This window comes from Natator depressus, chromosome 10 (assembly GCF_965152275.1).
Source record: "Natator depressus isolate rNatDep1 chromosome 10, rNatDep2.hap1, whole genome shotgun sequence".
Taxonomy (NCBI): domain Eukaryota; kingdom Metazoa; phylum Chordata; order Testudines; family Cheloniidae; genus Natator; species Natator depressus.
In genome coordinates, this window is record NC_134243.1 from 29,428,658 (window position 1) to 29,551,806 (window position 123,149).

General features: G+C 43.9%; 2 protein-coding genes across 3 annotated transcripts; both read left to right on the forward strand.

Annotated features, from left to right (window-relative positions):
• Nucleotides 1–7,973: 7,973 nt before the first annotated feature.
• Nucleotides 7,974–92,967, forward strand: LOC141994428 (ectonucleotide pyrophosphatase/phosphodiesterase family member 7-like). Its single transcript, XM_074964651.1, has 6 exons — nt 7,974–8,065; nt 24,154–24,268; nt 68,350–68,495; nt 82,146–82,772; nt 85,606–85,943; nt 92,887–92,967. Exons 1-6 carry the CDS (start codon nt 8,024–8,026, stop codon nt 92,945–92,947), a joined length of 1,329 nt encoding a protein of 442 aa, XP_074820752.1. The 5' UTR covers nt 7,974–8,023; the 3' UTR covers nt 92,948–92,967.
• Nucleotides 92,968–105,122: 12,155 nt separating this feature from the next.
• EEF2KMT (eukaryotic elongation factor 2 lysine methyltransferase) lies at nt 105,123–119,715 on the forward strand. 2 transcript variants are annotated; one of them, XR_012641226.1, is made up of 8 exons: nt 105,123–105,388; nt 111,008–111,070; nt 114,022–114,102; nt 114,359–114,460; nt 114,653–114,786; nt 115,412–115,719; nt 118,321–118,420; nt 119,132–119,715. XR_012641226.1 is itself a non-coding variant. In XM_074965539.1 (8 exons), the coding sequence occupies exons 1-8, from the start codon at nt 105,296–105,298 to the stop codon at nt 119,230–119,232; spliced, it is 1,032 nt and encodes a 343-aa protein (XP_074821640.1). In that variant the 5' UTR covers nt 105,123–105,295; the 3' UTR covers nt 119,233–119,700. The 2 variants fall into 2 exon arrangements, 1 of the variants encoding a protein (XP_074821640.1); XM_074965539.1 differs by having other exon boundaries at nt 118,271–118,420; nt 119,132–119,700.
• Nucleotides 119,716–123,149: the final 3,434 nt, after the last annotated feature.

Below are 123,149 nucleotides of genomic sequence, written 5' to 3' on the forward strand. Positions count from 1 at the left end.
GATGTGCCAAGGGGTGCTCACTGCTCAACCCCCTGCTGTGCCACAGGCCCTGACTCTGCCCCTTCCCACCCCCTCCTGCTATGCCCTCGCTGCTCCCCTGAGCCTCCTCCAAGCTACGAAACAGCTGACTGGGAGGCGCTGATCGGCAGGGCTGCCAGTGGGCAGGAGGCCCTGTGGGGGCACGGAGCTGTTGGGGGGCTGCTGACATATTACTGTGGCTCTTTGGCAATGTACATTGGTAAATTCTGGCTCCTTCTCAGGCTCAGGTTGGCCACTCCCGTTCTTGTAGATGTGATGCTGATGTTAACAGTTATTTCCTAAGCGTCTGCATAACAGACTCAAAACCCGTGTGTATTTGTTTAGAGTTTGAAAGTCAATTTCTGGATGCTCATATGACAAGGATCTCAGAGGCCACAGTAATTAACTGTGAAGGAACCTAGGGCTTACCTCCACCACCTTACTCATGTTAAAACTACAGACTGCCAATGAAATTCATGGGTAGCAGATTTAAAACAAACCTAAGGGAGTACTTCTTCAAAACACCCACAGTCAACCTGTGGGACTCACTGGCAGGGGATGCTATGAAGGCCAAAAGTATAACTGACCCTACAACCAGGACCATAGGGACTCTCCTTTTTATTTGCATTCTTGGGAAGATAGTGAGCAATGAGTGACTGGTTACCGCAAATGTCACAATGGTCCTGCTCAGGGGGTAGCAAATGTATACTGGAGGGGCCAGGCTTTTCCGGTGTTCTGCTTTTCCCAGATTTCAATTAAAAACAAAAACAAAACTAAAAAAAAAAAACCTGACACTACAAAAGCACATTGGGAATCGTTCCATGCACACACTAATTAGTGGCTAAAACTGGTGCCCTGGATTCTCTAGACAGAAATGCAGGCCCTGCTGTAGATTGGCCATTAGCTTTTTAACCACTGCATCATCTGCACCTGCTCCGATAATTGCTTAAAATGCTCTGCTACAATGGCGAGAGCAATAGTGAGAAATATTAAGAAGTCATCTAGAGTAGAGAAGGCCATAGCAAAGCAGAGTTTCAGTTCTGGGAGTGTACTTAATTGTCGTCACCTCCCTATCCTCTTCTGCCTATTTATTTGACAATAAATAACCAGGCTCTATGCTCAATTTCACTCCCCCTACCCCCTTGAAATCAACTAAAATTCAGATAATGCAAATTTAGTGCAATTTTCAGATAAGTACATTTCTACTCAGTTACATACAGCAAATCTTATCAAGTAACCCCAACTTACAATGGCAGGATCAGGGTGCAGTCACCAGGCAGAAACTAAGCAGGAGTCCCAAGTTAAGTGGGGTAGGGAATAACACCTCTCAAAGTCAGGTGTTTTTTCTGATGCAACCAAAATAGAATAAAGCATTAGGCCCTCTTCTTTGTGTACAGGCTAATACCCCTTGAACTTCAAAACCCACCATATAACCAGGGCACCTTTCATACCTCACTGAAGTTAAACCCCCCTCTGTTCTCCGAAATATTGCTGTGAGCCAAGTCCCTTTTAACTAGTTCAGCTGCATCTAATCACCTCAGGTGTAAACAGGCATCCTTACGGTCCCTTCACCCAGAGCTCAGGTCAGCTAAGGGAGTCTTAAAGGGATAGGTGCAATTGTCCTCTGTTATGCCAGTGTAACGCTGGACACACCATCACTAAAGTCAGCGTTATTCACGTTTCAGTCAGGGGCACGGTTTGTCCTGGGGGAGGCTCCCACAATGCTCAATTCTATAGCCCCAACCCCAAACCCTGCCTACAAGGTCACCCTATGCAGAGAATGCCATTTTGAGACCCCAGGTGGCACAGAGCAGAATGGAGCAGCTAACTCTCAGCAGGCTGGATCTGGCTTTCAGGGGTCCCCTCACTGCCTCCAGGGCCCCCTGCGACTATATGGGTTGCAAGTGCCTAATGCCACCATTGGTTTCGGTAGCTTTCAGAGGTCCATTGTGCCTAGTCATTGTACAAACACCTAGCATTTTATTGAGATTTGTACAAGATGTACAAAGAGCATCCATCCAAAGGTCTGGGACCATTGACTATTTTTTAAAATGACACTAAAATCGAAAGATTCCCTGCCCTGATGAGCTTCAATTCTAAAACAGGCCAGGGCTGGGAGGGAAAACAGGGACAGGTAGGCCACAGCGAGTCACCAGCAAAGCTAGGGATAGAACCCTTGTTTCCGAGTCACAGTGCAATGTCCTAGCCACTAGACCACACTGCCTCTCAGTACAGGTAGACTGGGATAAAATGTGTAAATAACAGCAGAATTGGGTCCAGCATCTGGAAGTCCTAAGATTTAACCCCCAGATTCCCAGTGTCAGTCTTGGTTGGCTGGGCCTCCCTTTTGGGACAACAATGGGTTGTAAGAGACCATCATGGCTGTCAGGTCCCCTCTAGGGGGTATATACTCCCTGTCCCAACTATATGGCATCCCAAGGATTCCCAAAGCACTTTAAATCACTTCACCAGCCACTGAAATGCACTGGCTCTGGGGAGGAACACAGTAGCTGTTCAGCAGTATGCAACAGCACCAGCTACATAACAGTTTGGAGCTCATAGGGTATGTCTACACTGCAATAAAAAACCCTCAGCGCTGATTCTTGGAGCCTGGGTCACCTGACTTGAGTTCATGAGGCTCAGGCTGTGGGGCTAAAAATAGCAATGTAGACATTTGGGCTTGGGCTGCAGCCCAGGCTCTGAAACCCACCCCCTTTGCAGGGTCTCAGAGCCCGGGCTGCAGTCCAAGCCTGAATGTCTACACTGCACTTTTATAGCCCTGCAGCCTGAGGCCTGAGCAGGGGTGGCGAGTGCTGCTGGCCGTGCTCCAGGAATATTCTGGGCCCAGGGGCCTGGCTCTGCCAATGTTCGGGGCTCATTCTCTCCCCTGGCCCCGCGTGCCGCCCCCGTGTGCCTCCCCTGGAGCGTCTCCCAGCTCCACCTACCACCCCTGGGTGATTTAAAAGGGCCTGGGGGCCCCTGACTGCCGCCGCCACCACCGGCAGCACAGTGGGGCTAAGCCAGCTTCCTGCTCACCCTCGCTCCACACCACTCCCGGAAGCGACTGGCACATCCCTGTGGTCCCAGCGGGGTGGTCTCCTCGTGCTGCCCCTGCCCTGAGCACTGATTCTGCAGCTCCCATTGGCCGGGAAATGTGGCCAATGGGAGCTGCGGGGCCGGAGCCTGCAGGCAGCAGCATGCGGAGACGCCCCGGTCCGCCCTCCTGGGAGCCACTGCCAGAGGGGTGTGTGGGTTGCTTTCAGGAGCCACCCAAGGTAAGCACTGCACCCCTCACCCTCTCCTGCACCCCAACCCCCTGTACCCCAACCAACCTAGAGCCCACACCCAAACTCCCTTACACAGCCTGCACCCCGCACCCCTCCCACACCCAAACTTCCTCCCAGAGACCGAACCTCCTCCTGCACCCAAACTCCCTCCCAGAGCCCACACCCCTCACCCCCTCCTGCACCCCAACCCCCTGCCCCAGCCCAGAGCCCACACCCAGCACCCAAACTCCCTCCCAGAGCCTACACCCCTCCCACACCCAAATTCCCTCCCAGAGACTTAGGCAGGTGGGGGGGGTGGGACTTGGACCCATTCTGGGCACCACCAAAAATTATACACACCTGCCGCCCTGGCCCTGAAAGCCCAATCAGCTGGCCCAGGCCAGCCATGGTAGTGCTATGGGTCTTTTATTGCAGTGTAGCTGTACTCTGAGGTCCCTGTCCTACATTCCCTCTATGTCCAAAGCCTCTCTTGACTTTGTAGTTAGTTTTCTCCTGTGCATGATCAGTTTTGTGTGGAAAGTGTAGTGATGGGGCCAGACCTTCGGGGTGTAAATCAATGAAACTCCATTGACTTAAATGGTGCTTCACTGATTTATACCAGCTGAGGATTTGACCCAAGGCCATACAATACGTCAGCATTACGTGCAAGAGCACAAATTAAAGCTATAAGCCCTGACTCTCCTCTCAAATCAGTGTAACTCCAGTCAGGAGTTATTTCTGATTTAACCTAGAGTAACGGATTGTTGTTCTAGTCTACTATCAGCAAGGGCAAGGGTTGCCAGAATCCAGTGGACTCTTCCAAAGTGTGATCCTGATTCTCCTTTACTGTGCACCTGCTGCAGTCATTTACACCAATGCAAAGTGGGTGTAAAAGGCTTCCATGGAATGGCAGTAGTTTACACCTACACTGCCCCAGCATAAATTACTAGACAAGAGATAGGACAATAGGGCCTGTGGGCCAGATCCTCCTCTTCAATTAAACAGTGTCACTCCATGAAAATCAACAGAGGTGCAGTGATTTACACCAGCCGAGGTCAGCCCCAGCGTGTCCCTGTAACACAGGATGTGATGCTGGGTGGATTGTTATCAGGGAAGGGGAGGGAGAGAATCTTAGGCCTTGTTTATACTGGCAAGTTTCTGCACACTAAAGCAGCTTTCTGCATCATAACTCCTGAGGTGTACACGCTGCCAAGCCACTTAGTGCGCAGAAACTGCACAGTTGCAGCGTTATAAAAAAACCACCCCAACAAGAGGCGTAGAGCTTTCTACGCTGGGGCTACAGCACTGCGGTGCCAGTGTAGACACCCTAGTCAACTACATTGCTGCAATTGGCCTCTGGGAGGTGTCCTACAATGCCTGTTCTCACCTCTTTGGTCATCGGTTTGAACTCTACTGTCCTGCCCTCGGGTGACCAATCGTGAGCCCCACTCCTTAAATTCCTTGGGAATTTTGAAAGTCCCCATCCTGGATCATCCCCCACTTCGAGCAATGCTGAGCTGCTGGACCTCATCAGCATTTGGGGAGAGGAGGCTGTCCAGTCCCAGCTGCACTCCAGCCATAGGAATTATGATACCTAAGGAAAGATTTCACAATGCATGACAGAAAGGGGCCATGACCAGGACACACTGCAGTGCAGGGTCAAAGTGAAGGAGTTGCGGAACGCCTACCACAAGGCATGGGAGGCAAACCGCTGCTCCAGTGCTGTGCCCATGAGCTGCCAGTTCCACAAAGAGCTGGTCGCGAAACCCGGTGGTGACCCCAACTCCACTGCAAAGGCCACTGTGGATACTTCATTGGCTCACATGCCAGTCAAGAGTTGACCGAGCCAGGAGGAGAAAATCTTGGACGAGGATGTGGAAGGGGAGGGGAACCAGAGGCAGAAAACTACTCGGAGGTCAGAGATGCATGCAACCAGGAGCTCTTTTCTACCCCAGAGGAGACTAGTCAGTCACAGCTGTCGGAGCTTGGCAAAGCGCAAACAGGAGAGGAGGCCCCTGGTAAGTGGCTTTGATTTGGGGAATCGTTGAAGCAAGTTGTTGGGGCCAGGAGGGCTGCAGAAAGCAGGCTTGTGTCTGTATGATGCACGTACCACCGCATGCCTAGTCTGAGCGGTGGAACAGGGTTTTGATTGACTCCCTCACTTCACGGGAATCTGCCTCAGAGATCTCCATGAAACTCTCATGGAGATACTGGGCAATCCGCTGCCGCAGGTTCTTTGGCAGAGCTGCTTTGTTTCTTGCCCCATTAAGGGTAACTTTCCTGCACCACTCTGCCGTCACTGGAGAAATCTACAGTCTTGGAGAAGACCCTCCTTTGATTCCCTGCTCACCCTCAGCAGCGAGACATCTTCCATAATGAACACAGCCTGTGGAAAATGTGGGGACAGTAATGATTATAAAGCCCCCCCCCACAGTGCTGGCTCTCCCCAAGAGCCACGTGCCCAATGTACAGTACAGTCCTGGAACACTGATTTCCCTTGCCCCTGCAGTTACTCACCATTTTGGGGGTCTTGCGGCTCATGTGTGCTTGCCTGGGGTCAGCCAGTTAGTGACAGGTATGTGAATAGTGGCTGTGTTTTAAATCACCGAATCAGTGGTCGGTGTGTTGCAAACAATACTGCTTCTGTAAAATGCTGCATTTTGGCTTCACAGCTATGACCTTGGGAGCCCGGCCTCCCTCTTTGTTATTGCCAGCTGAATGGCTGCGCACAATTAGAACGTGGCTATGAAGAACTAAAGAGGACTTTCTGCGTGATGTCATGATGCACACTGCGGCCAAAAAACAAGAATGGAAGGAGTGGCGGGACAGCGAGAAGAGGGACCAAAAGGAGAACGTGGCGCAGCAAAACAAAGCCACGAAGCGGCTCTTAAACATTATGGAGCGCCAAGCGGACGCGATCCAGGAGCTACTAGCATTGCAAACTGAGCAGCTCCGCACCTGCCCTCCTTTGCAGCCACTGTCGTGAAACTCTTTCTCATGTGCCCCCCCAGACATTGCCAACACACTCTTATCAACCTCCTGGCTCCAGTCTGTACCTGCAGCATTCCATTTCTTCCCCCATCACAGTCCAGCACTGCAGACTCCCAGTACCCACTGCACTCAACACCCATCCCTCTGCAGTTTAGCCCTGCTGAAGTACAGTACCCACTGCACGGTACTCTAAAGGACAAACTTGCATATGATACCTGGACAAAAGCACACTCAACAGTCATTCTGCACTTGCTCAGCCTGTTGTTGAACTGCTCCTTGCTGCTGTCAAGGTTCCCTGTGTATGGCTTCATAAGCCACAGCATTAAGGGGTAGGCGGGGTCTCCCAGGATCACAATGGGCATTTCGACTTCTCCTACAGTGATCTTCTGGTTCGGGAAGAAAGTCCCTGCATGCAGCTTCCTGAACAGGCCAGTGTTCCAAAAGATACGTGTGTCATGCACCTTTCCGGACCAGCCTGCATGAATGTCCGTGAAACACCCACGATGACCCACAAGCACCTGGAGAACTATAGAGAAATATCCCTTCTGATTAATGTACTCAGTGGCAAGGTGGTATGGTGCCAGAATTGGAATATGCATGCCATCTATCGCCCCTCAGCAGTTAGGGAAACCCATTTGTGCAAAGCCATCCACAATGTCACGCACTGGTCAACACGCGTCCAACAGTCAACTTTCCCACTCCGAACTGGTTAGCGACCGATCAGTAGCAGTCTAGAGTAGCCAGCTTCCACAGTGCAATTGTCACGTGCTTCTCCAGTGACAGGGCAGCTCTCATTCTCGTGTCCGTGCACCGCAGGGCTGGGGCGAGCTCATCACATAGTCTCATGAATGTGGCTTTCCTCATCCAAAAGTTCTGCAGCCACTGCTCGTCATCCCAGATGTGCATCATGATGTGATCCCACCACTCAGTGCTTGTTTCCTGAGCCCAAAAGCAGTGTTCCACTGTGGTCAGCACCTCCATGAATGCCACAAGCAATCTTGTGTGGTAGCTAGTACAGGTGGCGAGATCAATGTCGCACTCCTCTTGCCTTTGTAGTTTAAGGTATAACTCCGCTGCCCCTCATGATGTGTTAGTGAGAGCAAGCAGCGTATTGGTCAACTGTGCGGGATCCATTCCTGCAGACTGAAGAGGCAGAGCGCGCAGTACACAAACCATTGAAAGATGGTGCCAAATGCGGATGGAAACACAGGGATTGCTGGGATGCGAAGCAATGCATCATGGAACATTGGGACAGGACCCAGGATGCCCCACTGTATGGGGAGATTTTGGCAAACCAGTAAAGTGCCTGAAACCACTATTGCTTATTGCTAAAAGCAGCCAAGTCAGCAGGCCGTAAAGTGGCCATGCAGCAGCAGAAGCTTGACCAAGGCAGGAGAGGAGGGGGTTTTTGGGTGCCCCAGAAAGGGCAGCTTGACCCCACATCCGTCCTGATAAGAACTGTGTTGAATTTGCTGATACATGCATTTTAGAAAAGCAGGATGTGCCCTCAGGAATGTGCCTGTTAGGGCCTCAAGGCTGTAAACTCTGGGGAAAAAAAAACACACCTGGTTAATCAATAATCAAAAGGAACCTCTTGCTTGACCATTGAAACGGCTTGCTTAACAACTTTTCTTTAAGGGACATGTCATTGTATTACAAAGGTATAAATAAGGGGGAAAGTTTGAGGTAGTTGGACTCTTCAAGACTGGTCTCTCCCTCTGGATGCATCTTGTGTTCCCCACCGGCAGATGGGCTGCCACTGTGCCACTCGAGAGCCACCCTCAGCTTTGGTAATTATTGAGGGTTGGGGGTGTTTTACTAACCTGTTGCGGACATGTGTAAGTGCTTGAGACTAAGTGAAGTTTAGCTTTAAGTGAAAGCACATTTGTGTTGTCCTGTTTGTGCCAGCCCTCGATCGGTCAGACAGCCGTGTCTCCCCTGATTTATTTCCTGACACCACCTCGCACAGAGTAAAAGTTACCAAGAGCTTTGGCTTGAAAGAACCCTGGGTAACACCGCAACCCCCTCTGCCTTCCCACAACTCTTAGCAGCAGAAGAGGAAGAGATGTTCTGTGGGATAGCTGCCCAGAGTGCACCACTCCGAATACCGCTGCAAGTGTGAACACACTATTGGGCAGGCAGCTGACAGTGTGAAACAGCAGTTTTCCTTCAGCGCTCTCTGAGCGGCGCTGTAACTGCTGGCGATGTAACTCTGCCAGTGTAGGCACGCCCTTAATGTCATATCCCAGATCTCAGGGTGATACTTTACAGTGATTTTACTACAAATTACAGCAATTTTGCCCAGGCTATCACTCTGTCCAATTTGGTGTGCCTCTCCTTTCTTGCGGAAGATCTTATTTAATAGATAAATTGAGCTGTGTCCCATTGGACAAAAAGAAGTTACATTCCACACTATATCAGGAGGAAGTAGGTTTGTTCAATCACCTTGATTTTTAAACTTGTGCAATTTTTTTGGTTTTGCTACCCAATAAGCAAATCTGTTTGCATAACCTGATTTCAAATGCAACTCGGATCAAGATTTTTACTAAGTGGATGATTTGTACAATGAGAGCCCCTCAGTCTCTGACAGAATCGCTTTGATGAGGGGGTGTTTCTTTAATTACGCTGAAGGCCGATTACCCCATTACAGCTACATTGTTTTGCAGATTGTATATAATTTTGCTCTTTCCAGAGCTTCGTTGCTATAACTCTGAGGAAAATGCAAACACCAAGGAAATATTTGAGACGCATTAGGCAAGAGATGAAGATGTCTTAGTGCATTCAATTTAAGCTACAACATTAAAGTTATTTTGTTGAATAAAACATAATGTAATAATGAGCCTGCATATGTCAACTCTGAAGAGAAAGTAATAATAGTTGGATAGCTAGCTTTCCCTTCTACTTTCCTACACCCCCTCCTTTCTTACTTTCATTGGAATTAGAGAGGGTGCTGCAGAGGGAATCCTTCTGTAGTACATGCTTCATTTGGGGTTAAGTATATTTCCTGTGGTTGTACTTCATAGCAGAATAATGTGTTCAATTCACAAGCACTTCACAATAACACTAATGAGACATCACAGCTTGCATGTTTCTTACCTCTTTATCACCCAGGAAGAGTAAATTGCCTTCTTTGAAGCACTTGTAATTAACTACAATGTTTTGTGGCCTGTTTTTGTAGCGCACAGTGCACAGAGGTAGAGACTCACTAAGGGTTAATTTGTCATGACGATGGCAGAGTGATGAAGAACTGTTATGGCTTGGATGTAGGTAATATTGGTCTATCATATGAAAGCACCATTTGAGACAGGAGGCCTGATTTGCCAATGTGCCTTGCCTCTTGCATAGTCAATAATTATGCTTTTGCAAAGTGAGTGGAAAATGCAATCAAATCTGAACTGTAGCACTTTACAACCACCATGTTTTTACTCTGGTAGATACTACAGCTGGTCAAAGCTGGTTCTATGGCATAGTTACATCCACAGTTAGCCTCACCATGGATGCAGAGGTTCAGCTTTGAGCAATGCTTTACAGGCTCAGGGCGTTAGTGTGTGGGTGTCAATTAGTGATGTTGCCCTTAAGCATGGAGAAGACGAAGGACTTTTCATGACCACCAGCTAAAGGAGACATTTAGCTCAAGTGGCTGAGGCCTATGTTTTTGGAGCTGGACATTCAGGCTTCTGGTGCTGGCTTCCTATTTGACCAATACCTGTGTCTGCTGCACACATGGATTTCTGTTACACTAGCCCAGTGCTTTGGTGAGTGATGAAAATGAAATAACTACGGGTATTTTTACTTACATCAGGAAAGTGAGTGAGCAGAATTTAGCAGTGCTTCCTTAAACACAGAACTTTGTTAACTTAAAGCCACAGGGAACTTTTTAGCAATTAATTCACTGTGCAGATCTGTTATCAACAGTTAAAGGAACAGAAATTCCTGAGGTTATCCCCTATACAGAGCTTCTCGCACTCTACTCCTCTTCCCTTCAGGTACCTCGGGTCCTCTAACATCATCAGCAAGGAGCATCCAAGCTAGGAATCTGACATGATGCTAACAGTCACTGAGTTCTGAAATCTCATAATTTCCACTCTAGTCTTGAAACTGCTTGAACCTGAATTCATCTAAGGATTTTTTTACCCCAGCAGGAAAATGCATCCTTAAGAAGACAGGTCAATAGGTCAGGTAATATATAAAAACTACCAGGACTGTTGATTGTTGCAGATTCCACCAGAGGTGCTGTGAGTTCCATACAGAGTTAACCTGCCCTTCAGTTGAATGTAGCATGGGGAGCGGAAACTCCTTTTCAGACCTTTCAGAACATCTACAATCCTATACTAAAGCAATTGGAGTTTTGTAGGTTGTGGGATGACTTGAACCATTCAAAAACAATGATACAGATATCGCTCTTCAATTATTTCTGTCCTGCTCTTTCCTAATTTATACTGGTCTAGGAAGACCAATTGTCTGCCCCATTGAGACAAGTTGCCCAGTACTCCCTAGATTATACTACTGCAGTATGCTAGAACTATATTAGCTTTAAGGAAAATATTTTTACTTAGTCATGGAGTCATTAGTTTCTAGGGAAAGGAAGTGTAATTAATCAAGACCACCACCATTAATCATGCTGGGGTGTGACAGTTTGCAAAGTCGAGTCAAGTTTTAATGCACTGGCTTCATTTTATTTAGTCATCATCCAATGAAGAACAGCTAAGCCAAACAGCCAAGCTTACATAGCCCACTGGTGAGTGTGTTCTACAACTTGAGCTAAAGAGCCAAGGGTCTGCAGCTTGGGGCTGTATCAACTCGCACTCCATTGGCTGTATGAAGCTAAAGGGGAAATGGGAGAATAAATACAGGGCAAGAGCAGGAGCTAAAAACAAGCATCTTGAGCTTAGAAAGTCAGGAATTACTCCCCTGTGGGAGGACAGCAAAGGGCCTGAAAGCAGGAGGACAGCAGCAGTTTGGACTGGGGGATGGTGAGCACCATTGGGTTTTGGTCCATTGCACAGCTGAGTGCCCTGTATAAGGGGATGATCATGTGTGTGTCTGCAGACATGGCCACTGGCTTTGTGATTACTCCAGTCCAGTGTCCACAACACATACATACCCACCTCATGTGGGGGTTACACGGAGGACGCAGTCCCTGTGACATTGCATTCCATATGTTTATGGAAATATGCTTATGAGTGTGAATATAATGTAAATGGAATATGCTTTACGTTATCATTACAAAATTTATAATCTTGTAAGTTATCATTACAAAGTTTATAATCTACTGAGTGTGTTCATCCTATTTGTATGTATGTATCATTCTTGTATCTGAAACTAGAAATATGAAGTATTACTCTGAGGTCCTATTGTAATTATGCAAAGTGTGAGCCATTAATGGTGGCTTAGAATCTTGATGGCTCCCATTGACTGGGACAATTGGTTGTAAATGGTTTATTTACCTGCAAGCCTTCTTGTGGACGTGGGGGCCAGCCTGTGGGTAATGAAGAATGAGGTCTTACAGTGGCATGTGACCATGTCACCTGATAGTGGAATCCATCTTAAACCTGGTGCTTTTCCATTTAGAAGGAGGGGTGGGAACTCAGAGAGACAAAGAATTCCCACCTTGGGCCAAAACTATAAAAGGGGGGTGGAGCAGAACAAGGTGGGGGGGGCAGCAGTCATGAGAAATCCCCTAGTTACCACCTGAGCTGGAACTAACAAGGACTGTACCAGGGGAAAGGATTGGGCCCAGACTAAGAAGGAGTCTAGTCTGTGAAAGAAGCTTATTGGAACATCTCTAAGGGTGAGATTTACCTGTATTCAGTTTCTTAATGTATTAGGCTTAGACTTGCATATTTTTGCTTTATTTTACCTGGTGACTTACTTTGTTCTGTCTGTTATTACTTGAAACTACTTAAATCCTACTATCACTTTTGTTTATTATTAAACCCAGAGTAAGTGATTAATACCTGGGGGAGCAAACAGCTGTGCATATCTCTCTATCAGTGTTATAGAGGGCAGACAATTTATGAGTTTACCCTTTATAGACTTTATACAGAGTAAAACAGATTTATTTGGGGTTTGGATCCCATTGGAAGCTGGGTGTCTGGGTGCTGGAGAGAGGTGACCTGCTGAGCAGTTTTGGTTAAAGTCTGCAGCTTTGGGGGCGTGGTTCAGATCTGGTCTATGTTGCTGCAGACTAGCATCTCTGGCTCAATAAGGCAGGGTTCTGGAGTCCCAAGCTGGCAGGGAAAATGGGCTCAGAGGTAACTCGAGCACGTCAGGTGACAGTCCGAAGGGGGTTTCTGTGACCAAACCCATAACAGTCCCAATGACTGGGTCACAGCAGCAGTTATGGAGCTTCCCCATTCCCTGCTCCCAGCCAGGGGTGGTCCCCATCCTCTCCAGCCCTTGGTAGTTCCCTTCACAAACACAGTTGACTTTGCCTTTGTGCAGGGCTCTGTGGAGTTGAACTTCATTTAAAAACGTTGGAATCATTTAAATCCTGGGTAGCTCTGAACAGCCTTATAACTGACACGCAAGAGCAGAGATGGTCTGATTAATTGTAGGGGCATTTTCTGATTGGTTTAATTAAAAGAATGAGATAACCCTGAGGAAGAGTTACATTATTAGCACTAGAAAACTGAGGCCCAGGAGACTCCAGTAGGTAGCACCATATCTTCCTTTGGAAAAGGAAGAAACCAGTGAGTCCAGTTCCTTTCCTCTAACCAGAGTTTTTCATCCTTTACTCAAGTTCGTCTGTGAAAACAGAGTTCTAAAGAGGGAGGGACCAGCAGTTCTCACCATCATAACAATATATTTGTACAACTTGGCCACTAGATTACAAGCCAGATAAATGAGTAGCCACAGGGCCTACACTTTCAAAAGGAGAAATACTTAGTTTTAAATCAGATACCTACAGTTTCAGACCCTCCTATGATGAGGATAGCCATTCTCCTACACTTACCATAACCTAAAATGGGAACAGAATGGGCCTGGCTCCAAAACACCAACTCCACATCCGCAATCACCACATCTGGGGCAAATAGCATATTTGCTTTGCAGATGGCCAGCTAGATACGTGGCTGGCATTTGGGTGTACATAGAGCTCCGTGTGGCTCAACAGCTTTATTCTCTCACCAACAGAAGTTGGTCCAATAAAAGATATTACCTCATCCACCTTGTATCTCTAATATCCTGGGACCAACACAGCAACAACTACACAGCATACAAGCCCTTATTGTCTATCTATGACCCTCACTTGTCATGTCACACCTGAATTCATAGAATCATAGAACCATAGGGTTAGAAGGGACTGCAAGGGTCATCTAGTCTACCCCCCTGCCTCGCTACAGGATTTGTTGTGTCTAACCCATCCAAGACAGGGGGCTATCCAGCCTCCTTTTGAAAACCTACAGTGAAGGAGCTTCCACAACTTCTCTAGATGGTGTGTACCATTTTCCTACTGTTCTTACAGTTAAGAAGTGTTTTGTACAGTATTTTGCTGTAGTTTGAACCCATTTTGCTGTAGCTTGAATCTATTGCCTCTTGTCCTGCCCTCTGTGGCAAGCGAGAACAACATTTCTCCATCTTTTTTATGGCAGCCTTTCAAGTATTTGAAGACCACTATTATATCCTCCCCTTAATTTCCTCTTTTCCAAACTAAACATACCCAGTTCCTTCAGCCTTTGCTGAAGCTTGTATTCCATCTCTTTCATCATCTTTGTTGCTCACCTCTGGATCCTTTCCAGTTTCTCTACATCCTTTCTATACATTGGTGACCAAAACTGGACACAGTACTCCAGCTGAGGCCTAAGCAGTGCCAAGTAGTGTAGTACAATCACCTCCTGTGACTTGCATGCTGTGCCTCTGATAATGCAACCTACAATTGCATTTCCTTTTTTTGCGACATCACCGCATTGCTGACCCATATTGATGTTGTGATCCACCACAACTCCCAGATCCTTCTCAGCAGTGCTGCTGCCAAGCCAGTTATCCCCCATTCTGTATTTGTGCATTTGGTTTTTCTTCCCTCAGTGTAGCACTTTACACTTGTCTTTGCTGAATTTCATTTTGCTTTCTATAGCCCAGTTCTCCAACTTCTCAAAATCTCTTTGAATTTTAGCTCTATCCTCCAAAGTGTTTGCAAACCCCAACCCAGCTTTGTGTCATCTGCAAATTTGATCAGTATGCTCTCTATTCCTACATCCAGGTCATTAATAAATATTAACACCAGACCTAGAACAGATCCCTGTGGACCCCCACTTGAGATTGCCTTCCACTCTGATATCATTCCATTAATAGTTTCTCGTTGTTTGTGATTGTTTAACCAGTTATGTATTCACTTAATGGAAATTCCACTGTGCCTGCATTTCTGTAGCTTATTTCTCAGAATGTCATATGGAATAGTGTCAAAAGTCTTGCCAAAGTCCCAGTATATTATGTCCTTCCCCTTCCCGCCAAACCAGTTACCCTGTCAAAGAAGGAAATCAAGCTGGCTTGGCATGATTTTTTAGTAAATCCATGCTGGCTGCTAGTGATTACCCCTAGCAATTGGTTATGACGACTGCAGTAGCATCTAGGGATCCCCAGCCAGGCAACAAGGATCCATAGTGCTCGGTGTTGTATACACAATAATAGGCAGGGATCCGGTTTCTGCTTGTTTTTTGAATCACCTAATACAAGTTTGGGGCATTCTGAACAAAATGGCAGAAAAGACCCAGGTGATTGCTGAAATGGGTTTTATTTTCAGATACTTGCTCTACTTCTCCCCCATTAATGCCATGTATCTCCATCCCACACTCTACACCATCCACGCATCTCCATCTGGCACTCTCCTAGGATAGCATTCTCTAGGGACAGTGCTGTGAGAGATGATCAGGTCACATACCAAGTGCATAACCTCGCTGGGGAAAGAGTCCTGCCCATCCTCCTGCATTTAACAAACTGTGATTTAAGCCCAGTATTTATCATTAAGTTCAATTAAAATCTCTGAAGACATGATTTATTAAACATTAGTGCTAGCTCTGATTCCATACATTTCAGTTTTAGATCATTAGCATTAAAGGAAAGAACCATTTGTACAACTTAGTCAGAAGTCTACAAGTGACGAGGGACTGTAGAGTCTAAAATCTGCTAAAGTGTATTCAGAATTACATTGTTTGCATCTAAATAATTAAAAGTTTCTTTCTTGAACTAAATTTATGATTGCATTGGCGCTGGCTCCATGGAAGTAAAAACTAAGGACAAAATATATTAGAGACTGTGCCGAACTGGGTGCTGGTGAGTGGAACTACCATGACCATTTACTGATGGAGAGGTAAAGAGAGAGATCTAAATGGTTGTCATTAAAGACTTCCCCACTTCTCCCCCTCTGAGCTAGCTAGCATCACTGTGGTACCCCTGACGCTGTAACTCGCCTACATTTACGAGGGGGAATATTAACAGTGCTACACTGTAGTTACTTTGTTATCAAAGGCCAATTAAAAAAAAAGTTGGGGTAACCTTGTTACCTGCTTCAGCTGAACACACTGGGCCTGAGTGTCTGCTCTGCCCGAGCCATCTTTGGTGAAGGGCCAGAGCGAGACAGACAACAAGACTTTAAATCACCTTTACATTCTCCCAATCCTGGGGCAGTCCAGGGCGAGCTCAACCTCCAGTGTAATTTAGAGCAGCCTGCAGGTCTCAAGGGGGCATTCTAGCAACGGGGATGTGGCCATGTTTCCTATGCTCTAAGAACGTCACCTGTACTCAGGTGGACTGGAAGGAGTGTAGAGCCACTTCAGCATCTCCACACGACCTGTGGTCCCCTATGCAGAAGGTGAATGATCAAGGAAACAGGTCCCTCAGCTTCTCAGCTGCTTCATGCCACTGAAGAAGTGCAAAGCAGCCCAAGCAGGGCCAACAGAGTGGCCCATTTCTGGCACACTCAGGGCCCCCTATACTATACACACCATCATATCAGGAAACCTGCCTACAACATGGCTGTCCCTTCAATGTATTATGGACACATATGCAATTTGCAGTTGAGACTGGGCCAAAATGTGATATATGGCAAGAGCTTCTTGCAGCCAAGACGAGTTTAGCACAGCACCTATTAGCCTAGTTAGAGTTAAGCTCATGATTTGTTGCCTATTGGCCACAAGGGTCCCAGCTGGACTCCCATCTGAGGCAATCTGTGAGATAGATGCAAAATATAGAGTATCATGAATAGAGGATTCCAACTAAGTCTGCTCTAGTCTCTGGCCAGCAACTGAGACACACAACCAGTCTAAATTGGAAAAACAGAACCGTATGGGCTAACCCAGTGTCCTGGGGATTGCGCCGTTTCAGATTATCTGAGTGTGTCCGACAGGCTGGTGACTCTTCAGCTGTTGGGATTATTGCAGAGGCAGCATCCTCAGTTCCTGTGGAGTGGGAAGAATGACGATTAAGGAGTAACCCTTCTAGCATTCCAGAAGGAGTCCAATCTTTCTGAGCCAGAAAAATGCAACTGGGATGCTACAGCCTGAAGGGTCAGCCTATATGAGGAGGAATAGCAGCTGGGGAGAGGGAGGGAACGTCTATGGCTCTCCATGAAAGATGGAAAGGCAGCAGTGCTCATTATTGTATAGATGTTCTTCTGCTTGGAAAACCATGACCCGGAACCATGATCCTGTGCTTCAGGGAGCTCAGTGACAGCAGATGTGTCCCCATGCTGCCCGGGGATGCTTCTCTCCTTGATAGAGCAGCAGGGCAAAATCTGGCCCTTAGTGAGTCCAGATGAAAGTGATTGGCATCAAGTCCAAGTTTGTTACCAATAACAAGACTATGCATGTAATCCCACCTCCACCCACTAACTAGAAACCAACACAGAGCAAAAGAACACTAGAGGAGGAAGGAGCAATGGGCTATACCATTAGTAATGAAATCATCCAAATTGCACATGATAGAATAGCTTTAAAATATTCAAGATTTCAAAAACAATTTCCTTTCTGACTTGATGGGCCTCTAGTCTCTTATATTTAAAAATAAAATCCCTGCTCTAAAGCATTAGGTCTGTTTCATAGGGAAGAAGGAATACGGGTGTTAACCAGTCATGCAGAATTCCTTGAATTTTAAATATTTAGAGCAAATCCATTTATATTTCCTTTCTAAAATGCCAGAAGTGAGATTAAGCTGGGATCTTTCATGGTTTCAACATAAGGATTCAGGACATCAATCTGAGAGGAAGGGGATGGTGCCTGTGGTGTTCCTTCAAATCAGATTTGAAACAGAAAACTAAAACTCTCGTGCACTTGCTGTAGCAGTTAAGAGATGCAACTGCTTCCTAGAAAACATAAAGAAACATTCTGTGTAAAAGCAATTCTGCTTATCACTCAGTTTGTTCCAATTTCTATTCTCCATTTTTTTTAAATACAGCATGAGAAGAGTAACATGAGGGTAGGTGATTTAGAGTTCACTGATTCTTGCTGTTTATTCTCCACTGGAAGTCATAAATCCAGATGATGCCATTCATTTACACTGGTGCAACAGTCACTAATTTCCACGACTCAGGCCAAATTCTGCTCTCCTCCCCAATTTAAATTGTTATGGTCTCATCATCCTAATGCCCCACAGTGAGTATTCAATTGATCAACATCCCCTTACTAAAACTCAGTGGGGGTGTTTTCATTGGCTAGCTCTAGGGTGACCAGATGTCTTGATTTTATAGGGACAGTCCCGATATTCGGAGCTTTTTCTGATACAGAAACCCCCCATTTACCCCCCTTCCCCTGTCCCAATTTTGCACACTTGCTGTCTGGTTACCCTAGCTAGCTCCCAGTACCAAAAGAAAGGGAAAGAGTCAATGGGAAATCAGGACCCTGAGACTGACTGGCCCCAGGAACAATGGGGAGAGGCCAATGCTCCATGTCAGCCTGATTGACAAGGCAGGCAGGCTAATCAGGGAGTCAGGAGGCCAGTGGGAGTCCCATCCTCTGTGTGAGCTGGATTTGCCTGGGTCAGACAGAGTGGGGCGGAGCTAAGGAGAAAGTAGGGGCCCAAGCTGAGCTGGGGAGCAGAGCTGTGCCAGATCCAGAGGGACCAGAAAAGCAGCCCAGGAAGCAGGTCAGAGCTGGGAGCAGAGTCACAGAAGCAACCCACAGCCTGTGCTGGGGGAAGAGCTGCAACAATCGGAGCTAGAGGGGCCAGAGAAGCAGCTGCCCAGGGAGCTGGAAGCAGAGCAGCAGCAGTGCTGAAGCAAAGTGGAGCCAAAGTTGGAGCTGAGGCAGAGTGGAGCTGGAGCTGAGCTGGGATTGGGGCTGGAGCAGTCTGGAGCTGGGTGCGGTGACCAGCTGGGGAGAGCGAGGGGGACCTTGGGCAGTGGGCCCAGTGCAGGGAGACGCCTCAGCCAAGATGCCCCTTGCAGGCTGCACCAGGAAGGGGATCGTAACCCCGACAGGGCGGTGGGGGGGTGACGCTGGGGGGAAGGGCCCTGCCACCTAGAGCCTGAGGGCATGTGGCCACAGCCAGAGCAAGTGTCCGACCTGCAGCATCCCTGCAGCACAGCCAGGGCCTGAGCAGGAGGCCTGGGACGTGTGAGGAACAGACTGTGAACTGCCGACATTCCAGTGACGGCTGGTTGTGATGTCCCCATGCCACAGAGCAGGGTTACGTGTTTTCCTTTCACCTTTCCCATTTTTTTCCTTATTTTTTTAAAATTAATTGCTGTTTAATAAGTTGTATTTGCTTTGAACTGTATGTAATGATCAATGGGTCAGGGAAGCATCCAGTGCAGATAGAGAACCCCAGAGCCCCTGCCCTAAGTGACCACAACAAGGTTGGGGGTCGAGCCCCCCATGAATCCTGTGCCCAGCCTTATTGGGGTTACAAGGACTTTGCCACACAGGATAGTGGAAGGGGAGCCCTTGAGGTCAGGTAGGCCTCTGGGTAAAGGAAGTGGGAGCGAGGACTCAGATCCTTTCGCTAGCCCACTTCACGGGGTAGTGTATAAGCCAGGAAAGTTCCCCACAATAGTTTTCAGAGTAACAGCCGTGTTAGTCTGTATTCGCAAAAAGAAAAGGAGGACTTGTGGCACCTTAGAGACTAACCAATTTATTTGAGCATGAGCTTTCGTGAGCTACAGCTCAGCTCAAATAAATTGGTTAATCTCTAAGGTGCCACAAGTCCTCCTTTTCTTTTTTCCCCACAATAGTGGGACCGTTCTCCCACTTACATAAAGGCAGAGCCACCGCCAGCAGCCGCACAGAAGTAAGGATGGCATGGTATGGTATTGCCAGCTGCAGAGCTGGGCCCTCTGTCAGCAGCTGCCACTCTCCAGGCGCCCAGCTCTGAAGGCAGTGCAGAAGTAAGGGTGGCAATACTGTAACCCTCTTAAAATAACCTTGCGACCCCCCTGCAACTTCCTTTTGGTCAGGACCCCCAATCTGAGAAACTCTGGTCTTCCCCATGAAATCTGTATAGTATAGTGTAAAAGCACACAAAAGACCAGATTTCACAGGGGAAGACCAGATTTTGCAGCGGTCCGTGATGCATTTTTCATGGCTGTGAATTTGGTAGGGCCCTAATTAAACTTAAATCCCATTGAAGTCAATCAGACTTTATCATGTATGTAAGTGCTGCCCTGAATAAGGATTTTTGTCCTGAATATGGCCCCATATTTCCAGGATAATTCTCTACCCAATTCTTATTGCAATATTTGCCTTTTTTTGACGACAGCTGTCTACCCCCCTAAATGTCCACACCAATCTTTTGCCAGTGATACCTGCAGTCCTATTGACTTTAATTACAATGATGACTGTTCAGTGCTTCTGAAAACCAGACTCAGGCGTGGTCATTTGAAACACGTTCTCCTTTTAATACATGTGCTGGTTCTGTATAAAATCAAGCAGGATAGTTTTCCTGTTGCCAAATTTACATTTTATTTACATCAGTACTTTTAACATCAGCCATATTCTATGTATTGCAACTGGGTGGGTACTAATAAAAGATTTTCATGTATGCACAGTTCAATTCTGAAATGAATTTGCTATGCCCTTCCTACACCCCAGTGTATTCCCATTCTGGGCAGCTGAGTTCACAGATAGCAAACTTAGAAGTTCCATGTGATTACCCATGGAAGCTCAATTTAAATTTGCCTGGGCAAATATTTGCTCCAGAATCGCTTGTATAATCCAATCAGAGAATATAACACTACCACAATGACATATTTAACCACTCACAACTAATCAAAACAGCTCAAATAAAGAAAACACACAGAGAACTGCTGGTGATCAATCCAGAGTTCCACAAAACCACAACAACAACAAAAAATCAAATGCTTTTTAATGATGAAGACATTTGGGAAAATCACCATCTGTCCATGGTGAACAGAAGAGGCCTACTTAGAAAAACTGTTTGTTTGGAATTTTTTTAAATATACATGTAGCTCTACCTATGTTACCAAGATTAAATAGCTAATCAAATAATATTGCATCCCTTTTTGAATAAGCCAGATGCTTGAAATGTGTGGGTTAACTCTAGGCACCAGCTGTTGTGGCTGCATCATTTGCTAGAAAATTGTTTCTTACCAGAAATTCCAGGGAACATGTGAAAATGTGGTTTAAAAAGAAGAAGAAATGAATCAACAAAAATACCACTTACGAATACAATCTTCATTTTAAATGATTTCAAACTAATAAAAGTTAACTGGGAATATGGTGTAAATCCAGAAAAGTCCTATTTGTTACTTCGCTCCTTGCCAAAGCACTAAAGGAGTGTGCAAATCCGTAGCTACTGGTCCAGGGGTGGAGTTTTGATTTAGCATGGGTCAATTAAACCACGCTAACAGTGAAAGGGAAACTGAGACATCATCAAAATTAAGCTCCTCCCACCTGGTATTGAAAGGAACAGTATGCGCCTTCTGACAGAGGCTAGCAAACACACAAGGGTTTGAGGATGCAGACATATCTGAAGCCAGATTGCATTGCGTTTTGAAAAGACTACTACTGCAGGAAGCATTCAGTCTGGATGGTGCCTCGCTTCTGCAGAATGCGCAGAGAGGCCAAGAGAAAAGGTTCTTCATATCCATCCTCTTCCTTTGCAGCATGAAATGGTTATTATGATTATTTACTATTTGTGTTACCATATCGCCTACGGAGTCAGGCCTTTAGTCATAGACCAAGACCATTGTGCTAGGCATTGTGACAATTGCTGCCAGCATTTTGTCTGTCATGTGTGCTAATGATATGCACATCTGAAATTCTACTAAGGCTGTATATTAAAGCCAAAAGCCTTATTTTAAAATATGGGACACATATCACATGTATTCCCTGTATATTATAGGACTAAATGATCCAGAAAATGTAGAAAAATAGCAAAGAAAAATTTCACAATATCTGGCCTTGATCTTTATTAATTTTAAGTACTATACTAATAATTTGGATATAGCAGACTATAAATTCACTGGTGCTACTTAGCTTGTAATGGCCACAGAAAATGACGTTATATATTAACTGTGTAATATATTAACTGTGTAAGTTATCTAATATTTTAGTGATTATTACATGATAGATATATCAGTAAAAACAAAGCAGGCCTATGTTAAATACAGTAACAAAAAAATCTTAAAAATCAAAAAAGTGTGAAGTTTGATCAGAACAATAGGAATTTCTGGCTTTTTTTAAAAAAAAAGGTTATGGAATTGCGTGTATCTTGCTTATATAACTAAGGAGATAGACGGGATCAAGGTTTGCTTATTTATTGCTTTAAGAGGTCTAGTTCAATGCCATAATTTCAAAAGACTGGCTGAGTCAGCTCTCCATCTCTGGGTGTGTCGACACTGCAGTCAGAGGTGTGGTTGCAGGTCAGGTAGTCATACCTGTCCCAGCTTTAATCTAGATAGTATAGCTCAAAATAGCTACAGTGGCACAGGCTGTACAAGCCCACCCAGGACCCTGGGTACGTTCTCACATTGCTAGCCCGTGTCGGGTTCAATGCCACTGTGCCTTCACTGATATTTTTAGCCATGCTACCTAGACTTAAGCTAGCAGGGGATGACAACCCATGCTGCAATCACACCTCTGACTGCAGTGCAGACATATTAAAAATTAAACTTTCTAATCTCGTTAAGGTTCAATTTAACCAGTATTAGAGCTGGATGACGAGCCATTTTTCCCCTTACAAAAAATTTCAAATGAAAAATTTTTGTTCAACTTTTTTTTCCCCCAAAATGTTTTGATATTGTAGGAAATTTTGGAATTAAAACATTCACTTAATTTTCATTTGAATAAAAAAATTCCAGACTTTTCGTTATATTCCAGTTTTTGAAATCTGAAACAAAACCAAAGAGGCTATTGGAAACACAACAAAATGAAAATTACCTGCCACATATTGAGCCAAACACTTCTCTTAGCCAGACCCCCAATCAGATGCCCAGTCTTAATAACCCCCAACAGACGATACAATGTAGTTATCTCCACATGCTCCTCTCTGTTCACCTAATCCTGCAAGCACTTACTCGACTGAATAGACCTTACTTTAGCCTGTCCTGGTAAAGTAACTAAAATTGATGACATGGGAAAATCCAGCTAAAATCAGAGACTGATATGGAACTGTCACATGGAACTGTCTGCTGCCTTTGGTTGAAGTTTCACCCAGTAGATCTATTTGAACATCTTTTTTCTTACAGAGGACAGTGGGAAAGGACAATCCTAGTTGCTACATCTTGTGACTAGTCCTCCTAAGTTTTGTCTTTTCTCTCTTTATGGGTGGTACTTGTGTGTTAATCTCTTTCTGCCCATGTACTTGCTGAGTCAGGAGGACTAGATAGCTCTGGGAATTAACAATGGGATATGGATCTTTTTCATCTTTACTGCACTAATTAAAACCCCACTCAGGTTTGTAGTGACTGTAAATTGCTTAGATTGTTACAACCTGCATATGGAAATAGTTCAGAAGGTTTACCAGAAAACTTGCTATCCTGGGGACAAAACCTGCAGTGATTGTGCACACAACACTCCCATTGAATACAATTGTTTTGCACGGTGTTGTTGTAGCCATGCTGGTCCCAAGGTATTAGAGAGGCAAGGTGGGTGAGGTAATATCTTTTAATGGACCAAGTTCTGTGGGTGAGAGAGGCAAGCTTTCGAGCTTATACAGAGCTCTTCTTCAGGTCCTTGTCTTATGGAATACGACAGCTGTATGCACAATGGTTGCTGGATCATGCTCATATTTGGTGATGATGTCAGCTCTCAACAAATGTACTGACTTTGGAGACTGACTAAATCACATCCCTTCAGGGCAGGGCTGAGACAAGAGGAGGGGAATGACCACTGCTGCTTGTGTTACACCTTGTCTGTAGCTGTGCAGAAGACTTCTGTCTCCCGCAGTATCAATATGGTAGACTTCAATTCAGTTTTGGGGGGAGAGGGTGAAATATAATGTTTCATTGGTATTCTGACATCGCACTCTGTGACGTTATTGACATGAACTGTGACCATGTAGATCATTGTTGCAACCAAGGTCCTCTAGTTGCACCAAATTTTGTACAAAGGAGGTCAAGTTAGGCGTCTATGGAAAGGTTGTAATCTGCAGGTTATGATTGTGCTGTCTGTATGTGTGTATCATTTTTGTATCTGAAGTTATGGATATTGGCTATGTACTTGTATCTCAATGTGTTTGATTCTACGTAGCCTCAGTGACACATTTGGTCAGCTTCTTGAGAAAGGACTATTCTCAGTAAGTGCCTAATCAAGAAAAACTTAACTGACAGTGGACTTTGAGAGACACCAATCCACATCAGAGCTTTCCTGGGAACGTTCAAACTAACATGTAAACAATGGTGTTGGCGTGCAAAAAGCTGAATCATTCATGAACATGTGACTTGCACAGGTGGCTACAAACTCCATCTTGTTGCTGTGATTTTGCACAGGAGAACAAAGGGAGAGAATATAAAAGGCCCTGGAAACCCCTCCATTTTGTCTTCAGCTGGCTCAAGAGATGGCCTCTCCACCCCAAAGAGATGCCTGAAAGAAACTGGAACAAAGGTCTGTAACTATGGGGGTGTGAGTGATTGCTTGGGTCCAGGCCATAAGCCACAATGCTGATCTGAAAAGGATTGGGTCCAGACTAGGAAGGAGTCTAGTCTGTGAAAGAAGCTTATTGGGACATCTCTGAGGGTGAGATTTACCTGTATTCAGTCTCCTACTGTGTTAGGCTTAGAGTTGAATGTTTTGTTTTGTTTTTCTTGGTAACTTACTTTGTTCTGTTTGTTATTACTTGGAACCATTTAAATCCTACTTTTTATACTTAATAAAATAACTTTTGTTTTTTATTGAACCCAGAGTAAGTAATTAATACCTGGGGGAGCAAACAACTGTGCATATCTCTCTATCAGTGTTATAGAGGGTGGACAATTTATGAGTTTACCCTTTATACAGAGTAAAATATAAACTTTATACAGAGTAAAATAGATTTATTTGGGGTTTGGATCCCACTGGGAGCTAAGTGTCTGGGTGCTAGAGACAGGAGCACTTGCTAAGCTTTGTCAGTTAAGTCTGCAGCTTTGGAAGCATGAGTCAGACCCTGAGTCTGTGTTGCAGCAGATTAATGTATCTGGCTCAACAAGGCAGGGTTCTGGAGTCCCAAGCTGGCAGGGAAAATGGGCTCAGAAGTAATTTCAGCATGTCAGGTGACTCCCAAGGGGATCTCTGTGACCGAACCCATCACAGGTATATCCTCTTAACTGAATTATTACCTGTGTAATCTTCTGTGTCTAGTATAATTCTCATGAGTCTAATAAATTGGAGGCACTTATGTTTCCAATGAAAATTCCCCTATATTTTAAGTGTGTGTATGTTTGTGTGTGTGTGTGTGTGTTTATTCCATTTCAAAAAAAAAAAAAAGAGGCCAAAATCTGCTGTCAGTTTCACCCATGTTAATCCCATTTATGAAATTCTATTTGGTAAAATTATATAAAAACAAAGACTTTTGAAGGTTACTATGAAGAAAGCGTGTGTATGTAAAATTTTGTGCAGCATGTCCAGTAGCCACTAAAACAGGCTGTTAACTCTTCATAGAAACTGGGAGTGAGGGAAAGGGGGGAACCTTAAGTCAAAATTGCCATAGTTTAACTTACCTTAAGGCAAGTTCCATTGCAATATGCTGCCCAGAGGTAACTCACATCGTGATCAGCGTCAGCAGTGGAACCCTACAGACAATTATATACAAGAAACCCAGAGATCACCACAGCAATCTTCACAGATCCAGTACCCTCCCCAAAACACACCAAGAAATCTGTTATCTACAGCTAGGCACTCAGATATGATGGAAATTGCTCTGAGGAGAAAGTCCAAGATATACACCATGGGAGGGCAAACTATAGCCCGCAGGCCACATTCGGCCCATCAGGGCTTTCAGTCTGGCCCACAGGATTGCCAGCCACGTGGCGCAGCAGAGGCTAAGGCAGGCTCCCTGCCTGCTCTGGCCTCGCACCGCTCCCAGAAGCGGCCAGCACCACATCCCTGCGGCACCCGGGGAAGGGCAGGGAGGCAGAGGGCTCCATGTGCTGCCCTTGCCTGCAGGCCTTGCCCCCGCAGCTCCCATTGTCCGGGAACAGGGAACTGTGGCCAATTGGAGCTTTGGGGGTTGTACCCACAGGCGAGGGCAGCACATGGCGGAGCTGCCTGCCTCACCCCACCCCCAGGAGCCACTGCCAGACATGCTGGCCACTTCCAGGAGCAGTGCAGGGCCAGGGTAGGCAGGGAGCCTGCCTTAGCCCCGCTGTGCACCACTGCGACCCTGGAGCCACTCTAGATAAGCGGCGCCGGGCCGGAGCCTGCACCCCAAACCCTTCCTGCACCCCACCCCCTGCCCTGAACCCCCTAACCCTCTGCCTTGAACCCCCTGCCGCATCCCCTCCTGCACTCCAAACCCCCTGCCCTGAGCCCCCTCCCGCACTCTGCACCCCATCCTGTACCCCAACCCCTTGCCCTGAGCCCCTTCTTGCACACTACACCCCCTCCCACACCCCACACCCCCTGCCCCAGCCCTACATTCAATTTCCCCACCCAGATGTGGCCCTTGGGCCAAAAAGTTTACCCACCCCAATATACACCTTAAAACACTTACAACTGCCTTCACCAAACAAGGACAGTCCACCAGAGAAAAAGATAACATCATGGAATGGGGCACCCAAAACCCACAAATAACGCCCCCCCCCTGCAACCGTACATCCCTAGTTGTCACCTACACTCCACAATGGAACCCCTATGGGGTATCATTAAACAATTACAACCCATCCTTGATGGGGACCCCATCCTGAAATAAACCTTTCTTGAACCCCCTCTTCCAGCCTTCAAGCAACTTCCCCTGCAGCCTCTCCAAGCTCATCATCAGAAGCAAGCTCCCCCGGACCAGGACACACCAGCTAAAAACAGCAACAGACCCTGCCAGAACAACAGATGCAAAATCTGTAGACATATCTCCACTGCTATCATGATCAGCACCCCCAAACTTTTCAAGATACATGAGTTCCACACATGCTTATCACAACATGTGGTGTACCTCAGTGTGACAGGTTTCAGTCGGTCCTCCAAGCCCCTAGGGGGCAATGGAGAGCTATGGTCCCACTGGCAGGCCTTAGTCACACCTTTCGGGCACTGGGGAATTAGCGGGAAAGGTGTGCCAGCCCGAGTCTGCGGCGCGCCCCCTAGGCAGGGGGAGCGCCGGCCCGAGTCTGCGGCGCGCAGTTTTGCTACCCAAGGCAGGTTGGCCAGGGTAGGGGAACTCAGGCCCACTCAACTCCACTGCGTTCCAGCCCAGGGCCCTGACAGTGGCGGGAGGCGAAGGTCCCGCCGCTTGGTCAGCAGGGGACCATCTGCGCCTGCTGACCAAACACACCCACCCCACGGTGCAGTTCTGCCCCTGGGCTACTTCCTACCCGGTCTCTCAAGGGGGTCTCTCCGGTCCCTCCAGCTCGTCCGGGTATTCCGCTGCTGGCAGCTCCAGCTCCCCCTCTGTGTCGGACTCATGCTGGCCCGGACTACAGCCGGGCCCCTCCAGGTCCTCCGGGTACTCAGCAGCTGGCAGTCCTGGTTGCCACAGGCCTTCCTCCCGGTCAGGTTACTCCTGGCCCCGGGCCTCCCCTGGGTCAGCAGCAGGATCGCAAGGGAGCAGCCAGCCGCCTGCGTCTATCTCCCTCCCTGGTGCTCTCCTCACTGAGCTAAGGGCCCCGCCCTTTGTACTTCCTGTCCCACCCCTCCCCTTCCGGGGATTGGCGTAAGCTTGGTCTGGCCCCACCCACTCAGGCTGAGAGGGTGGCTCTTTACCCTCTGGTTCGGAGGGAAGCCACCCTGGCTCCCTACACTCATCCAGTGCACTAAATGCACCAATAACAACTATGTGGGTGAAACTAGGTAATTGCTATCCTCTCGAATGAACTCACACAAAAATGATAAAAGACAAAAACACTATATCACATGTGGGAGAACACTTTTCACAAAAAGATCACTCTGTATCTGACCTCTCAGACCTCATTCTCAAAGGAAACCTGCACAACACCTTCAAAAGATGAGCCTCAGAATTTAAATTCACAGTCATGCTAGACACTAAAGATCATGGACTGAATATACACAAAAAGAACAGGAGGACTTGTGGCACCTTAGAGACTAACAAATTTATTTGAGCATAAGCTTTTGTGGGCTACAGCCCACTTCATCGGATGCATGCAGTGGAAAAGACAGTCGGACGATTTTATATACACAGAGAACATGAAACAATAGGTGTTACCATACACACTATAACGAGAGTGATCAGTTAAGGTGAGCTATTACCAGCAGGGGAGAAAAAAAACCTTTTGTAGTGATAATCAAGATGGGCCATTTCCAGCAGTTGACAAGAACGTGTGAGGAACAATAGTGGGGAAAAATAGACATGGGGAAATAGTTTTACTTTTGTGTAATAACTCATCCACTCCCGGTCTTTATTCAAGCCTAATTTAATGGTGTCCAGTTTGCAAATTAATTCCAATTCAGCAGTCTCTCGTTGGAGTCTGTTTTTGAAGTTTTTTTGTTGTAATATTGCCACTTTTAGATCTGTAATCGAGTGACCAGAGAGATTGAAGTGTTCTCCGATTGGTTTTTGAATGTTATAATTCTTGACATCTGATTTGTGTCCATTTATTCTTTTACGTAGAGACTGTCCTGTTTGGCCAATGTACATGGCAGAGGGGCGTTGCTGGCAGAGGTAAGTATAGCGGTCAGTAGGTTTCCAGTATAGAGTGGTATTTATGTGACCATCACTTACTAGCACTGTAGTGTCCAGGAAGTGGATCTCTTGTGTGGACTGGTCCAGGCTGAGGTTGATGGTGGGATGGAAATTGTTGAAATCATGGTGCAATTCCTCAAAAACTTCTTTTCCATGGGTCCAGATGATGAAGATGTCATCAAGGTAGCACAAGTAGAGTAGGGGCATTAGGGGACGAGAGCTGAGGAAGCGTTGTTCTAAGTCAGCCATAAAAATGTTGGCATACTGTGGGGCTATGCAGGTACCCATAGCAGTGCCGCTGATTTGAAGGTATACATTGTCCCCAAATGTGAAATAGTTATGGGTGAGGACAAAGTCACAAAGTTCAGCCACCAGGTTTGCTGTGACATTATCGGGGATGCGGTTCCTGATGGCTTGTAGTCCATCTTTGTGTGGAATGTGTCATCATGAATAGGTCAGAATATGAACAAGAGGCTGCTAGGCAGCTCTCCAACACCTCATTCTGCAAGCCATTACACTCTGATCCCACTGAGGGTTACCAAAAGAAACTACACCATCTGCTCAAGAAACTCCGTGAAAAAGCACAAGAGCAAATCTGCACAGACACACTCCTAGAACCCCAAGCAGAGGTCTGTTATCTGCTACACAAGATCCATAAACCTGGAAATCCTGGACGCCCCATCATCTCAGTCATTGGAACCCTGACAGCAGGATTGTCTGGCTATGTAGACTTCCTCCTGAGGCCCTATGCTACCAGCATTCCTAGCTATCTTCGAGACACCACTGACTTCCTGAGGCAACTACAATCCATCGGTGATCTTCCTGAAAACACCATCCTAGCCACTATGGATGTAGAAGCCCTCTACACCAACATTCCACACAAAGATGGACTACAAGCCATCAGGAACAGTATCCCCGATAATGTCACGGCGCTACATTGCTAAAAAGCAATGGTCACATAAACACCACCCTATACCGGAAACCTACTGACCGCTATACTTACCTACATGCCTCCAGCTTTCATCCAGACCACAACACACGATCCATTGTCTACAGCCAAGCTCTACGATACAACCGCATTTGCTCCAACCCCTCAGATAGAGACAAACAGCTACAAGATCTCTATCAAGCGTTCTTACAACTACGATACCCACCTGCTGAAGTGAAGAAACAGATTGACAGAGCCAGAAGAGTACCCAGCAGTCACCTACTGCAGGACAGGCCCAACAAAGAAAATAACAGAACGCCACTAGCCGTCACCTTCAGCCCCCAACTAAAACCTCTCCAACGCATCATCAAGGATCTACAACCTATCCTGAAGGATGACCCATCGCTCTCACAGATCTTGGGAGACAGGCCAGTCCTTGCTTACAGACAGCCCCCCAACCTGAAGCAAATACTCACCAGCAACCACACACCACACAACAAAAACACTAACCCAGGAACCTATCCTTGCAACAAAGCCCATTGCCAACTGTGCCCACATATCTATTCAGGGAACACCATCATAGGGCCTAATCACATCAGCCACACTATCAGAGGCTCGTTCACCTGCACATCTACCAATGTGATATATGCCATCGTGTGCCAGCAATGCCCCTCTGCCATGTACATTGGCCAAACCAGACAGTCTCTACGTAAAGAATAAATGGACACAAATCAGACGTCAAGAATTATAACATTCAAAAACCAATCGGAGAACACATCAATCTCTCTGGTCACTCGATTACAGACCTAAAAGTGTTAATACTTCAACAAAAAAACTTCAAAAACAGACTCCAACGAGAGACTGCTGAATTGGAATTAATTTGCAAACTGGACACCATTAAATTAGGCTTGAATAAAGACTGGGAGTGGATGGGTCATTACACAAAAGTAAAACTATTTCCCCATGTCTATTTTTCCCCACTACTGTTCCTCACACGTTCTTGTCAACTGCTGGAAATGGCCCATCTTGATTATCACTACAAAAGGTTTTTTTCTCCCCTGCTGGTAATAGCTCACCTTAACTGATCACTCTCGTTATAGTGTGTATGGTAACACCTATTGTTTCATGTTCTCTGTGTATATAAAATCGTCCGACTGTCTTTTCCACTGCATGCATCCGATGAAGTGAGCTGTAGCTCACGAAAGCTTATGCTCATATAAATTTGTTAGTCTTTAAGGTGCCACAAGTACTCCTGTTCTTTTTGCGGATACAGACTAACACAGCTGCTACTCTGAAACCTGAATATACACACTGAGTTTATTGCTTATTACAACAATCTACAACCCACTAACTACCCCCACATCACAAGTTGTCTTTTTTTAACTCCTGCTTTCCTTCCCTCCTCCCCCCCCCATGACTGGAGGAGTGTAAACAGGCCACTTCACATTGACTGGGCCCTTGAAATATGGGTTAACTACTTATACTAAACCATCTGTTCCACCTTATATTTAGTGGTGACACTTTGAGTATATTTCCCAGACCTGAAGAAGACCTCTGTGTTTGTGGAAAGTTTCGCTCTCTCTCACACCAACAGAAGTTCGTACAATAAAAGATATTACCTCACCCACCTTGTCTTTCTAATAACGTACCCACATCAGTCAGCACAACAAAGGTATATCTTTACCTTCATAGAGCAACCTAATATTGCAATCAGCCTTGAAAACGTCCATTTCATTCCTTCTTTTCACCAGTTGAACAAAAAGTTAAAATACCTCCCCCTTCCTTTCTTGGCTTTAGCAGCAAAAAGGTAATATCTGTTGTTGACTAGCATGTGCTCACAGATATATTATCCTTACAGTTGCTTACTATAAAATATCCCAGGAATATTTGAAATACATCTGTATTTGACAGGGAGAGGCATTTCAAGTCACGGGTTTCCAGGCTCCAAGGAATATTAGAACTGAATGATCTACAGTAACATGATCTTTGTGTGATAATACAAATACTGTAAAAATATATCTACTGAGTGTAAAGTCTTAGCCTTTTAGTGTTAAATTGTGAATCACAGTATACTAACAGCCCACAGTCTACAAAATATTGTGGAATAGAAAAGAGAAGAAAAAACTGCTATTTATAGCCATTGTGTGTATTTACTATTAATAAATGTTAATAGGAGCCGGTGTGACTTGAAGTTTGTTTGAAATTGTCTATGTCATGCACTCCCTTAAGGGTTAATGGGAATTCTGAAGGGAAGTTAAAAAACCCCAATCCAACAACTGATGAAGTTAAGGGTGCCTTTGGAAGTAGATCAGACCTTAAATGTGGAGACCAAATTAGAGTTGCCTTAAGGGGTAGAATTGTATCCAAGAAAAGGGCATAAATAATGATAAGCATGGAATTGCTACAAATCTTGTGGCATTCGGTAGTACAGGGAATAAATAATTCACTATGAATAAATTTAATCAATGAATTTTGCCCTTTTAAAAAAAATTCCATTTAGAAGTTATCCACAAGCTGATTGCAAAAGTTCTCAAATTCAAATTCTTTGTGAATTTCTTCATTGGATGATTCTTAGTCTGCAGCTCCTTGAAACTGCTAAGATTACAGTTAATTGCACCATTTGCAATTCCCCCCTCTAGCCATATGCAAATGGCCTACGTAACTTATCAATTAGCTTGTATAACTTACTCAATTAAGCAACCCAGCATGAATTCTGAAATGTATACTCAGCTGTAATAGCTACACTTTGCCCTGTGGCCAATAGTTACATAAAACATCCTATCAGGGAACAGAAAAAAATATCATATGATCTTCTCAATTAATCTGTACAGTGCAAACTATGTATGCTACAACCAAACATACATGTCACAAAGCACTGACAGGGGAGCAGTAGGGCTGCAGTACCAGGGTTCCCCTAGTTTCCTTGGGTGCTTTTGAAAATCTCAGCCTGCAAGTACAAACTAAAAGTGAAGAGCTCGCAGGATGGTGGAATTTATGTAGTCACTTATGAATGGCACTTAAACATATTGCACCAGGATTCTCAGCCTGGGGAAGTTAACAACTTAAACAGAGCTACATCAGAGCTACAAAGCTACTGGCTTTGACCATTGTTGCCTAATGAATCAAGCACTGTGCACAGGACAATACACACTTCTGCTGCTGCTGCATGTACCTGTCTGTCATCATGAAAACTTAGAACACATCAGTGGCCTAAGGCAAGATGAAACAGGTTGGATGCTGTGGGACTTTTAACAAGCCCCAGTTCTGTGACTGTGCCATCACCCTAGCAATCCACATGCAGACTTGAGGCCACATATATCTGGTGGACGCAGGTAACTGTAATCTGTTCTTGCTGAAACATCAGAAGAACAAAGCAGCACAGATACTGCAGTTAAGTGGTTCCCTTCCTAAAAGAGTTTACACTCTAGAGCTGGAGCCTGGATTGGACCCATTTCACTTCCCAAAAAAATGTTATGGAGCCTATATTGTTTAAGTAGGATTGAAACTCTCTGGAATACTGTTCTCATGCCCCTACTTCATGGAGAAATCCACTACCTACTGTATCCTTCTCCTAAATGAATTCATATACCACAAGTGGAAATATAGCTCCCACAGGCAGTAACATCAGTGTGAGTATCTGCCTTGAATTCAAGCCAGTAGCACCATAAAACCATGTATCCTTTTAGAAGCTTCCCACCTGTATTTCAAACATTTTTTAATCTTTAATCTGTAACAAATAAAAGCATTAAGCCTGTTATAAGCTTTACAAGTCTGATGTTTGAATTAAAAAAAAAATCTGACTTTATTCAAAGAAGTCCATCACATTTATGAAAGCTGAAAATGGGCTGCAATTTAGAAAATAGTATTAAAACAACAACAGCATTTGTAGTCAGGAATGCTTTGAACTGGAGGGCTCTGGTGGTTGTTAACATTCTACTGTGATGTGCGAGCCTTGGCAAAACATAAAGAATTTTTAAAGACTGATTATACATTCTTTTTTATTTGTGCCATGTTTGTAATATTTGTTTGTCCCCAGCTGGTGCCACAGTCGGTGATATAAAAAGATGCATGAATAATTTATAAAAGTAGTCAAAGAACATTGCTCTGATGATGTAGTACACAAGAAGGTCTTGGATAATGGATTACAGTCAGAGATATTAAAGGGAAACATTTTGGTTTGTGTTTTTATCATTACTTTTTTAAGTCTGGGCACTTCAGTCGGCTTAAAATGTGAAGAGAAATTTTCTCTCTCCTAGTCAACTGGGAAGCATCCTTAAAAGTCTTTAAATTGTCCAGGACCCTGTAGAATAATGGGCTTTCTGATAGAGAAAGATCAGTGATTTCACAGTACCTGCTGTCTTAAAGGGCTCTGTGTATTTTATTCCAAGTTATGCTCCCCATCCAAGATCTTTAGATAGCATGGCCAAAAAGGAGTAAATCTTGTATGTAAGTCAATATCATCTGTGGGTTAGCAATGATCATTCATAGTGGAGCAGGTTGGAGCTGGTTCTTTTTTCATCTACCTTACCAGTTTAATTTAAAAAAGGAGATTCAAACAAAATATCACGATGGGCTCAGTTCTGCATCCTGATGCTAGTAATTCCATTGAACCAAATTCTGGTCTCATTCAAACCAATGACCATGAGGACTGTGTTTGGCTTTTGGCTCACCGACAATAATGGAAATGGTGCTCAACATAAGGGCTGCAGAATCTGGCTGTATGTAAACCTACCCTGTGTTGTAGTAAAGAGGGTCAGAAGTTCTGTAGCACCGCAGTCCTGCTTCCATTTCACACAATGAAAAACAGCCGCATGCCCACATCTGCTAATACACATACAGCCTACTAGTATATTCACCACTTCATAATCTAGAGTACCAGAAAGGTAGTCCTAGCAATATGATTTACCAACAGGAACTGCGTTTTAAGAACCTATTATTCAGCTCAGACACATCCAGAAGATGCATTTTAAAAAAACCCTAATATATAGCAGCATGACAGCTTTGGTTACACAGTCATTTTAAGTAGGTGATACTGATGAATCACTAATATTGCACAGAGTTACTACATGCATACCATTCCCCAAATGCATTCCTGCAGGACGTATACCTGAGGCTGTGATATTCTTCTATCAGAACATACTGTTGGCCTGATTTGAAAAACAAGTGAGTGTGTCCAACTCCTGAAATCAAGAGAAGCTGTGAGCCCTCATTACTTCTGCAGTCAGGCCCACATAGGTCTGTTACACTCTGAAGTAGAAGCTATAGGTTGCTGCAGGAAGCACATTGCAATATGTAGGTAGGGCTTTATTCTCCCTCTGTTACTCCAGTTTCACATTAGTGTAACACCGCTAAAAATCAGTAGAAATCAATGAATGAAAGCAATGGCACTTCACCACTGTGGTGTACCAAACCTATAGCGTTTTGGCTATTAATTCACAATTATTCCATTTCATGCAAGAATAATGGATACTTGTTCATGCAATTCAGTCTTCCAAACATTACAATTCTGTCTGCTTTAAATGCATTATCTTGAGATACAGTGCAAAATATTAAAAGACAAAGCACTCTCCCCCCCCCCCAAACACTTCATTGTGTTTATTTTAAGATTTAATTATGAGTTTCTGATGCTTTTATTTTAATTCAGTTTTCAAAATAATGTGTTATTTCTTCCTAGAGCTATTGGTCTAAAACCAGAACCTCAAAAATGGTGGAAGCTGGCATAGCTCCACTGTCTACTTCTAATATTTCCATCCCAAAAAGACAACACCCCACATTGAGAGAGCATCCTCATTGCCGTATTTGACACGTACTTTTTCTGTCATGGGCAAAAAACTGGCTGGGACAGGGAAAATAGTTGATCTGCTTCAACATCTCCCGATGGAGAAAGAGCTGGTCATAGATGGGTGTGGAAGCAGTCTGAAGCTAGGGGGAACCTTAGCGGCCAGCCAGCCGTGAAGGTGATCTCAGAAAAGACCTCACTCCATGTACTATATTGTGATTGAAGTATGTGCGTAATCAGTAGTAGAGATGGCAAAAAACCCCACCTTTTTTTAATTTATATTTATTTTTACTTTTTTTAATTTATTTTTTAAACAAAAATGGCTTTTTCAACTAAAATACACATTTTCACATTGGCCAAAATACCAAATACCTAATCATTTTTGGCACAATCTTTGGTTTTCATTTTCATTTTTACCAAAAAACATTTTCAAACGTTCATAAAATTTTTCAAAGAACCCAAAGTTGTTTAGAAAGGTTCCCGCCCCCCCCGGCCAAAAAAACAACCATTCAACCAGCTCTAGTGTCTTTAGTCAAAGAGTGATTCTACTCTGAAAATCTCTAAGGTATCTGGCCATTGATGTCAATGGACCTATGGCAATTTACACCAGCTGAGGAGTTTCTAAATGTTTCCTCATGTTTCTAAATATTTTCCTTGCTTTTTGGTTCCTCACTTGAGTCAGTTGTTGCAGCCTCTCTCCCACTAATACTGACTGCTTGGGGTAGTTAAATTTGTCCTTCTAATATGCAGCAAATCACTCATTTAGTTGCTTCAGTGAGAATTTTGTTTCTAAAGTGCTGGGCTCCCCAGATTGGATGTCACAACACAAATCCAAAAGGAATTGCAAGGGGGGTCCATTAGTCCTGTATAACTTGTCCCAAAATGATCTAAGAAAACATGGTCTAAGTCCACTATTTCCTCACAAGCCCACAAGCTCTCATTTCTGCCAGCTTAGAGATTTGTTTTTGTCTGACCCTTGGTACATCATTTTATAGCAACAGTCTCCTTTGAGTGTCACTGAGCTGAAGCTATCAGCCCATTTCTAGAGAGCTGGCCATTACTCTTCCTCTGAAGGAAGCACCACAGCTGGCCTCAACTAGGGCCCAATCCTGCAAGGTGCCATGAACCCTCATATTTTCTTGCAGCACAACAAATAATGGTTTTGAGAGCAATGAAAAAGGGTGCATTTCTAATCACTTGTGCTAAATGGGGGAGAAAAATAAATAAAGCATGTTTCCAATACACTGAAGAAACTGCTTAACAATTAATTCATTCCAAAATAGAACTCTTGTAACGTTGCCACAGATAATGGTACCTAGAGCGATCTGCTGGATAAATTCTCAGTCGGGCCAGTCAAAGCTGTCCAGAGGCAAATTTAACTTCTGCATACATCAAAATTTCAAACACATTTTGCAGAAAGAATACCTGTGGATTGCTTGGATAGTTCACATCTCATCTTCTATTGCAATTTGAATATGTGCTTCAAGTTACACACGTCCTTAAGTACCTTGCCTGCATGTACAGTTCTTTCCTCTCAACTAGGCAATTCTTCTCAAACTGAACTCCCATTGCTGCTCTAAATTCAGCTGATATTTAAGGAAGCACCTTATGCAGCCCTTTCCCTTTCAGACCACAAGGAGTAGCTAAGTTATGCAAAGCCCAAGATGACTGGACAATTCCCTTCTTTAGAGTCTGTTCAGATTTGTTGTTGTGGATGGTGAGGCTGTGGGGAGATTTCTTTCCAGTAGCTATAGCTCTGTAGCTTCAGAGGAAAAATACAATCCCTTCATTAATGATTTAATGTGGCTACAGCTATTTTGAAATAAATCAATGATCTGTGAAAAGTGACATTTGGGCCCTTAAATCCAGGCAGTGCTCAAAGTTAAGTTAAGGTTGTCTTGCTGCTTTCATTCAACAAATATTAAGGAAATTAGCAGACTCCTTGAATGGAAGCAGGAGACAGAACTATATTTTAAACTTTATAAGGTCAGTCCCACTAACTTGAGAACAGGAACTAAGCATATATTGCCCACGCACTCTTTCTTTCTCCTGCGCAAATATAATAAGAGCAAATTATGGATTCTTATGAACCTGCTGCTAAAAATTTATTTTTATCAGCATTTTTCTAAGGCATCTACTTGAAGCATAGTGATCTCCATCTCACTGGGGTGAGCTAGATTATATACATGACTAGTTAACACCAAAACAGCTTGTATGCATTACTGTCACCTTGTCCTCCTCCCATATCCTCACCCATTTATTTCATCCATCTCTTGCGTCTTATTAACTAACTTTATACGTTCTTTGGAGCAGGGAATTGCCTGATGGTGGAGAGCCACTCTAACTGGCTCATAAACCTGTGTAGGGGGCATATAGTGGACAGAGAGGAGTGAGTGCTGATGAAATGTATTGCCTGCGGCTGTCCCCAGATGGCTTTGCGGGAGCTATTAACAGCTGGTGGAACTCAGCGCACAGCCTTCGGCTGCTCTAAACTTTGCTAAGGCCTGCAAAAAGCCAACCTAAGGGTCCAGGAGCTGTACCCAATTCCAAGACAGCCACTCCCCTCCGCACAGCACTCACTGGTGACGAGCTGCAGCAGAAAACCTTGGCCAACATTTTTTAATCAACTAGAGATGAGCAGCTGGGGATCCACCTTAGCAGCAGTGCTCTGGCCTGATCCCCAGCAGCACTGGCGGCAGCCCCATGTTCAGGAAAAGAAAACCACTTTAAGGGGTTGTTGTTGTTGTTGGTACTATAGTGATGAGCACAGTACAAGAACCTATATAACATAGAATAGTTACTGTATTGAGTTGATCTGGAGGCACAGGGTTGCTGGAACAATTTGTATAGTGGGGGTGCTGTGAGACTTTGAACCAAACTGTAAATCCTGTATATAATGGAAACCACTTCAAGTTAGGGGTGCTGCAGCACCCCCTGCACTCTTAGTTCCAGCACCTATGGATGGGTCCAGGTATTTTAGTATATTTTTAAAAAATTATCAAGGGCACCCAGAGCATTAGTTGGGCTGTTCTTGTTTCACTTTTATAAATCTAAATAAATAACTATCCCTTCCTTATCTATAGCCATATTATTGATATTTGCATATTGATATTTTAATTAACAGGTTGTAAATAGACACTGGACTGTCAAGAAAAATGACTCCAATTTTTACTGCATTGTCAGACTCAGCACTTCCTTAGCACTTGAGATATAAATACATGAGTTCTATTTGCAGATACTCAAGACAACTTCTCAAGATAAACAGAAATTATTCCCTTTACCTTTTTATTAATGTTTAGCACTCTTATTAGAGACACTACAGTATCCTACAGCAATCATTCCAAACTTGCGATAATATTGCTGTCATATTGGAGGAAACTGCCAGAAAAAATTCCACTGGATTTTTTTTAAACAAAAGGTTACTGAGATATAGAATATCTATTCTCAGTTATTTGACATGGCAATGCCAACTTAAAAGATTATTCCATCTTCCATGCAAACTATGAGCAACCCTGAAGAGCTGGAGACCTTTCAAAGGAAATTACAGAGAGCCACAAAATAATGCCGGTGCAAGACTCTTGAAGTTACATTGCTATGTTTGAATTGTGATGTCACATCAACATCACCCTATTGCGATGCAGCACCCACAATAAAAATGGTAATGCAACATTTGCATTTAAGGCTTGATCTAAAGCCCACTGAAGTCAATAGATACTGTCCTTTTCCTCTCTGTTTACCCTTCTTCTGCTTCTTTCCCCTATGCACCCCAACTTCCTGGCTGCTTAGAAGGACGGGGAATGAACTTGGATCACTTTCATCCACTGACATAATTTAGATATGTCTACACTGGCAATAGAAGTGTAATTTTCAGCTGGCACTGTGAAAAACAGCCATAAGGTTGCCCCCCTCCCAAGGACCACCTCACAAGCCCTGGTGTAGAGGGCACATCAGGGGCAGGACTAAGGCCAGGAGGAGCAGGTTGAGGGCAGGGCTGCAGTACAAATACTGCGAAAGATTCCAGGCAATGCTGTGGCCCAGAGTGCAGCCCCAGAAGGCTGTTGTAATGTAGACAGGTAGCCAGGGCTATGTTACACCAGGGCCTCTCACACCGCTGGAGCGGCCTAGGAGCGGGAGGGCTCCAAAGTAGCTTAAAGTCACCCTAGCTTCTCCTTCCTCAGGGCTGAGAGTTTTCTGCTGGCCCAGTATTGTGTGCACAGTACAGAATCTCACCCCAGAGCATCATAAACTCCAGTCAGGTCCATGGATGCCATAATGAGGGGCCCCAAAAAGCCACAAGCTGAATATCATGGCTAGAAATAGCGGCCTTTGAAAAAAGGCACAGGAGAAGCCTTTCCTAAATTGCAGCTGGGTTTGTCACCCTGCTTAGGTTTCTTCCAAGCAATATTATTCCAAACACATCTCTGATTTAGCTAAGAGATTCCAGCCCTTAATTGTGAGAATCATTCATAACCCATGGTGATGCTTCATTTTACTCTTTTGCGCCACCTCTGTCCTGTCAACAAAGCATGGCATGTTCTGCATTCTGCCTGACAGTGATGTATCAACAGCCCTATTTCAGTTGAGGCGGAGGGCTAATGTTGACAAATACTTGAAAGCAATTTCAGAGTGCAGAATTCATTTGGGTACAATGGGCATGGAATTTCTCTGCCCCCTCATGCCCAATGTCATGCATTCACTGGAAATTGAAACCCATTAGATTGAGGCTGCATGATTCTTTACTCCAACTTACCCTTTTTCAATTAATAGACCATTTCAACAGCACCTATGGACCCATGGTCTTTCTACTCACATTTGGCTCTAGGTTTCCCATCTCCACCTTGCTCAGAGAGAGAGAGAGGCTGGTACCACTACAGTAGGGAGCAGGGGCATAGCAGAGGCTGGGGATGCATGGGAAAATTTCTACCAAACCGATGGTTCCCCCGCCATTCTTGCAGGGTCCCTTTCCCATCCCATTCAAGCCCCTTCCCCATTAATGCCATCGTGGCTGATCAACATGCCAGGCTGGTATTAGTTCTCATAACTCTTTTCATCTATTCCCCGCCAACATGTCCCTGTGTGACAGAGAGGGAGACTTAACGCAGACACATTTGCTGCACTAACTGTGACAGTCTCTCCCAGAGGCAAGCCTCATAGAGCAGCTGCTCCCAAATTCCCCCACCCACTTTCATTTTGAGACATTGTAAAACTGAAGTCCCCCACAGCTGATCTGGAAAAGATGCTGGGACTAAGGCTAGATGAATAATTCATAATGAATGCTTTATCCAACCATTTTACAGCTGTTGTTTGCAATTGGCCCACAAGCAGACGTCAATTTTCTTGAATTTATTTGCTGAATCACCTCCAGAAATAATTCTTGTTTTGAGGATTATATACAAGCAGTTCAATGGTAGCTGAAATTCAGGCTTGTTTTTTTGCTGGGCATGCAAGTCACGTAGTGCATTCCTGTTCCCTGATTGGACAAGCAGAACTCTTAAATTCAGGTTTCCTCTGTGTGCTTATGACTCCAGACTTTGCTTTCTGGGAATATTCATGACAAGGAGCTGGTTCTACAGGCATTCCTGCCATCCAGCTCGCTAGCTAGAATATTAGAAGTAAGCAACATGAAGAGGAACACCCTCACAGCTGAAGCCAATTCGTTTAAAAATTCAAACCAGAATTCACATGGAATTGATCACAGTATTCACCTCTGTGAATATGTATTCAGCTCTGTGCAATGGCGGAAAGGATACCATTTGGCTGCATTTCCTCCCAGTATACGCTCCCCTTTCCCATGGCACCTTTCCCACCAGATGTACTGTGTGTTTGTCCCTCCAGGCTTTGTAAACCAGAGAGGACTATAGGGGCCGCCTTCAGCTATGGTGCTTGAGCTCTTATTTTTAGACTGAAAAAGCCTACTGCTTCAAGTCCATCACCCTGACAGTTCAGAGCTTTCACAGCAATTGGCCTCTGAAGATGGAGCTCTCAGGATAGATCAGGACTACTACAAGACTCGGCACCTTCAGAGTAAAATGCAAACCTCACTTCTCCAACCTCACAATTCCACAAAAACATAAAAGAAGGAAAACTCAAATTAAACCAAGTCCTTGCAGCCTGGAGAGATGAGAAAAATAAATCTTTATTTATGTGCATGCTTCATAATTTGGAGAAGTGCTCAGGTACCATAATGATGGATGCAATAAGACCCTAGATAGATAGAATCCTGCATTAGTAATATCAGAATCATTTCCTCCTCCACTGACCACGCTGTCACAAAAAGAAGATAACAGGTCAAACTCTCCCTTGTTTGACCTCACTGCAGTTCCAACAGTATAAATGAAAGGATGATGTGAAATCATGGGTTTCGGATGGTGGTAGTAGCACGAATAGGTGGACTTTTGAAAAACAAACATTCTGTTTCCATGCCAGTGTCCCAAGAAATTACTTGTTTTAACTGAGAGCTGAAGAAGAAAAGGGAACATCATTTATAAGAATTGTCCTTTAGCTGAATGTTTATCTACGTTTTCTGAACATCAGAAAGTTTTTAGTGCTGCAGTTTGGCTGCTGCACCTGCATTAAATATTCCAGAGCATGTTTACTTCTTGTCTGCTAGTCTTATTTTCCTTACAAAGTCTTCTGGATTCCCCTTCTCCAACCATACAGACACTTCCCCCACCCCTCTCCCTACCGGTGCAATATCTACACAGGTGAAAAGAAAAGGAGTACTTGTGGCACCTTAGAGACTAACAAATTTATATGAGCATAAGCTTTTGTGAGCTACAGCTCACTTCATCGGATGCATTCAGTGGAAAATACAGTGGGGCGATTTATATACATAGAGAACATGAAACAATGGGTGTTACCATACACACTGTAACAAGAGTGATCGCTTAAGGTGAGCTATTACCAGAAGGAGAGAGGGGAGGAAAAAACCTTTCGTAGTGATAATCAAGGTGGGCCATTTCCAGCAGTTGACAAGAACGTCTGAGGAACAGTGGGCGGGGGGGGGGATAAACATGGGGAAATAGACTCTCCCAGTCTCTTTTCAAGCCTAAGTTAATTGTATCCAGTTTGCAAATTAATTCCAATTCAGCAGTCTCTCGTTGGAGTCTGTTTTCGAAGTTTTTTTGTTGAAGTATTGCCACTTTTAGGTCTGTAAGCGAGTGACCAGAGAGATTGAAGTGTTCTCCAACTGGTTTTTGAATGTTATAATTCTTGACGTCTGATTCGTGTCCATTTATTCTTTTACGAAGAGACTCCAGTTTGACCAATGTACATGGCAGAGGGGCATTGCTAGCACATGATGGCATATCTCACATTGGTAGATGTGCAGGTGAATGAGCCTCTGATATTGTGGCTGATGTGATTAGGCTCCATGATGGTATCCCCTGAATAGATATGTGGACACACACTTCACTTCTCTGCAAAAGAAAAAGAACACTAAACTACTACATGCCACAAGGGGCCACAACAGTGGTTCCCTTAACCCACCCAGCAATATTGTTAATCTATCCAACTATACTCTTAGCCCAGCAGAAGAATCTGTCCTATCTCAGGGCCTCTCCTTCTGTCCCTCCACCCCCACAAACATGATACAGTTCTGTGGTGACCTAGAATCCTATTTTCAATGACTCCAACTCAAGGAATATTTCCAACACACCTCTGAACAACATACTAACCCACAGAGAGCTTCCTACCAAGACTACAAAAAGAAGGATTCTAGGCGAACTCCTCCTGACGGTCGAAACAACAGACTGGACTTCTACATAGAGTGCTTCCACCAACGTGCACGGGCTGAAATTGTGGAAAAGCAACATCACTTGCCCCATAACCTCAGCCGTGCAGAACACAATGCCATCCACAGCCTCAGAAACAACTCTGACATCATAATCAAAAAGGCTGACAAAGGAGGTGCTGTCGTCATCATGAATAGGTTGGACTACGAACAAGAGGCTGCTAGGCAGCTCTCCAACACCACTTTCTACAAGCCATTACGCTCTGATCCCACTGAGGGTTACCAAAAGAAACTACAGCATTTGCTCAAGAAACTCCCTGAAAAAGCACAAGAACAAATCTGCACAGACACACCCCTGGAACCCTGACCTGGGGTATTCTATCCGCTACCCAAGATCCATAAACCTGGAAATCCTGGACGCCCCATCATCTCAGGCATTGTCTGGCTATGTAGACTCCCTCCTCAGGCCCTACACTACCAGCACTCCCAGCTATCTTCGAGACACCACTGACTTCCTGAGGAAACTACAATCCGTCGGTGATCTTCCTGAAAACACCATCCTGGCCACTATGGATGTAGAAGCCCTCTACACCAACATTCCACACAAAGATGGACTACAAGCCATCAGGAACAGTATCCCCGATAATATCACGGCAAACCTAGTGGCTGAACTTTGTGACTTTGTCCTCACCCATAACTATTTCACATTTGGGGACAATGTATACCTTCAAATCAGCGGCACTGCTATGGGTACCTGCATGGCCCCACAGTATGCCAACATTTTTATGGCTGATTTAGAACAATGCTTCCTCACCTCTCATCCCCTAATGCCCCTACTCTACTTGCGCTACATTGATGACATCTTCATCATCTAGACCCATGGAAAAGAAGCCTTTGAGGAATTGCACCATGATTTCAACAATTTCCATCCCACTATCAACCTCAGCCTGGACCAGTCCACACAAGAGATCCACTTCCTGGACACTATGGTGCTAATAAGTGATGGTCACATAAACACCACCCTATCCCGGAAACCTACTGACCGCTATTCCTACCTACATGCCTCCAGCTTTCATCCAGACCACAACACACGATCCATTGTCTACAGCCAAGCTCTACGATACAACCGCATTTGCTCCAACCCCTCAGACAGAGACAAACACCTACAAGATCTCTATCAAGCATTCTTACAACTACAATACCCACCTGCTGAAGTGAAGAAACAGATTGACAGAGCCAGAAGAGTACCCAGAAGTCACCTACTACAGGACAGGCCCCACAAACTAAATAACAGAACTCCACTAGCCATCACCTTCAGCCCCCATCTAAAACCTCTCCAACGCATCATCAAGGATCTACAACCTATCCTGAAGGACGACCCATCACTCTCACAGATCTTGGGAGACAGGCCAGTCCTTGCTTACAGACAGCCCCCCAACCTGAAGCAAATACTCACCAGGAACCACACACCACACAACAAAAACACTAACCCAGGAACCTATCCTTGCAACAAAGCCTGTTACCAACTCTGTCCAAATATCTATTCAGGGGACACCATCATAGGGCCTAATCACATCAGCCACAATATCAGAGGCTCGTTCACCTGCACATCTACTAATGTGATATATGCCATCGTGTGCCAGCAATGCCCCTCTGCCATGTACATTGGTCAAACTGGACAGTCTCTACGTAAAAGAATCAATGGACACAAATCAGATGTCAAGAATTATAACATTCAAAAATCAGTTGGAGAACACTTCAATCTCTCTGGTCACTCGATTACAGACCTAAAAGTGGCAATACTTCAACAAAAAAACTTCAAAAACAGACTCCAATGAGAGACTGCTGAATTGGAATTAATTTGCAAACTGGATACAATTAACTTTGGCTTGAATAGAGAGTGGGAGTGGATGGGTCATTACACAAAGTAAAACTATTTCCCCATGTTTACCCCCTCCCCCCAAACACACTGTTCCTCAGATGTTCTTGTCAACTGCTGGAAATGGCCCACCTTGATTATCACTACAAAAGTTCCCCCCCACCCCCCGCTCTCCTGCTGGTAATAGCTCACCTTAAGTGATTACTCCCATTACAGTGTGTATGGTAAAACCCATTGTTTCATGTTCTCGGTGTATATAAATCTCCCCACTGTATTTTCCACTGAATGCATCCGATGAAGTGAGCTGTAGCTCACGAAAGCTTATGCTCAAATAAATTTGTTAGTCTCCAACGTGCCACAAGTACTCCTTTTCTTTTTGCGAATACAGACTAACACGGCTGCTACTCGGAAACCTGTCCTTACACAGGTGAGTTTATTAAAGGAAGCTGGTAAACATGGTCTCCCCAATTATTATTTTTTCAAACTCATTTTTTCAAATGTTCTTCTCCACCTTAAGATTTTTTTTATAAGAATACAGGCTCATTAGCTGTCCAGGAGAACATATAGGTGAATAGCAATGATAAAATTAGTCTCATTGCCAGGTTGACTAAAGTCCTTTAACTCACTCTCTCTCTGCTTAACCAGATTCTTGTGCCTAGTTCTGTGGGGCTTAGATTCTCAGCACACTTGCCCCTCACCAGCTCATTCTCGGTTAAAACTTTAGACTCTGCAGGAAAGAAGGAAGTACTAAGTATCTGTTCTGCATCACTAATTTCATCAAAGATTTCTCATTATTCATTGCTGGCAGTTTCATTTTTTTCCTCTTTCCTTTCCTAGAGCAGCCACAGCTTTAATTACTGACCTTCTCATCTTCTGAGAACTATGGTTTTCCGCCCTGGCTGGGCTCTCCTGAAGACTCACTTGGCATATTATTACTGTGACTAGTCAGCTATTGGAAGGTAAAGTTAATCTGAGAATCCAAATCTCATGGCAAAAACAAGGGATCAGATTCTCAAAGGGCTTGTAAAAACATCCCTGTGCTATTTGTGAGTGTATTCCTCTGGGGGCACAAAAGCTGAGAGGTATCTTATGTTTGGGGACTTCTGTTGCAGAGTGCTCCCACTATGTTTTGTAATACACAGGCCCCAGGAGGGTATTATGTAACCAAGAGAACCTGGCTGACATAAAGTCCTTGGGTTACCACAGAGGGGAAACTGACGCAGGCCACCCAGGGCCACCCCAGGCCATGAAGGGGTGCTTAGGAGGTGGCCAACCCTGCTACAGGGCCTGGTTTTCAGAAAGTGCTGAACACACATCCTGTGAAAACCAGTCCCCTTTTTAAGATACTTAGTCAGCTACCCCGTGAACTGAGGCACTTCAGAATCACTAATCTCTTCAGAAAACCTTCGCCCAGATAGCGTATGGGATTTATTAAAGTAAAACTATCAAGGATACAGCTTTGAACAGGTTTATTGGGCCTGAACTTTGCTCTTGTCGACCACCGATAAGAAAGGAAGAAAAGCAGAAGCAAAAACCTGGGCATGTGATTTCTGTGCTGTGAGCTCTCTCAGCATGAAGGCCCTTCATTCTCTTTTGCTTCTGCTCATCCTCCTGAAGCCATTCACCTGCCATCCAGCTGGCAGAAATGAGAAGGAAAAGGGCTCTAACAAACTCCTTCTGGTTTCTTTTGATGGATTCCGTTGGAATTATGACCAGGACGTCGATACCCCAAACATGGATCTCCTGGTGAAGCAGGGAGTGAAGGCTGAGTACATCACACCTCCTTTCGTGACCATGACTTCCCCATCGCATTTCACAATCATCACCGGTAGGTCCCGTTCTGCCAGCGCACTCTGCGTTCTCTTCTCTGCTGTTATGCGTAGCAGTGAGAAGATCAGATATAAACAGCCTGAAGGCATTGTAAGGTTTCGTTAAAAAAAATTGAACAAGGCTTTAATGTTTAATTGTGTTAGAAAAATGCACTTCCCAGTGCCACCCCTGCACACAGCCCATTAGAGAAGGCATTCCCACAGAATCGAAGGAATTTTCCCTTATGTTTCACTGTGAAGAAATTGCATTTACTTCTGGAATAAGCTACAGCTACATTTAGTAACATCTATCAGCTGATTTTCTTATTTTAATTTTATTTTTGGAGCATTCTCTAGCACAAGCTAAACATTTTAATTACGTGTTCATTTCACTTGCACTCATAAGGTTTAAGGACTCGGCAGCTGAGGGAAGCAGGACTTTTATCTCTATGTAAGAACAAACCGACTCCTTCATTTTCATTCTCTCTCTCTCTAATTCAGTCCCTGGGACACTAATCTTTTCTGACCGAGGGTGACCATTGTAAGCCAAATGCTGCAGTTCTCTTAAACAATGCCCCACTGTTCCGTCAACGTCCAAGTGCATTCATGTACCTTTGAGGTAGAAAAGAGACCATTGCATTATCTGATAGAGATAATTTTGAGTGGCAGAATATCACCAAAAGGTGATACTTGAAAACATCAAGCCCAATTGTGATTTTTATTAGCTCTATTTTAGTTGCACCTGTGGGCTGGATTTAAGCATGGCTGTACTGTTCGTGCACATAGTAAGAGCAGTCTCTGACCCAAAATGGATTACAATCTAAATTCTGCCCTCACTAATACAGCCATGCAGCCCTCATTAAACTCCGCCGGCACTGGATGGGCTCAAAGGAGGACAGAATTGTACCTTTATTAAATTAACAAGCACCAAGAAATAGAAGAAAAGACTGAGAACTGAAGGTTCTAGAAAGCAGCATAAATATCACAGGCTGAGGTTTTCTAATCAGTTTACAGGATTTAGACACACTCTTCATTACTGTTATTTACAATCATCTTCCTTCACTATGGCTGCAGATTTTCATAGCAGTCTAGGGTTGTAGACGGCTAACTGCCCTGAAATTTAACAGAAAAGAATTCACCCAAAAACTAAAATACTTAGCCTTGTGCGCCTGTTGATCTATATTTCCTTTTTATATTATATTAGAGTTTCTGAAGCCTTGGACTTTTGTCCAGCTATCAATTTTTTTAAATGAATAAGTTACTTGTATTTCTGCAATAAGATAATGATGATGGAAAGCTTATCAGAATTCACTGTTCTGTATGTTGCAAACAGACAGTAACATGACCCGGCTTATCCTAATGTGATAAAGAATATCTATGACTGGAAAATAATAAAAATTAAAATATTGGCAGTGCCTTTATCCAGAGGATATTCCTGATGTAAACCACCATAAAATTTGCTCTTTAGGGTCAATTACTAATTAACAGATTTGCTTACAGTGAACCTTCAGACGTGTAAAAAGAGAGGACAAAGAGGAGATTGAAGGGAGATTGTATTTTGGCTCCAATCCTACGCCAGGTTCTGCTAGTGCTGGCCCTTGTGCGTTGACATTAGCTGGGATCTGCCTTGGTGCAGAAGAGATGCTAGTGAAGGATGGTGGGGGGGGGTTATTAATGACCAATACTTCTCACCGATGAGTTAGATAATAAAGAGCAATATTGCAAATCCACAGTGATTCCTGTGTGGATAAGGCCCATAATAATGTCATTATTTTCTACTATGAAAGGCCAAATTAGCCTGTTCCTGAGACACAAATAATCATAACTAACGTATGTCTCACTTTCAAAGCCCAAAGTGCTCTCTACATGTTGATATGCTAGTTACCTGCAGAGACCTCTTCACCCACCACTGAACTGTCGTCACCTCTGCAGTGAAATGGAGACAACTGTGGGCTCCAGGTTGTCAGCGCCTCCGTGGCAGGCATTTTGCAGCACTGAGCACATCACTGATGTTGAACAAATAATATATAATGAAACTCTCAATAGGCACAAGTCATAGGACAGGGAATGAAGAATATGATACCAGATGCAACTAAACTGCCAGGGCAGTTTTATGACACCAGAATAGAATTAACCCACATTGGAATTTGGCCAAGACATCAGAGTTCCTACTCTGATGCGAAAGTGACATGGGAAAATTAGTGACCACGAGAGGTTAGGTCTCCAGCTTAACATCTCCTCAGAAAGTTGGCCGCTACAGGAGCCGTAGCACCCCCAGCACCACCCTGGGGCATTGGTTTGGTATCAGCTCTGAGGGAAGAGTGTCACCTACTGTAAGAAGCCACCACGGCTGTTTCCTGCAGCACTTGTTCTCTGTATTCCCTGCAGAATATAATGTTCCACAAGGTTTTAAGCCAGTCGGGGTAGCAACAACAACTTTGTGAACAGGAGGCAAGCTGCCTGACCAATAGCAGTGGGTGTAATGAATATGGCTCAGGGAAATGTTAGCTGTCTGCACCAACGTGGCTCCCTACTCCATAGGGGGGTGATTTTACACAGAGATGGCATCACTGCCACACAAAGAGGAGCAGACATAGTTCATGGCGGTAGGGGGGAAATCCAGCTCTATCAATATATGTGGCAAGGAGATGCACTAAGTAAGGGCAGCCTCAGCCACCATGGCTTTGTCCCCTTCTCATCCTATGCCACCTGCAGTGGAGGTGAGGTTATGGCTGCTTTGTAGAACTACAGCCTCTCCCCAACCACTAAAGGGGTTCTCTGTTGCTACAGCCCCATGCTGGGGTTTACATTGCCAGCAGCTGTCATACAAGCACACTGATTCTGCCCCTTATATTCAGGCATGCAAAAGTCCAACTAGATGCAAACTTCAGTTGGACTAAATTTGGGACTTTCTATAGAGGCCGCGGATTGTGAAATTGATGAAATTTCACAGGTCAAGGTCTCAGATTATCAGTTACCTCACCCCAAGGAAGCATCAGTTACTGTGATGAGTGATGCTGTTGGTTACATTTTCACAGGGGTGTGAGGCTCAGAAAGGCGCAAAGAGAAAAATGACAAAGTAGTTTTAATTGTAGCTTTGAAGTTCAGTAACCAATTACATGCTGTTTATCTGTGTTCATTATTTACTGAGCATTATTTAAAATGAATAGATATGCTTGAAAACCACCTAGTAGATTTTAATTACTTTACACAAGTATAGAAATATGTTCATTAAGGAGATCATCATCAGAGTGAACACATCACCCAGGAACTGATTTAATTAGTATTAATTTGTGATCAATTAATTATATTTAATACAAATTACTTTCATCCTGTGGCAAAGTGCAATCTATTGCTTAGATGAGATTTAAGTTTCCTCGCGCCTATTTCCAGCTCTGCCATTGATTCGCTGTGTACCAGATACTGAAATCCTCATCCAGGCAAAAACTCTTATTGGTTTGTGGCAAGTTACTTTATTTATGCAATGTTTGTGCAGTGCTTCGAAATCTTTGCTGTATGCGTGCAATCTTCTTCTTCTAGAATGGAGAAAATAGTAACAACTTCAATTTCTAATTTTCTGTAATAAGTGTGATGCTCTATACTACTGGGGATCACCTTGAACTAAGGAACAGATATTCAGTACGGGGTATGAAAGCTGGGTTTCCTGGATCACATCTGATCCATGCAGCACTGACCAAATTTCCAAAGTCCATTTCCAGCCAATACTGGCCTAAATGTAAAATCTGGGACGGATTCACTGGGGACAGTCATTGGAATATAGAAATTATCACTGCAATGGCGTATCTAGTAAAGGTCTGCTCAGACCTAATTTTAAAACCCGACATGAATCCAACTAGACCATAGCCAATGCAGACCTGATCCAAGACCCAGTATTGCACGGTTTTCATCCCGCACCCAAACCCGACACTTGTTGAGTGTTAGTTTTGCTTGGGAAGCTAGGGGTAGACACATTGAGGTCACTGCAGGCTCAGGTGGGGGCATCCATGCCCAGAGAATCAGTGTTTTTTGCCCTCATGGAAGCTCAGGACCCACAGGAGCTGATGAGCTGGGCCCCACTCACTGGGGAAGCCAACCCTTCCTCAGGGACCAGGGGGCCGGCAATGGTTCACTCAGACGCCCCTTCTTTGGGATAAGGCCAAGCAGCTTCCCCACCTCTCCCAGAACATCTAGTACCCAGCCATGTGAGCCCAAGGGTCAGAGCAGAGTGTGTGGGCCTGGGGGGCTATCACTGCCATCCCAGGCAGAGGCACAAAAGGAAGATGGGACACCCACACCAGACCATCCCTGCAGCTGGCTCAACCTGCCAGCAGCCCCGGGGTGCTGCCAGCTCCCTGGACAGTGGCAGCACCACTACAGCTACCACTTCCCTTCAGATCAACCCCAGTCCCACTGCTGGGAGCTTGAATCCTGCCGCTCCACCAGAGTCATTCCTGCTTAGGGTACCTCACTACCAGAGGCCAGGCTCTGCGGTCCTCAAGGGGTCAGAGGGGCTAGGGAGCGAAGATGGTGCTGGTGGGAGGGGAAAAGGTATGGGGAGGGAATGGAAGACTGTAGGGCAAGGGGGAAACAGTGAAGGGGGCAGGGTTGGAGACACTTGTAGTCAGGTCCCATCAGATTAAAGTAGAGCTGGACCAACTGCTTAAGAGGAAGGTGGAAGAAACCCTGCAAGCAACGTTTATGGGATAACCTACCTCTAGGGAAACTTTTCCTCACTAAACCCCATCCATTAGAGGTTGGCTTCTGGCCTGAAGCAGGGAGTCTCTTCTTCAGTTGTTCCAAAGTCCCAGTCAGAAATCTGGAGGGATATTCCCCAGGACATTATTACAGTAAGTAAGTATTTATTTAATTAAATGAAGGGGAAATGAATTCAAAGGGACAGATTACAGATCCAAGACCGCTGTATTATCGGACACTCTCCTCTACTATATGAATTCCATTCAGACTCCTCCTGACTGCAAAACAATTCTCTGCACGTCAGCCTTATTTTAAGTATAATATATCCTTGATCTTACTCCCCCCACCCCCCTCATGGAGAAGTAGTTACTGGTCCATCACCAGTAACGACAATGAACATTTTTTGCAATCTCAGTTTTTATTATAAAATGATTGAATAGCAGTAAGGATAAGTTATGCTGTGATGCTAAGAAAATCCTGTCAAGTAAATGGTGTGTGAATGGAAAGTTCTAATGGAGTGGCATATATTTTCTCCCCCAATGAATCAACTGAAAATAAGAAGCTATTGCAGTAGAGTTTTGGACAAAAGCTATCAAAAGTATCACGCCTGATATTATAATTTTGTCAATTACATCTTTCAAGATTGAGCTGAATAGACAAGAAAGTAGACAGGTGAAGAGGGGAACATTATTATATATATAAGGCAGACTTCAGCAAAAAGTAAGTGTGAGGGGATTTTGTCCCCTCTAGCATATACTTCCCCCACCCCCACCTCTCAATTTCAGATTTTCTGCTTCCACAGAATGCACACACTGGGCAGTGTCGGCAGAACAAGGGCTGCACCTAGTGGCTGATCATCAAGCCATCCCAGGCAGGATCCGTAGCTGCTTTCAAGACTCCCTCCAGAGTCTCATTGTAGGATTGTTTCTATCTGGGCTTGCATCTTGCAAGCCTTTGCATGGTATGCAAGGATGTTGATCCCAAGGGCTTGTGGGGGGGTGGAAAGAAAGAGGGTTCAGAGCTAAGCATGGCTTTCCACACTGTGCAATATGCTCCCTCCCCTACTCTCAAGGGCAAAAGTATAAAATGGCAGAGAGAGGGAGGAGAATGTACATATCTGAGGTGGAATTATGGGTTTGTGTATGCTCCCATTGTGTTAACAGGACACTCCTCTCTTCAGTAATCCTCTCCTGCTTCAAGGCAGGAATAGTGAGGTAACATCACTCTTATTATTACAGGATTAGGTTCTCTTGCTCTCCCTCTTCTGCTCACCCCATTTTTACATGCAGCCCTGCCTCTCTGCAGCACAAGATTAAACTCTTGAAGCTTTCAGATACCCACGTGTCTCCATAAATGATGCATGGATCTCCAGGTGGGGGCTTGTTTGTTTCATAAGTAGACAGGTGCAAAATGCCCACTTCCTGCCTTTGCCTGCGCTCCCTGCTGCTTCACCTGCTAAGTTCAGGTGTCATTCCTAGTAGCTCTGCCGCTGTGGCAATGAGTGTCTGAAAATTGTGACCTCGGAGGGAAGGTGTGTGGCAGGGAGGGGAATAGCCAAGGACTGCTACTGAAAGGCAGGTGTCTTTTTCTTATTCCACGTTAGAGCCTGCTGAATGGATCTGCTCACTCATCTCTAGATGCCAAGCTCAGAGAAAAGTCTCCATAATCTGACTTCAGTAGACTTAAGATCAGACCCTTCTTATCACCCCAGTAAATTACAGCCTTTCATGCCCATCCTGCATAGCCTTCCATGCTGTCCCCATGTATCATAGGAATGCAAGGGACCTTGAGAGGTCATCTAGTCCAGTCCCCTGCACGGATGACAGGACTAAGTATTATCTAGACCATCCCTGACAGGTTTTTGTCTAACCTGCTCTTAAAAAGCTCCAGTGATGGAGATTCCACAACCTCCCTTGGCAATTTATTCTAGTGCTTAACCACCCTGACAGTTAGAAAGTTTTTCCTAATGTCCAATTTAAACTGCCCTTGCTGCAATTTAAGCCCATTGTCCTAGCCCCAGATGTTAAGGAGAACAATTTTTCTCCCTCCTCCCTGTAACAACCATTTATGTACTTGAAAACTGTTATTATGTCCCCTCTCAGTTATCTTGTCTCCAGACTAAACAAACCCAGTTTTTTCAATCTTCCCTCATAGGTCATGTTTTCCAGACCTTTAATTATTTTTGTTGCTCTTCTCTGGCCTTTCTCCAATTTGTACACATCTTTCCTGAAATGTGGCCCGCAGAACTGGACACAGTACTCCAGCTGAGGCCTAATCAGCACGGAGTAGAGCAGAAGAATTACTTCTTCTATTAGCAAGAGTGTTGAAAGCAAGACACATCTGTAGTGGTGCCAACTCACTGCTGTGGTGCCTCCTGCTGGGAATTAGCTCTCTTGGACCACCAGGGTGCTTTTACTCACTCGCCTTTACTTCCACTTCCTTCACCATCAGGACCTGCGGCACTCCTGGACCATGGCATCCTCTTCGGGACATGGCCCTCTGGCTGTGCCCCACCCCACTGTCTCTGACAGGTGGTCCTCAGCCCTTCCACTTGTCTCAGAGGCCAACTGCAGTCTCTAGTCTAGCCCCTGGCTTCAGGGGCAAACTGCAGTCTGGATTTAGGCCACGCCTCATTCACAAATAGGGTGGGGGAGGGGGGACACCCAGGCCTGCCCACTACTCTGGGTCCCAGCCCATGGACCCTATAGCTGGCAGCCTCTTGCTGTCCCTCCTCCTATTCCCGCTGCCTACTTTCCCTGGGGCACTTCCCCCATAGTCCTAGCACCTTCCCAGCCCTTGCTTCAGGGCCTCAGTCTGGCCATGGTCGGCAAAGAGCTCCTCTATTGCTCCCCTACCCTACCCAGCACTGCAGTATCTTCTCTGGTGCTCCTCAGCTGACAGTCCTTGCCCTCCAGGGAGAGACTGCCTTTACTCTGCTGAGCAGCCCTTTATATATGGGCTGCTCCAGCAAGCCTTCTCTTGATTGGCTCTCCCAGTGAACCCTTTCTGATTGGCAGGGTTCTGCACAGCCTCCCCAAGGCTGCCTTAACCTTTCTTCTGCCGGTGTGGAGCAGCTGTCCCACCACAACATCCCAGAATGATGTTTGCGTTTTTTTGCAACAGTGTTACACTGTTGACTCATATTTAGCTTGTGATCCCTTCCCGCAGTACTCCTTAGGTAGTCATTTCCCATTTTGTGTATGTGCCACTGATTGCATTTGTCCTTATTGAATTTCATCCTGTTTACTTCACACCATTTCTCAAGTTTGTGCAGACCATTTTGAATTATAATCCCATCCTCCAAAGCACTTGCAACCCCTCCCAGCTTGGTATTGTCCACAAACTTTGTAAGTGTACTCTCTGTGCCATTATCTAAATCATTGATGAAGATATTGAACAGAACCGGACCCAAAACCAATACCTGCAGGACTTCACTTGTTATGCCCTTCCAGCATGACTGTGAACCGCTGATAACTACTCTCTGGGAACAGTTTTCCAACCAGTTATACACCCACTTTATAGTAGCTCCATCTAGGTTGTATTTCCCTAGTTTGTTTATGAGAAGGTCATGCGAGACAGTATCAAAAGCCTTACTAAAGTCAGGATATACCACATTTACAGCAAACCTTCACACCATAGCATCCCCATGGCTGTACCAAGGCCAGACAGTCTGGTGCAAACTACAATGTTCTCCAACTTTCTCAGCCCTGCGGTGATTGGTGATCTGCTCCAACCCTCCCCCTTCAATTCTCTCCCAGTCTTCACCTCAATTTCACTCCTCCCCTGCCATCCCCCTCACCCATCTTCCTTTCCCCTTTAGTTGATCTCCTCCTAAGTAAACCACCTGCACAAGAAAGCCAATGTAACTCATATGACATTTGCTACCATCACACTGTTCACTCTGCTTGTGTGTTCTACCCTTTCCCCCCACCCTATGTCTGTGCTGTGTATTTAAACAACATTGTCTCATTGGTTTCTTTCACTCCCCCATCTGTCTGTATCCACCTGTTGGGTCTTTTCTTAAACTTAGATTGTAAGCTCATCTGGGCCTGGGCTATCTTTTTGCTGTGTTTGTACAATGCCTAGTTCAATGGAGTCCTGTAGGAGTCCTAGGGCTCCTAGATTCTATGATCGTACAGATTATTACTAGTACACATTGAAATTAAATAGCTTTGTACTGTAGGGAGCTAGCCACTGCAAACAGCATGAAGCCATCTAACAGTGCTGAAAATTTCCATACAGTTGTTTTCAAGAAAAAGGTTTAGAAATAAGAACAATCAATAGAGTTTGTGCTGGAAAAATGCTTTCTATTGTTGTACTAAGGTTGAATAACTTTTTCCTTGAGTGAGTTGGTTCAAATGTTCAAAGAGAGACTTTTAAAGCATACAAAACTGAGGATAAAAGAATAAAGGAAACAAGCAGAATTATGCCAGAAAAAATTTGGGCCCATTTAGTTCCCATTACATCATGAGAAACTTGGGAACATAGGCATTGTCAGTCAGCCTCAGACTGATGGCCCACCTAGTCCAGTATCCTGACTCAGACAGTGACCAACACCAGGTGCCTCAAAGAAAGGTGCAGGACAGGAGGCAACTGTAGGGTCATCCGCCCCCTACTGAGGTATCATCCTTGGGAATTTGCACCCTTACCTCCACCCTTGAATTTTGCTTTTAGTTTTTGTTCCAGTGTCATTTATGGGCATCCACATCTCCCACTGAAGTTAATCAGAGATTTGGGTCCATGAAGACTGCATGGCTGGGCCTGTAATTGGGCACAAACCAGAAACCCAAATTTGAAAACTCCCAGGCTTTCCAGAAACTTTGATCCACATCTTAATCCAGTTGTGGCAGCTGTGGCCCATTTCTGCTTGGCTGACAGATTCTTCTTGCTCTACTTATCTGTTTATTAATTTAGGGTAACTACAAAGCGCCCGTCACTTTTGCTATCTAAAGTCCTGATCCAAAGCCCCTGGAAATTAATTGACTCTCACTGACTGCAGTGGACTTTGGATTGGGTCCTAAGTGCTTTAAATGTTATCATGACTGTAACTGATAGGTGAAATGGGAACTGGAGACTGTGTTCCCTCACTAAGTTTGGTCAATGTAACCACAGCTCACACCTTTAAGAAGTTCCACTCCATGGCCGATTTTTGAACCCACTGTGTTTAAATGGGTTGGAAGTTGTCCAAAATGACTTCTTCCAACATGGAGCAAATATCAGCGAGCAGACAACTAGCTCTGAGCTCAGTCAGTGTAGACCAGCAGGGAGGCTAGCACAGAGGAGAAGACAATGCTTCCTCACACTAGAATGACCAACTGATAGCAGACATACACTGTGTAGGTCAGAGGGGCCTCAAATTTAAAAAAAAAAAATCCAAGTGAAAACAAAAACTCAAGTAGCTGCAGCAGACACCGGCAACAAGGGAACTTTACACTACTGCTGGCAAATCCAATTAAAGCCACAGCAGATGGTTTTTAGAATCCTAGTTAGACAGGGCTGTAAAAAGCACTCAGATAGCACACTCCTGCAGGAGCAGCTCATTGCAACTGAAAAATCCCTGAAATTAAATGAAGATCAAAAAAGTGCCAAGTGAAGACTGTAATGAAAAATGTGCTATCACTGACACAAAGAAGAACAAAGGAATACTGGTCATTCCCTCTCCATAATATATCCCATATTCAAGTGGAACTAGTAGTGAAGCAATAAAGTCCTAGAGCAGCAAGTGATACCAAAATAATAAAATAAAATAATAAATAATCATCATCATCATCATCATCTTTATTCTGAAGAGGGAAGGGATCCATAGAGCCCAATCTCTGAAAATCTAAGAACCACATGAGCAATTACATGCATGCATGGGTCCCTGAAAACATCTTTAGGCAGAACAAGTTAAACTCTGTAGAGCAGGACAGGCCAAGCTGCAGCATTTACATCAGGGCACACACATAGCCACTGCTGGCTAGGCAACTGGCATAATAGCTAATAAATCCTAGAGCATGCCCAGCCGGAGAATGAGATTTGGAAGTAGAAAAAGGTGGCTTATTAACTGCATATATAAACAGATTCATTGAGTAGAATCAATGATAGTAACTAGCAGGCTAAGTATTACCAACACCATCATAGCTGTGTGCAAAACAAAACAGAAGTGTACAATATTTGGCAATGGTTTGAAAGGAGCCTATGTGCAGAAATGCTGGTCCCTGAGTGAAGGCCTGTACCAGGTTCAACCTTGAAAATAATGCATTGCTCCCTCCTTTAGAAACCTAGAAATGTGTGACTCAAGCCACCAAAAAGCAAGCAAGCAAGCAAGGCAGCCTTTACACTTTTTACAGTAGGAGAGCACAAAACAAGGGGAAGCAAATGGCCAATGACAAGCAATCAGTCACTAAGTCCCAAAACTGGGACATTTTCAAAGAACCACTCAACCAGATATGCATCTCCTCAAGCTGCTGGTGATCCATCATCACTATGCTACATCTCAATTCACAAAGGAGGAATAAAGGCAAGCCAAGGCCCTTTTAGAACATGCAAACGATGTTCAGGGTTCACACACATGTTCCCAGAACTAAAACAAGGAGCTTTATGCCTCTTTTAGACTCTAGAAACTGCTGAGTGGTCAGTTCCACCAGAAAAGATTTAGCTTTGCCATGGATTGGTGTACGGGTACCCTCTCATATCACCTTGCTCCTTACCCCAACACAACTGCCACCATCTCTTTTCTTGACTGTTTTCTCTCATCTCTCCTTTTCTGACTGGTTCTTTCACCCGCTTCTTCTCAGCTTTTCCTCTTCTCCCTTTATCCGGCTCTTTTTTGCCATCTTGCTTTGTGACACCCTGGTCCTTACTTCCTTTGCTTGGGATTGGGGCTTTTCACTGGTGGTTGCATGAGGCTGGTTGCCTATGGTCTTGCAGCTTAGCACAGTTCAATGAGTGTGGCTTATGGGCTCCTCCCTGGCTATTCAGCCCTGCTCATGTAAGGCTACTCTCATGGCTGTCTGCATACCAGGAGCACTGTGGAAGCAAGGAGGGAAGGTGAGCAAGATTTATGGAGCCATCCACTGCATTTTCCATAGCCACAGGCACACATGTGCCTTGGGGACAGTCCAGAGCCATGTAACTTTCTCCCCAATCTTCCTCATTGTTCTTCTCTGACCCACACCTTTCCTGCACTAGTCTGGGGCTTCCCCACCCGAAACCAGGCTGATAGACACTGCATTTGGCTCTCCATTGTCCTGCACCTTGAGCAGTCATTCACACCAGTTTGACTCTAGCACTGTTTGGCTCAAAAGGCAGGATTTGTCCCCCACATGAAGGATACAAATATTTGGAAGCAGTCATTATTTGAAAGGGAGGAGGAGTCCGAGAGGAGGAAGGGTCAGCTAGTGGTCAGGACAGAGGACTGGGAGCCAGGAGAGCTGAGTTCTATTCCCAACTCTGTCTTGCCATGTGACGTTGTGCAGGTCACTGATCTCTGTTGGGGCCTCTTGGTTCTACTCTCACACAGCATTAAATGGGGCTGCATTTCCCTGCATTGTAGCATAGTGAACAATGAACTAAAGCCTTTCAGGACAAATGCTGTTTTCCCCTAATGGCACCCCAAGCAAAGTCTGACAGTGGTTGATCAGCACAACCCCACCACCACCACCCAAATTAAAGAAAGGAAAATGGACAGAAAACGAGAGCTAATGTAGCAGTGATAGGAACCAGAAACCAAAGTGACCCAGTCTTTACAGCAGGCTATGCAAAAGGACTGCCAAATGTCAACATTCATATAAACAGCATACCCAATGGCCAGATGGAATTCAGTTGTGACTGTCTGTTCCCATCTACTTGAAAGGATAACTCTTCCAAGTCATCCAGTAGATGGATGAGTGGGCAGAGAGAAACATGCTTCTTTCTCTGCGCATCAGCCATCCTTAGCAAATGTTACCAGAGGCCTCCGTAGGGGTAGATGATCAGGGGAGCCACCCTGAGCACCAACACCTTATCACGTTTGGGAGCACCAAGTTTCCATTTTGGAAGGGAGAGGGATTGTTTTGTTGTTTATGTCTTTTGGGTTGGGGGGCTGAAAACGTTTTCTACCTTGGGCCACACGACACCTAGGGCTGGCCCTGGTTATTTCTTTCAAAGGACAATTTGATATCTATCAGCTGTTATGATAACAGAGCATCTTTACATTTCTCCAGCTCTGGATTAACTGTGGGCAGGAGATATTTTGACACTTGGCTATTTTAGAAATGGATTCTCTGCTTCCTTTAGAATAGGGCTGCTCTTATGGGATAGTCATGTCCTTCCAGGACAGTACTTGAGGTGGGAGCCCATAAGACTTCAGTCAATGTGTTGTTCCCTTGCTCTTTATCTAGATGTACATTTTCATTCTTATCTGTTATTTGGGCTCCTAGCTAAGGGCTTCGTTCTGTGCATCCTCACACTAGCACATGTCAGCTTCTGTGCCTGTGCAGAGCCGCACTGAAGACAACTTGCACAAATCAGACCTTAGTGCCTGTTTTCAGAATTGATGCAGCTGCACTGGGCAACAGCACAATGCCAGCACAAGTGTAGATCAGACAGGTGTTTCTACTGTCAGGTTACGTAGTCCTGCCAGGACATGATGCTGTAAATACCCGAGCTCTGTCTAGTCTTGCACCGATACTGAAGAGCAGACACTACATGTGCTGGTGTGGACACAGCCTCTAACAAGACACCCAGTGAGAGCTTCATCTTGTAAGGTTCAGAATGCCCTGAACTCTCGTTATCTTCACTGGGATTAGAGAGTGCTCAGCACCTTGCAGGAGCCCCTCAGCAGCTCATAGGATCAGGCTCTCGGGTCACTAGCAGCTTGGCCTATCACATTGCAAACTCATACGTAGTCTTCTGTCTAGATCTGCTTTAGCATTACTGACTTGCAGCTTTCCTCCTCCCATTGAACTCTTTGTTTCGGAGTATTTTTCTACACATACATTGTGCTGTATTTTTCCGAAAATGAATGTCCTTTTATTCTTTCCTGCTCGCATTTCTAAGCCCATTGTGTATCATTATTATACTACTCCTCCATTCTCATTGCTGTTAATGATGCCTCTCAGTTTAATATAGACTGAGAATTTCGCCGATGTGCTATTCACTTATTCTAAGTAGCTGCATCACAGTAAGGCCCAGTCTACACCAGGACTTTACTTATATCAGTATTGCTACAACTCCCAGCGGTGTAAAGAATCCTCACCACAAAGGATGTAGCTATATGGACCTAACCCCCAGTATAGACAGCACTAGATCTATGGAAGAATTCTAGCTACTGCCTCTCAGGGAGGTGGATTCCCAATGTCAATGGGCGAACCCCTCTCATCAACATAGGTAGTGTCTACATTAAACACTGCAGCTGCACCGCTGTAGTGTTTGAAGTGTAGATGTACCCCAAAAAAGTGCTAAAGTAACTTCTTGACATCTACCTTGTCCATTAACCCACTAGACCATGGGGATACAATTTTGTTCTTTGGGAGGGATAAGCTGATAGACAGTTCCCCAGTCACCCTGCACCCAATAAAAGGAGAAGCAACAGAGAAGAAGAAGCAGCTCAGAGTTGAGTTTGATGTGCCATAGCCTGGAAGCCACGGGATCCACAACAGCAGCTGTGGCTAGCTTTTCCTTTTGTGCTTTCCCCATTTCCTTTGTGACTGAGTCTGGAGTCAGAGATTTTGGTCCCAGGTGTACAGATTTTGTATGGCACATTATTTGTTTGGGAGGCAGTTGTGCTCTTTTATCTTGAGCTGTTAATATTTTATGATTTGCCTGCACTTTCAATGATTGGATTCTCAAGTACATGTTTACAGTACTTTGATGTGAGATCCTTTTGCCATGCCACTTGGGCTGCACTCTCTCTGAAGAATTAGCTCATCATCTGTATATTTTGAGTCTTCTAGTTCATTGCATTGCTGGAAGTTGGAAGGATGAAGGACACAGATGCTTGAAAGAAGATGTAAAACTGTTTCTTTGTCACTGAGTGGATGTTGGAATTGAATGCTTACTCAGATGTTCGGAATATCCTCATTTATCATAGATTTTAGTATATAGACTACTGGATTCTACTGGTCTGACTCACATCTCTTGATGTCTCACTGCAACACAACAGTATCAGTTTAATGATGGAGAGACTAATTCTCATTTACATTATGTCCTCTATACATTGCCACAATAAGAACCACATTCTACCACCCTTACTCACACTGAGTAATCCCTTAATCCAAGAATAGTCCAATTGAATCTGGCCCTAAATAAATCCACCATCCGAGCTAATTGCTGCACAATGCACTGCTTATTATCCTTTCAATAGGACTGTCTTCTAAACAAGACAATGTGAATGGAAGCCTTGGGGGGTAGAGGGGGAAAGAGTTCCCTTGTCTTTCATATCTTACTCTCTTTTAGAAAATCTAGGTCAGATCTTCACCTTGTAATGAGTATTTCAGAAACTCAGAGCCCCATCCTGCCAGCTGCTGAGTGCATCCTGCAAGATGGCACTGAGATCTATGGGAACGGAGCGCTCCCAACAACACGCAGGAGGCCCTCAGCACCTCACAGGATCAGGCCCTCCATCCATCAAAATGGCCTAGCTCTAGGATGACTAATTTCCACATACAAGATGGAAAATTAGAGAATTGCTTTGCCTCCCCCCCTAGTTCTCCTCCTTTTTTTCCCTCTTAACAGAAAAACTAGGCAGGAACAGACCTGTCTCCTGATCTCTGTTGAAGTGCAGCATTACGTAAGCAAATACGATTTGGCAGGTGTCTGATATAATTACCCACAGATATAGATGCCCATCATATATTTTCAAGACAGCAAACAAATCTATAAAAAAAACCCAAAATATTACAGCCTGACAGTTCTGAGAGCATGGAACAGCAAACTCCCCGTTACCTAAACTCAGGATGCCCAGATGAAATTGGAATAGTTAAATGGCTTGTCACTGATTTCTGGTTCACCTAGCTTGTTCCTTGAGCTACCTTTCCCATTAAGTGCTGCAGCTTATGCTTTGCCCTGTTTTCCCTTATCCCAATATCTATACCCAGTCAATCAGGATGGGATGAAAGTGCTCCCCAGTTCTGTTGACAGATCTTGTACAAGCAAGAATAAAAGCAATTTAGGCTTACTGTCTATACAAGTAAGGTCATTGTTAACACAACACCTTGCAAACCAAAGAGCTTTTATGAATGTAACTGATCATGCGAGAGCGATACGTAGGGGGCATAGGAATCACTTTGCCCCTCACTGAAATATAACCACCCCTGGGGTGAAGCACAGGAGCAGTTTATCTGCACACAGCAACATTACAGAACAGGTTAGAATAAGGAATGAAGAAAAATACCAGTTTCACTGTTCAAGGGAACTACACCTTTATTTACCCCTTGTGGTCCGGCAAGGGCACCCACTGTCAGGTTTCTGGCTCCCCAGCAGTCACCTGACTTGGGCAGAGACATGCATCTCTCTCCCTCTTGGCCAAGGTATTTCCAGGCTGCACAGTTCCCGGCTATACTGTGAATTCACCAGCAAGTCAGACTGCCTCAGCAGGCCTGCTTTGTGCTCTCCTAACAGCTGGCAGTTCTGTTGATATAGCCTCAGAGGAATTACCATACAGCTCTAACCAAGCACACTTATTCTTAAAGTGAAAGCATTACAGACAAACATAAACGAACAATGAGAGTGCCTATACACAAGTTAAAATCTCAGCAGAGGTCATCCATCAGTCTTATGGTGCCCCAGTAGGTCAAGTCCTTCCAACTCCTCCACAAGGATTGGGTTACCGTGGGAGAGAAGGTCCTGTCTATTTGATGGATCAGAAGAAAGTTTAAACTGATTCTGGGCCTGTTTATCCAAAAGTCCTTTCTCTGTTGATCTCTGAAGAATCCAATTGGAACCAGTATATGCAGATCTCCCCAGGGGGAGGTATCTCTCTGGAGAGTTACTATCTGAGTGAATTAGCCTAGTCACCCCTCACTGTTCTTAGTTCCTGGAGGGCTGTGGTCACCCTCCCCCATGGTATTACATATACACCCTGGCAGGCAAGAATACATAAACTTCATACAGTGAGATCTCCCAACAGTATTACAGAAAGTTGCCATAGCAGTCACAACCATATCCCGCTGACACTGCATTGGGGACTCAGATAGAATAAATGCAACACCCAAAGGAAAAACATAATAAGCAAAAAAAATCCTGCAGTGTGAATGATGAATGCTCGTTTTTACTCCTGTAACACATTGTCCAAAAATATCTTTGTTTCTCACTGGGGCTGACCCACAAAGGACAGGTCCCAGACATTGCTTCCAGCTAATGGATTCAAGTCCTTTTACTTAGAGGGTGAAGATCTATGCTAGAGGTTCCAACTTCAATCTTTGCCAACAACTCAACCAAGGGTCGCTACACTATTCATTCACACTGCATTTTCTCTGCCTCTTCTTTGTTCCTTTCTTCCTGTTTAGACCAGAAGCTCCTCAACTTCAGACCTTATCATAAAGCAGCTAGCTCCGTGCTGGAGCTACACAACTGATACAGTTATAGTCAGACAGAATCCAGTCTCCCAAGTTGGAATTTGGCAAGAGTAATGGGGCTTCTCCTACGTAAGCTCTCACCTCCCTCGCTCGCCACCACAGGAGCCTTACAAACAACTCCAGGGAGTCTTGTTCACAAGGTTCTAGTTAAACACAGTGGACTAAAGGCTTCGGTCTTAGTTCTCCGTTGCTATGGGCCTCACTGATACAGAATGGACACTGCTGAGAGGCAGTAGCTACTCCCTTCTCAATATTTCTTAGAACTTTAACACCAGGCTAGCCTGGAAGAGCTGGGGCCTCATTTCAAAGCATCCAGTAGGAGAGAGTTGTGCTGGCCCATCTGCCAGATTACAATGCTGATAACGGTTTCATAAACCTCAACTGTGTGACTTGTAGCCTCAAAAGCAATATTGTATCTTCTTCTAAAATACATGATCTAGCTCAGCTAGAAATTATAGGCTAAAGGCAAGAATTCATAGATTAAATTCTCTGCTTTGTGTTATGCAGGAAGTCAGACTAGATCAGCAATTCTCAAACTGTGGGTCGGGACCCCAAAGTGGGTTGCAACCCTTTTTTAATGGGGTCACCAGGGCTGGCATTCGACTTGCTCAGGCCCAGGGCTGAAGCCTGAGCCCCACCACGCAGGGCTGAAGCTGAAGCTAGAGATGCACTGCCTGGGACTGAAGCTGAAGCCCAAAGGCTTCAGGCCTGGGCAGTGGGGCTCAGATTACAGCTCACCCTCCCACCCCAATTGGGGATAGAAGCCCTTAGGCTTTGGCTTCTCCCCCACCCCCCTGCCCAGGGCAGGGGGCTCGGGCGGGCTCAGGCTTCAGTCCTCCTTCTTGGGGTCATGTAGTAATCTTTGTTGCCCGAAGGGGGTCTTGGTGCAATGAAGTTGGAGAACTGCTAGACAAGATGATCTGAATGGCCATAGAATCTCTGAATCTTTTGCAAAGGTCTCACATTTTTCAAAGGGGCTGGAATACTTTTAAATTTGGAAACATGAATATTTAAATATGTTTAGAGCAAACAGCCTTGTCACAATTTCCCTAACTGTAAATACTCATTAGCATTTTCCATTAGCATTTCGGTTTGATGGGCAATTAGGGTGACAGCCAAACTTGAGCACCTGAGTTCATGAATCTTCTTGGTGTTTTATAAATACTCCACAGCATGACAGAGAAGCCACCTTCACCAAATCTGCTTTACTTGCTACATCATGAAAGGAACGTTCAAAGAACTGGGTGTTCATGAAAGGTTATGAGCCAAATTCTGCCCTGATTTACAATCACTGAAGTTAAGTGGAGTGATTTAGGGCAGAATGTACCCCTACGAGTCCATTAATTCAGTAGTTTGGACACAAAGCTACCTTTGAGCGTACATGTGCCCTTATTCACTGAGACAGTATTAACTTCTTGTTGCAACAAAAAGTTGACAGGAATAAAATGTTCATCCTCCATTATTAAAGGCCTCTGCTCTCCAATTTAACATTGATCCCCAGCCATGGGGTCCTTTGGAACTCCTCAGCAGTAGTGGATAACCATGGCAGCAAAAAAGATGTCCTCTTCCATCTACGAAGAGCCCAAAGGTTGTGCTCCATCCTCTCAGGCACAGACCTGGCCACAGTGATTCATCCTCCTCCAGACTTGCATTTCGGTACCCATAGGAATGAAAACAAGCCTCTGAGAAAAGCTCTAACTGGCAGAAAACCCATTAGCAGCCTATCTGGTTTGCTACAAAGATCTCCACAGGATGCTGGTGCACTACTCACTGCACTGGCTCCCCATGGAGAGAGTCCAGTTGAAGTCTTTGTCCTGATAGTCAAAGCCACCCATGAGACTGGCCCTAGTGAACTGGAAAAATCTTCTCTCTGTCCACAACCATGACCTCCCACAACAGCTATTGGAACTGTGAAACTATTGACTGAAAGGGGATTGCAGGGTTTGGGACTTTCACAGGAGCTGGCCTGGACAATGGAACTCCTTGACACTAGAGATAAGAACTGGTCACAGGCATATAACCACTTCCAGAAGCAGGGGCCTTTGCCAGCAGAGTACTGAAACAGGTGCATCGAGCTTGTCAAAAAATGCCTATTATTTTTCATAAGACGTTTCCAAAAATATTTGTTTTATTAAAAATATTTAGTTTTCTAAAACAATTTGATAAACAATATATCAGTTTTCAGTAAAAAAATTGGTTTAAAAAAATTGTTTTTTAACTGAAGACTGAATAACTTCTTTTGGGGGGGCGGGGGCGGGGTATGTTTGTTTTGTGCAGTTTGTTTAGTCAAGAAACTAGAAAAGTTTGGCCAAAATGGACATTTTCTATTAATCAAATTCAACATCAAAGTGACCCAAAACAAAACATTTTGCCGACAAAACTTTTATATTGGAAGATGTCAATTCATTGCAGCTGTTCAAAAGGAAGAGTCAGATTTGATCAATTTTCCTGTTCAAAGCATTTTTGAATAAAGTTTCAAAACTGTCAAAACATCCCATTCTGACTTTTTAGAAGTTTCATTTTTCAATTCAGAATGACTTTTCTAAGCTTGTTAATTTACACTAAAAAGAAAGATTTAAGTGTCAAAATCAAAACAAACATATCAAATATTATTGAAACACATTCTCTCAATTGACTTGACCTGAAGGGAAAACAGAAAACCAAAACAGATTCTCAGTTCACAAAAATTTTCAAGATTAACATTTTATCCCATTTTGGGATGGGAAAATTTTCAAATCTTAAAAACCTCACAGGCCGGGAAAACTGTTTCACGCCTACTTTAATAATATGTAACTAGAAATCCTGGTGAATTGCATAAAATCATCTAGTCCTGTGCAATGCCAGGCTAACTGCACTTCTCCATACACTCAGAGTGGCAAGGCGAAGCATGAAGAGTAGCTGTTTGGAACAGAGTGAATTATGCATTTGCTTGTGCTTTCTTCACAGTCTGTGTTGCCAGCAGAGCTTGTCACGTGAAACAGGCTCATGAATCTAGCCACTGATGTTCATTCATCTGTAACCAGGATTAAATGGAAGTCATATGATGATCAGCTCTCTTACTCTGTTTATCAACATGATAAATCCTATAAAAATGTATTGAAGGGTAGAGTTTGTCACAAGGACATAGCTCACAATAAAAGGGAGCCATGTAGCTGCATCAGCCCAGGAGCATACCAGAAATTTGGGGCTCAGGGGGCTACAGGTCTCTCTTGCTCTTCAGAGAGAGGTGGGTGGGGAAGGTGTGTAGCAAGGTACTGCTGTCCTATATGAGCAGTAAATTATTAACACTCCACCCCCTACCACATTGACTCAGCAATGCTGCCCAGCAAGCAAGGGATGGACCCGAGACTCTATCCATTCCTTGACCCACCCGCCTCTTCTGCAAGGGGAGTAAGTGGCCTGTAAGCCCTCCTGCCCCACCCATCCCCTCACACCTATCCATCTGGACTCAGTATCTGGGCAGTCCCTGAAAAGTGTAACTGGGGGGTTCGCTTCTTACTCCCATATGTGGATGTGTAGTCCAAATCACATGCTCTCCCCAGGGAACCAAGAGTGCTCTCCAGGCCCAATGCACTTATTCAGAGAGCTCAGCACTTCCTCTTATCCAGCACAATTCAAACTCCAAGGAAAAGGGATTTGTATCCCAATGGGAGTTTATAAAAGGAAGAACACAATTCAATCTGGTTTGAGTCACCAAAGGTTTGATTTCTAATATTCCCATCACAGCATCAGAACCTCTGATGAGGATTTCCGTTTGTTAATATGCATCATTACTACTTTTTGAGGACACATGGAGCTTCATAGCAGGGCCAGCAAAATAATGAAAAAGCATGACAAATCCAGCATTATTACTTGAGAAACAGAATTTTACCAGCTATTGAGCTGATCATATAATGTAAAACAGTTATTCATGAAATCATTTATTTGATGAAGAATTAATATGTGAAAAAAGGACCAGATTTTACTCACTCTTTCTTCCTTACCCAGCTCATCAGATCTAGGCAGCCAACCCCTTCAGTGAGAATGAAAAGGGCTGCAGATGGGCTTTTAACAAAACTGTGGTAAAAATAAAATTAGTAAAACAATAGAATTATTAAAATACAGTGTGATAGTCTTGCCTTAACTAGCTATAATTCTTTAGGCCACATCCTGCTTTATTTACATCAATGGGCAGTTCTTCCATGAAATTCAATATGATGAAGATTTGACCCTTTGGAAATTCAAGCCATTCATTGCTAGCTTCATCTTTGTGATTTTTGTGATTTTTTGCAATAGTGGTAAACCATCCAGTTCCAGGGAGGTCTACCCATGCCCTCTCTTTTCCTTATACTTCTTCCCAATTAGCTGGAACAGTTGAATCCATTTATCTGGAAAGAGCTTGTTCAATGACTGCAGTGTGTTTCCACGATCTGCAACATCACACCTATGTGACATCCTTATTTATTTCCTTTCAGAGACATTCTCCATGTTTATCTCTTGTCTCATCCTCTTTTGCATTCCAGGTCGCTGGATTGAAGATCATGGAGTGATTCACAATCTGATGTTTAACCCAGAGACCCTGAGGAAGTATTCTCATAAGGCAACCCAAAACAAGACAGAGTGGTGGGACAATGGGGTATTGCCATTATGGATCACAGCTCAGAACCAGGTACCATAGAAAGTCTTGACGCTATGTAATGATACCTGCACTTAGGTTTTCATTTTAGTAACTTAATCCCTTTGCTTGAATGGAACATGTACAGTACTACATCAAGCAACACTGAAGCTATGTTTGCTAAGTCACTGATCTAGCCGCTGCTTATTTCACACATCACGGCTAAGTACTGGTGGCACATCCAAAGAAATCTATATGGCCACCGAAGTCATTGGGAGTTCTTCCATTGACTTCAGTGGGGTTTGAATCAGGCTCAACATCCTGATAGGATACAAAACCAAAAGGACAAAGGAACATTACAATGTACATGTAGCCTTTGCCCTTGCAAAAGCCGTATTTGCATATGCAAACAGGATAACAGCCTGCTTATCTATTGGTGTATGGAATTACCAGCTAATAGGTACTTGTGTTTGCAACAGTGAGTTTGTATAGCATAGTGCGCCACGTGCATTTTGACAGGCACTTGTTTTGTGCTAGGCTTTAATAATATGGCCCTAAAGATCTTTATCTTACACTGGGGGTGCATATTGTAGGATTTTGGGCTGTAGTTCCTCTGGTGTTTGCAATTTGTGTCTGATTCCTTGTGTTTGATTGCCAATTACACTTGCGTATTTGTTCCTCTCCACCCCCATCACTCATAATCTGAGCTTTTTTTTTGCCTGAGCTTATAAGTGATTGTTCAGCAAGCTCATGTAATGAAGAACACGACAGACATCTGAATTGATGACTCACTCTTCTGGCAGACAAATGTTAAATTGATGCATCCAGTTCTTAACTCCACAGTTACCCTATAGCAGACTGCAAGCATTCTTCCACAAACCAAAGCACTCTGGCTTACATTTACAGCCACCTGATTGCTGCAGGCCAACTCACTCAACATTAGAACTCCATTCATCAAAATTTTACTTGCATGGGCCGCCTGGAACATGGTCTTGGACAGAATTCTCCATCAAGAAATCCATTGCACTCCTTGGTCCATTATGGCAAGTTTTGTGGAGATTGATGAATTAACCTTTAGTAAAGCTAAAATGTTTTCTTTCTATCAAGGTGATTTTGCCAACATTCTTTCACAATGCAGGATATTTGGTATGCTTTCGGTGGAGGTAATCAGAGCAATGGTTGAATCACCTAACCGCCTTTTGTGAAAGAGTCCCATTAAGTGCACCTGCACTGGGGCACCAATTCACAAATGCCACAAGATCCCTCAGCATAGCCTAACCAAAAATGAGAGGTTTGGGGACTCCTGAACCAAGACATTTATTCAGAAAAGGGATTCATCTTTTCAATAAATATACCAGGATTTAATGTGGCTGAACAGATTTCTGTTAAGTCCAGGCTTCTTGTCCTCACCTTCAAGGTCCTTTTCAACTCTAACACTGTTCACTCTTCTCTCTCCTCATTGCAGAGAGACTATGTGAGTGCTTACAGTTAAAGCACATGCTTAAGTACTTTGGTGAATCAAGGCCTAAGAAGTATTCTTGATAAAAATGGTTGAGAATTAAGGCAAGTAGATTGCACTGATATTCAGTATGAGAGATCGGCAGGAATGCCAGTGACCTGGCATCCATTGAGCCAAGAGATTGCCTCTCTCTATTTCTGATCATGAAGTAAGAATCACACTGGGTCACTCGGTCAGTCACAGAGCTGAAACTTTCCATGACCAGCTGTTAGATGTTGTCACTGTAGGGACTTCACTTTGGAGCCTGCTCCTTCCAGCATTCCTAGTGAGTTTCAATACACTGTGCATTGATTTGGCTGGTCTTTGTAAACTGTTCTTATTGGTGTCAGGTTTAGTGGGAGCCTTGGGAAAGGGGGACCCAGTAAAATTTCTAAACAAATTAATGTCAAGCTCTGTTCTTCCACTCTTTATGAATGGTGCTGGATTGAAAGCAGGAGAGAATGAAATGGCTCAGAACCTTCCTTACTGAGAGAACACCTGTCAACCTCCCTGTCAGAGAGCCTGGCTGCCCTGTACCACCCACTTCTGGCCACATGTAGCATGATCAGTGATCTCTGCCTCAGTTTTCTGCTCCCCCACCCCCTTGTGGGTCTCCTCAGCTCTCTAAGACACTGGTCTGTGCTGGAGATTTGGCTTAGCTCTCCGGTCAAGTCACATACAAAACATAATCCCTTCCAGCAAGAGTCCAACTAAGAAGTCCCAACAAACAAAAAGCTTCTACTGCCCTTCAGGAGCTACTCTGGGCCCTGTTCCTAGCCACTTTTGAGAGTCTTTCTGGCTTTAGGATAGTGCACCAAGCACCCAAGCTCATTCCCTTGGAGTTCTGTCCTCAGCCCCTGCTGGGCTCTGTTCCTTGTGTCCTTCCTTGTTCTGGACACAGGACAAATTGCAAACAAGGCTCAGGGCTTTCACAGGAGCCTACCCACTCCCTGAGGCTCCTCTCCAAACTGATCTCACTCAGCCCTTTTATGAAGCCCAGGTGTCCATTAAGCTATCACCTGACCCCCTTAGCCCTTCCCCTTTGGGCTAGGAAGCAGCTAAATGATTATGGCACAGATGTGGATACCCCCACCCAGTGCTCTTAAAGAGGCCAGTCACTCTGTGACACTCCCCCATACCATACTGTTTAGCTTGAAGATCTACCTGGAGCCCTATTGGTTCTCTGTGGAATTCACTCCTCCTGCCTTGGGCTGAAATAGTCCGGATTGACTGGTTTTACGATTTAAGATGAAGTCCATCAGTTTTCCCCAAGAATTTGAGAAGTGGGGAGGATTGCAAGGATGATTAATTGTTGGAAGAAGAAGATGGTTTAAGTTTCAATTCGCCTGGCTTGGTGGTTGGGGTTTACAGAGGAGAGGATGGCCGAGGTTTAGTGACAATGGAGTTTTGACATTGGTAGTTTAAAGTTTCATAGAGTTTAAGGGCCAAAAGAGATCAGATCATCTAGTCAGGTCTCCTGTATGTCACGGGTCATTAAGTTTCACCCACATACCCCTACAGGAAGGCTTGAATTAGATCAAAGCATTTCAGAGCTAAGACGACTAATCAGGGATGCAACAAATAAGACCAAGGGGCCACCAGCACTCCAGGGCCCTCCAATGGCAGGGAATTATCAAGAGCAGCTAGAATGTGTGGACTGCACTTCTCAGTGTGTGTAAATGTAAATAAATACAAGTCTGCAGCATATGTGTAAATTTGTTCTTCCAAGGTGACAGAGCCCGCCTCTCCCCCCAATCTGGTGGGATCCCCATTGGAGGTGGGAGGATGCAAAAGCAGAGGTGAAGCACAAACAACCTTTGGCCACTACCAGTCTTGGCTGACTTTAGGCTTTTAACCTTGAGGCAAAAGATTTAATATGCCATTACTGATCCCCTTAGTCACCTAGCTCCCTGCTGAAGTCTGGTCTAATCAATGTCAGCAATGAACAAAATTTTCTAGTGATTAGAATCGGGGATTGGCAGTCAGTATTTCTGTGCTGCATTCTCTCCTCTCCACTGACACACTGGCTGACCTTGGGCAAATTTTAATTGGGAGGAATGGGGGTGGGCAGGGAGGGTTTGAGCATCCAATAACGTGCTGGGTGGCATACAATAGCATGATGAGAGATGGTCTCTGCCCAGAGACTGTACACAAGCTGAATGCAATAAGGCACAAGAGAGCAACACACACATACAGAGGTCATTTACACATCCTGTGCCTCAGTTTCCCAATTTGTAAATGGCATATGGTTAAGACTCATCTGTTCACAGGGATCTTTGGAATCTTATTTCATTAGTGTCCACAGAACAATTTGAGGTTCCCAGATCAAAGTCCCTCATCCCTATTTTAGCCTAACTTAGTGCCTAGATGAATACAAAGAACTTTTACAGGCCACTGTTGTTTTAAAATATTAAACCATCTGTGCACGTCTGGACTGTTGGTAATTAAATTAAATGTTGACAAATGTCAACTCATCAATATTAGGTTTTAGAGTAATAAACAAGATTTAAAAAATTAATAAAATCGATCCACTGTTAACGGACTTTAAAGGGAAATTTGAGTAAAGATTTATTTCCCTGGAGGTATGTTGAAAAGGCTGAGGGGGGTGGGGGAAAATCAATGGAATGGTAGAATGAGGATCTAGAGCATTGAACCATAATATTGAAGGAGGATGACTCTCTAGAATGCCCTTATATGGCCTTGCTTGAATGACATTACCTCTGATATTTCTGTTCTGATCATTCTGTTTCCCATGGGAAATGCAGCTTTTTTTTTCTTTTAAACAAAGAAATTCACCCTTACACAGCAAGAGAGCTGATGCTAATTTGACACTAACGTGGAACAGTAATAAAGCCCAAACTGGTGTTCAAGGTTCAATTCAATGGATTTTGTACTGAAAACAGAGTGCAAAGGAAAGTGCAAAAGGAGCACAGAGTCCCAAATTCCTTAGACTGGGGAAACAGACTACAAAAAGTCATCACGCTGTAAGCGCAAGCATTTTCAAGATTAATAAGCATAACAGTAATAGCTGTGATCATTGTAATAAAGGAATGCAGCAGGAACAGAAAATAATGGTCCCAATAAAACCAACAATATTGTAAATTGATTGCTGCTAATAAAGTTGATTACGTTAATAAAATGGGGGAAAGAACAGTAAATACCCACTTGTTTGAACATGATATTTTCATAGTGTTTTATTAAACTGTTAGTTGGAATTAGGGATGTGAGGAATTCCGCTAAAAGCATTTGGCCACATCATCATTTCAGCCTCTTAGGCTGCAGAGACTCGCATTCAAAACATTCACACAAGAAGTATATGAAGCCAGTTAGTCACATGATTATCATCCACTCTAAGGCAAGTTGGGAGGTAGTGAGATCTAGGACAGTGGCTCAAGACCCCCACAGGTGTCACAAAAAGCAACCAGGTGGGTCATGAGGTGTTGAAATTGCATTACCATAAAAAGCAAAGAAAATCTCACTCCCCTACTCCCTGCATCCTTCTACCCTTCAAAGTCAACTATTCTATGTCAGCTTCTAAAAACAAAAAACACACAAATGAATTAGCATTGCAACATTGTTCACTTGTACTTTTATTATAAATGTGAAGGGGGGAAGATTGTGAAAATCTTTGATTTTGGATAAAAGGATGGACAAGCTGAGAAACACTGGCATGCTGGACAGAGAAGTAAATGGGAGTCAGGACACCTGAGTTCTATCACCATCTCTGCTGTGACCAAGTTACTTCCTCTCTCTGTGCTTCCGTTTCCCCTCCCACCCTTTTCTCCTGTCATATCTTTTTAGACTGTGAGCTCTTTAGGGAGAGACTGTCTCTTTGTGTGGGTATACAGTGCCCAGCACAGTGGGGTCACCCATCTCAGGGCCTTTAAACATGATTATAGAACAACAACTTCCAAATTCTTGAAGCCAGTATAAGCAACTTGAAGAAGAGCTGTGTGCATGACTGATTTTTTGGTTCCTGGCTGATCTGAAAAGACAAATAATTGGGGGGAAATTTGTTTTGGGCTGACCTAAAACAAGGATTTTTCAAATTTTGAGACAAATCAAAAAGTTGGGGTGGGGGAGATCATTTAAGGTCAAGTGAAATATTTTGTTTCCTTTTTGTTTGTGTTTTTTTTAATAACATTTAAGTAAGTTTTGAAACAAAGTTATTTTGAATTTTAAAAAAGTTTTCATTCTGTCAATGTCAAAACAAAACATTTTGATTGGTTTAAAATTTGGGTGGGGAGGAGAGTGAAATAAATTCACTGAATTTGTCACAAATTCGCAGAACATTATGGCCAACCCAAATCTGCATTTTTCAATGAAAAAAAGTTTCAACCAAAATATTTTACCCATTGCTTCCTCAGTTGATTTTTCTGGTCCTAAACAGGGCATACAGCCTCCTGGAATCTGGTTTTGGAGCTGGTACTGTATTGATCATACTTTCTGCTATTATTTCTGTAATATTCTTTCATTAATGATATTATGAACTAGGATGTATCTTCTGCCTTCTCTGGTGTTTCCCGTTGTAACATTAACTTTGAAATTATTTTTGACCTTTCGATAATCCTAAATGATGTAGAAAAGAATGTCACCAGAAACAATTTTTTTCAGATTTATGAGCCTCAGGCGAATAATCTATAATTAAAGTCAATGGAGAAAAAAAAGTAAGTGCTAGTTTGAAAGTCATTTAATTAAATCAAAATACTATAAATTATTTACAGGGGTGGATTTTCCCCCCTAACTTCTGTGTAGGAGAAGAAAAGAGAATCTACAACAGCCCTGAGAGATAAATTACTCCTCATTGCGGCCTCTTTCATACCACCTACCCTCAAAATATCAATGTTTTGACCACAGAAACTCAGTCACTGGGCATGTTAAGTAACCTGTTCAAGGTCACAGTGACAGAGCCCAGGAGTCCTGATTGCCAGCTCCTGCTCTAACTGCTAAACCGTCTTCTATGCTTGGGAACAGTAACTAAACCTGGCTCTCCATCCTCATAGTGGAGAATCCCAGGTGACCCCTTTTTATTAACATTTTATTCCTCAGTCCATACTCCCTCTTTCTCTGTCTCTGACATGGTTCAATAAAACTGGTGTCAAGGGGGCTGATTTTGGAGGCTAGTTAAGCTAGTCTGGTGGGAGCTTAGTGGTAGTTCTGTGTACTGTCATATGCTGCCCAACAGGCACAGATTCAGTTCTCAAAGCCTGTGACTAACAGAGAAAGTGCCTGTATGTTGTTTTTAGGAATATTGGGTTTAACTTGGTTTTTCCCCTATTCAAATTTGCATTGTTGCCTGGCCAAATGCATAGAATTCAATCAAAGGAGGCTGTAAAGGGGAGTTGTTAAGGAATCCAGGAAAGGTAAAACAATGGCAGCCTCTCAGGTACCTGCTTCAAAAGAGTTTAAAATGGCTGGGCCATCAATTGGGGGTGCGAGGGGGGAAGAACCATCCAAAATAAGAGGTTTTTCTCTTACCAGCCTCGGGCTGAAATCAAAAGAACCTGAGGGGTTAAAAGGGTGCCCTTGGCCAAAGGGAAAGGGGAAGGTGGTCAGCTCAGCTGGAAGCTGAGAAGGACACAGAGTCAGCATGCAAGAGAGGTTAACTTGAGAGCCAAGCTCTGCAGCAAGCAAGCTGTAACTCAGTGCCCAGAGAGAACAGGGGACACCCAGATTAAGTCATGCCTACCTAGGGGAATGCAAAGCATAGGTAAGACAATATGCAGATAGGTCTTTGTTAGCTTTAAATCTACTTCACCAAGCTCTTCTATGTTGAGGCAGCCAGGAGCTCTTCCTCACTGCCCTGGTCCCTGCTGGCAATGAGCTGTCCGTGGTGCTGCAGTTCCTTTTGGCCAGCCAGGAGCACCATATGCACTCCTCTGGCTCCAGCAAGGAGCTGCCTGTCTCTAGCTCTACATCTCCTTTTTATATGGCCCTCCTGGGTCCTGATTGGCTGCTCTCTGTAGCCTCTCTGGTTGGCTAGCCCTTTACAGCCTCTCTAGGCCACTTGGAGGACTTAGCTGCACTGTTCCTTTTCTGGGATGGGTGTGGCAGGACCATGAGGCCTCCTGCAGGAGGCCTATGGGCCTACTCACAGATCCAAACTCAGGTACATCCATAGAACTGCAGCTACTCCACAGGAGTGTAAATGAGAAAAATTTGATCTGCAATCATTTTCTTTCAGTTGTGCCACTACCAGTCCTGTCTCCAGATTGCTATAAGCAATCTGCCTTTCTCCCCACTGCTAAAAAGACTAAGTGGGGATAAGGTTATAAAGCAATGATCCCATAGAAAACCAATACCCTATTATAGCAGTTCTGTAAGGTTCTGTACATCACAAAATTTTACATTTCCTCATGGGCTTAATAGACATTTTCTAGTTCATATGGTCTCTGATACCAGAAGTCTCTTTAAAATAACAGACAAGATCCAAAGGCTGAAAAGCTTAGATCAGCAAATTTCAAAATGGGACTAAAAATGTACATTTTTCCACAATGAAGGTAATTGGAGCAGTTTACCAAGGGATACAGTGGATTATCCATCATTTGAAGTCTTCTCGTATGATCTTTTTCTCAAAGATATTCTCTAACTTAACCACAAATGGATGGACTCAGTTCAGGAATCACTGGGTAAAATTCTATTGCCTGTGTAGGTGCAGGAGATCAGACTAACTGATCACGGTCTTCTGACCATAAAATCCTTTCCCCTGACTTCAATGCACTTTGGATCAGGCCTGAAAAGATCAAACCCACTTACCAGATGAGTGGCAGGCCATTGGCAAATATTCAGGGAACTGTTCCTCCTCTTCCAATAGCAGAAAGAATGCTCTGTCATAGCTCAACAATTTAGACATGCTCTTCCTCCTGCCCAGTGCGAATTAACTTCATAGGTGGCTTATGATGTGCTAGTCTAATCCGAAATAGCCTACAGGTAAGCCAGAGATATGGATTAAGGCAGTAATGCAAAGGCCCACAGGTGTTGAGCTGTAAAGACAGTAGCTTAGCCAAACTGAGCCTTGGTCTACATGACAAACTTATGATGCTATAACTACATTGCTTATGGGTGTGGAAAATCCACACCCTGAGCAACACAGTTATACCAACTTAACTCCTGGTGTATACAGCGCTATGTCAATGGGATGGCTTCTCCCATCGACATAGTTGGAGCCCCTCGGAGAGGTAGAGTACCTACGCCAACAGGAGAAGCTCCCCCGTTGGCATTGGTAACATCTTCAGTATGCACTACAGCGACACAGTAAGTGTAGACAAGCCCTAACTAAGGCATAGGCCCCCAAAAGCCTTAGCATATTCAGCTAACCAGGAGTAACCCTAGATCTTAAGGTATCACTGGTTAGCCGCTTATGCAAAGGTTTTTTGGGGCTTATACATTCGTTAGTGTGGTTAAGATATTGTCTTTACAGGCTCAATACATGTAAGCCTTTGTATTACTACCTTAATCCATACCTATGACTTATGTACCTGGACCTATAGGCTACACCTCAAAAATGAGGGATTAACACTGCATTTAATAGAAAAACACTTTAAAATAGACATGTTTCTTTCTTTCAAAGAACCTTGATTTCAGCAGCTTTCCAGGATGTTAATTATAGCAGAATATCGCATTATGAACATGCTCAATGGAATAAGTACAAGGTCTTGTGTGACTTCTCTCCAGTATAATCTGAGAGTTTGTACCAGACTGTGAATCACAGAGTGGCAGAAACAAAAGCCTATTTCACATTTTGGCTCAGGGGTTCTTTAAAATCAACTAGGGAATTACCAGGCCAATGGTGACCTCCAAGCAAGTAATAAAATCTGAAGCACAGTGAAATGTGTCAGATAAATTGCAGGGATCAAAGGTCTTTATTTATATAACAATGAAAATGTACTTCATGTGCCGTGTGTAAAAATGAAATCTGAGCCCTCTGGCAGTGCAATTTTGATAAAATTCTTATTTAATATGTGCTGCTTGCTTTTTGTTCCCCCTTCAGTTGATATTTTGTGCATAATTAAAGCCATATTTTCCACCTCTTCTCATCCCCTGATTTTTGGGGCTTAGAAATATCATGGTTAATCTCAATTTTCATAACAAACCAGTGAGCCTGATTTTCTAGTGTGTAGCTCCATTTTACGTCTCTATATCACTAGTGATTTCAAGAAGTTACACAGGTAACAACTGGAGTAACTACATGGAGAATATGGGAGCAGTAGGTTTCTGGCCCTTTTACTTACAAAGAAGAGTACCTTGGGATGGTAAACTAATTGCAAGGCATACAAATTTTTGACTATGACTTTTCCAGAAGCCATAGTTCCTCACAACTCTCTTCCCTAACTGTGGTCCATGACAGACTTTTCAGTGTGTGAAACATATGACCCCAAGGTCTCTTGAATTCTGCTTGAGCCTCAAACCAATTCAAAAAAGAAGCCAGGGATGCTGCAAGCTGCTTCCAGCCAGTTGCCTGCAGCTGAGCAGGCTTCCCTGCTGAGCAGCCATTGTGACCCCTGGCTATGTGGTAACCTGCATGGAACTAGAAGGAAGGAGCACAGGTTGCAGAAGAAGAGTTTGGAAGAGGTACAAGGAAGTCAGTCTGTGAGCCATGGCTAGAATGGTAGCTGCAGTTGCAGCAGCTCTTTAAATAGTTCTGTTAATAAAGAGCCAGTTTAGTTTTACAAGCATAGAGTCTTTCATGTTATTATCCAGCATGCAGTACATGAAACAGGCTAAAAGGAGGAGTAGCTCACTAGCTTGTGAGGCAGCATGGGCCAGTGGACTTAGACTAATTGAAAGGCAAGAGACTCACTTGCATTTTAATCCTAGTTCTTGGTCATGATCTTGACATTTAATGTCTCTGCCTGGTGTGTAAATTTGAGATAATACCATGTATTGATCAACTGCTCATGTGATTAATTAGTTACGCTCTGTAAAGCATTTTTAAAGTGCTGAAACTCACTATAATGCACACAGAACCCATCAGTGACTGGGACCCTAATAGCTCTGAGGCCTCCAGCTTATTTGGACAATAGCCCAATGGATAATAAATGAAATGCTGACAATGTGCTGATCCCAGCACAAGAGGTTGGCCCCCACTTCTCTTCCAGCAACAGGCAGGTGGTGACCTGAAGGTTTCCCTACCCCCACCCCACCACTTCCCATGTGCCACGCGTCTGCCTCTCCACCTTCCAATCCCTCCTTAACACCCCCTTCTTTCACTTAGCCCTTCATTGCAGATCGCTGTTGACTCTGCTCCTGATCTTACCTCATTGAAGTCAATGTGACTCTTGCCACCGATTTCAGTGGCATGAGTGGGTGTCACGGTTCCTTCCCCACTCTGAACTCTAGGGTACAGATATGGGGACCTGCATGAAAACCTCCTAAGCTTACTTTTACCAGCTTAGGTTAAAACTTCCCCAAGGTACAAACTATTTTACCCTTTGCCCTTGGACTTCCACTGCCAAACTTTATCTGGGTTCCTGAGAAAACGTTGTTTGGAAATGTCTTTCCCCCCCCCAAATCCTCCCAACCCTTGCACCCCACTTCCTGGGGAAGGTTTGGTAAAAATCCTCACCAATTTGCATAGGTGACCACAGACCCAAACCCTTGAATCTTAGAACAATGAAAAAGCATTCAGTTTTCTTACAAGAAGACTTTTAATAGAAGGAAAAAAGAATCACCTCTGTAAAATCAGGATGGTAAATACCTTACAGGGTAATTAGATTCCAAACATAGAGAATCCCTCTAGGCAAAACCTTAAGTTACGAAAAAGACACACAGACAGGAATATTCATTCTATTCAGCACAGCTATTTTCTCAGCCGTTTAAAGAAATCATAATCTAACGCATCTCTAGCTAGATTACTTACTAAGTTCTAAGACTCCATTCCTGTTCTGTCCCCGGCAAAAGCATCACATAGACAAACACAGACCCTTTGTTTTTCTCCCTCCTCCCAGCTTTTGAAAGTATCTTGTCTCCTCATTGGTCATTTTGGTCAGGGGCCAGCGAGGTTACCTTTAGCTTCTTAACCCTTTACAGGTGAGAGGAGTTTTCCTCTGGCCAGGGGGATTTTAAAGGTGATTACCCTTCCCTTTATATTTATGACAGTGGGAGTTTAAAGTCAGGGAGTTTTAGAGCAGGGCTCACCCTTTACATGTGTATAATGCATCTCCTCAGATTAAATTGCATGCCCCTCAGGTGAGGGGCCATGTTTACTGGAGATAAGTAAACACTATGTACAGAAAGCACCTTCACCTCTCAGAACCCATTCCTGCTCACATGCCTTATCTTATAATCATTTAAATTTATCTCACACTGTAATTTAAACATAAAAAAGAAATCCAATGACATGAGCTAATCAGACAGTGGCCAAATATACCACACAATCCCTTTGCTTATTTGTACTTCCCTTCCTCTTCCTTTTGTCTGTATTCTGCCCATTTATATTGTAAGCTCCTTGAGTGGGGGGAAACATGTTTTCTTAGATGTCTATAAAGCAGAATGCCCACCAACAGCATCAATACAAATAATCCATGGTGCCATATAATAAACTTGAAAAGATTTGGAAAAATTGGTATGGTCACAACAATTCAAAATTTTATGGAGCAGAGTCATGGAAATGAACAGTCGGAATGAGTTGATCTTATCAATTTCTAACTAAATGCCTGCGGAAGGTGTTCAGAGTCCATTGGAAAGAGTTTCTTGCAACAGAAATTCTAAGTAGAACAAACCTATCTAAAGCACCCAATATGGTAAGATGATTATAGTGGCCATATTTAAGACAGACTTTAAGAATGCCACCAACATGACTTCCATGGCAAGTGATAATATGGACACCATTTGGAAAAAGAAAAAAGTAGGTAACCTAGAGAAATATTATGCAGAATAGAGAGAGAAGTCAAATTCATCAACATGACACTCAAGCCTGAACAGACCAGCACAAGCTCCAAATAAGTGGCAAAAAACATGGACACTTTATGCCTTAAGGCTGTGGAAGGAGAAAGAAAGAATACATAATATGGTTTCAGACAGGCCACCAACCAAAGTTCATATTCACAGTGTCATGTCTCTCATGTTATCCTGGGCTTTCCTTAAAGTCTCATCATGTTATTTCATGATGATCTCTGTTTTCATTAAAGATTCAATTTCTAGCCCTCAAAGTGGCAGAGGAAAGCTGGAAAATATGAATACCAATTGCTTCCGAACCACAAGACAAATGAAAAGAACCCAACATTACTTACGATTTTTATTAATCCCATGATTTTGGGAGGCCTGACTCATGAATGCTGAATATTTGGGGTTGACCTTCCTGGATCCAGTTGTGTGATGCAGGCTTATTATAGAAGGGCAAACAGGTAATCCTGGATGTAAATCTCTCTGAACTTGGCATAAACGCCAAGATGGATCTGGATTCAGATCCAAAGTCAGCAGTTTAGGCCTTTTCCTAATTATAATTCTCAACTCCCAGTCTCATTCTGCCTGTGTCAATGTTCCTGCACAACCCAATCCAAATTCTCACTCTCCCTTCTTGTTTTGTTCTTCAGTATTCCCAGTTTCCTTGAATTGCATACACTAATATTCTACCATCCAGATGTGCACCGAATTCACTAAAGATGTATTTCATACCATAACATTTTTTCAGTCAATATGGCTCCAGCTGTACAGCCTGAAATCTTCCTCATTGCAGCATGAGCTTCTTTCACGATGCACAGCCAACATGCTTCAATCCTTTTTTTGGATGGGGTAACTCTGGATAAAGGGAGTGAGAGAAAAGGTAGTTGGTTTTCCATGTAACTACCTTTTCATAGTGAGTCTACCACCAACATGCCAATGGTATCCGTAGCAGTGATATTTTGGGGAGGATCTGGGGGGACAACTAGAGAGGAAGTAGGGCTGAGAGTGGATATATACATCCAATCTATACGTCATTCATCCCTTAAGAACTAAGATGAGGCTGCGAGTTTATTTCACATATGCCATCAAATTATGTTAAATGTTATTTTTAAGATATATGCTTTGTATTCATCCTAAGAGCTATGTTCATCTGCATTTTTTTGAATTTTATATGCCGATCATACACTACACTTAGCTCTCATGTTTTGAGATCTGTTTAATACATAGGTGTGGTACACAGCTGTCAAAAGTAATTGACGTTATAGATTTTGCCCTGTTATTAATATAGTACAAATATCACTTTCCATTATTCAATTTTTCAGGGGAAAAAAACAGCCTCATTCCATTATCCTGGCGGTGGTGCCACTTACAAGGGGCAGGCGGTCGACAGAACTCTAGTAGAGTCATTTGATCATCCTGACAGCAATGAGACAGAGTGGAGAGAAAATATCGACATGGTTATGAACTGGTTTACCAAAGAGAACTTTGATTTTGTCACACTCTACTATGGAGAACCCGATCAAGTGGGGCACAGAAAGGGCCCTGAAACAGAAGACAGGAAGATGATAATTCGACAGGTTGATAGGACCATTGGCTACCTTGTAGAAGCTATTGAGAAACATAGCCTGAAGGATAAGCTGAATGTCATCATTACATCTGATCATGGTATGACCACAGTAAAGAAGAAACCTGAAGTAGAGGAGATCTTACTGTCCAAATATATCAAATTCAGCAACTTGACCAAGTTTGACATACTGGACTATGGAGGCTTTGGGATGATAACCCCAAAACCAGGAAAAGAAGAGGAACTATATCAGGCACTTAAGAATGCTCATCCTCATCTAAAGGTGTATAAAAAAGAAGAGTTTCCTGAACACTTCCACTATGCGAAAAATGAACGTGTTTTACCAATCCTGGTTTATGGTGACCCTGGTTATAGTGTTAATGGGGTAAGTTCATTACTGAATCTAATACAACAATCAGGTTTCTTGGCAGCCATAGAGTAACCTTTAGAAGATTCCACAGACAAGTCACTTTACAGTATTTTTCCACAAGTTGTAATCGATGTTGGTTTTGCTCCATAATAAATTAAGCAATTTCCAGTGCTGGTTGATAAAACATGTATTTTTACCACATCCTGAATAAGGACATATTAGCCTATGGTACTGATTGTAGCTTTTTGGGGCAGGGACTTTTTTTGTTAACACAGTGCTTAGCGCAATTGGCTGCTGGTCCATGACTGGGATTCTAAGAGCAACTACTATAGAAATAAATATGTACATGCTATTTTACCCTGTTAATTGCAGGAAAATAGCAATTACACCAACAGAACATTTTCATTGCTACCAAGGGATGAGATGGATTTTCCGTCTCTTGATGTCTTCCAGACAATCAAGACTGGGTCCCTTTGTGGAAGACGTGTGGGAGTAAAAACCCAAGTAATTGGGCTCAATACAGGAGTGACTGAGTTAAATACCCTGGTATGTGTTGTACAGAGGTCAGACTAGATGATCAAATGGTCCCTTGAAATCTATGAAACTATGGAGCCCATATTAAAAAAAATAGACTTACTACCTTTCTGAGTGTGCCACCTGAGCTTTGCCATGAAGCCACAAGAGCCCCACACATTTTACTTAATGAATCTTTGAGGTTTAGCAGGCTTTGAGGACTCTGGTTTGGAATTTGGAACAATTCACTTGCCTTAAAACCTCTGACCAATGGAACCTTATGGACAATCAAAACATTAAGCCATTTGGGGGATTTAAAGTGCCTGGTCTTTCAAGGTGCTCACTTAGAGAAACAGGGTGAAAAGGGAGTCTGAAGGGTTTAAAAAAAAAAAACCCACACAATCCCAAGATCCCACCATTGATTTCAGTGGGCTTCAGATCAGGCCATAAATGAGTTCCAGTAAAGTTTATATTCAGCCAACATTTTATTCTAGGAAGGCCAGTAAGAATGATATGTTCAATTCATCTTTCCATCTTCATTTTAATAAGTTTTGGCATCTGAATGCCATGTCTTCTATCATACACCTAGAAGAGTAAGAAAGCTGAATCTCAAAATACAGGCAAGTGTAAGGATTCTGGTGCGACACTGTGTTCAGCTCTGGGCCCCAGATTACCAGTTTTTCAAAGTTGAACTTTGAAAAATCATCCTCAGAATTCTAGAAAGTAATATCCCCGCCCTGACTCTAGAAAACATACTAAGGGATCAACTCTTCCCTGTTGCTAAACTAGAGATTCCTTCAGTCGCTGTGCAAAAACACTGTCATTTTCTTCCCCACATGGATACCTCTATGCAAAGAGTATCCATTTGCCTATATTGATAGAAAGAGTATTTTTTCCCCTCTGTTAGGCTGATAGTTACATGACAGATCTGGGGGAGATAAAAAGCTATAGAGCTTGTCCTATAAGTGGTAGGCAAGCGCTCAGTAGTCTATACTATAACTTCCAGTTTTGTCCTCAGAAGTTTTGGTCAGCTTAATCTGAGCCAAAATAATGAGCCTACAGCTACTTTATGGAGCAACAGGGATGTATGGTGGCCAGTGAGGCAGCTCCTAAGGTTTGCCAATTGCTCATTGTTCGAATTTAAATCAGACGGGAGATTTGGATTAGACTATTTAACATGGGTTGTTATCTTTGTGCATTACGGTTCTGGTAAATTGCACTATAACATTTTGGAGCAATACCTACTTTCTACAATGGATCACTGCAAGTATTTTAACAATGCAAACCTTCTTTTCCTAAGATTTTTCTAGGAAGTCACCCTTTCTGCATGTCATGATAAATGGAATCAGGCTAAAGCCATAGATCCAGTAACAGAGTGCAAAGCTTTGGTGGAATCATACTCACACTACTGTCATTTTTGGCAATTACATGTCCTGCATTATCACAATCCCCTAATATAAAAACAAGTTCGCTCATCTGGGGCTTTCCCAGGAGCCTCCAGCAAGAAGCAGAGCATTATTGTGTTGCTCCAGGAGCACTTCGGGAAGCAGATTGCGACTTTCAGAGTCACAATTTGTCTCTGAGTTCCCCAGCTGTGCAGATACTTCCCCTGCAGATGGCCTATACCCGCTACAGAATATTTTCCCCATTGTACCAGCATAGCTATGCAAGCCAGTGCATTGTGGGGGCAGGAGCAAAGGCTCTACCCACTCCCACAGCTGGGTAGAAGCTACATAGCAGCCCCATCGAGACAGCTGTCCTTCCCATGACCTGGGTAACCAGCACAAGGGAGCATAAGGTGCTCCTTGCTTCCTTGCCCTGCTGCATAAATCAAGGCAAAATCTGGCCTCAGCATCCAGAGGGGAATCAGGTGTATTGACCATTGTCTGAGTTACGATGACATTTTGGCTCCATATTTTAATAAAATGGAAAGTGGATGTACTTTTGAGGTATTATCTGGAAAATCTAAACAAGACACATGAGCTCAAATTGTCAAAGCTCAGTGTTACGCCAACCTAATGCGTCAATTAGCAAACACAAAAGCACATTCTTGAATCTAATGCTTTTCTTCACACATTTCTTACTGAAATTGAGGGAGGTGGAAGACAATTCCCTTGCTGTTTCAGCTGGATACTGTATTTTCCTTCACTGCCTCATTTGTTTGTATTGGTGTGTGCTATTATACAGCAGTTGTATTTCACCCCAGAAGCATCTTCAGGTAGGACTAGTGACTAAGTGACTGGTGTATGAGAAGTTAAATTTGAGGGTGCCTTTGGGATGAAAGGCACTAGATAAAGCTAAAATTGATTGTTGGTTGTTGTTTTTTTCCCCCCAGAGGTTTATATTATATGTTAACAAAGGAGATCATGGATTTGACAATGAGGATATGGACATGAAGACAATATTCAGAGCTTTTGGTCCTGATTTCAAAGAGAATTACTTAGCTGAGCCCTTTGACAGTATCCACATTTATCCACTGATGTGCAAACTCCTGGGCATCAATCCACAGCCCAATAATGGATCTCTAGCAATTACACAGAAAATGCTCATTGATACCTCACAGCCAGAGTCAAACATCCTGCTTGCTGCTTTCATTTTAAGTGCCATAGCAGTGATGCTTGTGCTAATATTCATCACATCGGTGACTTACACTGCTATCCAGCGAAAGAAGGGGTAAGTAAAGTTTTCTTTAGGGCTTGGATAGTTACACCAGGGGAAAGCACTGGAAGGAGGGAGATGAGAATTACGGGTTTGGGGCTCAGATATTACAATGCTTGGGACCATGTACATACACAGACAAAAGGAGAAATAAATCTTGGGGCTGACACAGAGTCTAGGACCCTGAATAGGCCATTTAACTTTGCACTCAGCATTCCCATCAGTAAAAATGGTTACCAATAGTTACTATACAAGGTACTCAGTATAGTAATGGGCATCCCCATTTTACAAATGGCAAATGGGAAAAAAAAAAAAAAAAAAAACAGGTGACTTGCCCAAGGTCACACAGGAAAGCTGTGGGTGGTGAGGCAAAGAATTGAATCCAGGTCTCCAAGTCTCAGGTCTGCACCCTGACCACTGGGCAATCCTTTACCCTCTAACTGTAAGGAAAGCCCTACAAGCCTACCCTGCACTCTGAAAGTCCAGTCCGATGTCCCTGCCTTCCCCCCACATGAGCACCAGTAATAAAGAGGATGTCATGAACCTTTATTTATTCGGCCTCAGATGACTTTTAAGATGCATGTGTGAAAGGTGCTATGTCAGTGCAGAGCGGCATTATTGACACCAGTGCTACACAGGCCCAGATCAGCCAGATGCTCTTGTGCCTGAAGCTCGTGCCTTAACTTATAGTGTTGAGCCTCAGAGCCAGGTGCCATGCAGTAGACCTGACTCTCCATGTCTTGCACCTTGTGGAGCCATTGACACTAGTGTGAAGCTGGTACGCAACGCTACTGTTCTGATTCAGTAGCATTTTATACCCACTTCACACAGTAGGAAATGGCTACACAAGGTGCAAGACAGTGGAGAATCAGGCTCTACTCTCTTGGGGCTTGTCGGCACAGTAGGGTAAGTCACTTTCCACCGTCACAGAGTTCATTACCAAGCATGCTAATGTTTTGTGTGCTAATTGATTTGTGTCGACCCTGCTGGTGCTATGTAATGTATTTGAAATAGCACTATGTTAAGGCACACTAGAGAACTTTAGTGTGCACCAGCGGGGTCTACAGGGATCAATTAACATGCAATAGGTTATAGAAATTATACCCTTGTAAAGCATATTATGTGACCATGTAAACAAGCCCCTATTTGTCTCCCCACAAAACAAAGCAGTCTGCCTCTTTGGGCCCGATTCTCCTCTCTCTCACTCCTGGCAATCAGGAATAACTCCACTGAGGCCAGAGTTACAGAAGCTTAAGACTGGAACTTGACCCTTTACGGGTACGAGTTCTACAGCAGCAAATGCAACTGTAATTAAAGGCGAATATCCAGTTAGAAAGTGATCTTCTGGTCAGATGATCATTTTGCACATGTTCTGGAGGAGGGACAGCAATATACATTGGCATGATAAGCTTTTCATAGAACATTGTCTGAGACTAAATAAGGCCCAGAAAGAAAGAAAATTCCTCCTTTTTACCAACATTGCATTCCATTCCTTAGCACAGATTAATATTAATCAATCAGTAATGAAAGCTTAGGGATTTATGGCACAGTCTCCTATCAAACGAGAACAAGATAGACTATTATTGCTGTCAAAGTAGCTTTGAGGAAAAAGGTTATATTATGGAAGCTTAAGAGGGAAAGAATAAAGAAGTTTCCTTTTTGCATTAGAATCATAGAATATCAGGGCCGGCAGGTCCCTTACTGATATTAATTAATATTTATCTGTGCTAAGGAATGGAATGCAAGGCTGTTGCACTTGGAAAAAAAAAAAAAAAAAGAGAATCAGCAAATATGAGATTTATTTTCGGAGGCACCAAGTTGTTCATTGCAAATCATGTTTTATTCACGCCTTTAAAATATACAAGACACCAAAAATTGCATTTCCACTCTTTGAAATCTCAATAAAACATTGGCTCAATCATTTTCCAGTCATAATTTAGTCATATTTCACACACACATTGATTATTCTGGATGAAATATATATGTGAGCATTATTACATTCAATGGAAACATTCTAGTAAACAGCATGCATCTGTGCAATGCTTCATTATTTAGGATTCTCTCAGCCAGCAATTATGAGGACCATTTTTCTTGTGACAATATAGAAGATGTCAAGGAATTTTAATTTTTTTATATTTCTTTAGTTATTTAAAAGGGGACTGCAGTAGCATTAACTATAGTACAGAGGGGTCCGATTCAGGGCAAGTAAATAGCAAAAAGTTACCCATTTAACTGTTGGAGCCTGCTAGAAAGTCACAATACCTGGGTCCAGGGGCCACTCAGGCTCACACTTCCAAATGGTGTAACCACCTCAAATTTCACAGATGTTTTCCACATCCAGCTTTGGATTGCAAGACTATTCAGGCTGGATTTTCGAAGTGCTGAATTCTTACACCACCAACTGAAGTCAGTGGGAAATGGAAGGGCTTATAACCTCTGGAAACCAGGCCCTTGAGGGTAGGTCTACACCGCAAAGAAAAACCCACAGCACTGAGTCTCAGAGCTCAGGTCAACTGACTTGGGCTCATCGGGCTAAAAATAGCAGCAGAGACGGCTGGCCTCAGCTTGGGGCTCAGGTCCTGAAGCCCAGCACAGAGGGGAGGATCTGAGAGCCCAGTCTCAAGCCTGAGCAGGAACATCTACGCTGCTATTTTTAGCCCTGCAGCCTGAGCCCCGTGAGCCCAAGTCAATTAAGCCAGGCTCTGAGACTTTGTGCCATGGGTTTTTCTTTGCAATGTAGATGTATCCTTCGGGTCTTGAAATTATTTCAGCCTCTGCATGGCAGCAGTGTCATTGTGAGTCAGATCCATTGATGTCAATGAGAATCTTTCCAGACCCTGTGACTTCATCTGATATTGGATCAGTACATAATACTGCATCACAAAGTGATGATGACATCTTGATGGGAACATACAATTGTCATACAACACTGAGACCAGTGTGGTTGCACACATTCATAAGTGATCTGGAAAAAGGGGTGAACAGGGAGGTGACCAAGTTCATAGACCATACAAAGTTACTCAAGATAGTTAAGTCCAAAGCTGACTGCAAAGAGTTACAAAGGGATCTAACAAAACTGAGTGAGCGGGGAACAAGATACCAGATGGAATTCAATGTTGATAAATGCAAAGTAATGCATATTGAAAATGTAATCTCAACTATACTCACAAAATGATGGGGTCTAAATTAGCTGTTAGCACTCACGAAAGATCTAGGAGTCATTGTGGATAGTTCTCTGAAAACATCTGCTCAGTGTGCAACAGCAGTCAAAAACGCTAATAGAATGTTAGGAACCATTAGGAAAGGGACAGACAGACAGAAAATATCATCATGCCTCTGTATAAGTCCATGGCATGCCCACACCTTTAATACTGCATGCCTTTCTGGTCACAAAAAAAAAAGATATTAGAATTGGAAAAGCTACAGAGAAGGACAACAAAAATGATTAGGGGTATGGAGCAGATTCCATAGGAGGAGAGATTAAAAAGACTAGGACTTTTCAGCTTGGAAAAGAGATAACTAAGGGGGGAGGGGTATGATAGAGATCTAGAAAACCATGACTGGTGTGGAGAAAGTGAATAAGGAAGTGTTATTTACTCCTCCTCATAACACAAGAGCCATGGGTCACCCCAATTAAATTATTAGGCAGCAGGTTTAAAACAAAAGGAAATACTTCTTCACACAATGCACAGCAACCTGTGGAACTTGTTACCAGAGGATGTTGAGAAGGTCAAAACTATAAAGGGGTTTTTAAAATGAACTAAATAAGTTCACGGAGGATAGGTCTATCCATGGCTATTAGCCAAGGGATGCAACCCCATGCTCTGGGTGTCTCTAGCCTCCGTTTGCCAGAAGCTGGGAGTGGATGAAAGGGGATGGATCACTCAATGGATTGCCTGTTCTATTCACTCCCTCTGTAGTATTTGGCGCTGGCCACTGTTCGAATACAGGATGCTGGGCTAGATGGACCAGGTGGTCTGACCCAGTACAGCAGTTATTATCTTGGTTTTATAATTATTGGCTTTGTGCTGCTGCACAAGAATAAACCCACTGGAGTCAAAGATAGAGAGGCGAGGAGATGAAATCTGGACAACCGATATACTGAAGAGTGTTTTTTCTGGACAGCATACTACCACCAGGAAGGCAGGTTGTCAGAGCAAGTGCCTCAGTGAGAGGAGCCCATTTCAAAGCCATGCTGATGGTGCTGTGGGTCAACTAGCTAGCAGTTGTGGATCACACCCAACCCCTTCATCAGAATGAGATCGCACTTAGCACAATAACTTAATTTCCTGCAAAATTTTCCCCAGGAAACACACATATTAAGTAGATTTAAACAGGAAAGAGAACGATGACGTCTGGTTCTTGTCCTGTGCTACCAGCAATCATATCCCTCTCCACATTTACAGCATCCTCTTCAACCATGTGAATCACTTCCACTCATACAGAATGCTAAACTAGACAGCACTTCAGGTCAGCATTATGTTCCTGATCCAGTGCCCACTGAAGTCAACAGAAAGAGTCTCATTGCCTTCAAGGGGGCCCTGCCCCTTGTCCACAGGGTCCACACAAAAAGGACCATGCCAAATATTTTGGCTACAAGAGCAACCTGTCTCATCTTTTACTCTTAAACAATCAGCAACAGCACCACAGCAGTGCCATCACTGTACCCATAAAGTTCTGTGAAAAATTAGAGCTGGAAAGAACGTTAAATAAAGTTACATTATAAAAATCCTTCTTCCCTCCACCCTTCCCCCATTCCCTTCCCATTGGGGGAAGGGTGGGAGCAGGGAAGGTTTAACGTCTCCATTGTTAGAAAGAGATCAGCTCAAGATTAAAAAAAAAAAAAGTGCTTGCAATTCGTGTTGTGGTTGAATATTGAGGAGGAGAATGTAACTCATAATACATACTCCTGTTCATGCACATATGCAGGAGGCACTGCTGCTGCTGCCGCCTTCTGTCCTCTGAACGCCCAGGGTTTTGTGAAATGTAAACTGCAGTTTACCCTAAACCAGTTCCGTGACAGGTTAAAAAAAATAAATAAATAAAAACAGATTCTGCATCAAGTTCAGGTAACAATTCACCTCAGAATAAGTCTGTTGTAAGAGTTGAACCTGACATAGCAATGTGTATTGCAGTAACACCGATGCCTACAAAAAGCAACAAGATAGAGGAATCTAAAATAACGAGCAGTATAGAAAAGATAGGAAAAGGTCAACAGGATCTCCTAATAATATTAGAGTAAGGGAATGGCTTATGAAATTTAGAACAGCACCAAAATTTAAAATAGAATAGAAGAAATACCATTTTTACCGATCCATAAAATAACCTGTGGAACTCACTGCTCTGAGGTACCATTAAAGTTATGTACTTTGCAGGATTCAAAAGAATATTATTTACATAAATGTCTAATAAGCCATGTTCAGGGAATAACCATCTAGGGTTAGGGAGAAATTTCCCTAAGGACAGGTTTTTCCATACTTGTTCCTTATAGGGTGCCTTGCACCTTTCTCTGAAGCATCTTGTACTGGCCATTGTCAGAGAAAAACACTGAGCTAGATGGGGTGTCTGTTTGAGCCAATAGGCCTATTCCTACTTTCCTGCATTTGAAAGTTGGACTGTGCATGTATAGGAAACATCTCGATTCAGTTTTTGTATGCTTAAGGTATTGAGCTCAAAATGTTTGGATGAAGGAAACCCATTAAGTGTAATGCAAGATGACATATACAAAATCTATATCTATAACTTGAAATAAATAGGTGTTCCGTCCCCCCCCCACCCTACACAAAAAGCATTTTCAGTTTCTAATTAACTGTAACATACCAGATGTTTGTTAGCTATATCATCTGTCTCTGGGTACAAGACACTGGAAATGGCTTGAACCATCTGTTATAAGCAGCAATAATCTGTAGGAACACTGGTGAAATGCACTCACTCAAAATACAGTTGGCAAGGCTTCTTTTTTAGTCTGAGCACGTGTTTTCCTCTGGTTTTGTCGAGTGTGAAATGTGAAACCACTCGACTCCTCAGAAACATCTTACCTACCGTGAGAGTCTAAACCTCCAAAATGAGCATAATTTAATCACCTGTGATAGCTGTAGTCATGGTGAGAGCAGTGCTTTAACTAGATTTAGAAGTGAAGGGTAATAGTCTTTGACATTCATGGAAGCTACCCAGGATGACAGGAAGAACAGCCACATACGCTGGTTCTAGGTATTAGTAATAGTTGACAAAGTGGGTATTCACCCACAAAAGCTTATGCTCCAATATGTCTGTAAGTCTATAAGGTGCCACAGGACTCTTTGCCGCTATCACAACATCTGTTATTCATATTTGTTGAGAATAGGAAAGATATGACCCTTTTTCAATGCAAGTGGAAATGTGCCCAGATTAGTAGAAGGCCACTTAGATTTGTTTGTGTGATCTGTAATTATAAATCTGTCTCATTCCCTACATTCCACACCTTTACATTTGTAAGAACAATCCCTGTGTACAGATTTCAGCTGGCATATTGTCCTCAGAGTTGCTGCAGACTGTAATGGACGCAACGCACACACACACAGTGCTCTCTTGGAGACTTGACTTCTGTTCTCTCTTTAATCTAAAATAGGTCATTATAGACAGAGCCTGAGATGCGCAAAGCCCAAATGGTTCCCACTGAAATTAATGGAAATTGTTGGGTATCTAAATCTCCTTAGTTTGCTTTGAAAATCTCAGTCTGGAGGTTTGCATTTTATGGCCTATGAAAACTTAACACCACTGTGTATACCTCTATTACATATTAGTTCCAAGTGACAGCAGTGGGAGATCTGTAAGTAGGAGTATATCATATGCAATACAGACCCGTGGTACAGCTTAGAGAGGAGAATTTTGCCCCAAATGTTTTTTGCAGTATTTATTGTAACTTAATGAACAAAAGCTTCCAATCTATTTAACAAGTATTTTCTCACCCCACCTACAGGCTAAAGAAGAATCACCACAAAGCAAAGAACAATCCACCTTTATCATCAACAACGTTGTGAACCATTTTCATTTTGAGAGAATACATATAGCATTTGAAAAAAATCAAGTCTGCATCTTGTTCTTTCTGGTTCTATTTGCTGTGTCTCCTACCAGAAACTGGTAGAAAGCTAGATGAAATGATCATTTTATATGTTTTGTTTTTTTAAAAACGTTTGGCTTGATACATTACAATACAGGTCCTAAAAAAACCCTTGGTCTCAAAACAGCGAGAATAGTAACACGTTATCATTTTACAAACAAGAGAGCATCAGCATGTGCAACAAAAAGCTGTACAATGAAAGTGAGTGAGCATGTGTGTGTGTGTGTGTGTGTGTGTGTGTGTATGTATGTATATTGCCATTCCTGTTACAAGGCTTGTCCCCCACTCTGGACAGTCCGTTGCAAGTGGCCCCAAATGCTGGATCCCACACGCTCCTAAACCAACCGGTTCTGGGCAGAGTCAGGTCACTGTTCCTAGCTCTGGGTTTCTAAGGCACACTCCAAGGTGCTGATCTCATGTCTGCCACCCTTCCTTGGGATGTGGGGCTCCGCAGCCGCCTTAAACTCCAGAATTAGTGCCTTAACCTTCTCAAACCCCGCCCCCCATTTGCTTATTTATATTCCCTTAGTGCATCACTGTGCTGTGGGAAATCTCAGCTACTGTCCTTTCAGGGACAACATGGCATGGAAATAAGGAATACAGGCTTAGCCAAGGAATTCCTTAACTAGTCACTTTTATTCTTGAAAGCACTAGAGAGCGTTACAGATCTTTGAGAAACAAAATCCTAAACACCCCCAGTTAGCATGATCTTACTCCTCCTGTGAATCCTGTATTTGGTCTGCATCCTTAGACTAGACAGCCCTTTTTGCCTTCTCTCTCCTTTTTCCTCCCAAAAGATACCTGCAAATTAAGCATAAACTAAAGTGACATAATGGCCAGTTTCAGGCCTTCACTTAGCTGTTTTACACAATGTTCAAACATTCCATGCACCAATTTTACATTTGTCATCCACATGCAGTATACTCTGTTGCAAGGTTACATTGGTCATTTTCACCTAGCAGCATTCTGACCATTTCAGTTCCAAGGACAACTGACCAGACAGTCAATTGACCACAAGTAGTTGGCTTCAGTATTAATACCCTCATGACATGAATGTACAAACCCCAGAAGGCCACTGGACCATTTATCCTCTATCTCCACCAAGTTTGCCCAAAGGTTTATTAGAGGACCTAGATTCAGCTGGGTGTTCTCTATTTGTCTAAACATCACTGTTGAAGTGTTTATAGCTGTACAATGTAAATTTGAACAAAAACATTCAACAGCCCTGCAGTCATGCCTCCTTGGACTGCCATCCCATTACATGTCATGAAACAAGCAATGCTGGGTTTGATGAACACTCAGGGACCTCTCCAAGAAAAATCCAGGGTTATACAGGAAGTTGTGATGGTGAGTCAGTATTTCTTGCCGAACTAAATACCTCAGCCATGTTACAGTCACTGTGTAGTATGAGGTGCCATCTTTCAGTTTTGATTTAAACTCACTGACATCCCAGGCCATACCAAAAAGTAATATGCTGAACAAATTTCAACTGAGTTATTACATCTTGTCTACTAAAGTTCCCTCTGCAAATTTTCTTCTTCACTTCCTGTCGTACACTAGCATGCAGTGTTGTTGTGTATTGTTTAAACAGTGCTCATCTTTTACCTCAGAAGTGGGTACATTTGAATGACTAATGAAAAGACTGGTTATCTATTAACAGTGCAGCTCTTAATACAAGCCACATGAAGGGTGCTAAAAACAGCAGGAGCCTGTGAAAGTGCCTAGCATAAAGATCCATTTCTCTGAAATAGATCTCAAATACTTCACTTGGAATCCTTTTTTCTATGCACAGAGAATCTGTGCACCAAACAGGTCTTATGGCATTCACGTAGGGAGATTCAAGTTGCCACTTCTTGTGATTTTTTGAAAGAATGCCATTGTAACAGATTGTACTGTGCACTCACTCAGATTCTCTACAAATTCATTCCTCAAGAAAGGAAACAAAGCTGACAAAAACCTGCTCCAAGAAAGCCAGGAAACTGCATTAGAAAGATGACAGGTATTCATAAGGCACAGGTAAGGGGTGTCCCGGTGTCTTTTGTGAGGGAAGACAAGAGGTGGTAAAGAACAGGACAATTTCCATCATCATTCAGAGTGTAACACATAGTGCTCAGCTGAGTTTTACATATGAAGAGTGCCTTTAAACAGCAAGTGTAAATGAATAATACAACCGATATACAATCTGTTTACCTTACTGTTCTATGTGTAGATTGATGAAGACAAGTCTTTGACCAGCCTCATGCAAGCGTTCTGGGTCTCTACAGCTGGTCCAGAACTAAACCAGACTGATGGCTCAATGAGTCGACATATAAATAGACCCAAAGTTCAGTTTCTTGTCCTTTCCTTCAAGGCCCTCCACAACTCTTCCCCCGCTCCCTATCACCCCTGCCCACTTCTGTTCCGCTTCACCAGCAATTCCCCCTTGAATGCCCATTTGTCTGCTTCTCCCACAATACCTCAGCACATTCTTTCACGCTGCCTCCTCTCTGAGGCAATCCCCATGGCCACTACCCCCTCCTCCCTCAAATCCTCTCAAAACCAACTTCTGCTGGGATGCTAAAGAGAACTCAGCTAGTTATGACAGGGAGGTTGAGGAGCACAGCAGGAAACAGAATGCTGTTATATAAGAAAATACCTACTGAATTAAACACACAATCAGGTCACATACTTTGGCTGTGTGTGCACTATGAGTGGGGCCTACCAAAATCACAGCTGTGAAAAATGTGCCACAGACCACAAAATCTGGCCTCTCCCTGTGAAATCTGGTCTTTTGTGCACCTTTACCCTGTACTATACAGATTTCAAAGGGGAGACCAACATTTCCCCAAACTGGGGGTCCTAACCCAAAAAGAGGAGGTGGGGGAGTCACAAGGTTATTGTAGGAGGTCGGGTTACAGTATTGCCACTTATTTCTGCATTGCCTTCAGAGCTGGGTGGTCAGAGAGCAGTGGCTGCTGGCCAGGCGCCCAGCTCTGAAGGCAGCACTGCTGCCAGCAGTCATACAGAAGTAATGATGGCATGGCATGGTAGTGCCACCCTTACTTTTGTGCTGCTGCTTTCAGAGCTGGGTGCCAGGGCAGCAAGCACCACGCTATGGCAGCCCAGCTCTGAAGGCAGTGCTGCCGTCAGCAGCAGCACAGAAGTAAGAGTGGCAATACTGCAATCCTCCTACAATAAACTTGCAACACTCCCACAATCCTCTTTTGGGTCAGGCCCCCTACAGTTACAACACGATGAAATATCAGATTTCAATAGCTGAAATCATGACATTTGCCATTTTTAAAATCCTATGACCATGATATTGACCAAAGGGGACCATGAATTCGGTAGGGCCCTGTGAGCAAGGGAGGTGATTCCCTGCTTGGGCAGACATACCTGCACTAACTCGCACCAACCTAGCACAGTAAAATTGATAGTGATGGGCAGCAAAGAACAGTCGCAGGAGCTAGCCATGCCAAGTAAAACCTGCCTGAACCCTGCAGGTACATACTTAGCACAGCTAGCCCATGCCACCGCTGCTCGTGCTACCACAGCTACACTGCTATTTTCATTGAGCTAGCGCCATTGTCTCTACATGAGCTGGGAGTGGTGAAGCCGTAGCCTCAGACAGCTTATGTAACTGCCACAGTCACTTATTGACCAGCGCACCTCCTCATGGCCAGGCATGACAGCAGGCCCATCTCAGTTAACCACACCAGACAGTTGCTTGGCCTGCAATAGTCAGCCTCTTTTCACAACTCCATCCCTCTGGCCAGGTCATTTACTACTATTACCCCAGAAGGGATAAGAGTACAAGTACCAAAGGCCAATTGGCCTGCATTAGGTCACTAGGCCCAGCCCAGGCTCTATATTCCTTTCCCACTCTTCCTCAGGGAGGCTTTCCTATCCCCTGGTCCGGGGGGTAGTGAGGAACCCAGACCTGTCCACTGCTCTGGGTTCCAGCCCAGGGACCCTGCATTTAACCAGCTAGAATCCACTCCTTACAATCCCTTGTTGCTTCTCAGGACTGCTTCCTACCTCTCTCTCTCTCCACAGACACCTTTCCCTGAAGTCCATCTTCCAGTCTTCTCTCGGTGGAAGTCTAACTCCTTGCACAGCTTCCCACCAGCCTGCTGCTGGGCAGCCTCCTCTTAGTAGCTCTCAATCTCTCTAACAGCTGCCCCTCTGCCCATCTGCAGCCTTCTTATCCCAGCAATTAGCAACTGCTGAGGAGGCAGCTAGCCTAGCTGTTAACCCTTTAGTGGCTGTGGTACACCTCATCAAAGAAACCATATGATATCATCACTGTTACCCTCATCCTTCCTCTCTGCCTTCAGTCTATTGCTTGTTACACCTACAGTACCTGTGTCCTGTTTCCAATTAGATTGCAAATTCTTTGGGGTATAGACTGTGTTTTCCTATATATTTCTATACCACCTAGTATCATGAGGCTGTGTTCCTGTCTTGGACCTTTGGGAGCTCCCACAACACAAAAAATAAAATAGGAAAACTAATTATAGTCCAACCATCTCACCCATATAATTATGTCTGGAGGAGAAGCCCCTTTCATAAATGACCCGTCCTCCATTTTGAATCCTGTCTAGAAAAAGGCAGCTCTTGATGGAGACAGCAGCAAAGAGCTGATATGTTATAAAAGGAAAGGAAATAAAAGGATGAACACAGAGAGGTGAAAGGAGGTGTGTACCTTCTGTTTTGTCTCTGAATAACAATGTTGCCAACTCCTGTGATTTTACTGTGTCTCATGATCTTTTTAAAGCCCCAGCTTCTGGAGTCAAGTGATTATGTCAAAATCAGACCTTTCATTTTTAAAGAAGAGTAAGTTTCTTCATGGCTGCAGAGAAAAGTTTGAAAACTTGATCCAAATACAGCCAAAGGCTCAGAAAACAGAAGGCATATATAACTACCCCCTCCCAAAAATTTACTATTTTAAAAAACTCGTGATTTTTGAGACCTGGCTTGTGATTTTTGAGGCTTGGAGGTGGCAAAACTGACATTAAAAAGAAAAGGGCAGAAAGGGAAAAAATAATACTTCCTGGATGTCCTGAGAGCTGCGGCTTTCCAGCCTCCCCGTCACAGAGGCTTTGCTTTCATTATCTTATAAACTTTATTCCTCTCCACTGGCTAGTCAAGAGGAAATTGATGATTACTTAAAAGACTCATTTGTTTGCATTAGAGGGACCCTGAGGTAAGCTTAGAATAACTCAGTTCTGTAGATGGAATTAAAAATGCTGTGAAATAACAGAAAGCTAATAAAATGCCAGTCACCAATGGCTCCAATGTAACAACATCTTTATAAACATAGAATAAAGGGGGGAAATCACTTTTTATTGCAAAGTAAACCTGGAATTGTAAATTCTGGGCCCCACTCCTAAAAATTACATTCTAGAGCAATATTACTTTTATACAGGGACAAGAGAAACCTACAAAGACCCATCTCTCTACTAAATAATATTGTAAAGCTGAGAAATGTATTCGGTACAATGTCAGAGTATGAAACAAATTACCAAAAAATCTCCAGATCTCTAGAGCAATACGGACTATCAGATGATACCCTCTTTCCCCTTCATATGAAAAACTAAAACAAGCAAATTTTAGGTGGGAACATTCACCAAAGCCGATGGAGTTTTAAATATTAAGCTGCTTTTTTTTTTAACCTGCAAATTGAGGAGTTTTAAAAATAAAAAAGTAATGGCCCAAAAGGGCCTCTGTTATAACCTGCAGAGGAGGAGGTGTTGTGCAAATTGAAATCACTTGGCTGATAGGAATTTATTCCCAACTCCTTATGCTCCTAGATAGAAGCCCAATAAAATTATTAGTGCTACATGCAGAATAAAATTGCTACTATCTTTCCATTGGGTAAAAAGAAAAAAAATTACATTTCAGCTGTTTCAGAATAAGGAGAACAGATTCCCAGATTTTCTTTGGCGGCTTGCCTGAGACAGCTGTCAGACAAGCCAGCAAAGAATACCAGTGTGGTGTGCTATAGGGCAGCGGTTCTCAACCAGGGGTCCAGGGCCCCCTGGGGGGCCACGAGCAGGGCCATCATGATACTCACTGGGGCCCAAGTCAGAAAGCTGAAGCCCCGCCGCATGGGGCTGAAGCCTGAAGCTTTGAGCCCCCCACTCACGGCTGAAGCCAAAGCCTGAGCAGATTAGCTTCACGGTGGGGGCACTGTGGCATGGGGCCCCAGGTAATTGCCCTGCTTGCTACTCCCTAACTCAGGCCCTGGCTTTTATATGCAGAAAACCACTTGTTGTGCAACAGGTGGGCCTTGGAGTTTTTATAGCATGTTGAGGGGAGAGGGGCTCAGAAAGAAAAAGGTTGAAAACCCCTGCTGTGGGATACTGACTCTGCCAATTTCACTGGAAAGGAATGGATGACCATGGACCAGGTCTTTCCCTTTTCCAGAACATAGGACAAAACTCCCCACTCAAATCTTCACTGGGACTAGTCACATGAATAAAGCTACATACTTAAACATGTTTAGGATGGGGAGCCAAGCTGCTCGTGTGTAGGTTTCACAGTATTATATACTCTGCGGTAGTGCCTAGCAGCCCGTCATATACCAGGGCTCATTGTGCTAGTCCAGGGGTGGCCAACCTGAGCCTGAGAAGGAGCCAGAATTTACCAATGTACATTGCCAAAGAGCCACAGTAATATGTCAGCAGCGCCCCATCAGCTCCCCCCGACCCCGCTCCCAGAGCCTCCCACCCACCGGCAGCCCGCCAATCAGTGCACATCCCTCCCTGCACCTCCTGATCAGCTGTTTCGTGGCGTGCAGGAGGTTCGGAGGGGGAGGGGGAGGAGTGAGGCTCAGGGGAGGGGGCGGGAAGGGGTGGAGTGGGGGCAGGGCCTGTGGGAGAGCCAGGGGTTGAGCAATGAGCACCCCCCGGCACATTGGAAAGTTGGCACCTGTAGTTCCAGCCCGAGAGTTGGTGCCTATACAAGGAGCCGCATATTAACTTCTGAAGAGCCGTGTGTGGCTGCAGAGCCACAGGTTGGCCACCCCGTGCTAGGTGCTGTACAAATACAATGAAAAAAAAAGGATCCATGCCCCCAAATAGCTTACAATGAAGTAAGAGAAGAGACAACTGGTGGAGACAGATGGGGGAGCATAAGGAAAAAATGAGTCAATATTGGTCGGCATGACAGGCAGCAGTCACAGCACACCAGCTGTCTGACTTTTGTGAAGTTTTTGTTTTAATGAGGGATTTTAATATATTACTTTGCACTTTTACAGCACTTTCTACTATCCAAGGATTTCAAATTTAAAAATAAAACACTAAACATTAATGAACTGAGACTCACGGGCTAGGGCAGGGGTGGGAACCTACGGCCCGCAGGCCGCATCCAGCCCACCAGACCTTTTAATCTGGCCCTCGAGCTTCCACCGGAGAGTGAGGTTGGGAGCTTTTCCCACTCCGGTACTCCAGCCGGGGAGTGGGGTCGGGGCCTTGCCTTGTTCCGCTCCATGCATGCAGCAGCTCCACGTGACTCCCGGAAGCAGGGGCAGCCAGGGGGCTCCACACGCTGCCCCTACCCCAAGCACCAGCTCTGCAGCTCCCATTGGCTGGGCACCACGGCCAATGGGAGCTGCGGGGGTGGTGCCTGCAGATGGGCCAGTGCGCACAGCGGCGTGGCCCTGCCTCCACATGGAAGCCGGAGGGGGGACGGGCCGCCATTTCCAGGAGCCACTTCAGATAAGCGCTGCCTGGATCCTGCACCCCTGAGCCCCACCCGCAACCCAACCTCCTTCCCCCGCCCTCCAAACCGTTTGATCCCAGCCCAGAGCACCCTCCTGCACCCCAAACTCCTCATCCTCTGCCCCACCCCAGAGTCTACACCCCCAGCCGGAGCCCTCATCCTCCCGTGTGCTCCAATCCCCTGCCCCAGCCGACCCTCCATACAATTTCCATACTGTGATGTGGCCCTCACACCAAAAAGTTTGCCCACCCCTGCGCTAGGTACTATTATCCAAACTTCATCCACCTTCCACTCTAAGTACAAGGCATACTTTTTTGACCTTGCCTTTGCTAATATAAACTATGAATGTGTAATATATTTTCTAAACTCCACTAACTAAACACTACACTGCACACACAATTTTCCCCCTGGGAAGAAGGTGAGAGACAGAATGGTGCACACATGAACAGATGTTAGTTATACTGCTTAATGTACTACTGGAAAACATTCAGAGATACTGCTGTGATGTGGGTGTTACAAGAATCTGAACAAAATAGAATTCTCATTTTACAGCTGAGAAAACAGAGGCATGGAGAGATTATGTGACTTGCCTGATGTCACACAGTAAGTCTCTGTCAGAGACAGGAAAGGTAATCAGAGCACCTGACAGTCTTGTTCTGATGTCCCACAACCACCCTTTCCCTGCATGTCTGCCTGAAATAACTCAGATGGAAAGGAAAACAAAAATGATGGGAAAGGATTTATCTATAATCAAACTTTTCATGCAAGTGTATTCTTCTATATCTCCTTTTGCCACATTACTTTCATTTACTAGCCCACTATTCTTTCTCCTATGTCTACAGATCCAGACTTTTAATGTTATTAAGGATATGGAATCTAGGATGATTAGAAGAGCATTAGACTGATCAAAGAACTCAGAAAGACAGCTTTTTGTTGGTATGTATAAGAATGAAAAAAGGAAGGAAATAGAACTATTCAGTACCACAAAACAGTTCCATCTTAGAAAATTACTTAGGCCCTGATCCTGCAAACACTGAAGTACATACATAACTTCATGCATGGGAATATTCTAACTGACTTCAACAAGACTATTTGTGTGAATAAATGTATGCACATGCTTAAGTATTTGCAGGACTGGACTCTTAGGACAAAATTCTGGCAATTACAGATTCTTTACAGTAACTAAGATAAAAGTTGTAGTTTGAACAATACAGAGACAAGCTGAGCATGGGATGTCATCTGTGAAAAATCCTGTTATCCTGAGGTCCATTCTATGGATGCAATTCTTTTTGGGTCACTTGAAAATTTCTCCCCAAAGGATATGAGAAACTCTCAAAACTCCTGTCTCCTTTTATTCAAAACGTGCTGAGGGTTGGAAATTCATCCCAACAAACAGTTCTGAGGTGAGACATGACATATGGCAATGCCTGTGAGCATTTATATAACACAGATAGCAGTGCTCACTATAAAAATACCATTCATCTTATTTGGGAATTGGCTATTGTACAAATGATCAGGGTTCAGCAAAGACCAAAGGGGAAGAGAAAGCAAAGGACAGAACCAAGGATGGAGCAAGAAAGAAAGAAAGAAAGAACATACTGATGGAGAGAAGAGAAGTTATCGATGATCGATTACCAGCTTCATCCTATTTGTTTCAATGTAGAATCTTGCACCTATTGATGCAAGAGCCTTCTCCTCTAATCTCTTACCACCTGGAACAACTTCCCTTTTCCTCTGTCTCACCAGTTCCATCCTTTTTCAAATACCATCTTTTCCACACTTCTTTCTCCCTCTTGATTTCGTTCTCCTTCTGCTACTCTGAAGCTCTCTTTTTGTATATAGCAATAAGTAATTCTGTAAATATGTCATTTATATTATGGTCGAGCACTGCTTTTTGCAAAACATATCCATAAATGTTTCAGCTGTGGTTGAATTTCCAAGGGGAACAGTTTACATTTAAAGCAATAACATCCGTTTGCAACCCAGACACCACAGCATCCTACTAAGCATACAAAGACAAGAAAACAAAACTGATCAGAAATTGACTTCACAGAATTAAACTGATCAGCCTATTTTCATTGACCAAGCTGAATGTACTGAAAAAAGAAAAACAAAGCATGAAAATTGAAAACGATGTTTTTTCTTCTTTGTTTTATTTAATCGATGTTCTTGTTTCAGTAATCCATGTTATTTTTAGTAACCAAGGATGCTATTAATGATACTAATTAAAGTATTAATTTTGTACCTGAGTGTCCCTTCGTTAAGGCCTGATCCTGCAAAGTGCTTCACATGGACTTCAAAGGGGCTCCTCTCAGGAGCAAAGGTCCCTCAAGCAGAGCTCCCTGCTAGATCTGGGCCTGAAGTTATAGGGGCAACCACGCAATGACTCCCAGCCATGATTTAACCCCCAGCAACCTCTTCAGAATTTGGTATGGAATGTTACCATGGGGTACCATAATGGGTCATCCCCAAATTCACAGGAGAGCTCTTTTTTCTCAGATGTTCCCAGTGTGTTGCAGAATAATTAGACAGTCCTGAATTTAATGTTCTCCTCCAATTTTTCCAGTAATTAATAAACCTCAAACCCTCTCTCTCATTAACTTGTGTTAGGTGACAGGTTTGTCTCTCCTGCCAGGAGTCCCATGCACTCAGCTGTGACAGATATTGTTATGTGGAATCCAGATATCGCTCACTGTGTGGAGATATTATGATGTGAGGCCATAAGCACTGGCCTGTGATGTAGATACCATGACATGGGATCCCAGAAACAGATAAAGTCATGTAGGAATGCAGGCAGCAGGCCATGAATGTGTGACATGAGAACATGGGCGCTGTGCAAAAAGACACAGAGCCATGCAGGGATGAAGGTGCCAGGCCATGACTTGTGACATGGGAATACGGAAGCCATGCCACAAGAACACAGAGCCACGCAGGGATGCAGGCACCAGGCCATCAAGTGTGACATGTGAACACTAGCATACAGTCATGCAGGAATACACATGTAATGGCGACAGACCCCAGTCGTCGGCGGGCGGGATTCTGGAGCTTAGTGCATGAGCCTCCACCGCATGAGCTAAAAGCCAACTGGCTGTTATTGAGTCTGCTCTACAGCCTTAGCTCTCTCTTTTTCTCATCTTGGTGCCACTAGATGGGACAGAACACCACACTGAGGTGATGTGTGGGTTATATACTTCCCCTAGCTGAGGAAGCACGTCCTGAGGTTCAAAGACTTCCCAGTTGAAATCCAGGATGAGCCCCCACTTGGAACACCGCCAGACCCTGGTCGTCAGTAGGCGAGATCGAACACCACTAGATGGGACAGAAGACCACACCCAGGAGGTGTGTGGGTTACACAGGCACCAGGCCGTCATGTGTGACATGGGAACAGGAGGACACAGAGCCACGCAGGGATGCAGGTGCCACGCTGGGATATGTGACATGGGAACAAGACACAGAGCCATGCAGGGACGCAGGCTCCAGGCGTCACGCGTGATATGGGAACACAAGGACACAGAGCCAAGCAGGGATGCAGGCTCCAGGCGTCAAGCGTGACATGGGAACACGAGGACACAGAGCCAAGCAGGGACGCAGGCTCCAGGCATCACGCGTGATATGGGAACACAAGGACACAGAGCCAAGCAGGGATGCAGGCTCCAGGCGTCAAGCGTGACATGGGAACACGAGGACACAGAGCCAAGCAGGGACGCAGGCTCCAGGCGTCAAGTGTGACATGGGAACACAAGGACACAGAGCCAAGCAGGCATGCAGGCTCCAGGCACCACACGTGACATGGGAATACAAGGACACAGAGCCACACAGGGATGCAGACTCTAGGCATCACACGTGATATGGGAACACGAGGACAGAGAGCCATGCAAGGACGCAGACACCAGGCATGACATAAGGAACACGAGGACACAGAGCCACGCAGGGACACAGGCTCCAGGCGTGACATGGGAACAGGAGGACGCAGGGACGCAGGCGCCAGGCCTGACATGGGAACACGAGGACACAGAGCCACGCAGGGACGCAGGCGCCAGGCCTGACATGGGAACACGAAGACACAGAGCCACGCAGGGACACAGGCGCCAGGCCTGACATGGGAACAGGAGGACACAGAGCCACGCAGGGACACAGGCTCCAGGCGTGACATGGGAACAGGAGGACACAGAGCCACGCAGGGACACAGGCGCCAGGCCTGACATGGGAACACGAGGACACAGAGCCACGCAGGGACGCAGGCGCCAGGCCTGACATGGGAACACCCGCACCCTGCAATGGGGACACAGAGCCAGGCTCCAGGCCGTGCCTTGGGTACACCCACGCCCCAGGGATCTGGTGAAACTGGCCCCATCGTCCCCACGGCGGGGCGGGGGCGGGGCGGCGACTGGTGCCACCCCCGGCTGGTCCGAGGCCTGGGCCGCAGTGGAGCCCGCGTCGCTCCCCGCCCCCGCAGGACGGGAGCGGGGGGTGTGTCTGCCCGGCAAGAGGCGATCACCCGAGACCAGGGACGCGGCCTGCCCTGAGGGGACGGCGGGACCCCGCTGAGCCGGGCTAGCGAGCGATGGATCCCGCGGCGGAGGAAGCCCGGCACCTGGGGCTCCGCTTCCAGCGCGGCTTCCTGGCCGGCAGGCGGCTCGGCGCCTTCCCCTGGGCGGTGAGTAGGAGCCGGGGGCCCCGGCACCAGCCCTCGACCCGGGAGTGGATGGGGAGAGGCCGCTCGCTGCGGAGAGGGGGCGGCAGGGGCCGCGGGGAGGGGCTGCCTGGGGCGGGTCCATGTGAGGGGCGGGCGGCAGGCGGGTTAGCCTGGCCCCGGCGCCGCCGGCTGGTCCAGGGCTACCCAGTCCTGGCCCCGGAGGCGCCCGGGCCTGGTGATCTGGGGCAGCCCAGTCCTGGCCCCAGGAGCCGCCCGGTGCCTGGGCCGGGTGATCCGGGGCCCATAGGTGCTGCTGCACCCCCTGACTTGAAGTGGTGTCCATCGTATACAGGCTTTACAGATTGGTTCAATAGCTCTCAGCTCCCCCACTCTACACGCTCTTCCAGCGCCCCTGTGTGGGGCTGCCCAGTCCTGGCCCCCAGCCACAGCCTCCCCCTTCTCTGACTCCTCTTACTGCGTTCGCCCGTGAAGAGTGCAGTGCTGGAGCGAGCCCGGCTAGCCGGAGCCCTGCTTGCCGGCTGTGCAAACACCTTAGCCCCCCGCTCTGCCAAGCCACCTCTGGCCTGCCGTGCCACTGGTACTCGCCTGCCAGAGAATCATACAATCTCAGGGCTGGAAGGTCATCTAGTCCAACCGCCTGCTCAAAGCAGGACCAACCCCCACCAAATCACGATGTTCTGGAAATGGGCTGCCCCCGATGGACCTGCTGCTCCTACCTGGTTTATTGCTATTGTTGGGAAAAGAAAATTAAATGATGTAAAAATTCTCATTTCAATCAGCAAAATAAGCTCCTTTCTCCTACTTGAGGTGAAGCTGGCGGGCTGTGATTTTGAGACCTGTCGTCTTTGAAAAGTGATCCTGGTTTCAAAATCAGAAACAGTTCTTTGAGTAGGGGCACTAAAATGGCTTTTATAATGGGGCTGCTGAAAACCATTGAACAAAAGCCCTTTAGGTGCATTCAGTTGCTATTATTACTGCAAGCTGGCCCTCCTGGTTGCTGTGCTCTGTGGGGTTGTTTTTTAGAGTTGGGAAATAGCCATACAAAAGTTGGGGTTTTTTAAGGTGTGCTGGTGTCACTAGTCCCAGCTCTTGTCCTAGCAGAGAGGAAGGATGGTCCAGGCATTAGGACGCTACTCAAGAATTTGGGAGACCTGGGTTCAATTCCCTGCTTGGCCACAGACTTCTTGTGTGATCTTAGTCAAATCACTGGGAGTCTCAGTGGTGATAGTACTGCCCTACCTCCTAGAGGTGTTACAAGCATAAATACATTAAAGATTCTGAGGTGCTCATAAGTACCTAAAGTAAATTGGTGTGCATATCTCTGAGTTGAGGATTTTTTTCTAGTAATTTAGTGTTCTGAATGAGTTGATCATGAGACACTGCACAACTGTCATCAACATCAACAGCTTTTCTCTTCACTCCAAACACTGTTGATCACACTGAGCACTCATTGCATTGGACTGTTTGTACCTGGAAAAAGCCGACCAAACTCTGCTCACTATAGAAGTATATCTTAAGCAAATGTTATATGGGTATTTAAAAAAGAAAAATACCGATTAAATGAAAAATGGAAAGAACGTGAAAGAAGTGCCTGGCACACTTGGATGTCAGAGGAAAAACTAGAACTGTACCAGTGAAACCAAGATATATGGTCACTATGTTTTTGCAGCTTGCTTGGACAGTCTGCCTATTCTTCCTCTTTTCAGCTTTGCTTTTATAGCATCTGAGGAATCTGCACCACAGAAAGGCCTGGGATTGTGGAACAGAATTCTGTTGGATTCATGAGTGAAACAGCTCTGATTTCATTCCATAGAGGGCAGTGACGTGCACACACTAGCCAACTCAATAGCCTTATTTTACTTTTTTAAACCTAGGGTATGTCTTCATTACCCGCCGAATTGGCGGGCAGCAATCAATCCAGCAGGGATCGATTTACCGTGTCTAGTCTAGATGCGATAAATCGACCCCCCACCCCCAACACTCTCCTGTCGACTCCTGTACTCCAGCGCCACGAGCGGCGCAGACGGAGTCGACGGGGGAACAGCAGCAGTTGACTCACCACGGTGAAGACACCACGGTAAGTCGATCTAAGTATGTCGACTTCAGCTATGTTATTCATGTAGCTGAAGTTGCATAGCTTAGATCGATCACCCCCCTCCCCCCCAGTGTAGATCAGGGCAGAGAGAGAGAGAGAGTGTGCGTGTGTGTGTGTCCCCTCTTTGATCCTGTGGAGTTCTCCATAGGCCTATAAACAGTCAGATTTAAAAATTGTATTAAAGCTAATGTTAAAAAATTATATAGTACACAGGTTAGGAAAAGAGTGTCTGTACATCTGGGTATAGTTCATAGATTATCCACAAATACAAAGTTTATTTTAAAAGTCATAAAATACATATCGCGCATAATCAGCAATAACCCAAATGTGGATGAATATATTTAACAATACATTTTAGATATTAGCATCCAAGTATTTGGGTACATCACTCATGAAAAGTTGTACAGAGAGTTGGTTGTGGAAAGCAAAATATATCAATGAGTGAAAATTGTCCCTCAGTAATTGAGAATTTTGGGTAGGTTGTCCATTAGAAAATACAATCCATCAAGGAAGTATTTCAGTTACTTTCCGATTTCACTTTTCATTGGCACTCCAGCTCATCTCTCCTGGTATTGCCGATGTCCGGTGATGTGTTCTATGTAGATGTTCCTCAACCACCTGATGGCATCCAACACCATGAGTTGCCGCATCAGCTGAGCATAGCGCTGACTAATTCTGCATTCTCTCAACACTCGCTCGTTACTGGGGTCCCATCCGCCCCGGGCTCCGACGATCAGCGCGTGTGTCTGAATCTGGTAACACTTAGCTGTCAAGCTTTCGGCCAGAGGGGTGTATTTTACTACTGTGATAAAGAACCATCTACACCAGAAGTACCTACTTAGGCAGACAGCTACTAAATTGTGTTACACAAAATTCTTCAGTCTCTAAACTTTCTTTTGTATGTGAGAGAATACTGGCAAAATAAGCTTCTGTTTTTGATTGGCTCAATCACTTATGATAACATGTTTAAACTTATGTCCTGGACGTTTGTGGATTTAGCCTAATTTCAGTGGTTGGTCCTTTTAGTATAGCTATTTTGGAATTCTTCACATTTATATTTTCAACCTGTTTAAATACTGATAGAAACATGTGCAAACTACTCCTTTTCAGCACTGATTGAGTCAACATTACAAACAACCAAATGTTTCTAACTTTAAGATGATTAAGTAATGTTCAGAGACCTGTTATCAGGTGTCATCCATGGCTCACCATTATAGTTTTCATGAAATTTAAGCCAAATTGTTGACCCTAGTTTTTTTCATTTAATAGTTCTCGTTATCTGTGGCTAAAGCACAACAGCCAGACAGATTCAGAATAGTCATGTTTGTTGCAGGCACTAATACACTATTTTAATGAACAATTTATTCACTTTCCATGATTATTCACCAGACCAACAAAACACTCAGAAAGTAAGTATTAGGCAATTTCTCGGGAAAATTATATATAAATGTAGCCTTCACCTTTGAACACTGTGGACACAATTTGATCTGAAATATGCTTACAATTAACTTTGCAGGGTCACTTACTGGGAATAGTAATAATTACAAGATGTCTGACAGTAAATATGCATCTAAAATTTGACTCGGGTCTCAACATTAACTATAAGGTATACAATCTAGAATATCCCCATATTTACAGATATTTAAAGTTTATCTAGTACACAGCAGAATTCAGAGGATATGCGCCCCATCATAGCTGAATAGTCTGATTTGTCAGAAAGTATTTAAGAAATATGCTACTGAGACCCAGAGATCTAAATCAACCCTTAGTTCACTGTGACAGACCTAAAGATGGGTTTGCTCCTGAACTCTGTGAGTAGGGGGGCTTAGATGACTCTAAGAGTTTGCAGTGTGAGGCCATCATTAAGGCTAAAAATTCTTCCAACAAATCCTAGGAGCTGCCACATCAGATATTGACATTTGAAGTGAAAAGTTGTCAGGGCACTTTCATAATCTCCTTACTTTTATTTTGTAGATGGCAGAAAAAAGGTAAATTAAGTATAGTATCCTCACAGAAGGGCACAAAACATAGGATTCATGTTGTTCTGCCATCTATCATCAGAATGAAGAGACAAGAAAAATCCAGATGTGTCTTAAGAATTTTCCTTTCCATTTCTGTTATTTGACATAGAGAAGGAGGAGATGCAAACCTTGGGACCTGTTCAGCACATGCATGGGCCAGATGATCAACCAATGTAAATTAGTTTTAACTCTATTGATTTCAGTGTAGCTAGTTTATACCAGGCAACAATCTGGCCCCATATACCTCAGTAGTGACTCCAAATATTAAAACTAAAGATTGTTGACTGCAGTGATTCTGCAACAAAATCCCTCAATTTACAAGCTAATTCCACAGTACAAATAACGCTCATTCGGAGGATTTTTTTTCTTTCCTAAAATGGCTGTGCTTCATGGTCTAATTCATCTGTTCATAGCATCTGGTATTAGGGCAAAGCTAATTTCAGAAAATCAATTCACCATAGAATATTTGCAGTATGTTCAGAATGGTGCGTTGGCAGCTCCTGTTCTGAGTTTATTAGTATAGAATAAAGAATGCCTGAGTTTAGCAGACAGTGGGTGTCACCACTCATTCCTCTTGAACCCTCTGTGTTTCAGTTGCAATGTGCTGTAGTGTCACTTTTCAGACATCAGCCTCAATATTGACCCTTTTGCAGTAAAGTAAGTTTTTTCTCAGAACAATTTCCCTGTAGGAGGATTTGCAGTTTACAGACCGCAGTGTTTTGAAACAATTCAGGACATCTGTTTACTTCACTATCTAGTGAGTTTTACTGCTGTTGATTTCACCATTTATACGTTCCTCTGTGAACCATTTTCTCAGCATTTCAACCACTAGTGAAGGGCCAAATACCCACTTGCCTTATTTACACAAATGGTCCCATGGACTTCAGTGGAACTAGTCATCTGAGTAAAGTGAGCAGGTTTGGCTAGAAATGGATCAATGAAAAAAGGCTGAAGAAATATAACTGGCCACTGAGGTTATATTGAAACAGCACTCTTGGTTATAAGATTTCTGTTCAAGACAATTAATGCAATAAATCTATGTGGGGGATATAGTGTCTAGCAACAGGCAGATTTTGTTCTTACTTCGATGCCAAGATTTCCAATGTCTGGAGAGATACTCAGCTCTCCTCTTGGAGAAGGGAAGATTTAATATGTCTCACCTCATTGGGGTGGGAGCTTTGTACATTAGTGTGGGAGGGCTGACTGATTAGTCATCTGGTCTTCACCTTTGTTTTTTACTTTCCTCATTCAATTAATAATAATTATGTATTTGTATTGCAGTAGCAGCTATATACATTATAGATTATGTTAATATTATGGCTTACAGAAGGCTCTTTATTACTTCTTTATTTCCTACCATCTGGGTGTGATTTATTTATTTTTAATCACAAAGCAAGTAACATACTCTGTTAAAGGAGTTTTCACCAGTTTGTGGTGTTCAAACGTGGTAATGGAATAGCATCCTGGAATATTTCTCAACTTTTTTCCCCTCCTTTTGTGTAGGAACTTGAAAAAAAATTAAAGAGTTCATCAGATGCCTTGCTACTACTGGATATTTTGCAGAAGGTAAAACATGTTATTTTAATATAATCAGATTTCAATACATATCATAGAGCAGACTAGAACTATTCTAAAGATAGGATGCCACCTAGTGTAATGAAAACCATTGCATCGTATTCTTTTAAAATTGTATTTAAAAAACAGTAAGGGAGTCAGATCTAATACTAATCTCTGTGTTTACCTATAGAATAGCAGATTTTCTTTTATTCATGTTATGTAACTATCCTTCATAGGCAAGGGAGTTGGAACACAAGAAAGGCATGTTTTTATTTATTTTGAAATTTGAGAAATGGTTAGAGACTGTAGTGTTCATGCAAAGTGTCAAACACTGAATTTTCCTATTGATTCATAGAGGCAATATAATGAGAGGTGCAGCAGTATAAACTTCCCAGAATACTCCGCCAGTGTGCTTTAACCTTGACGTGAGGGGCCATCTCTAAGGTTAAGAGGGTTAATTCACTCTCCATTCCCATTCAGTCCTTTGCTGCGTCTGAGGCTACAATACGAATGCCAGCTAGTACCAGTTTAGGGGCGTGGGATTGGTTGTGATGTGAATTCTGTTCAGTAGGTCTTGGGCTGAGACCATTGTCTCCTTTCCCATGAGTAGGGTCCTACCAAATTCACAGTCCATTTTAGACAATTTCACAGTCATAGGATTTTTAAAATAGTAACTTTCATGATTTCAGCTATTTAAATCTGAAATTTCACAGTGTTGTAATTGTAGGGGTCCGGGGCTGGGAGGTTGCAAGGGGGGTTGCAGTACTGCTACCTTTACTTCTGTGTTGCTCGTGCTGGTGGCTCTGCCTTCAGAGCTGGGCAGCTGGAGAGCGGCGGCTGCTGACTGGGAGCCAGGCTCTGAAGGCAGAGCCTCCGCCAGCAGCAGCGCAGAAGTAAGGATTAGGGATGTAAATAGCATTTTAAAAAATAACCATTTAAACTATTAAAATTGTATCAGCGAAGGTTTAACTGTTAATGAGTTCACAACATAGGTGCAGGAACTAGGGGCGTGGGGGATGCTGCAGCAATTCCACATTTTACCCAGGGTCCCAGTTGCCGGCCCCGCACCCGTGAGTTGGCCCCCTGGGGGTCCCAGGGCTCCAGCCCCGCACCTGCCCCCACCTGTGGCCCCAGCCTCATCCCTCTTACTGTTTACTGAATACATTATTGGTAAGACTAATGCTTATCAGTTAACCAGTAACATTTTACATCCCTAGTAAAGATGGCATGGTATGGTATTGCCACCCTTACTTCTGCACTGCTGCTGGCAGGGCGCTGCCTTCAGAGCTGGGCACCTGGCCAACAGCCACCCCCTCTGGCCGCCCTGCTCCGAAAGCGTCACAGAAGTAAGGGTGGCAATATCACAACCCCCCTAAGCTAACCTTCTGACCACCCCCCTGCAATTCCCTTTTGGGTCAGGCCTCCCAATTTGAGAAATGCTGGTCTCTCCCATGAAATCTGTATAGTATAGGGTAAAAGCACACAAAAGACCAGATTTCACGGAGGGAGACCAGATTTCACGGTCCATGATGTGTTTTTCATGGCCGTGAATTTGGGAGGGCCCTACTCATGAGTGATAAACAGTTGTGATATCTTCTAGCACTGGCTGGATCTGAACTGGCAATCTGGCAGTGAAAGGCTGTTCATCTCTCTCCCAAATCTGTGAGATTGCTAGTCTGCCACAGTTGCCTTTTAATTTAAATTGGAACATACAAAAAGGCAGTAATTGCTTTCAGTGGGCTTGTGCCCTCTGATCAGTTGCATTAAAACAGTTACAACTCTGTCTTATTTTTTTAAATATCAAGTATTGGGCTTTTAGAGCTGGTGGAAAGTTTTCAAAATAGCAATTAATTTTAAATACAAAAAAAATCAAGAAAAAGCTCTAACTTCAATTTTTCTTACAGGTCTGTTTGTGACATATATTGTGTATTGACTGATAGTGTGTCTTCGTGTGTATGGAAATAGGGTACTACATCCTCACATGTGGTACAAATACTGGGAACACGAAGCTACTCCCATTTCCTGTCTATCACATGTGATTGCAGTTCAGTCCCTACTTGCTTCATAAAGGATAGAATATCAAGTACTTCTCCACAGTCTTTAGTATCAAATTCTTGTCATATTGTCACAGTGAACACCTCCTTCTGAACAAAAGTGTGTTCCCAACTGTGGAGCACAATGGGCCTCAAGTCCTATGTATTGATCGCCTTCCACATGTGGAACCCCTGACTGAGATGCCCACATGTAGGGAGAGCACAGCTTTGGAGTCAGGGTCCATCATGCCTAGCCGAGTGCAGAATTCAGCCTAAGCCACTTATATAAAGGGAACTGTAACTATTAAGAGTAAATTAAGGGACCTAATTCACCATAACCTATTTGTTGGGGCTAATTGAAGAGCTGAAGTGACCTAACTTGCCAACTTTTCATTTGCTGGAGGACCAGTGTGACTGACACTTTCTCAGTGAACATTGCCTTGATTCAAAACAAAGGGTAGACATGTGTGGGGAGAGTCTCTTTCCTGAGTCCAGCATGGAGCTAGAGTGAGTATATGTACACAAGCTGGGAATGGCTCCCAGCTCCAAGTGTAGATGGAGCAGTCCTGTTTATTTATTTATAGGGTTGGGGCCTGGAAGAAAAATGAGAGGAAAGAGCCACTCAGACTCATTTTCCTTTCAGTTTTACTGTTTATTTTTGGGGGGCAAAGTAGAGGATGTGTGGCTCCCTCACATCTGTGACCGGCTGGGGGTACCAGAATTCACTGCAGGAATGTACATGGAATTTTTTTTTCCAGTTGAGTATCAAATAGCTTAGCTGCAAATTGAAATTACCCAGCATTCCCAAGGTACAAAGTGAACCGAGCAAATTGGTAGCTATCTTTTCCTCCCCTGTTCCTTCAGTGCCTCTAATAAAATCCTCACCTGGTAGCTGGTTGGTCTGCAGGTGTTGTTTTATCATTTCAGACTATTCTTCACCCCTTATGCCTGAAATATCCCCCTTCCTTGAAGTACAGAAGATGCTTCATATCTGAACTCATTAAAAAGGTAGTGTTGGGATTATATATTGCTTGGCACTCTTTTTCCATTCAACCTGTTATTAAAAGTAACTTGAAAATATGTTTTTTGCAGTATTGGCCCAGGCTCGGCTGATCATTTGTTATAACAAAAATTAGCATTAAATGCATATGTTATGGTTAAAGATGGAATAAATGGTATTTGACTATGTGTTCATTGCCTGTGTTTCATTAATAATATCTGGAGATCTGAAGTTCTTCACTGATCTCTCTTCTCTTTCCCACAGCATGAGTCCGTAGCAACCGAACCCCTGGATGAATTGTATGATGTACTAGCAGATATTTTAAATAAAGAAGAATCTACCAACTGTTATAAAAGCTACTTACTGGTAAAAGCTAATATCTTCATTGTTATATGTCCTTTTTTATCGTTTAAACTGAGCCATAATTGGTTTAAAAATAAAACCCAGAAACCCTAAGTGTAAAATACTTACCTTCTCCCAGACGCTAATGTTGATTTAAAATTGTGAAATGTGGTGGCCGTGCCAATGCATCTTTCTTTCCCTGCGTGTGTCTTCTAGCCCACAGGAGACTCTGTTACACTTTCTGAGACGGTGGCAATAATCTCACAGGGAACCACAGGACTAGTAACGTGGGATGCTGCTCTTTATCTTGCTGAATGGGCAATAGAGAATTCTGCCATTTTCAGTAACAGGTAATGGAGCTCTAGTTACATGAAATCACAGCTAGAAAACTGGGGGAACAGAGTTAACTTAAATGTTTTCATTCATATTATAAATGAGTTACACGACAGTAGTTTGACATTATACTATATATGCCCCTAATATAACTAAGAACTGTAACAATGCATATTTTTAAAATCCTAGACAAAAACTCCAACTCAGGTATCCATAACCCTCAGGGGAGAGGGGGGCAGTATTAATTTCCCTTGTCCAAAACACTTTTAAATCATAAAATACTTGGCAGTCCAAGGAGGTATAACTAGGAGGATAGTATGAAATTTAACAAGATAACATTCTAGTCTGGATATATGCATAATATACCGCAGGGCACAGTCCTGTATTGGTCCCCAGGAGATGTTAATTTTATTCACATTTTCACTCTCTAATTGCTATTATTATAATTGAATCCTAATTATTTTTCATTCCTGATACTTATTTGAAGCAAAGACTGGAATCTGGATAGTTTATTCAAGAATCACTGAAATCATTTAAAGCTAGTTTCGCTCTTAGGTGCATATATTTCTATTGGTTTTGATTCCGTAACTGAATCTTGTTAGATCCATGTGTAAATACTGATTTTAATCCATTAACCTTCAGGACTGTCTTGGAATTAGGAAGTGGGATTGGCCTCACAGGAATTGCAATCTGTAAAACCTGTAATCCTAAGGCATATGTGTTTAGTGACTACCATCACTGTGTTCTTGAGCAACTGAGAGAAAACATCCATTTAAATGGCTTTGTTCTGGAGTCTGAAACTGAGAATCACACCAAAATGCAATCCCAAAGCCAGAGGGCAGAAGTGATGGATTTACAAGGACCAAAAATAACAGTTGCAGAACTTGACTGGGATTCTGTTGCAGAGGAACAACTTTCAGCGCTTCAAGCTGATGTTGTCATTGCAGCAGGTACAGTACATTTCTGATCGCATCTCACTGTGATGAAATAACAATAGAAATGCAAAAATAATAATTACTGAACTTTATTCAGTCAAGATGACTGGTCAGTCAACTACAAATTCTGAAATGTGAGGGGTGTAATTCTGCCTTATTTTACCATCCTGTCTTCATCTCAATATTCAGTGGTTGTTTACTCATCCTTGAAAAGCAATTTATTTCTCTTTTGTCACTTCTTCTGTTTTAAAATTGGAGGTGAATTCCATGTTTCCAGAGCACCGCTGGCTGGCACTCTCAGCAAGGATAGTGCATATTAAAGAAATTTTACTTTTACAGCACTTGCTCATCTGATAATGTTAAGGAGTTTAATAGTAAATCTAATAATACTAAGTCTAACAATACCAGGGGCTTGTCTAGACAAAGTGTGTGGCAAGCGGGGGTGGAAATCTACAACATGCACTTACTGTGTCCCTACTACCACACACTAAAAGTTCCCAAGTGAGCTTTGATGTACCCCGGTTTCAAAGTCAAATACAGCGAAGTGAACTACAGAACTTTTAATGTGTGGTAGCAAAGTCCACATGGCTAGAGGGCAGCACACTCTGTGCAATGTGGAGTCACATGTCACCTTGCCACACACCAACTGTTCTTCTAGACAAGCTCCAGAACTGCACAGATGTAGCTGAAGGCAGAATTTCAGCCCATTTTTTGGGTGAGTGTGAACTAAGCAAGCTGCTTAAGAGTTCAGGTGAGGTGCTGAAAGGTGTGTGAGGACTGATACAATGTATCACGTGTAGACCATTAGCCATAAAAAGATGTTTATTCCATAAAAGTAATGATCAGATATCTAATCCATTACACAGGGCTCTGAAAACGGCCTAACTTGAGCTCATAAAAACAAGGAAATTTAAAGTTTAGGATAAAGTGTTATGCTCGGTATGTCTAGATAGCACAGTTCATATTTTTATTAGGTTAAATCCAGTATGACTGATCTCTTTGACCATTGGCCCATACACAGGTCTTGGCTTTTGGGTGCCCTAGTTGTACATCACAGGGATTATACTGAAGTGACCAACTCCTGAACATCAGGGCTCATAACAAAGACCAGTAGAAAATTGCAGAATCAGAATGTTAATTTGTGAGATTGACACTTGTGATACTTCAAGGGGCAGTTTTTACATTGTTTCATCAGGGTTTCCACCCTTAGAAATTATTCCAGAGTCAACCAACTGTAATTTAACTCCTGGCCTTTGCAATGAGGTGTTGCAATGTGAGCTGCTTTCAATTCAGTTGCAACCAGAGAAGGCCAAATCTGTAAAATCCACATATGCAGACCATTTTTCCCCCTTCACCAGCACGGTAGTAAGGGTTAAATATAAAGATCCCATTGCAGGATCAGGACCTAATTATCTTTTTACTTATTTGTGCACCAGCTTCACTGAAGGGCAATTCAGTAAAGTGGAGAGGTCTCTTTAAACAAACACTTTTTAAAAATCCTTTGATAGTTGGAATCTGGAGTCAACCTCTTCACCCACCAGCATTAAAGCAATCTTTAAAACAGGTGACAGTCCATCCGTACCAGCACTCTCTCTCGCCTCAGGTACGCACACTTGCAGGCCCCACCAGCCACCACAGCAGTTCTTTCAACCCAATGCCACTCCAGTCAAGGCTCTATCGGTTCACAGGGTTATCACCTCACCCCGCCCAAACGTCAACAGAAAGTCCATGAGGAATAACATGAAACAGCCTCATGTGATTCCTTTTCACCCATTGTTTGTCCCAGCCTTTCCGCAGACTTCTACTCTTCTTCTCCCTGAAGGGAGGACACTAGCTCTTTGATAGGCCCAGGGCCTTTGCTTCCTGGCATCTTCTTATCAAAATAAACCTTTAATAGTCTGCCATCCAACATGAACTCCTAAAAGCTCAGCCATGCCAGAACCCCATCTCCAGCCAGGTCTATCTCTAGTGCCAAGGAGAACTAGCCAAATCCTGCTTGTTTTATATTATCTTCTCAGGCCAGCTCTACGCTACAGACCTAGGTCAGTATAACTACATCGCTCTAGGGTGTGAAAAATCCACACCCCTGAGCAACATAGTTATACCAACCCACTCCCCCCCCCCCCGTAGACAGTGCTACATCAACAGGAAAGCTTCTGCCGTCAACATAACTACTGCCTTTCAGGAAGGTGGATTAACTACGCTGATGGGAGACGCTTTCCCATTGGCATAGGAGTGTCTTCACTGAAGAGCTACAGCAATGCAGCTGCACCAGTGCAGCGTTTTAAGTATAGGCCTACCCTCAGTCTCCACCCCAGCTGAGTGTAATAAATGACTCGTCAATCACAGGTACATTCCCTCTGGTCTATATGGGCTCTCCTGAGGAGCTGGTCCCTAGTCATAGGGGCTGGTCCTGGTTCCCTTTTTAAAGGGCCATGTTCCCATAATACAGGTCAAATTCTCATCTTAAATTACTTGACCGTGCCTCCATTTAATCCTTTTATTTTGTTTTTAGTCTGCTTTTTGTTTTGTTTATAAATATACAAACCCTTTCCTTTTTATGTAGATGTGGTGTATGATCCCCAGATAATTTTATCCCTTATCGGTGTCCTGCAGCAACTTTCCATTTCCAAAACTGCTGGAAAACCACCTGAGATCTACATTGCCTTCACAGTTCGTAATCCAGACACTTATCACCTCTTCCAGACTGAACTCGGTAAGAGTTATGCTGTATATATGCCATAATAGGTTTGCACTTCTTCCCAGTTACTTAATCTTGTTACAGAGCTGAAGACAGCCATCTTTGATGGTGGGCATTGCTTTAGTTAAGGTTCCAATACACCAGCTGAATCCTGTGGGGTCTGAATAGGAGCAACGGTCTGCCCCCCATAGAGCTGATTTCAGGAACGGGGCCTCTTTTTACTGTGTCCTAATGAGACTAATATTTGCTACATTGCCTCCTCAAAATGAATTGCAAGCTTGGTGACCACTAGCCAAGCAGATAACGAGGGTTGTTAACAACAGTAAATAATCATCTGTGCTCTAATGTTGTACAGGTAACATTCCAGCTGAAGCCTAAAACTGAGGTTTTGACCATATAGACAGGGTCAGATACAATTAAACTGTGGGCGGGGGGAGGGAGATGTTTGGGATTTCCCTCACAGCATCCTCAAAAATCTAGACTTCTACAGAATACAAGCTGGATGTGTGGTCCTTCAGAAGTGGGTAATTAATAAAATGATGCTGAATATATGGCACAAGCATATAGTAGAAATCTCTTTAAATTACTTACCGTGAATATTTGTGTCTCTTGCTTTCACCGCCTACTAATGATCCATTATTACAAGATTTGGCACACAGTAGTATGTATGTTTTGTATTTTACTAAGCAGAAGAGTGATTGTTTTTATTTCTGTTTCTCCCTCCAGATAAAGTTGGGATCGGATGGCAGGTTGTTCCTACTCACACAAAGAACCTTTTCCTATATGACCTGCATTCAAACATAACTCTTCTAAAATTACTTGCGTAGACTTTGTAAATCCAATATTACTACTAGACATTTTGACAGACTAAGCATAAGATCTATCATGATCATGACAATGATCTTGAATTCTGGACATGTACTTGAGTGGCAGACTCAGAAAGCAAGTTTAAGCTCTGTACATTGTCAGTGTGTTTTAGGCCACAATGCTGCAATTGATAGTGGGTGGGTGGACAGCCTCACCTGTGTGCAGCCCTGCTGCCTCCAGTGTGGTTCCTTGGGAGTCCATAGGTTGTCAGTTGCAGGAATGGGGCCTTATTCAGACTGAGATTTTACTCTTCCAGAGGGCACAAGGAGGTAAACTGTAGTGTTTCTATGGTGTTGTGATATGCACACATTGGAAATAAGTTTTGTGACACCAAAAATAATGACTCTCTTCCCGGCACGGTGAAATAGAGCAATGAACAATTTAAGTTTATATATTAAAGAATAGTTTATATTTGCTATTGTTTTTGAGCCATGATCTGTTCGTTCAGACTTTCTGCAGTGCTTGTCGTCCTCTCACAACTCAAATAATAGAATAGCTACAATAAATGCATTGCTGTTTCTACAGTGCCATAGGTTTGCCTGGTTTGAAATATAAGTCAGGGCGTCAGATTCTGATGTAAATCAGAACTAGCTCCTATTTTACACTGGTGGACATGTGCTCAGAATCTAGCCCTGGGGCTCAGTCCTGTGCGGCATGGTGTTCTCTTGGGAAACACGGAGCAGCATCAGCTCTCACTGAAGTTGATGAGTTTTAGACTGTTCAGCAACTTGGAGCTTCAAGCCACATATTAGACATAACACACCTGAGGAGTCAAACAAACAGCAGGGGATGAGGGAAAGAGAAGGGCAGCGTTTGAATAGAGTCAGAGCCATTTATTTGTTTTGTTGTAGGTGGGTCATATTGGTTCCAGTTGGGGATGGGAAGGAAAGTTAGAGCAGGATGGGAATGGAGTAAGTTTGGCTATAGAAGGCCCATTGGAAGCAGGAGTTCCAAACAGGGGCTATGCAGGAGAGTGAGGACATTTTGCCTATGAGAAGATGGAGACTGTGCCAGACTCATGGGGAGGGGGCACACGGGGGTTAACATGACTGAGGGGCAGGTAGGTCTATCTTTGGAAGTATCCTATTTTAAAATTCTATGATCATATAGACAATAAGAAGATCCCATTTCCTTTGCACCACACCAGAAGATGGACAGATAGTGGACTCAGTGAGCCTCCTCCTACTAATGGGAACTAGGTCAAAAGAATACATTTTCAGCAGGGAACACTTAAACACATACAAAATTTAAGTGCCAACAATATATTTCCCTCCACTACCCAGCCTCCCAAATCTGCTGCTCCCAAGGAGAATAGACAGACCCTTCAGCATTCCCTAAAGATCACCAAACATGGGCTACATGGGTCTCAGGGGAAGGAGCAAATTCTAAAAGCAACAGCCCCTCCTGGAGAATGCCCTCCAGCAGCACTTAGAGGGTCCATTTAGGATCAAGACCCCGTTGTGTTAGGTGCTGTACAAAATTTTACAACAAAAATATTTAAAAATCTATTCAACCTTTGCGTCCCTTCCAGGACCAGCGTTGCAGGTTCAGCAATTCCCCTCCTGTCGCAGATGGCATCACAAATATGGGGTAAAGAACGAAGCACCTTTCCCCAGCAGCAGGCGTAAGACATGCCTTCTCCCATTGTCATGGAAACCAAAACCCTCAACAAGGGATTCAGCAGATAGCATTTCAGTTCCATTTTAAATATTTACTGTCCTGAGAAATGGTTACAGTGACTGCACCTCAGGGAATTCTCTTGTGATTAGTTACGGCTTTTAAGATCCTTGATTGCTGGCAATGGCTTCACCTCAGCCCTGGTCTACAAGAGGGCGGGGGATAGATCTAAGTTACGCAACTTCAGCTATGTGAATAATGTAGCTGAAGTCAATGTACTTAAATCGACTTACCGTGGTGTCTTCACTTCAGTGAGTCGACTGCTGCCGCTCCCGCATCGGCTCTGCCTGCGCCTCTTGCGGCACTAGAGTACAGGAGTCAACGAGAGAGTGCTCGGGGGTCGATTTATCGTGTCTAGACTAGACACGCTAAATCAATCCCTGCTGGATCGATCGCTGCCCGCCGATCTGGCAGGTAGTGAAGACATACCCTCAGAAAGCTGTTTACGCTCCTTTCTCAAAACTTAAGCTGATACGCACAGATGGAAAGTTGAATCCAGGAAGGAGATAAAAAGGGATAAAACATATCACTGAGTGGGGCAGTAAACACTTATCTTCAAGCTCTCTCACACCCCAAATTTAAAATCAGCTTTGCTGTTGTCTATCATGCTGGGATCTTCTATTGGAAATCCCCATCTGGAACCTTTCACCACTACATTCTCTCAAAAAGAAAACACTGACAAATGGAGGACATGAATGATATGAAGAAACATTTCGCTCTTGACACTTTTTTCTTTTTAAAATAAAGTATGTATCAACTCCACCCAGACTCTAATCTTCCACACTTCAGGATACTGTTATATATATATATGCACATATACCGGCAAAAAAACACCAACAAGAAGAGTGCTTGAGCCTGTTTGTAGGAAGAGACATTCCAAACCTGGAAGAGAAAACCATTTGAAGACCTGGCCAGAGGGTTTTTATAGACCTATCATATCCCCCCTTAGTCATCTCTTTTCCAAGCTGAAATCACAGTCTTATTAATCTCTCCTCATATGGCAGCCGTTCCATAACCCTAATCATTTTTGTTGCCCTTTTCTGAACCTTTTCCAATTCCAATATATCTTCTTTGAGATGGGGCGACCACATCTGCACACAGTGTTCAAGATGCGGGCATACCATGGATTTATATAGCGGCAATATGATATTTTCTGTCTCATTATCTATCCCTTTCTTAATGATTCCCAACATTCTGTTCGCTTTTTTGACTGCCGCTGCACATTGAGTGGATGTTTTCAGAGAACTATCCACAATGACTCCAAGATCTCTTTCTTGAGTGGTAACAGCAAATTTAAACCTCATCATTTTGTATGTATAGTTGGGATTATGTTTTCCAATGTGCATTACTTTGCATTTATCAACACTGAATTTCATCTGCCATTTTGTTGCCCAGTTACACAGTTTTGAGAGATCCTTTTGTAGCTCTTCGAAGTCTGCCTGGGACTTAACTATTTTGAGCAATTTTGTATCATCTGCAAATTTTGCCACCTCACTATTTACTCCTTTTTCCAGATAATTTATGCATATATTGAATAGGACTGGGCCCAGTACAGATCTCTGGGGGACACCACTATTTGCCTCTCTCCATTCTGAAAACTGACCATTTAATTCCTACCCTTTATCTTTTAACCAGTTACCAATCCATGAGAGGACCTTCCCTCTTATCCCATGACAGCTTACTTTACATAAGAGCCTTTGGTGAGGGACCTTGTAAAAGGCTTTCTGAAAATTTAAATACACTATATCCACTGGATCCCCTTTGTCCACATGCTTGTTGACCCCCCTCAAAGAATTCTAGTAGATTGATGAGGCATGATTTCCCTTTACAAAAGCCATGTTGACTCTTCCCCAACAAATTATGTTCATCTAGGTGTCTGACAATTTTGTTCTTTACTATAGTTTCAACCGGTTTGCCCGGTACTGAAGTCAGGCTTACTGGCCTGTAGTTGCCGGGATCACCTCTGGAGCCCTTTTTAAAAATTGGCGTCACATTAGCTATCCTCCAGTCATTTGGTACAGAAGCTGATTTAAATGATAGGTTACAGGCTACAGTTAAAAGAAAAGGAGTACTTGTGTCACCTTAGAGACTAACAAATTTATTTGAGCATAAGCTTTCGTGAGCTACAGCTCACTTCATCGGATGCATTCAGTGGAAAAATGCATTCCACTGAATGCATCCGATGAAGTGAGCTGTAGCT

Excerpts from the sequence above, each read along its gene's own strand:
- LOC141994428 (XM_074964651.1), top strand. The coding sequence starts at position 8,024 with ATGGGCTGCCACTGTGCCACTCGAGAGCCACCCTCAGCTTTG. Across the intron at positions 24,269-68,349 it reads TGAAAGAAACTGGAACAAAG|GTCGCTGGATTGAAGATCAT; the intron begins GTCTGTAACTAT and ends TTTGCATTCCAG. Across the intron at positions 68,496-82,145 it reads GGATCACAGCTCAGAACCAG|GGGAAAAAAACAGCCTCATT; the intron begins GTACCATAGAAA and ends TCAATTTTTCAG.
- EEF2KMT (XM_074965539.1), top strand. The coding sequence starts at position 105,296 with ATGGATCCCGCGGCGGAGGAAGCCCGGCACCTGGGGCTCCGCTTCCAG. Across the intron at positions 105,389-111,007 it reads TCGGCGCCTTCCCCTGGGCG|GAACTTGAAAAAAAATTAAA; the intron begins GTGAGTAGGAGC and ends CCTTTTGTGTAG. Across the intron at positions 114,103-114,358 it reads TATCTGAACTCATTAAAAAG|CATGAGTCCGTAGCAACCGA; the intron begins GTAGTGTTGGGA and ends TCTTTCCCACAG.